Below are 144,179 nucleotides of genomic sequence, written 5' to 3' on the forward strand. Positions count from 1 at the left end.
TCGAACAGTGGAAGGAACCAGATTAGCTTACCTAACTCCAAAAGAAGAAACTGGCAAACTTCGTGAAACCTTCTTGGCATACATAATGATGTTCGCGAAACGTTATCAATTTAGTCCCTCGATGGCTCCATTCGTACAACGGAAAGTGGGTCCCGAATGGTTTACTCGAGAATTTCCAGCAACTTCTTCCGACCAACAAGCCGAATCCATGGCTATCTGGGAAGCTTTCCTCACCCCAAAGTTGCTATATCACCGACTTCGATCTCCAAAAAGTCACTGTTGTCTTCTTTGTTATCAACCAAATCTGGTATCGAGACAATTTGGGTTGGTTCAACTCAAACCAAAATGCTTGTATGACAAAAGGAATCACATGTGTCTACACACTTCGCATCTGGCAGAAGATGAATATGAGTCAAAAATCTCCAAATATGTTGGCATCACCACTTTGTCTCCCGTCTCTTTCGAACCTGCTTTTTACTCTACCATAGATTTTCATCAATGGTGGACAGATTATTATTCCATGCAAATCTTCGATGCTGAAAGCCTTACTCGGGAACTAACTGAAGCTTTTGCTGATGTGCAGGCGAACTTCCATAAAGGTACTTCGACTCATATTAAAGAAATCCAAGCATTTCAAAAATTCTTTGAAACTATCTACAGGCCTGATGATCTTAGTCGGACCGTTCGTGAGGCTGCGGTCACTTTACGTGAAAAGTTTTCTGCTAAACTGGATAAGTTGAAATTGCCCACGTCTGTTCGACCTGAACTACGTTATGAAGTGGCTTTTAAACTTAATCCCCCAAAATTTCCTCCACTACCTAGTGCTGATTTTGGTGTGGCTTTAAGCCCTCCTTTTCCAGACTGGTTTGTGTGTGGGAATCTCATAAAAATCCTTCAGGAACAATCTAAAAAACGCGTTGAACGAGTGGTCCCGACTAAGCATACCTTGGATACTTTCAAAGGACATCTTCATATAGGTCTTGAGCACGTTCGCGTCTTGACTCCAATACCTGAAGGTTGGGGTTTAGACAATCCTTCGACTAACTTTTCCTTCTTCACTGAAATACTGATTTACATTTTGTTCACAGCCGTTACTCGAAAGAGAAATATCAAGGAAGCCTCTGCACAAAAGGGTTCTGGAACTTCGAGGAGCACCAAGGCAAGTGGGAGTGATTCTGTCACCACTGGAAAGAAACCCACGGTACATACATACTTTATATTCTAACTTGTGTAATTTTATGAATATTACTCGGTTTTAATATGTATTTTCAGAGCTCGAAACCTCTAGCACCTTCGAAGCGAAAAATTCCTCAGACGGCTGCTTCAAATGACGAAGATAAATCTCCTCCTCGCACTAGACAAGCAATAAAGAAAAGACAGAAAACCGCCACCCCTTTACCCAAAGAAAAGGGATCTGGGAATTCGAAGCTTACATCGTCAAGTGATAAGCTGCTAGTACTATCCCCATTGTAGAGAGCCATAACTTAAGCCCAGACAATGTTCCAACCAAGGTATTTGGATTTCACAACATAATCATCTTTTTCAAATTTTAATTCTAATGATTAAGTTCACATCTTACCTTGCAAATGTAGGATGATGTGGGCACAACTACTTTTGATCTCAAAACCTCAAGTCTAAACATCGATCTTGACAATCTTCGAGGTAAATGTCTGCCTTTTCGAATGACAGATGAATTTCTTACAACTTTTCCATTTTGATCAATTCTAACTGTCCAACACAGGTGTTTCTCGACACAAATCCCCTGTGCTTTCTCCGGTTCTCGAAGACGCTCAGCCCTTTGCAACCATCATTCCAACTGTGCCTGCTGAAGAAAGCCATTCAAATGATGATTCTCCACCTACTCATCAAGATGAAAATATGGGGGAAAATCCTCAGTGTTCGGATAGTGATAATGCAGCCGGACAACCAACTGACAGTAAAGATACTATATCTGAGCAAGATGTTGCGGAGGAAACTTCCAATTTGCCTACACCTGGTCCTCATGAAACTTCAACCTTCGGAACTATAGTCACTCTTGTGACTACTTCTAAGCAAGCCCCCGCAATTCTTACTCCTTCAGAACTGGAGCAACTCAAGAAAACTGATCCCGTAAGCTTCCTCAAGACCATGATGAGTGTTGATAACGTTTCGCCCATTGGGCTTGAAACTTCTTCTAATGTCCTGGCGGATACTGGCGACAAGGATGATATTCCTAATCTCCTTCGTCAAATAAGGGAAAAGTTCTTTGAAACCAACCTCGTTGAAGCTCTAAGCAAGGATTCCACCAGATGTTATAGCTTAAACAATCTGTTGAAGAAAGTGGATTTACTTCTGGTCTCAGAGGAAGTCTCGGAAGTGATTGTTTTACTGGGTTCTCTGATTGATCAACTCCAATCTAATCTTCTTCGAAAATGAAATGTTGACGAACAACTCGCAACAAAGGTGACTTCTCATAGTTCTTCTTGGAAAGCTGCAAATGATGCAACAAAAAAGGCTAACGCCCTTAAGCTTGAACGTTCGAAGAACCAAAAGGAATATGAAGATTGTGAAGCGAATATCAAATCCTGGAAACAAGAAATTGAACTCCTCGAAGAGAAGATAAAGAATACCCAGTCTCGTCAGGCAACAATCCAACAAACTCATCAGGAAGAATTGACTGAAGTGGCGCAGTTAGGGATTCAACACTTCGAGACGGCACAGAAGCTAGTGCCAGAGATCGAAGAACTGAAAAGACAACAAGCATTAATCGAATGTCATATGTCTTTATGGGAATCTCAATATTCAAAGATGAAAGATAACCTTCCCAAGGATTTTAATTAACCACTTTGGACCTTGTGCTATCCTTTTGTGTTTCGTACTTAGTTCTTTTTCTTTATTGTAATCAAACTTCCTTAGGAATGTATATGCAATTTTAACTTTCAGTCTTCCATACTTCAAATTATGTAGTTGTCACGAGTAGCGTTTTAACAATTCCTAAAGATTGCCAAAATTATTTTTATTATCATAATGACTTTAATAATGCCCCCACGTGACATGATTACTCTTCGCAGCCTCTCACACCTAGACTTGACGTTTCCACTCCCCTAGCCGTAACCATCATTAAATGATGACATCACTTTTCCAAAACGTCTATTTGAGACGTGCGTGTATCAGTTTTCAAAATGATTAGACTCCAACTTCCAAGGTGGGAAACGGCGGAATCCATAACTTCTCTTGGGGATACCAAACGCAGTCCAATCAACACTTAAAAGATAAATCGTTCTTTTAAGGACAACGTTTTCTATATAAGGCTTAGCATTCTACTCATTCTTTCATTCTCTTATCAAACTCTTATCAAAGTTTTCCCTTCTTCTCCTTACCCTTTCAAATACAGAGTTTGATAAAACCTCTTGTACTTCTCATCCTCACAATGGCGCAACCTTTAACTTACGCTACCATCCGGTCCTGCATCAAAAAGGAATTCAATCTCTTTGAGGAGGAATTCGATGAAAACCGCATCAATATTGGCGTACTCTTTGCTGACCAACAACTCCAGTTTTATCAGGAAATCCTGGAGGGGTCCATTTTTCCTAACATGCTGGAAGATTTCTAGATGTTTGCGTCCCTCCGCATAGATCCAGAAGGAAGAACCACCATTATGTCTCAGGTTCGAAGGGCTCACATTACCATTACTCCCTCAACCATCTCTGAACTGCTGAGGTGTGATAATTTTGGAGAATCGTTTGATGGTAACACCATTAACATGACTACCTCTGATGTCCTGAGGTCCCTCATGGCTAATGATCCCTTTAGCACTAAGATCATTAGGGTTTGGCACCAACTGTTAGTGGGCAACTTTCATCCACGAAACCATGATCAAGACAGCATCATGGTAGAAGACTTGGAGTTCATACCCTGTGCTCTCCGAGGAAGGAAAATCAACTTTCCATTGCTGATCTTCAAGCAGCTTGTCGAAGCTGTTGCTATGGCTGCCTCTCGTCATGGTGTAGTGACGTGTCTTCCTTAGGGAAGGTTGCTGTCCTACATATTTCTCAAAAAAGGTGTAGTTAGAAGAATGCGTAAGTCAGGATCTCTAGATCTCTTTAAATCAGAAAGCTTGCCCCTGCTATCTTTGGAAGGTATAGAACAAAGGATCAACTAGAGGGTGCGTTGTTTGAAGCTTTGATGGAGATGTTATAGGTCTTAGTTTTATTTTTTGAATGCTCCTTTTAATAGCCTCTAGTATGCTTTATTTCTGTAGCCTTTGTTATTCGTGGGAACACAATCTTCCAGAATGAATGTACTCTTCTGATCTTAATGAAATGTATTTTGACATTGCTTTGTCTTCTTACTTTATTTACCACATATCTTGTTTAAACACGAAGCCATTTTGGTGCTTGTTCAACCATTTTGGCCTACGTAGCATACTTTGAATATCTACGTTTTTGCAATTTTTACTTCGTGCATGCTTGGTTTGTATATTTTCAGATACTTCCCATTCACTCTTAAGATCCTACGATCTTCTGCCAACTCTTCTATCTCATAAGCATTATTTGAGAATACTTTTAAGATTCGAAAGGGTCCTTCCCAGTGTGGGGACCATTTACCTAAAACCTGATTCTTTCGATCTATAGGCAAAATAACTTTCCAAACTAAATCATTGTTAATAAATGTTTTACCTTTCACCTTTTTATTATATGCTCTGGACACCCTTTCTTTTTGTCTTTTTATCATTTCCAACGCTCGAAGTCTGTCTTCGTCCAAATCTACTAGTTCGTTCATCATCAATTCCTAATATATGTTTGGAGGAATTTCTCTCTGTCTTTGGATCCGTACTGATTGCAAGTATATCTCAACTGGGAGCATTGCATCGTGTCCGAACGTCAATTGGAACGGTGTGGTGTTTGTAGCTTCTTTTGGCGACGTTTGACAGGTCCAGAGTGCTTGGTCCAAAGTTTTATGACAACTTTTGGGTTTTTTCCCTACGTGTTTCTTTATGAGACCAGTTATTATCTTATTTGCTGCTTCAACTTGTCCATTTTCCTGAGCGTAGTAAGGTGTAGAAGTAAACAACTTGAACCCCATTTCTTTGGCGAAATCTTGCATCTTCCGCCCAGTAAACACTGATCCTTGATCTGTGGTTATACTTTCTGGGATTCCGAATCTGTATATAATGTGTCTTTGAATAAACTCAATCACAGCCTCCTGATCCACATTTGCAAGTGGTATCGCTTCGACCCATTTTGTGAAGTAGTCTATTCCCACTAAGATATATCTTTGACCTTTAGAATATTTGGGGTGAATTTCCCCAATTAAATCTAGTGCCCAACCTCTGAAAGTCCATGGCTTTATTATTGAACTTAATTCATTTGCAGGAGCATGTTGAATACCTGCATGTTCTTGACACTCTTGACATCCTTTTGCAAATTCTATGCAATCTTTTAACATAGAGGGCCAATACATTCCATATCGAAACAGGAGCCATTTCATTTTGTGCCCTGCTTGGTGTGCACCACATGCTCCACTATGAACATTTGAGAGAGCCAAATATGCTTCAGCTTCACCCAGACACTTTAGCAAAACTCCTTCAGGAGTTTTCTTAAACAATTCGTTTCCCATTAGGAAGTATGATAAGGCTCGATACTTTACCTTTCTATCCGTGTCCGTCGAAGGATCTTTTAAATAGTTCACAATTGGACTCCTCCAATCCGTATCTACTAAAGAGTCTATATTTAAAACTTCAAACTCCTCTTTGTTAGCAAAACCTAATTGTGAGTTCTCCAGGTCACTTGGGGAGAGCTTGGTGGCCATTGCTTTGCCTTTTACTTCGATCAGTTCTTCTAGTTTTTCTTTTGATACCCTGTATCCTGAGGCTAACTGTGCCAAGTCATTCGCTTCTTGATTATTCAACCTTGAGACGTGATTCAAATCCACATACTCGAATTTTTTAAGCAGCCTATTTGCTATGACAAAATACATGATCAAATTTTCTTTGATACATTTGTATTCTTTCGTCAGTTGTTTAATCACTAGTTCGGAGTCTCCTTTAATTTCGACTCTAGTTGCCCCCAATTCTAACAAAGCTTCAAGTCCAGCGATCAGTGCTTCGTATTCAGCTTCGTTGTTGGAGCATAAGGGACCTTCAATCTTGTACTTGAGCTTTGTTGGAATTCCATCAGGAGAAATTATTAGTATTCCAAAACCGGTTCCTTCTTTATGGGTTGAACCATCGAAGTATAACTTCCAAGGCTTCAATTCTACACATTGTTGAGGGTTCTCAACCACTGCATGGTCAACAATGAAATCTGATACGATTTGACCTTTCATTGCTTTAAGGGGTTGGAATATAAAAGAGTACTCAGTAAGGGCCAAAGCCCACTTGCCGATTCGACTATGCAATATTGGTTTTGATAGCATATGTTTAATAACATTACAATGAGACGAAACAGAAACATCAACTGGCTTTATATAATACTTGATTTTGATACAAGAGAAATATAAACAAAGGCATAGTTTTTCTATTGCGCTATACCTAGTCTCTGCATCATTGAGTACTCTACTTAAGTAATAAATGGCTCTTTCGATGCCATCATCGTCTTCTTGAGCTAACATGCTACCTATTGTATTATTTGACGCTGAAATATACAGGCGCATGTGCTTCTTCCCATTTGGGGGAGATAATATTGGTGGATGCATCAAGTATTGCTTGATCTTTTTGAAAGCTTCTTGATGTTCAGCACGCCATTCAAACCTTCCTTGCTTGAGTCGAAGTAAGGGAGAAAAATCTTGCGTGCGTCCACTCAAGTTCGAGATAAATCTTCTCCAGAAGTTTATCTTTCCTAGTAAAGACTGTAGTTCTTTCTTCGTGGATGGAGGCTTTGTTTCCATAATAGCCTTTGTTTTATTTTGATTAATTTCTATTCCCTTTTTGTGGACTACGAAGCCCAGGAAATCTCCAGCCTGCACAAAGAAAGCACATTTAAGGGGATTCATCTTTAAGCCATGTTTTCTCATTCTCTCGAATGATTGGCTCAGATGGTCAAGATGACTTTTATCTGAAACAGACTTTACAACAATGTCATCTATGTATACTTGCATGAAAGTTTATATAAAATCATGAAATATAGAATTCATTGCTCTTTGATAAGTTGCCCCAGCATTTTTCAGACCAAAAGGCATTACAACCCATTCGTAGGTGCCTATTGCCCCTGGGCAACGGAAAGCTGTTTTGGACACATCTTCTTCTGCAATGAAGATCTGGTTATACCCAGAATATCCATCCAACATACTTAGATATTCGAAGCCTGCGGCTGAATCTACTAGCGTTTCTGCCACAGGCATAGGATATTCATCCTTAGGCGTTGCTGCATTCAGATCACGAAAGTCTATGCATACTCTTAATGAACCGTTCTTTTTAATAACCGGCACAATGTTAGCAATCCATTCAACATACCTTGTAGTTCTGATGAACTTGCATTGTAGAAGTCTTTCGACCTCTGCTTTGATCTTCGAATGAATCTCCGGTGCGAACCTCCTAGGAGTTTGCTTGATAGGTGTCATACCCCAAAATTTGCCCATACTATTTCTCTTATACAAATTCAAATCAATACATAAAGTTCCAAGACACATTCTCCTATACAAAGCTCAGAAACTAGGGTTTGGTTTGTTCAAAGGAAAATCAATGAATCAATGGCTCCAAGGCATCCCATATGGCTCAAAGTATCTTACATTACCTCTATGACAGGTATCAAGTCTCAGCTTAAAAGATTGATCACTCAAATGTTCAGAAAGTCAACAGTCGACTGGGTTGACCTAAAAGTCAACTGTGGGCAAAGTAAAGTCAAAACTCCTGATTTTTTGTCAAGATCCTAATATTGAAGTATCATTCACCATTTGATCAAGTATTGATCATGGTTCATCAAGGAAAGATCAAAAATCAACAAATCAAAAAGGTTCTAAATTAGGTTTTGTATAGGAGAAAGTCAACTGAACTTTGACCAGCCATAACTTTCACATGGAACATCAAAAATTTTCCATCCAAAGCTCAGTTTGAAGGAAATTGGATTCTCTACATTTTTTCCTCTCACATGCCAAGTCTAAAAATGCTTCATTTGAGATATATGGACCAAAACATTACAGGTCCTTTTCAAAAGTCAACAAAAAGTCACTTTTTCAAAAGGATATATAAGGAGCATGGAAAATTATTTTGATATAAGACCAAAGACACTGATTAGAGGACTCTCTAAGGTTTCTAAAAAGTCATGGAACACCTCCATACCTCAAAAATTCAGAGAGATAGGCCTTGGCAAAGTTGGACCTTTTTAGAGGGAAAAATGTGCAGGAAAAAAGATTCAAATTGAAGTTTTTTACAAAGAGGCCCAAGTTATTATGATCCAAACTTGATCCACAAGTCATCCAAGGCCCCAAGTTCAAATACCACGAATTTTTAATATTTATTTAATTTCATATGGATTTTTATTCATTTAAAATTAACATAAATCAAAAAATTCAAAGAAAATATCAAAGATTTGATGTTCCTTTAACTTCAATCATAGTCAATCCTCATTTAAGGCATATTATCGTGCTATACAAGATTGATTAGAAAATATCGAGATTTGGCCAATTTTAGAAGCTTTTATCAATCAAATTTCTCACAATTTCAATCAAAGATTCAAAAGAGATGCTATGCAAATTTGTTACCCTCAAATCTTCCACTATAAGTACACAAGCACTACAAGTACAAGGGGACGGTTTTTGAGAGAATTCTGCAGCCAAAAAAGTCAAGACCGAGTGCTTCTAAAATCAAGAAAAAATCCAAATCGTTCTTGGAGTTTGAGAGTGATTCAAAGTGTTTTGAAGGTCTAAACGCATCTCTGAAGGATCATAGAACGTTTTCCATTCATCCTCAAGCAGTGAAGCACCAAGAATCATCACAAATTCATCACGGTTTGCACCATTCTTTCATAACTTCGATTTACATCATTCATGCATTATTTATAGAAATTGATTGCATATATATGTTCATGTTAATGTGTTAATGCTATCTGGAGTTTTAATTGCATTGTTATGCTTAATTGATGATGGTGGCCGTCCGAGAATTTTAGGGTTTCCAATTAGGGTCTCGTAAATTAGTGAGAATCAGGCCCTAATTTTGGTATGAACAGGTTCGTATGGCTAAGACGAAGCCAACTGTGATTTTTATTTTTATTTTTGTGCGTATATATGCTATTTAGTGTTTGGCAGGTGTGGAAAGTGTTCGTTTTTACAGCTCTCTGTAAATGAGCGCTGTAAAAAGCTATTTACAGAATTGTGTCAAAGAAGATGATGGCGTGTCATCCTGGTATTGGAGCAATTTGAATCGCGCGCGTTTTTCTGGTTTGTACTACATGATTCGTATATGATGTTTTACACGCGTATCATTATCAACAAGCGAAACTGGAACGAGTGGCAAGGCGTGCACACTGTTCATAGCCCAAACGGGGGTTCGATCCCCCAGGTAACACACTTATTTTTATCAAATACAAACTTGATAAATCCAGTGCTTCCGTCCTATGAATGTGCACTATGCGCTTCCAACGAGAGGCCACAGGATCTTCCCTGCGCATAATCCAACGTCCCATAATGGGCATGTCCAACATGGTCCATCATGAAGCTGCCTCATAGGATCAATAAGCTAAGTATTTTAATTTTTTTATTATTTTATTTTATTTTATTTCATATATATATTATTCAAATTATTATTTATATATTATTTTCTATTATTCTTATTCATTTATTTATTTATAATTACCTTTTATCTAAATTGTTTACTATATATTTATTTATTTAACTTATTTAAATTATATTTAATTACTTATAATTATTCAAAAATTCATATTTATTTTTTTTTAATTCTAAAAAATTCCTAAAAAATACCTGTGTGTCTGATTTTATAATTAATTAAATCGTTTATATTTTCTTATTTAATTCGTACCCTAATTAGGGTTTACGATGATCATTCCATACACTGAGATATTTGTTTTCCGTGCCTTTTTCCAGGGTTGCTTCTCAAATATATTCCGACTACGCGCCACGTCAAATGAAAAGCTAAGTTCTAACCTCTCTTATTTAAATATTTATTTACCTTTTATTTTATTTAATCATGATTTAGTGCCCTTGTCAATGAACTCCTCCTACACTCACCTCTTCTTTTTATTCTTTTGCCAATTCTTTAATGGTCAGGGTCAATGCTTAATGCTCAAGGCAAATCTTTGCCCATCAACCTTCATTAATCGAAGCTAAGTATTTTTACCCTCTTCTCGTATTTTTACTTTTATTGATTAGGGTTAGTCATGTTTGCCTCTGAACTGATAATGCACTCACATATATCCTGTTTCATATTTTTCCCATCTTTTCAGGGTTTGCCAATTGCCAAAGCTTTGAATAGTCGGTAACCCTAAACCCTGATCTTAATTATTACTTGTGTTAGACCTATAGTATTATTATCCCGCTGGTTTCATTTTTCCTTTCCCCCCGCTGGTTTCATTTTCCCTCTCCCCATTATTATTTTAATTGTTAATATTAATTGCTGTGGTTAGTAATTCTAGGGAGTGCAAGCCTGTAATCAACTTAGAATAATTAATTATAAGATAAATAACTGAATCAAATCACGTGATTGTTGCACCCACGCACACTTTTGGGGTAACCTCTCTGTTGCCTGTTGCCTTGTTGCCTATTGCCTTGTGTTTTTTGCAGAATAGCCATGTCCCTCGAATACGAGGATACCTCAGCCATGTTGCCTCGATTATGCAAAGGTCATAAGACCCTAATGATGCTGCCTTCGATACACCAATATGATCTCGACCCTCGGAAGTTGCCTACGAAAGGTTGAGGTATCCTCTGGCTGCCTACGAAAGGCTATTCCGGTCCTTCCCTTAGATTACCTGCCTCTCTATAGCATGGGACAGTCTTATTGCGAACGACATTGTGACGACCCTTCAACCTCCAAATGAAAGGCTTCCTGCCCTCTTATGGCATGGATGGACCCTTTCACCCTGAAAGGCTAAAAGAACATTTTTCATCTAACTAGGTAATTGCCCCTAATTGCTTTGCCTTGCTCTAAAACTTTTTTCATATTCTTTCTCATAAACCTTCAATATGGCTACGCTCATTTACGAGCTAAAGTCCGTATTCTCTTCTTCTACATTTCTGAAAACAAAGAGCAAAGCAATTAAGAGCCCATGGAAAACCATGGATGCAAAGGGTGCCTTACACCTTCCCTTTGCATAATTACCCCCCGAACCCTGTTTTTATTTAAAAGGTTTTTCCTGTTCTTTTAGTCTTTCCGATATTTGGAGAAAATAAAAGTCGGTGGCAACTCTTGCTTACCGCGACATTTTTCGATTATAAAAGTCAGTTCACCGTATTACAGAACTGGCGACTCTGCTGGGGATTAGAGATATTAGATAAAAGAGGGTGTCATACCCCAAAATTTGCCCATACATTTTCTCCTATTCAAATTCAAATCAATACATAAAGCTCCTAGATACATTCTCCTATACAAGACTCATAAATTAGGGTTTGGCTTATTCAAAGGAAAACCAGTGAATCAATGGCTCCAAGGCATCTCATATGGCTCAATATATCTCACATCATCCCCATGACAAGTATCAAGTCTCACCTCTAAGGATTGATCACTCAATTGTTCAGAAAGACAACGGTCGACTAGGGTAACCTAAAAGTCAACTGTGGTCAGAGTAAAATCAAAACTCCTGATTTTTTGTCAAGATCCTCATATTGAAGTACCATTCACCATTTAATCAAGAATTGATCATGGTTCATCAAGGGAAGATCAAAATTCAACAAATCAAAAGCTTTCCAAATTAGGGTTTTTATAGGAAAAGTCAACTGAACTTTGACCAACCATAACTTTCACATGGAACATAAAAAATTTCCCATCCAAAGCTCGTTTTGAAGGAAATTGGATTCTCTACAATTTTTTCTCTCACATGCCAAGTCTAAAAATGCTTCATTTGAGAGATATGGACCAAAACATTATAGGTCCTTTTCAAAAGTCAACAAAAAGTCACTTTTTTCAAAAAGACATATAAGGAGCATGGAAAATAATTTTGATATGAGACCAAAGACACTGGTTAGAGGTAGGCCTTCTCAAAGTTGGACTATTTTGAGAGGAAAAATGTGAAAGAATTGAAATATTTTTGCAAATGGGCCCAAGTTATTTTGATTCAATCTTGATCCACAAGTTATTCAAGGCCTCAAAATTCAATTCCCACGAAATTGTTTGATTTATTTGATTTATTATGATTTTTTATCTATTTAAAAAATGATTAAAATTAAGTAAATCAATAGAAAATCAAGGATATGGTTTAAGGGACCAATTTGAATTAAATCCTATCATCATTTGTCCCCATATTCCATGTGATTTCGTTCTCTCCAAGGGTGATTGAAAAAATATTGAAATTGAGCAAATTTAGAAAGATTGGAAATCATGTTTTTCAATCAAAATTTTCAAATTGACAATCAAAGATTCACAAAGATTTAATCCACATCTGTCAACCCTAATCATACACCTATAAGTAGACAACAAAATAAGATGGCAAGGGTTGGTAATTGACTGCTCAAGAACCCCAAAATCGAACCATAATATTGAAGAAAAGTTGAAATTCGTTCTTGGAGTTTTGGATAGATTAAGATAGTTTTGAAGACTAAAGCGCGTTCCTGGAATACTCCTGAGTGATTTACGATCCCTACCAAGCTTGGAAACGTCCAGAATCGCATCCAAACAAGCCACGATTTGCTTAGTTTTTCTGTGCTTCGATTATAATTCATCATGCATCATAAATGGATTTTGGTTGCGTATTCGTGTTTAGATTAATGCTTAGACCGTTTCTGTATGTTTAATTTGATTTTCATTGCGATTTGAATGATCCACCATGTTTTAGGGTTTTTGGATTGTGAATTGGGAACTCTGACTACAGGTAAAATTAGTCCGAATTAGGGGCTCCATTGGACTCGAAAGCAAATTTCTAGTCGGTCCATGTCTCCCTCATGAATTTATGCTGTGTATTTTGTGAGTTTGTAATTTACAGGAATTGGCTACCATAAACTCGTGGCTAAATCGTGGTTATATGGTAGCAGCAAAACCAGTCCCACGAGGAAGATGAAGAAGCCTGCGCGCGCTTTGGTTTTTTCTTTTGAGTTTATAACGCATTTTTTTAATATATGTTAACGAGGCGAATCTAATTATCAGCGCGTACGTTTGGTTTAGTGGCGGTGATGTGTATAAGGTTCTGGTGCGCAAGGGGGTGGGATCGATCCCCACCTCTGGCAATTATTTTTCACTATTTTTTTCCTTAATAACCTTCACTTGCAGATCAGGTACGAGCGTCTCCACGCAGGATCACGATGCATCTTCAAAATCTCACCATCGGATGGACGGGTAATCATATCCAAAGGCCCAGAAAGCGCTGCTACACCATAGGCACTCCTGGATCTACCACACCCAAGCATAAGCTGAGTTCTCTATCTTTCAGCTTTTATTTATTTTAATTATATTTTGTATATTGTTTATTTCTTAAAATTCCTTTTAAAATAGTTTTAATAAAACTTCTCTTGAATTTCTTTTTAGATGAAACTATATATGGTTAATAATATTTTTTGTTAATTTAATTTTTAATAAATACTTTTTATTTAAATAATTAGAATGTGTAGAATTATTTGTTTAAATTAATTATCAAGTTTTTGTTTTATTGATTAACATACATATTAAGGTTGAGTAATTTAATCAAAAACATATTTTTTCCGACTTAATTAATTGGGTTGAAAATCGACAATTAATTAATTTTTATTCTATTAACTATGACTAACTTATACCCTAATCAGGGTTTACGAAGATCGTGCGTACACTCAAAATATTTCTCTTTCTGTACCTTTTTCAGGGTTGACTTTTCATGCATTCCGACTACGGGCCACGTCAACCATAAGCTAAGTCGTGATCTCTTTCTTATTTAATTTTTCTTTTACCCTTTTATTTTAATTAGGGTTTGATTCCCGCTGTCAATGAAATCCTTCTACACTTATGTCCTATTATCTTCTGCCAATTCTCAGATGATCAGGGTCAATGCTCGAGGCAAACCTTTTCCCGCCAACCATATCAGATCAAATTCAAAGCTAAGTGCTTGTTTATTTATTATTCTTTTTTATTTCTTTATCCTTTTGTTGTTTAGGTTTAGTTTTGTTTGCCCCCGAACCGATTATGCACTCACCCTACTCTGCTTTCTATTTTTTCACTTTTTCAGGGGTCGTCAATTGCCAAAGCTACGAATACCGGTAACCCTAAACCCTGACCTCAATTATTACTTGTTTCAAACCTATTTTCTTTATTTTATCCCGCTGGTTTCAATTTCCCTCTCCTCCGCTGGTTACAATTTCCCTTCCCCCATTATCACTGTTAATATTAATTGCTGTGGTTAGTAATTTTAGGGAGTGTAACTTTGAACTGAATTAGCATCACTTAAATTTACAAGATAATATAACTGAATATAATCACGTGATTGTTGCACCCACGCACACTTTTCTGGTAACCTCTCTGTTGCCTGTTGCCTTGCTGCCTTGTGTTTTTGCAGAATAGCCAGTCCCTCGAATACGAGGATACCTCAGCCATGTTGCCTCGATTAAAGATCATGGTCCCTAATGATGTTGCCTTCGATACACTAAGCATGATCTCGACCCTCGGAAGTTGCCTACAAAAAGGCTGAGGTATCCTTTGGCTGCCTACGAAAAGGCTATTCTGATCCTTCCCTTAGACTACCTGCCTCTCTATGGCATGGGTCAGTCTTATGGCGAACGATAATGCGACGACCCTTCAACCTCCAAATGAAGGGCTTCCTGCCCTCTTATGGCAAGGATAGACCCTTTCACCCTGAAAGGCTAAAAGAATTTCTTTCTCAAACTATAAGGTAATTTGCCCTTAATTGCTTTGCCTTGCTCAAAAAAACTTTTTCATATTCTTTCTCATAAATCTTCAATAAGGCTACGCTCATTTACGAGCTAAAGTCCTTATTACTCTTTTTCTACATTTTCTAAAACTTTTGGCTTCAAAACTAAAGAGCAAAGGATTTAAGAGCCCATGGAAAACCATGGATGCAAAGAGTGCCTTACACCTTCCCTTTGCATAATTACCCCCCGAACTCAAAATCTTTTTAAAAGGTATTTTCCTGTTCTTTTAGCCTTTCCGATATTTGGATAAAATAAAAGTCGGTGGCGACTCTTGCTATCCGCAACATTTCAAATAAAGTCAGTTCACCGTATTACAGAACTGGCGACTCTGCTGGGGATTTTCGATTAAAAAGAGGGGTTACCTTAAAAGTTTAGGAATCACTTAAATGTTTTCTATTGTTTGCTTTGTTTCCTTTATTTTTGCATGGGCTGTTTTGGGTGTTTTGCTGTGTGAAAGATCCTAACCCGGATCTGAGTACCTTAGGTAAATGGCATGAGATCAATGAGACTGCACAGCGTATACTGATGTGGTTGATCTGATGGCTATCGTTAGTGTGACACATTGGTTTGTCCTGGTGTTCCTTGGGATCCGACCTGAGGAAATGCTTGGCTGCCGCGTGGTGTCATTAAGCACTAATTTGCCATTAGAACCTTAGTCGAACTTGACTTTTGCTTATTAGAAAGTAGCGAGATGGCTGGCTTTGGTTCCGACCGAAGTTGGTTGATACTCGAAGCTACACTCATATGGACTGGACTTTCAGGACCTTTTCGGTTGGCGATTCGATTGCCGAACTGAGATAAGCGCCTTCGAGAAAGGTCAATGATATGAGCTCCCTAGAACCCGATCTTTATATAGGACAGGTTTGAACCAACTAAACTTCAGGGGGAGGGTACATACCTTGGGACCACGTGCAAGCCTAACCATAAGGCAAAATTGTGTGACTTGCGTGACTTGTGTGACTTGTTTGTGTTTGCTACTAACCTTCATTTTCTCGCAGGTTTTGTTGAGAGGACCTGTTTGTCCTTACTATCTCACACTAAGTCTAATAAACCGCATTCTCATAACATCATGGCATCATGACATCATAAGCATAACATAATTAACTAACCCTTTCAAGGATCTTAGGAATTCAGGGCGCGCAATTTCAGGTGCTCTTATCAAGGACTGAATACCTATCAAGGGGCAAGAGGATTTATTTTCCTCTAGCCATGTATCTTTAAAATTCAGAAGTATCCCGAATCAGAGGCGATGACCCACTCGATATGGTGAGCTTGGTTCTCAAAGAAAGACGTTCAAAGACAAAATTCAGAATTCTTCAAACGAAGATGCGCCCAAATCATTTCTAATGTTGCTAACTAAATTCCCAAAGATCCTTGAAAGCATTGCATTTGCATTCATAACATCGCATAACAGGTTTCTTACAATGAGTCTCTCATCCTTCCTCGCTGTTTATTTCAGCATCATGAATCTCGAACAATCAGTTAAGGATCTCCAAGCTCAAAATGCTGAATTCCAAGCCTTGATCTTGAATTTGTCCAAGGGGCAAGATGAGCTGAAATCCCTTCTGACTAAGAAGGAAAAGAAGACCAAGAAACCTAAAGGTGTTCTCAATCTGGGAAGAAGGTTCAAAGGCCCTCTCAAAAAGGTTGAAGAAGCTGAAACTCCCAAAGAGGGTAAGAAGACTCGAGTGAAAAAGCTTAGACCGATCTTGCAACTCAGGGATGCTGAAACCTCTGAAGACAGTGATGAGGATGAGCAAGATGATGATGCTAGTATCAAAACTGATGCAAAAAGTAACCACGATTCTGCCAAACTCTCTGAAGAAGAAGAGGACTATTACCATGAGGACGAACATCCCGATGACAAATACAAGATGTTAGAAGAGCGTCTGAGAAGCGTGGAAATTCAGAAGGTACCTGGGCTAGATTTTGAAGAGCTTGGACTCATTCCTGGGGTCGTTATTCCTCCAAAATTCAAAACTCCCGCCTTTGCTAAGTATGATGGAGTCTCCTGTCCTAAACTACACTTGAGGTCTTATGTAAGGAAGATTCAACCTCATACTGCTGATAAGAAGCTCTGGATCCACTTTTTCCAAGAGAGCTTATCTGGAACTCAACTTGAATGGTACTATCAACTGGAGAGTACCCACATTCGTACCTGGGAAGATTTGGTTGTTGATTTTTATCAGCAATACCAATACAACGCTGACCTCGCACCAACTCGCATGCAACTACAAAGCATGTCTATGGGACCCGAGGAAAGTTTCAAGGAGTATGCCCAAAAATGGAGAGATCTAGCTGGAAGAGTCAAACCCTCTTTAGCTGACAGAGAATTGGTCGATATGTTTATGAGTACACTGACTGGTCCTTTCTATAGTCATTTGCTGGGAAGATCATCATCTGGATTCACTGAACTTATACTGATTGGGGAACGTGTCGAGAGTGGCATTCGAAGTGGTAAGATTCAAGTGGCTACGTCCTCGGGTACTACAAAGAAGCATTTCAATGGGAGGTCAGATTCCAATGCGGTGTATGGGCAGAAAAGGATAAGCCATGATCAATCTATTGGGGCAGTTCTGAGCTCCACACCGGCGCCTCAACAAGGTCGTCAAAACAAACAAGATACACCCAGACGTCAATTCACAAAGATCAATATGTCGCTAGCTCAAGCCTTACAACATCTGTTAAAGGCAAAATTGATCACTCTGAGGGATCCTCCTAAGAATCCTAACACCTCTGCTCCTAATTACAAGCCCAATGCGAGGTGCGCATATCATTCTAACAGTCCTGGACATGACACAGATAATTGTTGGCCGTTGAAGAATAAGATCCAAGATATGATCGACGCTGGTGAAATTGAGTTCAACCCTCCTGCAACTCCTAATGTGATCACTGCTCCCATGCCTAATCACAACAAGATTGCTAATGCTGTGGATGGCTAGAAAGATAGACTTCTAAATCATTAGATTTATTTTCGTGCGAAATTTCTATTCTGTTTGTTTAAACATTTGACTTATGATAGACATTATTTGCTTTAATAATCATCATCAGTGCATTGCATATGTTTGTCTTGAATAAATTAATTCGCTATCACTCATTTTAAATTATGTCTTCACTTTGCATACGTTTTGTGATATTCAACTCCTCCTAAGCCGTAAGCCTTTTAAGGGAGGATGACGAAAACGATACCGCAACCTCATACAGTATGCTTTTGAGCGGACTATGCTGACGATGTACAGGCATTGTTTCAATTCCTAAACAGTGGAGATATAAGGATGTTAATCCCTTGTCAACCCCTTTGAGACTAAGAAGTAGAAGTTTCTTTCTTGTACTAATTAAAACCCTTGATCATAACCTGGGGCAGGGTAGTTCTCAGTTAATTTTGGTTGTGCATTCTATTTTAAGAGAATCAGTCAGTACACCTTTCAACAAAGGTTTCAATCACAAGCGTTCATCCGCACACATCAAAGAAGTGTTGGAGATGTCAATCAAAAGCCAATGATGGTTCATCAATCATTAAGCAAGGCAGTCAATATCTTTCAAAAAGAAAAAAAAATGAAAAAAACATATATACAAAGAAAAGCCTGCTAAGTCAAAAATCAAAAAGATGGCTTAGGCAAAAGTCAAGGCATCCCGTTGACTGTAAGCTCAAAATAAACAGTTCAGACAAAAGTTAGGGATATTAAAAAGATGAAAGAAGAGAAGTCAATAAATTCTTGAACAACACAATGTTGTGACTACCAAAAGGAAGAAGTGACTGCCATCTCAAAAATTCTCTTTGTTTGTGAATCATCATCATTATCAAAGGTGCAAATCCAAAAGTCTCTTGGAACCTGAATGCATAAGTTGAATTAACTGAGCTTAGGACTGAAGATCATCACGAAGAGGGGTGGGTACAATCAAATTTTGAGCCCTTTATCCTTTGTTTCTTAAACCGTGAACCAAGCCACGTTACAACCCTTGAAAGTCCTAATTGAAGCATGGTTAGTTCAAAAGCATACTGTCACCAAAAGGGTATCCTGACTCCTTAAGCTTTACCATAAATGCCGAGTTGATGTCACGTTTTTACAAACGGCACGTTGTTATAAATATCATGTTCTTACAAATGTCATGTTTTTACATCTCCTGCTTTAATGTTTTTCAAAAACTCAAGACAAACGTATGCATTGCATCTCATGAATACATTATTAAACATATTCTGCTACATAATTTCAAATGTTAGCAACAGAAAGAATTTGCACAGGGTACAACTAATGACTGAAAATTAATCCGACAGACAAGATCACTCCAGGAAGCATCAACAATCAATCTGGGGCAATCAGGTCAAACTTCAAAAGTCTCTCAGAAGCATCAACAATCAGGGGCATCATACTAAGTACTAGGGACATGTCGCCCATAGTGCACACCTCATAAAGTCCTCGCGAGGCGAATCCTTCTAAAGTTCCTACTAGCAGGGGCAAATTTATGCAAGTCCAGTCAGACATCTTGATCAATACTCAATGGTGTGTCCTAATCAATACAAATCCAGGAATGGTAGTTACTATAATACTGGGGGCAACTTTCAAGGCACCCATGCCTTCCTGACTTCACAAGATCATATCCCCACAGAGCAATCCTCAAGAAGATATCTTCAAACATACTCGTCCCGACAAAGACATAGCTCCTCAACAGAGTTCACATCTTTGACATCGTCTGTTCCCCGACCTGCTTCTCTGCTCCAAACATGGTTTGTTAATATCTCTAATCCCCAGTCAGGGTATATCAAGTTACTGATCATCCCCAAGCAGAAATCATAAATCCCCAGCTGAGTATCTTCAAAACAAAATCAGGCATCAGAGTCGCAACGACCTAGAGATTTATTTTCTCAATCAAGATACTTCAAAATAGCATAACTCATGTTCATACATCATATATCATAGTTAATTCATAACATACATACGTCTCATGACATATGCATAACACTCTCATTCATTTCAAAAAATTTACAATGCATGCATCACGACATTGCATAAAATTAATGTTTCTTTTGCAGTCTACTTATACATCTTCTAGATATAGTGCAGATATAATCAATTCAACGATCTAATTCTGACACTCATTCAAGACAGAGATTTAGTTCTGACACTTAATTTTGGATATCTTCCAAAGATAGTTCAGAGATAATCAAAACAAAGATTTAATTTTGACACTTAATTTTGGATATCTTCCAAAAATAGTTCAGAGATAATCAAGACAGAGATTTAATTTTGACACTTAATTTTGGATATCTTCCAAAGATAGTTCAGAGATAATCAAAACCAAGATTTAATTTTGACGCTTAATTTTGGGTATCTTTCAAAGATAGTTCAGAGATAATCAAGGCAGAGATTTAATTTTGACAATTATTTCGAAGATAGTTCAGAGATAATCAAGACGATGATTTAGTTCTGATACTTAGTTTCGGGTATCCTCCAAAAATAGTTCAGAGATAATCTAGACAATGATTTAATTCTGATACTTAGTTTCGGGTATTCTCCATGAATGGTTCAAAGATAATCAAGAGACTTAGATCTAATTCTGTCACTACGAACAATGCTGGTATGATCGACCTCCAACAAACACTTCTCAATACAAATTGGATACAGTCTAACACATGACTCATCCTTCGAGCCTAACGTACGGTTTTCCAAACATCATCTGTTGATGCAAACTAAATTCAGACTAACGCATGATTCAATCTATTCCCCAGAAATGATCTAATGTACGACGTATTCTGGTTCTCAATTCTATCAAGCTGGATGGCATCTTTAAGCCCATCCCCATCATACACCTGGATGGCATCTTCTAACCCATCTCCGACAAAGGTCCCTACTTCAGCGAGGGCAAATTTCTGGGCATTCCAGTGTTCAATCCTCTTCTACCCTCAGATTCTGATTGGCATACAAACCACTCTACATCTTCAGATATAAGAAGATTGAACAGGGGCAGCTGTCATACCCCAAAATTTGCCCATACATTTTCTCCTATTCAAATTCAAATCAATACATAAAGCTCCTAGATACATTCTCCTATACAAGGCTCATAAATTAGGGTTTGGCTTATTCAAAGGAAAACCAGTGAATCAATGGCTCCAAGGCATCTCATATGGCTCAATATATCTCACATCATCCCCATGACAAGTATCAAGTCTCACCTCTAAGGATTGATCACTCAATTGTTCAGAAAGACAACGGTCGACTAGGGTAACCTAAAAGTCAACTGTGGTCAGAGTAAAATCAAAACACCTGATTTTTTGTCAAGATCCTCATATTGAAGTACCATTCACCATTTTATCAAGAATTGATCATGGTTCATCAAGGGATGATCAAAATTCAACAAATCAAAAGCTTTCCAAATTAGGGTTTTTTAGAGGAAAAGTCAACTGAACTTTGACCAGCCATAACTTTCACATGGAACATCAAAAATTTCCCATCCAAAGCTCGTTTTGAAGGAAATTGGATTCTCTACAATTTTGTCTCTCACATGCTAAGTCTAAAAATGCTTCATTTGAGAGATATGGACCAAAACATTATAGGTCCTTTTCAAAAGTCAACAAAAAGTCACTTTTTTCAAAAAGACATATAAGGAGCATGGAAAATAATTTTGATATGAGACAAAAGACACTGGTTAGAGGACTCTCTAAGGTTTCTAAAAAGTCCTAGAACACTTCCATACCTCGAAAATTGAGAGAGGTAGGCCTTCTCAAAGTTGGACTATTTTGAGAGGAAAAATGTGAAAGAATTGAAATATTTTTGCAAATGGGCCCAAGTTATTTTGATTCAATCTTGATCCACAAGTTATTCAAGGCCTCAAAATTCAATTCCCACGAAATTGTTTGATTTATTTGATTTTTTATGATTTTTTATCTATTTATAAAATGATTAAAATTAAGTAAATCAATAGAAAATCAAGGATATGGTTTAAGGGACCAATTTGAATCAAATCCTATCATCATTTGTCCCCATATTCCATGTGATTTCGTTCTCTCCAAGGGTTATTGAAAAAATATTGAAATTGAGCAAATTTAGAAAGATTGGAAATCATGTTTTTCAATCAAATTTTTCAAATTGACAATCAAAGATTCACAAAGATTTAATCCACATCTGTCAACCCTAATCATACACCTATAAGTAGACAACAAAATAAGATGGCAAGGGTTGGAAATTGACTGCTCAAGAACCCCAAAACTGAACCATAATATTGAAGAAAAGTTGAAATTCGTTCTTGGAGTTTTGGATAGATTAAGATAGTTTTGAAGACTCAAGCGCGTTCCTGGAATACTCCTGAGTGATTCACGATCCCTACCAAGCTTGGAAACGTCCAGAATCGCATCCAAACAAGCCACGGTTTGCTTAGTTTTTATGTGCTTCGATTATAATTCATCATGCATCATAAATGGATTTTGGTTGCATATTCGTGTTCAGATTAATGTTTAGACCGTTTCTGTATGTTTAATTTGATATTCATTGCGATTTGAATGATCCACCATGTTTTAGGGTTTTTGGATTGTGAATTGGGAACTCTGACTATAGGTAAAATTAGTCCGAATTAGGGGCTCCATTGGACTCGAAAGCAAATTTCTAGTCGGTCCATGTCTCCCTCATGAATTTATGCTGTGTATTTTTTGAGTTTGTAATTTGCAAGAATTGGCTACCATAAACTCGTGGCTAAATCGTGGTTATATGGTAGCAGCAAAACCAGTCCCACGAGGAAGATGAAGAAGCCTGCGCGCGCTTTGGTTTTTTCTTTTGAGTTTAAAACGCGTTTTTTTAATATATGTTAACGAGGCGAATCTAATTATCAGCGCGTACGTTTGGTTTAGTGGCAGTGATGTGTATAAGGTTCTGGTGCGCAAGGGGGTGGGATCGATCCCCACCTCTGGCAATTAGTTTTCACTATTTTTTTCCTTAATAACCTTCACTTGCAGATCAGGTACGCGCGTCTCCACGCAGGATCACGATGCATCTTCAAAATCTCACCATCGGATGGACGGGTAATCATATCCAAAGGCCCAGAAAGCGCTGCTACACCATAGGCACTCCTGGATCTACCACACCCAAGCATAAGCTGAGTTCTCTATCTTTCAGCTTTTATTTATTTTAATTATATTTCGTATATTGTTTATTTCTTAAAATTCCTTTTAAAATAGTTTTAATAAAACTTCTCTTGAATTTCTTTTTAGATGAAACTATATATGGTTAATAATATTTTTTGTTAATTTAATTTTTAATAAATACTTTTTATTTAAATAATTAGAATGTGTAGAATTATTTGTTTAAATTAATTATTAAGTTTTGTTTTATTGATTAACATACATATTAAGGTTGAGTAATTTAATCAAAAACATATTTTTTCCGACTTAATTAATTGGGTTGAAAATCGACAATTAATTAATTTTTATTCTATTAACTATGACTAACTTATACCCTAATCAGGGTTTACGAAGATCGTGCGTACACTCAAAATATTTCTCTTTCTGTACCTTTTTCAGGGTTGACTTTTCATGCATTCCGACTACGCGCCACGTCAACCATAAGCTAAGTCGTGATCTCTTTCTTATTTAATTTTTCTTTTACCCTTTTATTTTAATTAGGGTTTGATTCCCGCTGTCAATGAAATCCTTCTACACTTATGTCCTATTATCTTCTGCCAATTCTCAGATGATCAGGGTCAATGCTCGAGGCAAACCTTTTCCCGCCAACCATATCAGATCAAATTCAAAGCTAAGTGATTGTTTATTTATTTATTTATTATTTCTTTATCCTTTTGTTGTTTAGGGTTAGTTTTGTTTGCCCCCGAACCGATTATGCACTCACCCTACTCTGCTTTCTATTTTTTCACTTTTTCAGGGGTCGTCAATTGCCAAAGCTACGAATATCGGTAACCCTAAACCCTGACCTCAATTATTACTTGTTTCAAACCTATTTGCTTTATTTTATCCCGCTGGTTTCAATTTCCCTCTCCTCCGCTGGTTACAATTTCCCTTCCCCCATTATCACTGTTAATATTAATTGTTGTGGTTAGTAATTTTAGGGAGTGTAACTCTGAACTGAATTAGCATCACTTAAATTTACAAGATAATATAACTGAATATAATCACGTGATTGTTGCACCCACGCACACTTTTTTGGTAACCTCTCTGTTGCCTGATGCCTTGCTGCGTTGTGTTTTTGCAGAATAGCCAGTCCCTCGAATACGAGGATACCTCAGCCATGTTGCCTTGATTAAAGATCATGGTCCCTAATGATGCTGCCTTCGATACACTAAGCATGATCTCGACCCTCGGAAGTTGCCTACAAAAAGGCTGAGGTATCCTCTGGTTGCCTACGAAAAGGCTATTCTGATCCTTCCCTTAGACTACCTGCCTCTCTATGGCATGGGTCAGTCTTATGGCGAACGATAATGCGACGACCCTTCAACCTCCAAATGAAGGGCTTCCTGCCCTCTTATGGCAAGGATAGACCCTTTCACCTTGAAAGGCTAAAAGAATTTCTTTCTCAAACTATAAGGTAATTTGCCCTTAATTGCTTTGCCTTGCTCAAAAAAACTTTTTCATATTCTTTCTCATAAATCTTCAATAAGGCTACGCTCATTTACGAGCTAAAGTCCTTATTACTCTTTTTCTACATTTTCTAAAACTTTTGGCTTCAAAACTAAAGAGCAAAGGATTTAAGAGCCCATGGAAAACCATGGATGCAAAGGGTGCCTTACACCTTCCCTTTGCATAATTACCCCCCGAACTCAAAATCTTTTTAAAAGGTATTTTCCTGTTCTTTTAGCCTTTCCGATATTTGGATAAAATAAAAGTCGGTGGCGACTCTTGCTATCCGCAACATTTCAAATAAAGTCAGTTCACTGTATTACAGAGGGGTTACCTTAAAAGTTTAGGAACACTTTAAATGTTTTCTATTGTTTGCTTTGTTTGCTTTATTTTTGCAGAGCTGTTTTGGTTATTTTGCTGTGTGAAAGATCCTAACCTGGATCTGAGTACCTTAGGTAAATGGCATGAGATCAAGGAGACTGCACAGCGTATACTGATGTGGTTGATCTGATGGCCATCGTTAGTGTGACACATTGGTTTGTCCTGGTATTCCTTGGGATCCGACTTGAGGAAATGCTTGGCTGCCGCGTGGTGTCATTAAGCACTAATTTGCCCTTAGAACCTTAGTCGAACTTGACTTTGGCCTATTAGAAATTAGCGAGATGGCTGGCTTTGGTTCCGACCGAAGTTGGTTGATACTCGAAGCTACACTCATATGGACTGGACTTTTAGGACCTTTTCGGTTGGCGATTCGATTGCCGAACTGAGATAAGCGCCTTTGAGAAAGGTCAATGATATGAGCTCCTTAGAACCCGATCTTTATATAGGACAGGTTTGAACCCACTAAACTTCAAGGGGAGGGTATGCGCCTCTGGACCACATGCAAGCCTAACCTTAAGGAAAAATTGTGTTATTTGTTTTGTGTTTGTTATCTACTTGACATCATGACATCATAAGCATCATAGCATCATGACTAACCATTCGAGGACCGAAGAATTCATCTTTGTTCTATTTTGTAGGTCATGGAGACTAGAAACACCATTCGAGTTAACTTTGTGAAGATACCTTCCGAGCTGAAAGAGTTGGTATTAGAGATTCCTGGAGGTTCCCGATTCACTAAAAGACATGGTCTCTTGCATGGTTTGGTTACTTCAGGTTTTGACGAAGAGATGCTGAGTGTACTATTTCAATTCTTCGATCCCGAGCATCATTGTTTTGCTTTCCCAGATTATCAGTTGGTACCTACTATGGAGGAGTTTTCTGACATACTTGGACTCTCTATCCGAGATCAGATCCCATTCACTAGTTTAGAAGAAATTCCAAAATTGGAAGTTATCGCTTCCGCTTTACATCTTAAGAAGTCTGATATTGAAGGTCATTGGGAAACCAGAAGTGGAGTCAAGGGATTCCTCGCTAAGTTCTTAGTTGGAAAAGCTCGCATGTTTTTGAAGTCCATGAGTTATCAAGCCTTCGAAGATATTTTAGCTTTACTCATTTATGGTTTAGTATTATTCCCTAATCCTGATCAGTTCATTGATGTGCATGCCACAAAGATATTTCTGGCACGCAATCCAGTTCCTACTTTGCTTGGAGACATCCTACACTCTCTTCACACTCGTACTATGAAGAAACGAGGGACTCTTATGTGTTGCATACCTTTGCTATCTAAGTGGTTTATTTTGCACTTTCCTCGCTCAGTGATGAGGAACGACCAAAGGCTCAAATGGCATAAGAGGATAATGTCACTTTCTCATTCTGATATCCGTTGGCTTTCCTTATCCAAAGAGGATGTTACCATCATCGACCGTTGTGGTCAATATCCTAATGTGCCTTTACTTGGCATACGAGGGGGTATTACTTATAATCCTTGCTTAGCTTTACGTCAATTTGGTTATGCTCGAAGAGATGGTCCTCATCAAATGCTTATACAAGGGGTTGTGTTTGATTATGAAGATGATGCTCAGAATAACCGCCGAAAATTTATACGAGCATGGGATATGGTGAACAAAATTGACCACAAGAGCTTGGGGCAAAGGAACTCCATTCCTTTAGGACCTTACCTCAGATGGGTGCGCACTCGTGCTCAACGCCTCATCATGCCTTATCCATATGTCCTACCTGTGATAGTGGAGCCCGATTGCGAGGAAAAAGTTCCTCAAGTTATTGCTCATCCGGACATGCCAACTGACATCGAAGAATTAAAGAGATCTTGGATTCAACTAAAGGAAGAAAGAGATACTTTTGAAGCTCAGTTCCGCGCTAAAGAGAAGAAAGTATTGGAGCTCACAAAACTACTTCATGCGGAGCAAGGCATCAACAACTTCATTGGTTCAAAAAGGAAGCGTCCATGGGAGACTTGAAGACTTTTATTTTATTCCTAGTTTTATGACTTTATTTTATTTCAAGTTTTATGCTTTATTGTAAAAGAGAATAATAAAACAATTTACAATTTCTTTTTTCTTAAGCATTATTAATAAAGTTTCTTTTGTTTTGTTTTAAACAAATTTGAATTCCAAGGTCCTCGAAAACATTGCATATGCATAATCATATCATTCATAAACATCGCATCACAGGTTTTATAAAAGCAAATGCCTCATCTTTCCGCTGTTTATTTCAGTGAGAAAAATGGATCTCGAACAATCTGTCAAAAATCTTCAAGCTCAGAATAACCAGTTCCAGAAAATAATTTTTCACTTGGCCAAGGGGCAAGAAGAATTGAAGGCACTTCTGATCGAGAAAGAGAAGAATCAATGTAAGCATCAAGGTGGTCAAGATAATCAGAGATCCAAGCCTAAGCGATCATTTTCTCTATTACCCATGCCGCTGTCTCAAGTTCTCCAACAACTGCTCCATCAGAACTTGATAACTCTACTACCTCCATATTCATTTCCTACAAACCCTGCTCCTGGGTACAAGTATCATGCGAGATGTGCTTATCATTCGAATAGTCCTGGTCACGATACAGAGGATTGTGGACCGTTAAAGCACAAGATCCAAGATTTAATCGACGACAAGATCATTGACTTCAACTCACCTAAGGAATCTCATATGGCTGATACTGTGTACAATCGGAAAAGTCGTAATGAACACAACCAATCTGTGGGGACAATTCTGATCTCTACACCGGTTCCACAACAAGGACGCAAGTCAGAGGCACCTAAACGCCAGTTCACAAAGATTAATATGTCACTGGCTCAGGCATTACAATACTTGCTAAAGTCATAGTTGATTACTTTAAAGGATCCCCCTAAGAATCCTAGTACTTCCGCTCGCGGCTATAATCCCAATGCGAGATGTGCATACCACTCTGGTAGCCCTGGTCACGATACAAATAGTTGCTGGACGCTGAAGAACAGGATTCAAGACTTGATCGATGCTGGTGAAGTTGAATTCAACCATCCCAAGACTCCCGTAGTGATCACGGTTCCCATGCCTAATCACGATAAGATGGATTAATGTCTAGAAGGATGAACGTTTTAATCATTAGCTTTACTTTCATTTGCAAATTCTATTATGTTTGTTTAAACATTCGACTTATGATAGACATTATCTGTTTTAATAATCATCGTCAATGCATTGCATATGCTTGTCTTGAATTAATTATTTCGCTATCTCTCATTTTAAATTATGTCTTTACTTTGCATGTGTCTTGTGATATTCAACTCCTGCTAAAGTTATATACCTTTTGAGGGAGGATGACGAAAATGATACCGCAACTTCTTACAATATGCTTTCGAACGGACTATGCTGACGATGTACAGGCATTGTTTCAATTCCTAAACAGTGGAGATATAAGGATGTTAATCCCTCATCAACCCCTTTGAGCCTAAGAAGTAGAAGTTTCTTTCTTGTACTAATTAAAACCCTTGATCATAACCTGGGGCAGGGTAGTTCTCAGTTAATTTGGTTGTGCATTCTATTTTAAGAGAATCATTCAGTACACCTTTCAACGAAGGTTTCAATCACAAGCGTTCATTCGCACACATCAAAGAAGTGTTGGAGATGTCAATCAAAAGCCAATGATGGTTCATCAATCATTAAGCAAGGCAGTCAATATCTTTCAAAAAGAAAAAAAAATGAAAAAACATATATACAAAGAAAAGCCTGCTAAGTCAAAAATGAAAAAGATGACTTAGGAAAAAATCAAGGCATCCCGCTGACTGTAAGCTCAAAATAGACAGTTCAGGCAAAAGTTAGGGATATCAAAAAGATGAAAAAAGAGAAGTCAATAAATTCCTGAACAACACAATGTTGTGACTACCAAAAGGAAGAAGTGACTGCCATCTCAAAAGTTCTCTTTGATTGTGAACCATCCTTATTATCAAAGGTGCAAATCCAAAAGTCTCTTGGAACCTGAATGCATAAGTTGAATTAACTGAGCTTAGGACTGATGATCATCACGAAGAGGGGTGGGTGCAATCAAATTTTGAGCCATTATCCTTTGTTTCTTAAACCGTGAACCAAGCCACGTTACAACCCTTGAAAGTCCTAATTGAAGCATGGTTAGTTCGAAAGTATACTGTCACCAAAAAGGTATCCTGACTCCTTAAGGTTTACCAAAAATGCTGAGTTGATATTTCATTTTTACAAGCATCACGTTGTTACAAATATCATGTTTTTACAAATATCGCGCTTTTACATCTCCTGCTTTAATGTTTTTTCAAAAACTCAAGACAAACGTATGCATTGCATCTCATGATTTCATTATTATACAAATTCTGCTACATAATTTCAAACGTTAGCAGCAGAAAGAATTTGCACAGGGTACAACTAATGACTGAAAGTTATCCCGACAGACAAGATCACGCCAGAAGCCATGTCTCCTGCGTATACAAAAGGCACGACATATTTTGTCCAAACAATCTGGGGCAATCAAGTCAAGATTCCAAGAAACTCTCAAATGCTTATATCAAGTGGGTTCGAACTATTTCCCGATCAACCTGGGGCAATCAAGTTAAGATTTCGAGAATCTCTCAAGGATTCCAAAACAACCAGGGGCATGCACCCAAATAGATCTGAAGTTACGTCTCGACCAACGTTGGACATTATCTTGAGCCTATGATTACTAGGGGCTTGTCGCCCATAATGCACATCTCATAAAGTCCTCGCGAGGCGAATCTTTTCAAAGTCTCTACTAGCGGGGGCAAATCTAAGCAAGTCTTGTTTGACATCTTGATCAATACTCAGCGGTGTGTCCTAATCAAATCTAGGAATGGTAGTTACTATAATACTGGGGGCAATGTTCAAGGCATCCATGCCTTTCCACAGCTCCGATTTCACAAGATCATATCCCCACAGAGCAATTCTCAAGAAGATATCTTCAAACATACTCGTCCCGACAAAGACATGACTCCCCAACAAAGTTTACATCTTCAACACGGCCGGTCCCCCGACACTTTGCTTTCCTCCAACATGGTTTATAAATATCTCTTATCCCCAGTCTGGGCACATCAAGTTACTGATCATCCCCAAGCAAGAAATCATAAATCCCCAGCTGAGCATCTTCAAGATAAGATCAAACATCAAAATTACAATGACATGGAGATCCACCTTCTCAATCAAGATGTGTCAAATAGTATAAATCATAGTCATACGTCATAAATCATAAACATATTCATACAATTGCATACATGTTCATACATAATACATAATGCATCGCGACAAATGCGTACATAACATGCAAGGTTCTCATTTATTTTGAGAATCCTGTCACATAAACGCATTACATGCATCATGACATGGCATAAAAAAACTAACTTTGCCTTTTTCAGGTTACTGCTGCAGTCAAATAAACAACTTCAAAACCTTTCAGATCTAAGTCGATACCTTGGACGGTTCCTTAATGATCTACCTTCAGATCTAAGTCGATACCTTGGACGGTTCCTTAATGATCTACCTTCAGATCTAAGTCGATACCTTGGACGGTTCCTTAATGATCTACCTTCAGATCTAAGTCGATACCTTGGACGGTTCCTTAATGATCTACCTTCGGATCTAAGTCGATAACTCAGACGGTTCCTTAAATGATCTACCTTCAGATCGAAGTCGATACCTTGGACGGTTCCTTAATGATCTACCTTCGGATCTAAGTCGATACCTCAGACGGTTCCTTAAATGATCTACCCTCAGATTTAAGTCGATACCTCAGACGGTTCCTTAAATGATCTACCTTCAGATTTAAAGTCGATACCTCAGACGGTTCCTTAAACAATCTACCCTCAGATTTAAGTCGATACCTTGGACGGTTCCTTAAACAATCTACCTTCAGATTTAAGTCGATACCTCAGACGGTTCCTTAAACAATCAACTTTTCAAAATCTAAAGCGGAAACCTCGGACGGTTCCGTAATAATTAACATTTAAAATATAAAGCGGACACCTCGGACGGTTCCATAACGATCAACTTTCAAAATCTAAAAGCGGTAACCTCGGACGGTTCCGTAACGGTCAACGCTCGAAGATCTAATTCATTTACCACGAACGGTGGTGACACGATCATTTCCAAAGATCTAATTCAGTTACTACGAACGGTACTGACACGGTCAGAGATCTAATTTTATCATCACGAACGGTGTGGACATGATCAATTACCTCTTCAGTTTAATTCAGGCATCACGAATGGTATAGACACGATCATCTTTCAAAGATCTAATTCGTCTACTACGAACAGTAATGACACGATCAACACTCAAACAACTACTTCTCAAACACCCCAAACATAATCTAATGCATGATTTACTGGATGGAATCTTTAAGCCCATCCCCATCATACACCTGGATGGCATCTTCAAGCCCATCTCCGACAAAAGCCCCTTCATCATCAGCTAGGGCAAATTTCTGGATATTCTAGTGTTCAATCCTCTTCCACCTTCAGATTCTGACTGACATACAAACCACTCTACATCTTTAGGTTTAAGAAAATTGAACAGGGGCAGCTGTCATACCCCAAAATTTGCCCATACTATTTCTCTTATACAAATTCAAATCAATACATAAAGTTCCAAGACACATTCTCCTATACAAAGCTAAGAAACTAGGGTTTGGTTTGTTCAAAGGAAAATCAATGAATCAATGGCTCCAAGGCATCCCATATGGCTCAAAGTATCTTACATTACCTCTATGACAAGTATCAAGTCTCAGCTTAAAAGATTGATCACTCAAATGTTCAGAAAGTCAACAGTCGATTGGGTTGACCTAAAAGTCAACTGTGGGCAAAGTAAAGTCAAAACTCCTGATTTTTTGTCAAGATCCTAATATTGAAGTATCATTCACCATTTGATCAAGTATTGATCATGGTTCATCAAGGAAAGATCAAAAATCAACAAATCAAAAAGGTTCTAAATTAGGTTTTGTATAGGAGAAAGTCAACTGAACTTTGACCAGCCATAACTTTCACATGGAACATCAAAAATTTTCCATCCAAAGCTCAGTTTGAAGGAAATTGGATTCTCTACATTTTTTTCTCTCACATGCCAAGTCTAAAAATGCTTCATTTGAGATATATGGACCAAAACATTACAGGTCCTTTTCAAAAGTCAACAAAAAGTCACTTTTTTCAAAAGGATATATAAGGAGCATGGAAAATTATTTTGATATGAGACCAAAGACACTGATTAGAGGACTCTCTAAGGTTTCTAAAAAGTCATGGAACACCTCCATACCTCAAAAATTGAGAGAGATAGGCCTTGGCAAAGTTGGACCTTTTTAGAGGGAAAAATGTGAAGGAAAAAAGATTCAAATTGAAGTTTTTACAAAGAGGCCCAAGTTATTATGATCCAAGCTTGATCCACAAGTCATCCAAGGCCCCAAGTTCAAATACCACGAATTTTTAATATTTATTTAATTTCATATGGATTTTTATTCATTTAAAATTAACATAAATCAAAAAATTCAAAGAAAATATCAAAGATTTGATTTTCCTTTAACTTCAATCATAGTCAATCCTCATTTAAGGCATATTATCGTGCTATACAAGATTGATTATATAATATCGAGATTTGGCCAATTTTAGAAGCTTTTATCAATCAAATTTCTCACAATTTCAATCAAAGATTCAAAAGAGATGCTATGCAAATTTGTTACCCTAAAATCTTCCACTATAAGTACACAAGCACTATAAGTACAAGGGGACGGTTTTTGAGAGAATTCTGCAGCCAAAAAAGTCAAGACCGAGTGCTTCTAAAATCAAGAAAAAATCCAAATCGTTCTTGGAGTTTGAGAGTGATTCAAAGTGTTTTGAAGGTCTAAACGCATCCCTGAAGGATCATAGAACGTTTTCCATTCATCCTCAAGCAGTGAAGCACCAAGAATCATCACAAATTCATCACGGTTTGCACCATTCTTTCATAACTTCGATTTGCATCATTCATGCATTATTTATAGAAATTGATTGCATATATATGTTCATGTTAATGTGTTAATGCTATCTGGAGTTTTAATTGCATTGTTATGCTTAATTGATGATGGTGGCCGTCCGAGAATTTTAGGGTTTCCAATTAGGGTCTCGTAAATTAGTGAGAATCAGGCCCTAATTTTGGTATGAACAGGTTCGTATGGCTAAGACGAAGCCAACTGTGGTTTTGATTTTTATTTTTGTGCGTATATATGCTATTTAGTGTTTGGCAGGTGTGGAAAGTGTTCGTTTTTACAGCTCTCTGTAAATGAGCGTTGTAAAAAGCTATTTGCAGAATTGTGTCAAAGATGATGGCGTGTCATCCTGGTATTGGAGCAATTTGAATCGCGCGCGTTTTTCTGGTTTGTACTACATGATTCGTATATGATGTTTTACACGCGTATCATTATCAACAAGCAAAACTGGAACGAGTGGCAAGGCGTGCACACTGTTCATAGCCCAAACGGGGGTTCGATCCCCCAGGTAACACACTTATTTTTATCAAATACAAACTTGATAAATCCAGTGCTTCCATCCTATGAATGTGCACTATGCGCTTCCAACGAGAGGCCACAGGATCTTCCCTGCGCATGATCCAACATCCCATAATGGGCATGTCCACCATGGTCCATCATGAAGCTGCCTCACAGGATCAATAAGCTAAGTATTTTAATTTTTTTATTATTTTATTTTATTTCATATATATATTATTCAAATTATTATTTATATATTATTTTCTATTATTCTTATTCATTTATTTATTTATAATTACCTTTTATCTAAATTGTTTACTATATATTTATTTATTTAATTTATTTAAATTATATTTAATTACTTATAATTATTCAAAAATTCATATTTATTTTTTTTTAATTCTAAAAAATTCCTAAAAAATACCTCTGTGTCTGATTTTATTTTCTCTTCCCGATTTAATTAATTAGGTCGCGAGACCAATAATTAATTAAATCGTTTATATTTTCTTATTTAATTCGTACCCTAATTAGGGTTTACGATGATCATTCCATACACTGAGATATTTGTTTTCCGGGCCTTTTTCCAGGGTTGCTTCTCAAATCTATTCCGACTACGCGCCACGTCAAATGCAAAGCTAAGTTCTAACCTCTCTTATTTAAATATTTATTTACCTTTTATTTTATTTAATCAGGGTTTAGTGCCCTTGTCAATGAACTCCTCCTACACTCACCTCTTCTTTTTATTCTTTTGCCAATTCTTTAATGGTCAGGGTCAATGCTTAATGCTCAAGGCAAATCTTTGCCCATCAACCTTCATTAATCGAAGCTAAGTATTTTTACCCTCTTCTCGTATTTTTACTTTTATTGATTAGGGTTAGTCATGTTTGCCTCTGAACTGATAATGCACTCACATATATCCTGTTTCATATTTTTCCCACCTTTTTAGGGTTTGCCAATTGCCAAAGCTTCGAATAGTCGGTAACCCTAAACCCTGATCTTAATTATTACTTGTGTTAGACCTATAGTATTATTATCCCGCTGGTTTCATTTTTCCTTTCCCCCCGCTGGTTTCATTTTCCCTCTCCCCATTATTATTTTAATTGTTAATATTAATTGCTGTGGTTAGTAATTCTAGGGAGTGCAAGCCTGTAATCAACTTAGAATAATTAATTATAAGATAAATAACTGAATCAAATCACGTGATTGTTGCACCCACGCACACTTTTGGGGTAACCTCTTTGTTGCCTGTTGCCTGTTGCCTTGTGTTTTTTGCAGAATAGCCATGTCCCTCGAACACGAGGATACCTCAGCCATGTTTCCTCGATTATGCAAAGGTCATAAGACCCTAATGATGCTGCCTTCAATACTCCAATATGACCTCGACCCTCGGAAGTTGCCTACGAAAGGCTGAGGTATCCTCTGGCTGCCTACGAAAGGCTATTCTGGTCCTTCCCTTAGATTACCTGCCTCTCTATGGCATGGGACAGTCTTATGGTGAACGACGTTGCGACGACCCGTCAACCTCCAAATGAAAGGCTTCCTGCCCTCTTATGGCATGGATGGACCCTTTCACCCTGAAAGGCTAAAAGAACATTTTTCATCTAACCAGGTAATTGCCCCTAATTGCTTTGCCTTGCTCTAAAACTTTTTTCATATTCTTTCTCATAAACCTTCAATATGGCTACGCTCATTTACGAGCTAAAGTCCGTATTCTCTTCTACATTTTTGAAAACAAAGAGCAAAGCAATTAAGAGCCCATGGAAAACCATGGATGCAAAGGGTGCCTTACACCTTCCCTTTGCATAATTACCCCCCGAACCCTGTTTTTATTTAAAAGGTTTTTCCTGTTCTTTTAGCCTTTCCGATATTTGGAGAAAATAAAAGTCGGTGGCGACTCTTGCTTACCGCGACATTTTTCGATTATAAAAGTCAGTTCACCGTATTACAATAGGCTTTTTTCCTTCATTTATGGAAAGCTTTAATTCGACCAAATCTCGCCCTAAACCAGGCATCTCATCGTAATCTCATGCAAAGTAATCTTTGTTTTCTTTTAATAACGCGATAACTCTTGATTTCAACGTTGGCTCTAATTTTGCACTGACGTATGTTACCCTCTTCTGATCTCCGTCTCCAAGATTTACTTATTCGAGTGGATCTTGGGCTACCATTTTTATATTTGACGCCAATGGGTCTTTCTCGAATCCCAATGGTTCTTCATCGTAGATTGCGTCCAGCTTTTAACTCAACTCTTCACCTTAGATCTTTTCGGCCTGAACTGTATCTTCAAGGAATTGAGGGATCGAATGTGTCCCAGAATTCGTCGTTTCTTCCTTTCTTGGAATTGCATCAACAATCATATGTGATAATTCGGCTTCGAGAGCCGTCTTTCTTTTGTTCTCGGCTATGTAAGCCGAAATCTTTTCGAAGAAGGATGATTCATACATCATCAACTTCGTCATCCCAGCCTGTTGGCCGTATCGTTGGCAAATGGTCTATTGGTGCAATATCTTCTGGACCGTCCATTATTTCTCTATTCCATTGGAATCCATTTGGGTGTAAACACAAATAGTATAAAGCATTCTTGTTCGGAGTGTATATATCTTCAGCAGCATGGCAAGGTCCTATGTTCGCCAAGTTCCTGTCGAAACTAGTCTTATTGACTTAATTAACTTCGGCCATGTAGTAACTTTGATCTCCTTCAATGTTTTCTACTATGCCATCTTCCCTCCAAATGGTTAATCTTTGATGCATTGTCGAAGGCATTGCAGCAACTCCATGGATCCATTCTCTTCCTAGCAAAAGATTATAATTCGCCTTTGTTGGTATCACCATGAACATCGTTGGCCTTGTGACTGAACCCACAGTTAGATTTACTTGAATGACTCCTAAAGTTTGCCCTATCTTGCCTTCGTAGTTAGACAAGACCATGTTATGTGGCCTTATATTAGTATCGAACATACCAATTCTCTTCAACATGTATTGGGGCATTAGGTTCACCGCTGCCCCCCCATCTACTAGGACTTTGTTAATGCCAACATTCTCAATCTTGGCCCTTATGTAGAGTGGTTTTAGATGGTTTCTCATACCTTCGTCAGGCCTTTCGAAGAAAGCATTCTGCTCTTCGACTGCCCCATTGTTTAGCACATAATAACACATAGGTCTGTGTCTCGCCATCTCTTCCTCATCAGCTTCCTCACGATCTTCAGCTTCTGTTTCTTGATTAAACTCATGAGGGAGTACTGACACAACATTGCAATTGAGATTTATGGATGACACTCCGTCTGAGTCGAAATCATTTGTCATCCTATCGTCTTCTTTCCAAGGGCTGGAATGCATCTTTTCTTCTTCTTTCTCATTTTCAGAATCGAACAACTTGCGTTCCACTGGAGGTTTACTCGTCCTTGCCCCCTGCGTTGGGATTTGGTTGCTACTAGACTCTCCAATCTCCCTTGGTTTGTATTCCCTTTGGGCCTTCTTCATCCTCTGGTGCCTTCTCCATTGGGATCTAGACATAGGATTTTTGCCTTTGTAATTCTCCAACTTGTACATCTCTCAATTTGAGGTCTGGAATTGCTTCCTATATGCCATTGCAGTTCTTCCCCCTTGGTCCCAACTTCGCCATTTGTTGGTTCTCGCACCAGCTTGCATCCATCTATCCCTAGGTATGTCTGTAGGGACTTTGAATGTGACCCTTCGAGCTCTAGGGTGCGGGTTGTCAGGCCTCTTCGATGGGGTCCAGTTATCGAACACATACATGTTGGGACGAAGTCCCTGAGTTTATCGACCCATGTAGAAATATACCCTTTCGAATGATCGTGCTAGTAGTTCGTCATAGACTGCCCCACATCTGGGGCACAATGCAACCTCAGTGTTTTCTTTGTGGCATCTGACCAAGAATCCTACTAAGCTTTCTTCAGTCCTTGGGTATACTTTTAGCAATAAGTTTCCTCCTCTCAAGGGTTGCTCCATTCTTTCTCGTTGGGCCCTCTCAAAATTAGCTTGAACCCTTCGATTCAGCATAATCGAACACCTTGGGCACATCAGCATTTTTCCACCATTTTTCTCATGACAATTCCAGAGATAATCTTTCATACTCTCCCCTCTTGGTGGGATTTCGATGTTTCCTTTCTCCCTTATCAGCCATTTTTCTAGTTCTTCTATTTCAGATAAAGGCCGCCTAACATTGACCATGTTAACAACTGCCGGAGGAGCTTCAGAAATCTGTATCTGCTTAAGTTTCGCCCTGAGGTCTTCAGTGGCCTCGCTAGTTTTCCCTTTCAGATCTTCAGTCATCTCTGCATCAAGGGATTCTTCAACATTAGTATTGAAGACTGTATTGTCATTTAGGCTTTCAGTAGCTTGCTTTCCAGTTGAAATTATCTCCGATTCAGCAACATCAATTTCAGATAGTTCTACCATGTTGACGTCAAGTGGTTCACACAGGTTAGTGTCAGCAACATTCAAAGGGTATGTGTCAACCTTCATATGATTCTTGGCTTTATCAGCGAATTTCAGACGTCCATCCTTGATAGCATTCTGAATTAGATCCCTGAAAAGAAAACATTGTGAAGTTTTATGGCCTAAGAAACCGTGATATTTGCAAAAACCTTGCTTCTTCCGTTGTTCTCACGGAGGAATTTTGGAATTGGGAGGCACTATCATCTGGCCATCTTTCACTAACAAATCAAATATTTCGTCACATTTAGTGACGTCAAATGTATAAGTTTTCTTAGGAAATCTATCATTTTTATCGTTTTCTACTGGATTTTTTCCATTAGAAGGGGTGAGCAATTTGCAAGAATAAGGTGGTGCTTCTTTTAACTCAGCTAGATCTATTTCGACCTCTTCCACGCTGTATGAATCTTCGAAAGATTCTCCGTCAACGTCTTCAGCTTCAATATATGCTACCCTTTCCTTCTTGTAACTTTTATTTGCTCTGGCCTTTTCTGCTTTTAGTCGTTCGACTTGTCGAACCCTGTCTGCCAATTGGGCCATATCCCTTAGGTATTGGGTATCTAGTTTCTTTCTGATTGAATAATCTAGACCGCCTGCAGCCATTTCGACTAATTCGTGTTCTGGGACAACCGTGAAACATCTTGATTTCATCAAACGGAACCTGTTTAAGTAATCATCTATAGGCTCTGTGAACTTCCTCTTGATGCTAGCCAATTCTTTCAGACTTATCTTTGTTTGACCCATATAGAATTGTTCATGGAATAATCTCTCCAAGTGTGCCCATGCGTCTATTGAATTTGGGGGTAAGGTAGTGAACCAGACAAAAGCATTTTTTGTTGGCGAACTAGGGAAGTATTTAATTCTTAAATCCTTGTTCCCTGCTAGATCTCCTGCTTCCGTCAAATATCTGGCTATGTGTTCCACCGTTGACTCACTAGTGTCCCCTGAAAACTTCGTAAATTTGGGTACCTTGGTACCTCTTGGTAATTCTGTTTGCATAATGTATTCGGGTATGGGGGATGTATAGTTTGGACGTCGAAGTCCAGTATTAAGGCCATTATTAACCATTATTCTTTCTATCATGGCAGTAAGATTATTTTCGGTTGCCAAATTATCTCGCCTAACCCTATGCACAACTTCGTCAAGATGTTCGTCTCTTCCCACTACAACTACTCTAGGCTGTTGCTAGGAAACTGCTTGTCGACCAACGTTGGTGGGTTGATTTTGAGTTTCTAAATCTACCACTTGGTTTCGTTCGACTGGTGTTGGCCTAGGTGGCGGTACTGCGGTTTGAACTTGTTCCAGAACTGGGTCCCCTTCTTGATAGGTTGATTGGTTGTTTCTTCGCCTATTTTGTGGGACTCCTAAGAAATCCGCCATTCGCCTTATTTGTGACGATATCTTTTTATATGTTTCCACATTATCTTGGTTAGTCCTGGCAATGTTTGTTACTAATGGATTAAAAATCGATCCCAATTCTCTAGCAAGGACGCCTAACATATCATGGTTACTTGCATCCATTTCCTGTCGAAATGCCGCTTGACTACTTGTGGTTAAAGGAGGTATTTGGGCAGAGAAACCAGTGTTTTGTGCGCTTCGACCTATCGAACCGACATTAGGCGAAAACGCTGTTGGGTTAGTTGTAGTGTATGTAGGCCCTGTTCCTTGTAATCCTGCCATGTATGAATATGGCATTCCATATGGGTTGTTGGGTCTCCAACCTTCAAAAGCGGTTGATGGCCCTAGGGTAAATAATTGACTCGCGGCGTTTATCGAGAAAAGTGGTATCTCGTTTGCGCCTGTGAGTGGAGGCACGGTAGTCGAACTCGAGACTGGAACAGTCCCTGTTGTCCCTGAAGTATTCTCGGGTGTAGCCTGGGAACTACTTAGGGGTCCAGACCCTGTCAAAACTGGTATATCCTGCGCCTCTTGACTAGAAGTCGAAACGTGTGTAGAATTTGCCGCTACTGTTCCTGACCCCTGTGGGGGATCTTGATCTCCCCCTCCACTGGCCACATTGACCATTTTCTTGTTGTACCTTCGTTTAGGAATCGGTTGTGCACTGTTGGTTAATTTACCGTTCCTAAGGTTCATACAAGTTCTTAATATTTTCTAGACAAAACAAAACAATCAATTAATAACAATCTGTTTGACACTGTCCCACTGGGTGTGCCAATTTGTTTACGGTGATTTCCGGTAAACAACCTCTAGTCCTCCAAACTATAAAATATACTTTGGTTACTCGCAGGATCGACTAGATTGATCCTAGGACATAGTCAAACAATTGTCTCTCGATATGATTTGATTCATGTTTGTTTGTTCCGACTTCAAGAAAACTTGTTTGTGACGTGATCGTATGAATATTACTTAAAAACAACACTTGTTATACATGTTAATGTGACTTTCGACAAAGAAAGCATAAACAAAAAGCGTGTAAATTGCAGGAATGTAAAGTGCAGAAATATAACGTGCAAGAATGTAAAATGCAGAAATGTAAAGTGCTTCGAAATGAAAGTTAAACGAAAAGGATAAAGGAATTGAAAAGATACTTGAATAAAGAAAGATACAAATGTATTTAAAATGGTGTTGGTGTCATACGTACATTTCTCAGCAAACTCGTTCTCTAAACACTTGATACTTGAGTGATTTGTGAGTGATTTGTACAAAATGAACACACGGAATCCTAACATTAAGACCCTTATTTATACTAATTTCGACCCTAACGGTCCTACACTAATCTGATGCCACGTTGCCCACAAGAATCCTTGGGATGCCATCTGTCCTTGTGCGGTTACACAGACTACTTCGAAATTCAAATCCTCCCGCCTGAATCCTCTTTCGACGCGTGGCAACGTGATCAGAACCGAGAATGCCACGAAAACACATTAAGCCTCAGTACCTTAAGTATTTCGCAAAACGTTTAAGTCTTTAAAGATAATTCACTTCGAATCAGCTCCAATTCTCACCATCTTCACTTCCAACTCAAACAACATTCTCGAAACATGGCCATCAGTAGCCATTTTTAATAAGAAATGGTAATCAGTAACCATCTTTCTTCGAATCATAATCCTTCAAAGCATATTTCTTCCAAACGAAATCTCCGGCCAACAATCTCATGGATCATGGATAAGGAGTTATCAAGTCTTGACATAGGTATAAATATTAGGAGTAATATTTATACTGGATTGACCCGCTATGAAAATACTACAAAGAATGTTATGCAAAGTGTCATATATTCTTCTCATGATAAGTGGTGTATACCATCCTTCAATCTAAAACCATTATGGACCCTAGATGTAGAATCAAGTGTTTTATTGTGTATCAAACAGTGTCCGTAACTGGATGACCATAAAGACAGATAATGGGTACTTCACAAAGCATGTTGAGGGACATGAGTGACATAGATGGAATTTGCCCATCCTGCATAATAGGATAAATGTCTAAGAGTCTAATATTGAACTGGACAAGGGTGACACGGTCTATGCCTTGTGTTTAATATAGACATAAGGGAAAAAGGGAAATTGTACACACAAGCATTATCATGGAAATGTTTTTGTCAGATCACATGACATTTTCGTGACTTGGGTAGCAGTAATGTGTTTCTAGATACTGCTCACTATTTATTATGTTAAATGTGTGATTTAATATAATTTCCAACATCGCGAAAAACTACAGGGTCACACACATAAGGACAGGTTGATACCAGACAAAGTAAATAAGGAACACCGTAAGGTACAGTGCACTTAAGTGAATTCGGAATATGGTAAGGTACCATGCGCTTAAGTGATATATGGCTTAATTGGGCTTTTAGCTTGCAGCCTTAATTAGGCTTTTATCTTGTAGCCCACACAAGTGGTTCTATAATAGAACCACTGTGCTGAAGCATTTCACTTGATGAAAATTTGGTCAGAGAAATCCTAGGCGTATTTTCTTCTCTCTCACTCAAAGCCTTCATTCTTATCAGCTAGCACTGAGACTGAAAGGATCTGTTCGTGTGGACTGAGTAGAGGCTTTGTTCTTCATCAATGCTCGTGATCACCGATCCGCTGTCGCGCACGGATCAAAAACGAGTAACTTTAAAAAGCGTAGTACGGCGACAAATTAACTCAAGTATCGTGTCACAAGGATTCTTATTCTTATTAACTAATTACAATAACGATTAAAGGAGGGTTTGGTTTAAGGTTCGATTTAACAAAAAGAGCAAATAAGTGATTTTGAAAAGTGATTATAAAATAAGTTGTTCTACTGTTCGGGTTCCCCACTTATCATTGGTAGTTATAAATCTAATCCCCAAGCGAATTCTATCCCCTATTCGATTACAGCAACAATAAACAAGCGCAATTCATGCTATACGGTTTATATTCCTATTATCCGAATTAAGCAAACGGATTCAGCACTCATGAATTAAGCAAACATGATTTGACATACGCAAGTTAACGATAAAGCAACGTTAAATCACGAAACAGATTAAGGAACATAAACTAATCGAATTAAATCAATAATATTATGTATGAATCGAATTAAGCATGCAATATATACGATTATTGAAAGGGAAAAGAATTGGGATTAAATTATAAAACCTCAAAGATTCGGTGTAACATGAACAGTAGATCAACAATAGGGATTAGTTCGCCATGGGATCGTACAAGCTTCGATTTTTTCGTGAATAGTGATGATGATGAACAGTACCCAGTGAATAGTAACGCGGATTCTACCCTAAGGGAAAATAACACAACCCGTCTTACAATCCAACTGGGTCAAACATACGACCCAGACCCAAAACCAATTGACCCGAAACTTAACTAAAACTAGTGCTACAACTTCAACGAATTTTCTGGCCCTGCTACAGTCTGATTCTGACTTCGACTCCAACATAAGAATTGTAGTTCTTTCTTTTAGCTTTCCGGAGATTATTAGAACGCCTCAATCGGACTCCTGGAACTCCAGTTATGGTCGTTTCTGTGCAGACTGCTAAAGCTGAAAATTAAATACGAAAATCAAATAACAATAAAAATAAATTAAAATATAAAAACATTATAAAATACAAAAATAAGACAATCAAACCATGGAAATGTATAAGTACAAACGTAGAGGAATGCGCATCAAAATGCACTGATCAAATTCCCCCACACTTGAACTTTTGCACTCCGAGCAAAATGAAAAACAAAACAAAGAAAGCACAAATACATCAACAGTTACTCATCCTAGGCTACAAATCTTCTTCAGGTAAGTTTGCATTGACAGGTACTAATCTTGCACACTAAGGACATCGTAAGAACACTAACCACAGATATGCAGACATAAGCCTCCTAAATACACAAACCAATTCAAAACATATTATTATACCATAGCCTAACTTACTCATCCTTTTTGCTCTTTTTCATTCAGGCGCAATCACATTAAGCCCGTTATCTCCACACACTTATAGCAGAACGACCGGTTAGTGACTCTGTCGTGCACTCGGTTTTTTACCATACCTCTCGTGAGAGATATACGAACTGACTCTTCTTTTGCTTTTGTGTTTTTGAAAATCAGAGAGTCGCCACCGACTTATATTTTATCCAATTAAGGAAAGGTTTATAAAAGAAACAGAAAAAGACCTTTAAGGGATTTTGGGTAAGGGGGTAGGTTATACAAAGGGAAGGTGTTAGCACCCTTTGTATCCATGGTTATCCATGGGCTCTTAATTGCTTAGCTCACTTGTTTTGAACCATTTGTCTTGCCTTGAAATTCTTGTATGTGGTTTCAAAATTCATTTTGTAGATTGACTTTGTAATGATCCTTGTGCGGATGTATACAAAGTGTTTTATCTTTCGAAAGATGTTTTAAAAAAAAGAACGTTAACTTCGTAATGATCCTTGTTTGGATATATACCAAGTATGTCTTTTTTGAAAGTTTTATTTTGAAAAAACAATGGTATGTGAGACATTTGTTTGTTTTGATTTGAGCAAGCAATTAGGAGGTCTACCCTAAATTTATAAGGTCCTTTCCCATTTCCTTTAGAAAATTCTCCTTTTACCGGATGTAAACAAAAGTTCGATTTTGCATTTGAAACAATAGAATTTGATTTTTGAAAAGAGTAACAGAGGGATTACCCTAAGAGGTGCAAGTGTGATTGTGTTTTGATTCAGATATTTTTTGTCTTTGAAGTTAGTGACCTAACGCTTCAGTTTTTATCTTTGACATACACGCAGTTTTATATGTACGGAAATTAAAATGCGGGAATGTAAAATGCGGAAAGTAAATCTACGCTATTACATCGATTGTGCGGGAAATGTAAACTACGCTATTTACATGAATTTGACAACCTATACACTTTATCTAGGAATTTAAATTGCAATAAGATAAAAGAAATATTTTTGGATTTTTTGTATGATTGATTTTAATTAGAATTAATGCATGATTAATTTAATTAAAAATGAGAAAAAAGTAGAAATAAAATTTAAACCTAAAATTAAGTTTAAAGTATATTCATATTGATTGTTAATTAGTTTTAAAATAAAACTAATTTTTTTTTGGATTTTTTGAAGTGGTTTTTGAAATTATTAAGTTAAATAACATATAATTATGCAAATAATTACACAAATAATTAAAACTTAAAGAGAAAAATATTCTAAATATGTACAAAATTAGTCTATAATATTTAAACTAAATTTAATAAAAAAGAACAAATTTTTTTCTGATTTTTTTGATTGGTTGAAATAATTAAAAAGCAAATATATAAATATATACTAATTAATTAAACAAAATATTTTAATTATTAAGAAAAATAAAATATTTTTATGTCAAAAAATAATAGATTATTTTATAAGCCTAAAAATATTTTTATTATATTTTTTTGATTTTTTAAACTATTTTAAATTAATTTTGTAAGTTATATTAAAAAAAAGAAATTAAAAATATTGAAGGAAAGATCCTGTGTGGTGAGGAGCTGAGGCTCCAGGGTGTACATGCGTGTTTGTGAACCTTGGATCAGATTACTAGGAGATCTGATGGCTTTGATTGGAGAGAGCATGGTAAACATGTGTGGGCTACATGCTTGTGATCCTTCAGAATTTGTGTAAGTCAAGCTGGGACCCACACGCACGCCTGGACCAATAAGAAGCGGAGAGAGGAGAGTTGAATGTTGACTGGCCAATTGGAGACGCACGCGTGGAGGTCAACTAGTCCAAGGGATTATTCATCATCGTCCCAAAACCTTTGGCCACGGTTTTTCAAGGGTTTTTGGCAACGGTTTTGGTTTCAGATTTTCTTCTTCTTTAAACCTGCAAAAACAAGGAAATAAATTGTTGCAAACAACCCAGATAGCCTAATTTAGACCCCCTGAGTTCATTAGTGGCATTAGTTTTTATTAAAAGTGCCTGGAAGACGCGACTCGAAGCCTTTCAAGTTTGAACAACCAACAATGGTGGATTGCGTTAGAGGGGTGGAACCTTGCATGAGCTACATTGGATTTACTCTAAATGATGTCAGAAACTTAAATCAAAGATTAGATTAAGTTATTTCACGTAAAAATTTGGAAAACGAAAGCTATGTAGTTATGAACATGAAGATGATGATACACGTATTTGGAGTATAATGGGACTTGTTTAGTGCATCAATCTTACTCTATATGATCCCAAAGGATGATTTGAATGATTATTTTTTATTGATGTAAGCTAGAAATTGCAAAACGAAAATTACAAAGTGTTTGATATTTTGTGAGAATTTTGTGGTTTCTTGGCTATTCTCTTGGTATATTTTGTGTCTCTCTTGCTTGCTGAAGTATTCCTCTTCATTTATAGGCCATGGAGTGCTTAAAAACCAAGCTAAGAAGCTTTGATGGCTTTGTTGAATTTTTGACTTTTTTAATAATATGTAGCTTTGAATTCAAGCAACCATGGCTCAATTTTCTTCAACCTCCTGCTGTACCATCTCTTTGGAGCAGAGCTTTGAATGATCCTTGGTGACTCATGCTTAAGATCAAAGCTACATAACATTATCTTGCACCATTTCTTTTCAATTTAATCTTTAATGTAATAAAATTAAACCAAAAAGAAATAAAATGTTATGGGCCTTAGGTTGGTCGTGGGAGGCCCTTAGCATTGTTAGAATCATGTTTGGATCATGGAAACTTGGCCCCTTTTGGAAAAAAAAACACTTTTGATCAATGTTGATTTCATGCATTTTCCCAAAAAATAGCCAACTTCAACAAGGCATAAATCCCTCAATTTTTATCATATGAAGGAGTTCTTGTACTTTTTAGAAACCTCAAGATGTCCTATACAAGCCACTTTGGAAACTTTTTTCATTTGGAGAAGTTATCTTGATGTTATGGCCTTTGACAAAAAACCACTTTTTGTTGACTTTGAAAATGACCTGTAATGTCTAAGCTCATATTTTTCAAATGGTGAATCCAATGACCATGGGACCAATTGCATTTGAAAGATAATTGAATTTCCTTCAAAACAAGCTTTGGTTGGAATTTTTTGAATGAATGAGGAGAGAGTTATGGTCAGTCAAAGTTCAGTTGACTTTTTAGGAGAAAACCCTAATTTTAAAACTTAGGGTTTTGTTGATTTTTGATTTTTCCTTGATGAATTATGATCAACCAATGATCAAATGATGAATATTTTGAAAAAATATGGATGTTGACAAAAAAATTCATTTTTGACTGTCTGTTGACTTTTCGGTCAAACTGGTCGTCTGTTGACTGTTTGAGCTGCTGACTGTGCGTCTGAGCGAATTGAAGTTTGAAAATTTGTATGGTGGTACTTTGAGATATATGGAGGTCCATGAAATCCATTTGAGGTCTCAAAAAAATTGTTTTCCTGAAAAAAACAAAAACTCTAGTTAGGGACTGTTCGCGTAGGAGACAGTTAAGCGTACCTGATTTTTGTGCAGTGCTGAGTCTCTGCTAATCATGTGATATTCAGAAGACTTCTAGAACAAAAATCTTGGAATTTTGAAATGCAAAAGATTGATTTGATTGATGGTACAAAACACGGAGAATTGCACTGTCAGCGGGTTTGACTGTCAACTGACTGTTCAGGCATTAACGTAGCAGTTAAAGTGAAAATTCAACAGTCAAAGTTAATTTTTTTTCTTTTTGTTTTTTTGTTGTGTTAATGTTGAAAATTTATTTACATGAGTTGTTAGAAAAACACAGACATAATAAACAAATAAAATATACTGTACGCGAACAAAATTACCGATAATAACCCTGAAAAACATTTAATGCACAGAAAAATAAATATTTAACTGGCAGAAAACACACAAAATATTATCTTAATAATTAAACAACAGTACGACAGATAGTACGACATTTAATACTGACAGTACAAATATTACATAATATAATGAACAGTACTACAAATAAACAGTACATTATTTGAAAACAAAAGATACGACAAACTTTAAGAATGACGATTAATAACCCATGCTATAAATAATAACATATAGATGATTGGGAGTGTAAACAACCCAGGTCCGCATTTTTCAGGACTATGCAGACAGAAGAAAGACATGATTACCACCACGACGGTGATGACCATAAGAAAACACGTATCCATCCGCTTCGCCATTCTTGCCGGGGAAGAAGAGAGAATGAATATGAAGTAGAAATTTGAGAGATGAGTTAAAATTTGATGTGAGATTTTATAGAAAAAATGAGATGTATTTATAGAGTGAAAATAAGGATAGAGACGTTGGGGAATGAAGTGATTCCGTACAAAAAAAGGAAAATTTGATTGGTAGTAGGATTTGAAAGAAAGTGTATAGTAGGGTTTGAAAAGAGAGATATATAGAATAAAGTTAAGATTTGATTTTGAAAGAAAGAGATTTGAAAAGAAAGGAAAAGATTTTGAAAATAATAGAATATAGTACAAAAATTAGTGGGAAACAAAAACTAATAATTATTTACTCGTTACCAGTACAGTCTGAATCCCCGGACTTTGCGCCTGCAAAAAAGATTTAATTCTGTACCAATTGCGTCAGTACTACTTATCTGCCAATAAATCTCAAATAAACAGCGTGTGTGAAGTGATAAACAGTATTTGGCGTTTGTGTAAGAATAAATTCAACAGCGAACCAAAATACCGTATAAGAAAAATTCTAAAAACTGAGTATTCACAAAATCAGGATATTTATGAAATAAAATCCAAGATTATATGAAACTCCCAATTTTTATACAGAAGTCTGTTGCCTTTTTTCTGAAAAAAGATGCGGGCAAATTTTGGGGTATAACAGACTCTGATCCTTTTGCACGGGGTTCCGGTACTTACGTGGCATAACCCTTTGTTTACTCAATTGTAGTTGCGGGGGATCGGACCGTAATCCTCCCTACCAAGTTCAGCACCAGAAACCGCTGAACCAACTAACAAAGAGTCTTGAAATCTTTTTTTTTGAAGGTTCCACAACCGTTGGGTTAAGTGACCGGGTGAGGGTCACTAAACTTAGAAGGTGCATTACCTTTTTCTTTTTTTTTTTCTTTTTATTCGGAACATTCACTTATATTCATCGGCTTCCCTGCATAAAGTGTGTGAGAGATGGTGCCGACTGCTGAAATAAACTACTCAAGAGCTGTCAAAGAATGAGAAATTAAGGCTAAAACATAATAACAAATTTAAATCAATTTCCATATACAGGAGACTTATGGTGTTAGAACGATACCGATCTTGTGAATTTTTCCCAAGTCTCCGCAAACTCGACTCAAATCAGTCTATAGCCTAAAACTTTCAAGAAGATGCATTTTTTATTGGTTGAAATTAAATAAAAAAAACTAACAAACAAAAACAAATAAAACACACGATTTCCTCCCCCACACTTAAACTAAGCATTGCCCTTAATGAAAGGATATTACTAATAAAGTAGAGAGAAGGAAAGAAGGACTCCCTAATCAAGTTGATCAAGTTGCAGTGTAGTTAGGTGCTTCCAAAGAAAGCTCCTCTATACTGACATTTTCAGGCACCGAACTTTCATGGAATAACTTCAGCCGCTCACCGTTAACCTTGAAGACTTTGTCAGTACCTGCACTTTTTATTTCTACTGCACCATGAGGGAAAACATTAGTAACAACAAAGGGGCCAATCCATTTGGATCGAAGTTTCCCAGCCATAAGCTTAAGGCGGGAGTTAAATAGTAAAACCTGTTGGCCCACAGAAAATTCCTTCCTAGAAATCATTTTATCATGGAAGTGCTTAGTTTTCTCCTTATAAATCCTAGAGCTCTCATAAGTCTCTAATATAAGCTCTTCCAACTGTTGTAATTGGAGTTTTCTTTCAATACCTGCTTGTTGGATCTCCAAATTACAACTTTTCACCGTCCAAAAAGCACGGTGTTCTATCTCAACAGGAAGATGACATGCCTTACCAAAAACAAGTCGATAAGGAGACATCCCAATGGGTGTCTTGAAAGCTGTCCTTTGAGCCCAAAGTGCGTCTTCTACACGACGGCTCCAGTCTTTCCTGTTTGGCTGCACCATTTTCTCTAAAAGCTGTTTGATCTCCCTGTTTGAGATCTCAGCTTGCCCATTAGTCTGTGGGTGATATGCAGTAGAGACTCTGTGCACAACTCCATACTTTCGAAGCAAATCTTCCATGGTGCGGTTACAGAAATGAGTGTCTTGGTCACTTATGATAGCTCGCGGTATTCCAAACCTGCGAAAGATATTAGACCTGACAAACTCTACAACAACTCGAGAATCATTAGTCCTAGTGGGGATAGCTTCCACCCACTTTGAAACATAATCAACAGCAAGTAAAATGTAAAGGAAACCAAATGATACAGGAAAAGGACCCATGAAATCGACTCCCCATACATCAAATACCTCACAGAAAAGCATAGGCTGCTGAGGCATTTCACTCTTGCGAGTGATGTTTGTACCTGCTATTTGGAACTCTTTACAAGTGCGGTAAGTCTCAAAAGCATCCTTAAGAATAGTTGGCCAATAGAAACCTGAATCAAGGACTTTTCTCGCAGTCCTTTGAGGACCGAAGTGTCCGCCGACTTGAGATGCATGAGAAAATTTCAAAATAGATTCAATCTCATTGTCGGGGACACATCTCCTGATTACCTGATCACTACCAAACTTCCATAGATATGGATCATCCCAAACATAATATTTGGCATCACTCTTGAGCTTGTGAATCTGTGATCTAGATGCACCTGTAGGAAAAACACCAGCAACAAGAAAATTAACAATGTCAGCAAACCAAGGTGTAATCCCATGCAAAAGAAACAACTGCTCATCAGGAAAGTCATCATGAATAGGAAAAGGGTCTTCATCTCTCTCTATCCTGCTCAAGTGGTCAGTCACTAAGTTCTCAGCTCCACTTTTGTCTTTAATCTCGACATTAAACTCTTGGAGCAACAACATCCACCGAATTAATCTCGGTTTTGCATCCGACTTCTTCAGCAAGTACTTTAAAGCTGCATGGTCAGTAAAAACAACAACCTTGGAACCTAGCAAATAAGATCTGAATTTGTCAAGAGCAAAAACAATAGCTAGCCGTTCTTTTTCAGTGGTAGTGTAATTTGACTGTGCAGAATATAAAGTCTTAGAAGCATAGTAAATAACATGGGCAGCCTTGTCAACTCTTTGTGCAAGGACAGCCCCAACAGCATAATTCGAAGCATCACACATAAGCTCAAAAGGAAGTGTCCAGTCAGGGGGCTGAATGATGGGAGCGGAGGTCAATGCTTTCTTCAAGAAGTCAAACGCTTGTTTGCATTTGTCATCAAAATCGAAAGTGACGTCATTCTTCAACAAGTTTGACATCGGAAGAGCTATCTTGTTGAAATCCTTGATGAAATGCCTGTAAAAACCTGCATGACCAAGAAAAGAACGAATCTCGGGAATGCAAGAAGGGTAAGGCAGTGTAGAAATCACATCAATCTTAGAAGGGTCAACAGAAATTCCTTTTTCAGAAATAATGTGACCAAGAACAATTCCCTGCTCAACCATAAAATGACATTTTTCATAATTTAACACAAGGTTAGTCTCGATGCATCTTTCTAAAATCAAGCTTAAACTGTTCAAGCATGCATCAAAAGAGGAACCATAGACAGTAAAGTCATCCATAAACACTTCCATGCAATTTTCAATAAAATCAGAGAAAATACTCATCATGCATCGTTGGAAAGTGCCAGGAGCATTGCAAAGGCCAAAAGGCATCCTCCTGTAAGCGAATGTACCGAATGGGCACGTGAAAGTGGTCTTTTCTTGATCTTCATGTGCAATATGAATCTGAAAGTAACCTGAAAAACCATCAAGAAAACAATAATGTGATTTACCAGCTAGTCGTTCAAGCATCTGGTCAATGAACGGCAAAGGAAAGTGATCATTTCTGGTAGCCTGGTTCAATCTCCTGTAATCAATACAAACTCTCCAGCTGTTCTGGACTCTAGTGGGAACAAGTTCATTCTTTTCATTTTTCACCACTATGAGTCCAGATTTCTTGGGTACAACCTGCACTGGACTTACCCACTTACTGTCAGAGATAGGATAAATGATACCTGCTTGCAAGAGTTTGGTTACCTCTTTCTTTACAACATCAAGAATCAAAGGATTAAGCCTCCTTTGGGGTTGCCTTACTGTTTTCGCTCCGTCCTCAAGTAAAATCCTGTGCATGCACATCGAAGGACTAATACCTGGAAGGTCGGCTAATGTCCACCGGATTGCTTTCTTGTGCCTCTTCAAAACCTGCAAAAGTTTGTCTTCTTGAATGAAATCAAGGTTAGAAGAGATAATAACAGGAAGTTTTTCATTACGCTCCAAGTAAGCATATTTCAGGTTCTCAGGGAGCTCTTTTAGCTCTAAGGATGGGGGTTGCTCGATGGATGGAAGGCTTGGGGCAGCCGGGATGTCTAGAGCATCAACTGTAAAAACATCTTCATCGGTAACAGCTTCACATGTGAGAAACACATCACCCTGCAAAGCATCATTGATCTCAGCACAAATAACACACACGTTAGTGTCAGTGCAATCAGAACACGAGTAAATATCATGAAATCCCGATAAAGACGGAAAATCCATAGAAAATAATTTAGAACATGTGTCATCAACTAATTCAGAAATCAGTTCAATATGAAAAACAGAATGTTCCTCCACAGGATGCTTCATGGCATCGAAGATGTTGAATTTTGCGACGATGTCACCAAATTCCATGGACATGGTTCCATCATCAACGTCAACTTTTGTCTTCGCCGTTTTCATGAACGGTCTGCTTAAGATGATGGGAGCCCTGCTTGAATGTAAAAATCTGCAGGAAAAATTAAATCGTTAACTTGAACGGGGACGTCCTCCACTATGCCGGTGGGACATGCATTGCTCCTGTTCGTTAGTTGAACGATTAAACTTGTATGTTGCATGGGACCAAGGCAAAGTTTATTATAAATAGAAGTAGGCATAACATTAATGCCCGCTCCTAAATCCAGCAAACAATCATCAAATTTTTTATCCCCGATGGTACAAGGAATAGTAAAAGTTCCCGGGTCCTTGCACTTTTGTGGCAAGACCTGAGAGATGGCCGAAACACTTTGTTCGGGTTGAATGAAAGCAGAGATGCTTCTTCCCAAGTTGACTCTGTCACTTCCTTTCACTTTTCTCTTGTTTGTACACAGATCCTTCAGAAACTTTGCATACCTTGGAACTTGCTTAATCACATCAAGAAGCGGAATGTTTACCGCTACTTTCCTGAACATATCCAAAATTTCTTTTTCTTTGTCTCCCTCCTCAATTATTTTATTTTTCAGAACTCTATGTGGGAAAGGAACTGGTGGCACATACTGCTTTTCTTTATTTTTTCAGTTTCGACCACAACAGAAGAAGGAAAAGAAAGTTCAGCTGGAGGAGGTTCAGAAGAAGAAAGTTCAGAGGTTACCTCAATGATTTTTTTTATTCTTTTCAGGGGCTGTTTCTGTAACTTTCCCAGATCGCAAAGAAATAGCACTCACATTAGCATTAGGACCATTCGGATTGACAACTGTCTGGGCTGGAAGTTGGTTCGAACCTTGAGCTTGCATGTTATTTATTTGAGTAGCAAGCTGTCCCATCTGTGTGTTCAAGGTCTGAATGCTAGCATCGGTCCTTTGTTGGAACTGAAGGTTGTTCACGGCCATTTGTTTAATAAGATCTTCCAAGGATGGTCCGGAAGTAGTAGCTGGAGGGGTGTGATGTGGCTGGGGTAATGGAACGGTGAGCTATTGTTGGGAGGGCTGCTGATTTCCATATCGAAGGTTGGGATGATTCCTCCAATTGGGATGATATTTGTTGGTGGACAGGTCAGGGGTGTTGTTGTACCTGTTCTGGTTGTAAAGGTTGGCTGCATAAGCTTGAGGCAACTCGGTAACAGTATCATCTTTCAGAAGAGGAAAAGTATCGGTGGGATGATCATGAGCTGTACAAATGCCACATACAGTTGTTGTTTGAGGTTTTGCTACTGCAAGTTGTTTGACTAAAGCGGTCAGCTCATCAATTCTGGTTTCTAAAGCTCTGTTCAAGGAACCCTGAATTTGATGTACACCCTTGGTCTGGACAGAATTGGTTCGAGTGGTGAACTGTTGGGAATTTAAGGACATATTTTCAATGAGGGTGTTATACCCCAAAATTTGCCCGCATCTTTTTTCAAGAAAACTCCAATCTGAAAATTAAGAGTCTCATATAATCATGGATTTTTATTTCAACAAATATCCTGACATATGAAATACTTAGTTTTTAGAATTTTTCTTATACAGTAATTTGGCTTGCAGTTGAATTTATTCTTACGCAAACGCCAAATACTGTTTATTACTTCACACATGCTATTTATTTATTTACAGATAAATAGTACTGACACAATTGGTACAGAGTTAAATCTTTTTGCAGGCGCAGAATCAGGAAACTCAGCCTGTACTGGTAACAAGTAGATTATTATTATCTTTTGTTTCCCACTAATTTTGGTACTATATTCCATTATTTTCAAAAATCTTTTCAAATCTCTTTTTCAAAAAATCAAATCCTAACTTTATTCTCTACATCTCTCTTTTTCCCAACACTATCATACACTTTCTTTCAAATCTTATTTCCACTCAAATTTTCCTTTTGTACGGAATCACATCGTTCCCCAACGTCTCTATCCTTCTTTCCATTCTATAAATACCTCTCATTTTCTTCCATAAAATCTCACATCAAATTCTAATTCATCTCTCAAATTTCCACCTCATAATCCATCCTTTCTTCTTCCCCGACAAAATGGCAAAGCGGTGGGAAACGTGTTTTCTTATGGTCATCACCATTGCTACGGTGATCATGTCTTTCTTCTGTCTACATAGCCCGGAACACTGTGGACCTGGGATGCTTATGCTCCCAATCATCTACATGTTACTATTTGTAGCATGGGTTATCAATCGTCATTCTTAAAATTTGCCGTATTTCTTATTTCTTAAATGTACCGTTTATTCGTCGTAATGTTCAATATAGTATGTAATATTTGTACTGTCAGTATTAAATGTTGTACTATTTGTCATAATATTGCTTAATTACTCAGATAATATTTTATGTGTTTTCTGCCAGTCAAATATTCATTTTTCTGTGCATTAAATGATTTTCAGGGTTATTATCGGTAATTTTGCCCGCATACAGTAAATAACTTTCATTTTTCACATAAAACAAAAACAACAAAAAAGAAGATTAACTTTGACTGTTGATTTTTCACTCTAACTGCTACGTCAATACCTGAACAGTCAGTCGACAGCCAAACTGCTGGCAGTACAATTCTCAGTGTTTTGTACCATCAATCAAATCAATCTAGCACAATTCAAAATTCCAAGATTTTTGTTCTAGAAGTCTTGTGAATATCACGCGATTAGCAGAGACTCAACACTGCACAAAAATCAGGTACGCTTAACTGTCTCCTACATAAACAGTCCCTGACTAGGGTTTTCTTGTTTTTACAGGAGAAACAAGTTTTTGAGAGCTCAAATGGATTTCATACACATCCATATATCTCAAAGTACCATCATACAAATTTTCAAACTTCAATTCACTCAGACGCACCGTCAGCAACTCAAACAGTCAACAGACGACCCGTTTGACCAAAAAAGTCAACAGACAGTCAAAAATGAATTTTTTTGTCAAAGTCCATATTTTGTCAAAGGATTCATCATTTGATCATTGGATGATCATAATTCATCAAGGAAAGATCAAAAATCAACAAAACCCTAAGATTCAAAATTAGGGTTTTTGCCTGAAAAGTCAACTCAACTTTGACTGATCATAACTCTCTCATCCTTCATCCAAAAAATTCAAACCAAAGCTCATTTTGAAGGAAATTCAATTATCTTTCAAATGCCATTGATCCCATGGTCATTGGATTCACCATTTGAAAAATATGATCAAAGACATTACAGGTCATTTTCAAAGTCAACAAAAAGACACTTTTTTCAAAAGGACACACAAAGAGCATCAAAAATCATTTTGACATGAGACCAAAGGCATTGGTTAGAGGACTCTTTGAGGTTTCCAAAAAGTGCAAGATCTCCTTCATATGACAAAAATTGAGGGATTTACACCTTGTTGAAGTTGGCTAAATTTTGGAAAATGCATAAAACCAACATTGCTCAAAAATGCATTTTTTTCCAAATGGGGCCAAGTTTTCATGGTTCAAACATCATTTCCATGATATTATGGGCCTCCCACGACCAAGACAAAGCCCACAACATTTTTATCCATTTTTTGATTTAATTTTATCATTTAAGATTAAATTAAAAAAGGAAGGATAATATGTAGCTTATTTTCCAAGCATGACTCATCAAATAATCACTCCAATTCTGCAGCATGAGATACAAGGAAGGTCTATGGCAAGAGGTGTGGAAAAATTAAGCAAGAGTTGCTTGATTCTTAAGCTAAAAAGGTCAAAATTTCAACAAAAGCAATCAATGCTTTTAGCTTCAATTTTAAGCACCTCATGGCTTATAAATAGGCAAGCATATTTCAGCAACAAAGGAGGGCAAAACACACACGAAAATAGCCAAGGCATAGTCAAGAAAACTCACCAAAATTCTCTCAAAATTCCATAACTTTGTAATTTTCAATTTTCATATTTCCAATCAATATCAATACAAACAATCACTTCCAATCATCTCCTAAAGCAATATAGAGTAAGAATAAGCTCTTTGTTTGGTCCCATGAGAGTCGTAACATGTGTATAAAGTGTTACATGAACATACACTCATAACTTTCATTTTCGTATGCATGCTTAACTAAAATGAAATTTAACTATTTGCATGGACTCATGGCATGATATAGAGTAGGTTTGAGTGATCACATGCAAGCTTTAACGTGGATTTGAAGCTCCACCATTTTTGAGCTTCAAACATGTGAAGCTTTCGTTTTCCATGATAGAGGCTTCAAATGAAAAAACTAACGACGCTATCATGTTCAGAAGGGTCCATTTAGGTGATCTGGGTGGCCCTTGTTCTTTTTTATTTTTGTTTTGTAGGTCATTCAAAAGGTAAAAGAATTGAAAGGAAAATCCGCAGGAAAATCCGCAGGTAAATCTGCAGCAAAATCCGCAGGTACCAAGGAAGAAGATAATGAATAGTAAGGTGGAAATCTTGACCAGCACGCGTGGCACATCCCACGCCTCTCATTCGTTGGTCAACAAAGATAGGGCCCACGTTGAACTTTGAAAAGTTGAATGATCACATGTTATCTCTCTATCCACGTGCACCATGAGTCTTGCAATCTGAACCACTAGATTAATCTGGCAACTCATCCAACGCATAAAAACATGCAGCCACACCATGCTCCCTCTCAATCCAACCACACTTAATCATTATCTTTATATTTTCTATTTTCTATTTTTATTTCTTTACAAAATTAATTTAAAATAGTTTTAAAAACCCAAAAAATACACAAAAAATATTTTTAGACTACTAAAATAATATATTATATTCTGAAATAAAAAATATTTTATTTTCTTTCAAAATTTCAATATTTTGCGTAATTAATTAGTATATATTTATATATTTGCTTCTTAATTATTCTAACCAATCAAAAAATCATAAAAAAAATTGTTCTTAATGTTAAATATTGTTTATATATTATAAACTAATTTTGTACATATTTTGAATAATTTTCTCTTTGAGTTTTAATTATTTGTATAATTATTTGTATAATTATGTATTAATTAGCTTAATCAATTTCAAATCAATTTCAAAAAATTCCAAAAAAATTAGTTTTGTTTTAAAATTAATTGACAAATATTTTGTACATATTTTAAACTTAATTTCTAGGTTTAAATCTATTTTCATCTTTTTTCTTCATTTTAATTTAATTAATCATGCATTAATTATAATTAAAACCAATCATAAAAAATCCAAAAACATGCCTTTTATTTTTCTTGCAATTTAAATTCCTAGATAAATGTATAGGATGTCAAGTTCATGTAAATAGGCTAGTTTACATTTCCTGTACAATCGATGTAATAGCGTAGATTTACTTTCCGCACTTTACATTTCCGCATTTTAATTTCCAGCAAATATAAACTGCGTGTATGTCAAAGATAAAATTGAACCGTTAGATCACTAACCTCAAAGATAAAATATCTGAATCCAATCACAATCACACTTGCACCTTTTAAGGTAATCCCTTCTCATTCTTTTCAAAATCAAAGTCAAAATTCTACTGTTTCGAGTACAAAATCGAACCTTTTGTTTATATTCGGTGAAAGGATAGATTTTTAAAGGAAATAGGATAAAGACCTTACAACTCAAGGTAGACCTCCTAGTTTGCTTGCTCAAATCAAAACAAACAAAATTCTCATACACTGTTGTTTTTCAAAACAAAACTTTCAAAAAAGACAATACTTTGTATACATCCAAACACGGATTATTACAAAGTTAACGTTCTTTTCAAAACATCTTTCGAAAGATAAACAAGCATTTTGTATACATCCACACACGGATCATTACAAAATTCAATTTACAAAAGTATTTGAAACCACATATGAGCATTCTAAAGCAATTGAAAAGTGATCGAAAAACAAGTGAGCTAAGCAAACTTAAGAGCCCATGGATAACCATGGATACAAAGGGTGCTAACACCTTCCCTTTGTATAACCTACCCCCTTACCCAGAATTTCTTAAAGGTCTTTTTTCTGTTTCTTTTATAAACCTTTCCTTAATTGGATAAAATAAAAGGTCGGTGGCGACTCTGTGAATTTTCAAAAATGCGAAAGCATTAAGCGATAAAAAAGAGTCAGTTCACGTATCTCTCCAGAACAGAGGTATGGCCCGGGATAAAAAACGGAGGTCCACAGAACTGGCGACTCTGCTGGGGAAGATACTTTCAAAAACAAAATGTTTTCAAAAGGGGTTACCTTAAGAGAATAGATCACTTCGATGTTTTCAATTGTTTGACTTGATTGCTCTATTTTTCAAAGGTTTGTTTGGGTATTTTGCTTGTGTGAAAGATTCTAACCCGAATCTCGAGATACCTTAAGTATATGACAATAGACCAAGGAAACTGTACGGCATGTACCGATACGGTTGATCTGGTAGTCATCGTTAGTGCGATACTTTGGTTTATACTGATGTCCCTTGAAAACGATCAAGGAGTATATTAGGCTTCCGAAATGTCATTAAACACTAATTTGCCTTAGAACCTTTTTAGTTGAACTTGACTTGTGGCCTATTAAGTGGCTAGCTTTGAAATTGATCGAAGTTAGCTATCCTCGAGGAATATTTTGATCGTCCGCTCGAGCGCCGTATTGAGATGTTACTTCCAAGGATCATAGAACCCGAATGCTATTCTAGGACAGGTTTTAACCAACTCAACTTCAGTGGGGAGGGTATCACCTATCAGCTCCATGCAAGCCTTTAAACCTAAGGCTATTGTTTGATTTGTTTTTGTGTGCCACATGTTTGCATCATAAGCATATCATTTTTGCACCAAACACTTCAAGGATCAAAGAGTTTACCTTTGTTTTTGCAGGTAATGGCTCCCGCCACCAAAGATTACATCCGAATCAACATCTCAACAGCACCATCTGAACTAAAAGACTTAGTGTCAGAATTCCCCAGGAATATTCAATTCACTGAAAGGCATGGTCACCTACTCCATTTGGTTACCTCAAAATTTGAAGAAGACATGATACGGGTCCTGTTCCAGTTCTTTGACCCTGAACATCATTGCTTTACCTTTCCTGATTACCAGTTGGTACCCACTTTGGAAGAATTCTCTGAACTAATGGGATTGCCTGTTCGAAATCAATTGCCTTTCACTGGTTTAGAAAGGATTCCAAAACCTGAAGTCATTGCTGCTGCTTTACATCTGCGGAAATCAGAAATCGAGTCCAATTGGGAAACAAAGAGTGGAGTTAAGGGTTTACTTGCCAAGTTCTTATTGGAAAAGGCTCGACTACTGCTAGAAAACAAAAGTTATCCAGCTTTTGAGGAAGTTATGGCACTTTTGATCTATGGGTTGGTTTTATTCCCAAATCCCGACCAGTTCATAAGTGTACACATCATCAACCTTTTCCTAATCCGTAACCCGGTACCAACATTGCTGGGAGACATTCTACATTCTCTACACACTCGTACCATGAAGAAACGAGGAACTCTCATGTGCTGTATACCACTACTGGCTAGGTGGTTTACATTTCATCTTCCCCGATCAGTGTTGAGAAGTGAACAAAGAATGCAATGGTCTCGCAGGATTATGTCTTTGTCTCATTCAGATATCCGGTGGAACAACTTCTTTCAAAGAGACATTACTATCATTGATCATTGTGGAGAGTACCCTAATGTGCCACTCCTTGGCATCAAAGGAGGCATCACTTACAATCCCTCTTTAGCTCTACGCCAATTCGGATATGCAAGGAGCAACGGTCCTCATGACATGATTATCCATGGCATTGTGTTTGATTACGAGAATGATTCTCATAGACACCGACGAAGGTTCATACATGCATGGGACAGTGTCTATAGAATAGAAAGAAAAACTCTGGGGCAATGGAATTCTATTCCTATGGAACCCTACCTCAGATGGGTCCGCACTCATGCTCAGAAATTCCTTATGCCATATCCCGCTATTCTACCAGTGACTATTGAACCAGAGGTCGAAGGATATGAACCTCAAGTTATTCTACACCCGGATATGCCAACTGACCTAGAAGAGTTGCAAAAATCTTGGGTTCAACTCAAAGAGGAAAGAGACACCTTCAAATCATACTGTCAAGACTATGAGAGAAGGATATTGGAGCTCACCGGACAGCTTCAAGAAGAACAGCAGATCAACACATTCCTGGGGGCAAAGAGAAAGCGTCCACGGGAGACCTGAAGGATCATTTATTTTATTTCTGTCTTGTAAGCCCAAATGAGGCAAAGAAAAAAGAAGCAAAAAAAAAAAAGAAATAAATTGATTAACTAACGTTTGTTTCTTCTTTAACAAATCTAAACTCTAAGATCCTTGAAACATTGCACACACATTTCACTTCATGCATTGCATATACATTTCATACATTGCATTCATATACATTGCATATACATTTCATACATTGCATACACATTGCATCCAGTCATACACATTGCATAACAGGTTCACATGACGGATTTCTCATCTTCTCGCTGTTTATTTCAGTCAGAAGAGATGGAATCTGAAATGAGCATCAAGAATCTCGAAGCACAAAATGCCCAAGTTCAAGTGGCAATTCTGGAACTGGCAAAGGGGCAACAAGAACTGAAAGCCCTGATAATCAAGAAGAAAAAGAAGCCCAAAGGATCTGTAGGCTTGAGTCACCTGAAAAGGAAGATCAAAATCCCAGTCAAAAAGTTCAAAAAGCCACCGATCCTTGAAACAGTCGGTGATGATGAACAAGAAGACAATCAAAGCAACCAGGGTTCTGCTAAACCCTCTCTCTCTTCAAATGAAGAAAATGATCATTCTGGGGACGAACCGGATGATGAAAAATACCAACAGCTGGAAGACCGTATGAAAGCTATGGAGATACAAAAAATACCTGGCTTAGATTTCAATGATCTAGGGCTCATCTCGGATGTTGTTATCCCTCCAAAATTCAAAGTTCCTGTCTTTGCAAAATATGATGGAGTTTCTTGCCCGAAACTACATCTGAGATCCTATGTAAGGAAGATACAACCTCATACAACGGATAACAAATTGTGGATTCACTTCTTCCAAGAAAGTCTGTCGGGTACACAACTCGAGTGGTACTATCAGCTGGAAAATACCAAGGTTCATACTTGGGAAGAATTAGCTGCTGCTTTTTACAAACAGTACCAATACAATGCTGATCTTGCGCCAACCCGTACTCAACTAAGGGGCATGTCTATGGGACCAAAAGAAAGTTTCAAAGGATATGCACAAAAGTGGAGAGATATGGCTGGAAGGGTTCAACCACCCTTATCTGATCGCGAACTAGTTGACATGTTCATGGGCACTTTAACTGGCCCTTTCTATAGCCATTTGCTGGGAAGCTCATCATCAGGTTTCACTGACCTGATACTGACCGGAGAACGTGTCGAAAGTGGCATTCAAAATGGAAAAATTCAAATAGGTTCCTCCTCTGGTACTACAAAAAGGCCCATCAGCGGGAGAAATGAGGTCAATGCAACACAAATTCAGAAAAGTCGCAAAAGTGAGCAACATCAATCTATAGGGGCAGTTCTGATCTCCGCATCTGCACCTCAAAAAGATCAGCAGCCAAAATATACGCATCGACCAGATGCACCAAGAAGAAATTTCACTAGAATCAACATGCCAATCTCTCAGGCATTGCAGCACTTGCTAAAAGCAGATCTGATCACCTTAAGAGGTCCTCCAAAGAATGTCAACACTTCCTCTCCGAATTATCGCCCTGATGCGACATGTGCCTATCACTCAAACTGTCCAGGACATGACGCAGATCACTGCTGGGCCTTGAAAAATAAAATACAAGATATGATAGATGCTGGTGAAATTGAGTTCGATCCTCCAGAAACTCCAAATGTCATCACAGCACCTATGCCAAAGCATGACAAAACTGTCAACGCTATCCTGGACACTGTTTACATCTATGATGTGAACGAATTATCAACTCCACTCTGCGAAGTCAAAGGAAAGCTAATCCGAGCTGGTTACTTCCCAGGATGTGACCCCGACTGCTTTTACTGCTCCTGTCTGCCCAATGGTTGTGAAAATCTGAGGATGGGAATTCAAAAGTGGATGGATCGCCGTATCATTATGTTTGAGAGGCTCCCTTCTATGGACGTGCTGTGCGAAGTCTTTGCAAACGGGATGAGAATAGAGGATGCCTCAGTGATCTCCAGCTTACCATTCAAAATCTCTGCCAAGGCTCCATTCAAAATTTCTGCTACACTCAAAGTGGCATCAGTAGTCATTGCTAGTCCAACTCCATTTCCATACTCCTCAGACAAAGCTGTCCCATGGGGATATGACACTAATGTTTATGTTCATGGAATTAAGCAGGGTACCTCGACTGAAGAGACCGCAAAGATAACTACTCCAACTGTGGGTAATATTGTGGGTACCAGCAAGATCACGAGAAGTGGAAGAATCTTTTCACCAGAAATTTCTCCAAATGTTGCTGCTGGTCCAATCCGAGTCCCAGTTCCTAATCAAAATGTCAACGCTCGAGGCAAAGAGCCACAAGTTGAACAAGTTCAAACCCCGGTGGAGATCACTGCTGAGGATCCATCAAAGCAAGAAATGGAGGAAATATTGAAAATCATCTGCAAAAGTGATTACAATATTGTTGAGCAACTGGGGCACACCGCTTCAAAAATCTCAATGCTATCTCTGCTAAAATATTCAGAAGCTCATGCCAAAGCTCTGATGAAGTTCCTCAAAGCTGCGCATGTGCCTCAAGAGATCTCAGTCGACCAATTTGAGAATTGTGTTGCCAATCTAACCGTGAGCAATGGTCTCGGTTTCTCCGATGTGGATCTAACCCCTGCTGGAAAAAATCACAACAAAGCCTTACATATCTCCATTGAATGTAACGGCACCACTCTATCTCATGTGCTAGTAGATAACGGTTCTTCTTTGAACGTGTTACCGAAAACAGTACTAGAAAAGCTTGACTTCGAAGGAATTGTGTTACAACCAAGTGATGTTGTGGTAAGAGCCTTTGACGGGTCAACCAGAACGGTATACGGAAAAGTGAATCTCCCAATCGGAGTGGGTTCTCAGATCTTTGATTCTATCTTTTACGTAATGGAAATTCACCCAGCATACTCCTGTTTACTTGGACGCCCTTGGATACATGGAGCAAACGCTGTAACTTCTACCCTGCATCAGAAGTTAAAATATCCAGTAAAAGGAAAGATTGTCACAGTCTATGGCGAAGAGGAATATGTGGTTAGTCACCTAAGCAATTCCAAATATGTTGAGTTGGAGGACGAATTCATCGAAACTCCATGCCAATCATTTGAGGTGGTCTCTCCAGATGTCTCTACCACCAAGCATATTCCTGCTACTCCAACTACAACTATGGCTTCTCTCAAAGATGCCAAAGCCATGATTGAACAGGGTGATTGCACAGTATGGGGACAGCTTCCCGATATACCTTACAAATCTGACAAGCTAGGCCTGGGCTATGATAGTGAAAATCAAAAGAATGATCAAGGTCCTCGTTCTGGAGGATTAATGTCACACTTCGTCAGCCAAGAAGTAAACGCTATTGAAGATGAAGGAGTGTTCTTGAACCATATCATTCAGCCATATCCAGATGAGATTCCACTCATTTCCATGGGAATGTGGGATGCTGTGGGAGAACCAAATGGCGAGTATAATTATCAGTATGCCGCACCTCAGAATTCTTATATTGCTATGGAAGACCTTACCCCGACTGGATGGGGTGATCAAATTGAAAATGACGAAAGTTTCACAAGTCCTGTCACTGAGCAATATCAAAATCCACCCAAAGAAGTATGGGACACGCTAGGAGAACCCAGCGGCAAATATGACTATGTGGTGAAATATTCCGCTCCTCCAAGCTCACAAATTGCTATGAAGGACATTGTCCCAACTGGATGGGATGAACATTACGATGACAATTTCGCTCTTGAAGAAGCCAGGGAAATACCAAATAACGAGGGTTGCTTTCTGTCAGAATACACTCCTCATCAGGATGCGCAAGTCTCTATTCAAAACATCATCCCGACTGCATGGGACGGCCTTATCGAGCATCTCGCTCAGCCAACAGAGATATCTCAGCCTGGGCTCTCGTATCCAGCAGAGTATATCCCTTATCCCGAAGGATCACCGGCTCATTTTCCCACTAATGAAATCAATGCTGTGGAAGATGAAGAAGACAACTGCAACTGGAACAACTGGATACTCCCTGCTCACAACAGTGGATTGAACAACTAGAAAGCTGAGGATGTGATCTCCTTTGTCCAAGAGTAAATGCCATTTCCTGTTTTCTTTGTGTATATTGTGCAAAGATAAAAATGGTTCCTGAACAATCGAACCATGAGCTTGAAAGCCGTGTGCCTTAGCACACCGGTCCTTCTATAAGGGCTTATCATATCATGATCATGTGCATTCAATAAAATCATGGGACGCTTGCATATTTAAATTTCATGATCCTTTTTCCTTCTTTCTTCGCTTTCAAATAGCTATGTTTTTTTTTCTTCACACACACTCACATAATTAACATGCAGATTCACATACACTCTGGATCCAGTCAACAACGATTCTGCTATTGCCCGTCATGACTTTGAAAGTCCGATCTACCAAACTGAGGACGAAAGTGAGGAAGATTGTGAAGTGCCAAGAGAACTTGCAAGACTGCTAGAACAAGAAGACAAGGCCATACAGCCTCACGAGGAGCCAATTGAGGTCATCAACTTGGGCAGCAAAGAAAAGAAAAAAGTCAAAATAGGGGCTGATTTAGAACACAGCGTCAAGCAAAGACTGATTCAAATGCTGCGAGACTATGTCGAGATATTCGCCTGGTCCTATGAAGATATGCCAGGCCTTGACACGGACATCGTAGTTCATCGCCTGCCAATCAAAGAAGGTAGCACTCCAGTCAAACAGAAACTACGAAGGAGTAGGCCTGATATGTCAAAAAAGATCAAAGACGAGGTTGAAAAACAGTTCAATGCCGGATTCCTAAAAGTTGTAAGTTATCCTCCTTGGATAGCTAACATCGTCCCTGTACCTAAAAAAGACGGGAAAGTCAGAATGTGCGTGGACTACAGAGATCTGAACCGGGCAAGCCCCAAAGATGATTTCCCTCTACCACACATCGATGTACTGGTTGACAATACCGCACAATGCAAGGTATTCTCCTTTATGGACGGATTCTCAGGGTACAATCAAATCAAGATGGCACCCGAAGACATGGAAAAAACAACCTTCACAACACCCTGGGGAACCTTTTGTTACAAAGTAATGCCCTTTGGTCTGAAAAACGCAGGAGCAACCTATCAACGTGCAATGGTAGCGCTATTTCATGATATGATTCATCAAGAAATAGAGGTGTATGTCGATGACATGATTGCAAAATCCAACACCGAGGAAGAACATTTGGGTCATTTACACAAGTTGTTTGACAGACTCAAGAAATACAAGTTGCGACTGAACCCAAATAAGTGTACCTTTGGAGTAAGATCCGGCAAACTCTTAGGTTTCATCGTCAGCAGCAAAGGTATTGAGGTTGATCCTGCCAAGGTTAAAGCCATTCAAGAAATGCCTATACCTCGTACTGAGAAACAAGTCAGAGGATTCTTGGGACGTCTAAATTACATCGCCCGATTTATTGCCCACATGACTACTACTTGTGTGCCGATCTTCAAACTGTTGAAGAAAGATCAAGTGGAAAGGTGGAATGACAAATGCCAGTTAGCCTTTGACAAAATCAAAGAATATCTCCAAAAACCTCCAATCTTGTTGCCACCTGTGGAAGGCAGACCTCTGATAATGTACCTAACTGTGTTAGAAGACTCAATGGGGGTGTGTACTAGGACAACATGACGAATCCGGCCGAAAGGAGCACGCAATCTACTATCTTAGCAAAAAGTTTGCCGATTGTGAAACAAGATACTCACTACTCGAAAAAACTTGTTGTGCCTTAGCTTGGGCAGCTCGCCGGCTAAGACAGTACATGCTAAATCACACCACTTTCCTAATCTCCAAGATGGATCCCATCAAATACGTGTTCGAAAAACCTGCTCTCTCTGGAAGAATAGCGAGATGGCAAATGATCTTAACAGAATATGACATTCAATACACTTCACAAAAAGCAATCAAAGGAAGTGTGGTAGCTGATCATCTGGCTCATCAAGCAGTGGATGATTATCAAGCATTGAACTTTGACTTCCCAGACGAAGACATTATGCTAGTCAATGACTACAAACAATCAGGACCAGAAGAAGGACCCGAGCCAGGATCCTGGTGGACTATGGTTTTTGACGGAGTTTCTAATGCACTTGGCAATGGCATTGGAGCTGTGATCATTTCCCCCGCAGGAGGTCATACACCATTCACTGCCAGGTTATGCTTCAATTACACTAACAACATAGCCGAATACGAAGCATGTATTCTGGGTCTTAAAGCTGCAATCAATCTAAGAATCAAATTCCTGGAAGTCTACGGAGACTCGGCCTTGGTAATCTACCAAGTCAAAGGGGAATGGGACACGAAGCACCCGAATCTAATTCCTTACAAAGAATATGTGCTGAGTTTGATTCCTTACTTCGAAGAAATCACTTTCGAACACATCCCACGCGAGGAAAATCAACTAGCTGATGCTTTAGCTACCATGTCATCCATGTTCAAAGTCGGGTGGGACAACGAGGCGCCTATAATCACCATTTACAGGCAAGATGAACCATCCTATTGCAATGAGATCAATACCGAAGGAACCGAGGAAAAACCATGGTTCCATGAAGTAAAAAGATATCTCGAAGCTCAGGAGTACCCTGAAGGGGCATCCATTAATGACAGAAAGTTTCTAAGGAGGTTTGCTGCCAAATTCTTTCTAAGCAATGGAACCTTATACAAACGCAACCATGACTCGACTTTACTTCGCTGTGTAAACAAGAAGGAAGCGGAACAGATCATGGAAGAAATACACAATGGTACCTTCGGTACTCATTCCAGTGGACATACAATGGCTAAAAAGATCCTGAGAGCGGGTTATTACTGGTCTACCATGGAAACAGACTGCCATCATCACTCTTGAACATGTCACAAATGCCAGATATACGCTGACAAAGTACATGTACCTCCAGTTCCATTAAGCGTCCTGACGGCTCCTTGGCCTTTTGCAATGTGGGGTATTGATATGATTGGAGAAATCAAACCTACTGCCTCCAACGGACATCGCTTTATCCTGGTCGCTATTGACTACTTCACAAAGTGGGTAGAAGCAGCTTCATTTGCTTCTGTTACCAAGAATGTGGTGGCCCGGTTCATCAAATACAATCTCATTTGTCGGTACGGCATCCCTGAACGGATTATCACGGACAATGGCACAAATCTAAACAACAGAATGATTACTGAACTTTGCACACAGTTCAAGATCAAACATCATAATTCTTCTCCATATCGACCAAAGATGAACGGCGCGGTGGAAGCTGCCAACAAGAACATCAAGAAAATCATACAAAAAATGACAGTAACCTACAAAGACTGGCATGAGATGTTGCCTTTTGCCCTTCATGGTTATCGCACATCTGCGCGTACTTCAACAGGGGCAACTCCATTCTCCTTAGTCTATGGTATGGAGGCAGTTCTTCCAATTGAAATTCAGATTCCTTCCCTAAGGATTATGAAAGAAGCCAATCTAGACGAAGACGATTGGATTCAAACACGGTTGGACTAGATAAACTTGATTGATGAGAAAAGGCTCGCAGCTATTTGTCATGGTCAGCTATACCAAAAGCGTATGATCAAAGCCTTCAACAAAAAAGTCAAAAGTCAAGCATACCAAACTGGTGGCTTGGTTGTCAAACGCATCATCTTACCACAAGGTGATCCCAGAGGCAAATGGACTCCCACCTACGAGGGACCATTCATAATCAAGAAAATATTCTCCGGCGGCGCCATGTTGCTTACCACCATGGATGGTGAGGATTTCCCACACCCGGTGAATGCTGATATAGTCAAAAAATACTTCTCTTAAAAAGAAAAAACAGCTCGCTAAGTTGAAAACCTGAAAGGGCAACTTAGGCAAAAAATGAGCGTCTCGGTGGATTGAAAACCCGAAAGGGCGGTCCAGGCAAAAATTAGAGACTAAACAAATACTATCCCGGTAGGCTGAAAACCTGAAAGGGCAGCCTAGGCAAAAGTTAGGGAATGAAGCATACAACTATGTTCCGTTCAGCTGCCTACTCACCATCAAGATTCAACACCTCAAAGACACCGATCAGTCCAATCACTTTCTTCCGACAAGTAAGGGATGAGATGCTCGAGGACAGATTGGCAATAGCAGAGTTGAAACTTGACTGGATCGTTTTCACATAGCTATTTATCTTTATAAATATTTTCCAAAACTTTCTGACAATTTCCTACTTCTAGGATTGTTGTCTCCCTGTGCTAACCAGCCTATCATGGCTCTTTTTCAAAAATCAATGCAGCTTAGGCTCAAAAATCACCATTTTCACTTTTTCTGTTTTAAATACGTAAGCGTCCCAATGATAATTTTGAATGAACATGTGCATTTGAATATGATTGATGTTTACCAGGAAAAACAGGAATAGCATTCAGGAAATGTCCCAATTATCTGGACATCATTCCATCAGAAGAAAACCACCAAGAGAAACGCGTTTCTCAGCAAATTCCTCAAAAAAGATTTTCTCTTCAAAAGAAGTCTTATCCCCCAGCAGGGTTGTTCAGATTACTATCTTCAGAAGGTGTGATCCCCGCACCCGGACTTGGTCAGATAGTGCATCGGAGGATTATGCATCTTCCTCATTCCCATTTGAAAGGGCATCAGAACTTCCAGCTACCTTTCATTCTCAAGAGATGTTCAAAGATCCTTCAACAGAATACCAGGGTTCTCAAAGAATTTCCCCAGCCAAGGGTACTCAAACAAGACAAAAGATCATCAACGATCACAATATAGTCATATCCAGATGACTGACGGAAATTTATTTTCCCAAATAGAAGCTTGACATCACATTCATACATTCATACATTCATACATTCATACATCATACATCATACATCATACATCATGCATCATGCGCATATTCATACACAACATCACATGCATATTTCTCCGGGAATATCTCACATTTACATGCATCATAAACATTGCATATCACTAACTTGATTTTTCAGGTAGACGGATATCTTCAACAAAGATGTTCTCAATCACATGCAGTGTTCACCTGAATTCCATGAACGGTTCTCTCAGATATAATCAAACCGAAGATTCATTCTGATCACTTACCAACTCAAAAACAGACATCACAGATCTAAAGTTGATACCTCAGACGGTTCCAGAACGATCTAACATCAAAGATCTAAAGCGATACCTCAGACGGTTCCAGAACGATCTAATATTGAAGATCTAAAGCGATACCTCAGACGGTTCCAGAACGATCTAGCATCACAGATCTAAAGTTGATACCTCAGATGGTTCCAGAACGATCTAATATTGCAGATCTAAAGCGATACCTCAGACGGTTCCAGAACGATCTAACGTTGCAGATCTAAAGCGATACCTCAGACGGTTCAAGAATGATCTAACATCAAAGATCTAAAGCTGATACCTCAAACGGTTCCACAATGATCAACTTTCAAAATCTAAAGCAGAAAAAACTTTGGACAAGTTCCGTAGCAATCATCCTCCAAGACTTAAAGCGGTAACCTTGGACGGTTCCGAAACAGTCAACACAAAGACTTTCAAATCCTTCATCAAGATATAATCAATGGATTCATTCTGATGAACAAACCCTCAACCCATTTACCAGGTGGCATCTGAAAGCCCATCTCAGGTAATGTTCCAATCTGCCAACAACATTTCGCAGACGACATTCAAATGCAACTTCCAACATCTCTTCTGATCAAGGTAAGTGCAAATTTTAAGGGCATCTAAATATTCAATCATCTTCTACCTTCAGATTTCAGACAATCTCTTCAGGTTTAAGAAGATTGAATAGGGGCAACTGTTATACCCCAAAATTTGCTCGCATCTTTTTTCAAGAAAACTCCAATCTGAAAATTAAGAGTCTCATATAATCATGGATTTTTATTTCAACAAATATCCTGACATATGAAATACTTAGTTTTTAGAATTTTTCTTATACAGTAATTTGGCTTGCAGTTGAATTTATTCTTACGCAAACGCCAAATACTGTTTATTACTTCACACATGCTATTTATTTATTTACAGATAAATAGTACTGACACAATTGGTACAAAGTTAAATCTTTTTGCAGGCGCAGAATCAGGAAACTCAGACTGTACTGGTAACAAGTAGATTATCATTATCTTTTGTTTCCCACTAATTTTGGTACTATATTCCATTATTTTCAAAAATCTTTTCAAATCTCTTTTTCAAAAAATCAAATCCTAACTTTATTCTCTACATCTCTCTTTTTCCCAACACTATCATACACTTTCTTTCAAATCTTATTTCCACTCAAATTTTCCTTTTGTACGGAATCACATCGTTCCCCAACGTCTCTATCCTTCTTTCCATTCTATAAATACCTCTCATTTTCTTCCATAAAATCTCACATCAAATTCTAATTCATCTCTCAAATTTCCACCTCATAATCCATCCTTTCTTCTTCCCCGACAAAATGGCAAAGCGGTGGGAAACGTGTTTTCTTATGGTCATCACCATTGCTACGGTGATCATGTCTTTCTTCTGTCTACATAGCCCGGAACACTGTGGACCTGGGATGCTTATGCTCCCAATCATCTACATGTTACTATTTGTAGCATGGGTTATCAATCGTCATTCTTAAAATTTGCCGTATTTCTTATTTCTTAAATGTACTGTTTATTCGTCGTAATGTTCAATATAGTATGTAATATTTGTACTGTCAGTATTAAATGTTGTACTATTTGTCATAATATTGCTTAATTACTCAGATAATATTTTATGTGTTTTCTGCCAGTCAAATATTCATTTTTCTGTGCATTAAATGATTTTCAGGGTTATTATCGGTAATTTTGCCCGTGTAGATGTTTGATTGGCTGCATTTTGTGGTAAAACATTCATGTGTATTTTGTTGTCTTGACTAAGGTCATGATATGTGGTGTATAGTGTTAAAGGTTATGCAAGTTCTGGTTGTGTAAGCTAATACATGCTGTGAGTTGGATGTCATGCTCGATGTCATGACATCAGTGTACTGTTTGCTGTGAAGAATTGAAGTGAAGAATACTGTTTGCTGTGATTTATGCAGAACAGGTACAACATTAAGATGTTCTATGGAATGTCACGACATGCTCTGTGACATCAGTATTTGACAGCAGTTACTGTTATATTTAGCTGTCACGCGCCTGCTGAGCTGGAATATAAAGATTCAGTAAGTACTCAAAAGATGCAGAATATTCTATGGAATATTATGCAATCCTATGTGGCGCAGGTTTAGAGATCAAGAGAATCAAGATTAGAATATTGGAGAATTATGCAGTTTCCAATTATGAAGATAAATTAGGAAACTTATGATTGAAGACCTTGTTTTTAGCAGAAAGTTTTCTGTGATTTGTAACAGCAAATAATGTTGTGATTGTAAGCCCAAGTCCAGTTGGGAATAGGTTATAAATAGGAAACTTTGTAACCTAGTTTTGTAAGCTAGCCGAGTATTGACAAGATGTAGTTTTTAGGGTTAGCCGTGTAGGTGAACCTCCCGGTTTGTGGGAAGGTCACTGATTTGTGCCTCGAAGCCTGTAGGTAAGAGGTTTGTTTTATTCACTCAGAAGTTGTAAAGCAATGAGTGGAGTTGTGTGCTTGGAGGAAGCTTTGAAGCAACTCTAAGATATGTTTATTTGTGTGCTTTGAATGTTGGTAATTAAGCCGTCGATGCAGTGGCTGAGTTGTTGACTGCTAGACATCATTGCTATGATTGGGAGTGGAATGGAGATATTCCATATCTAGGGAGAACCTAGGTAGAAGGGTCATTGGGTAGTGATTAAGTGAGGAGTTGTAAACTGGGAGTTTAGCTCTGAATTGATACTGCTAATAGTGGACTTCATCCCTGGCTTGGTAGCCCCCAGAGTAGGTTAGTTAGAACCGAATTGGGTAAACAATTCTCTGTGTTATTTATGTTTCTGCATTGTTTATTTGTAAGTTTAGTTTGGATGTCATAACATCGTGCATGACATCAGTGTGTGATTTAATGACTGTGCTAACCTAGAATCTCTGCAAAGCAGATTTGTTTATGTTAACTGAACTGATATGTGATCCCAACACTTCCAGACTTCTGGATGTTAGAAGTAATAAAAAATTGGGGGATATGTATGTACTGCCTCAGCTAAGCTGATGACAGAAAAGATGTCGTGACATTGTGTATGACATTCTGAGTCTGTCTTACCAGAATTTCAGCCCGCATACAGTAAATAACTTTCATTTTTCACATAAAACAAAAACAACAAAAAAGAAGATTAACTTTGACTGTTGATTTTTCACTCTAACTGCTACGTCAATACCTGAACAGTCAGTCGACAGCCAAACTGCTGGCAGTACAATTCTCAGTGTTTTGTACCATCAATCAAATCAATCTTGCACAATTCAAAATTCCAAGATTTTTGTTCTAGAAGTCTTCTGAATATCACGCGATTAGCAGAGACTCAACACTGCACAAAAATCAGGTACGCTTAACTGTCTCCTACATAAACAGTCCCTGACTAGGGTTTTCTTGTTTTTACAGGAGAAACAAGTTTTTGAGAGCTCAAATGGATTTCATACACATCCATATATCTCAAAGTACCATCATACAAATTTTCAAACTTCAATTCACTCAGACGCACCGTCAGCAGCTCAAACAGTCAACAGACGACCCGTTTGACCAAAAAAGTCAACAGACAGTCAAAAATGAATTTTTTTGTCAAAGTCCATATTTTGTCAAAGGATTCATCATTTGATCATTGGATGATCATAATTCATCAAGGAAAGATCAAAAATCAACAAAACCCTAAGATTCAAAATTAGGGTTTTTGCCTGAAAAGTCAACTCAACTTTGACTGATCATAACTCTCTCATCCTTCATCCAAAAAATTCAAACCAAAGCTCATTTTGAAGGAAATTCAATTATCTTTCAAATGCCATTGATCCCATGGTCATTGGATTCACCATTTGAAAAATATGATCAAAGACATTACAGGTCATTTTCAAAGTCAACAAAAAGACACTTTTTTCAAAAGGACACACAAAGAGCATCAAAAATCATTTTGACATGAGACCAAAGGCATTGGTTAGAGGACTCTTTGAGGTTTCCAAAAAGTGCAAGATCTCCTTCATATGACAAAAATTGAGGGATTTACACCTTGTTGAAGTTGGCTAAATTTTGGAAAATGCATAAAACCAACATTGCTCAAAAATGCATTTTTTTCCAAATGGGGCCAAGTTTTCATGGTTCAAACATCATTTCCATGATATTATGGGCCTCCCACGACCAAGACAAAGCCCACAACATTTTTATCCATTTTTTGATTTAATTTTATCATTTAAGATTAAATTAAAAAAGGAAAAAAAGGAAGGATAATATGTAGCTTATTTTCCAAGCATGACTCATCAAATAATCACTCCAATTCTGCAGCATGAGATACAAGGAAGGTCTATGGCAAGAGGTGTGGAAAAATTAAGCAAGAGTTGCTTGATTCTTAAGCTAAAAAGGTCAAAATTTCAACAAAAGCAATCAATGCTTTTAGCTTCAATTTTAAGCACCTCATGGCTTATAAATAGGCAAGCATATTTCAGCAACAAAGGAGGGCAAAACACACACGAAAATAGCCAAGGCATAGTCAAGAAAACTCACCAAAATTCTCTCAAAATTCCATAACTTTGTAATTTTCAATTTTCATATTTCCAATCAATATCAATACAAACAATCACTTCCAATCATCTCCTAAAGCAATATAGAGTAAGAATAAGCTCTTTGTTTGGTCCCATGAGAGTCGTAACATGTGTATAAAGTGTTACATGAACATACACTCATAACTTTCATTTTCGTATGCATGCTTAACTAAAATGAAATTTAACTATTTGCATGGACTCATGGCATGATATAGAGTAGGTTTGAGTGATCACATGCAAGCTTTAACGTGGATTTGAAGCTCCACCATTTTTGAGCTTCAAACATGTGAAGCTTTCGTTTTCCATGATAGAGGCTTCAAATGAAAAAACTAACGACGCTATCATGTTCAGAAGGGTCCATTTAGGTGATCTGGGTGGCCCTTGTTCTTTTTTATTTTTGTTTTGTAGGTCATTCAAAAGGTAAAAGAATTGAAAGGAAAATCCGCAGGAAAATCCGCAGGTAAATCTGCAGCAAAATCCGCAGGTACCAAGGAAGAAGATAATGAATAGTAAGGTGGAAATCTTGACCAGCGCGCGTGGCACATCCCACGCCTCTCATTCGTTGGTCAACAAAGATAGGGCCCACATTGAACTTTGAAAAGTTGAATGATCACATGTTATCTCTCTATCCACGTGCACCATGAGTCTTGCAATCTGAACCACTAGATTAATCTGGCAACTCATCCAACGCATAAAAACATGCAGCCACACCATGCTCCCTCTCAATCCAACCACACTTAATCATTATCTTTATATTTTCTATTTTCTATTTTTATTTCTTTACAAAATCAATTTAAAATAGTTTTAAAAACCCAAAAAATACACAAAAAATATTTTTAGACTACTAAAATAATATATTATTTTCTGAAATAAAAAATATTTTATTTTCTTTCAAAATTTCAATATTTTGCGTAATTAATTAGTATATATTTATATATTTGCTTCTTAATTATTCTAACCAATCAAAAAATCATAAAAAAAATTGTTCTTAATGTTAAATATTGTTTATATATTATAAACTAATTTTGTACATATTTTGAATAATTTTCTCTTTTAGTTTTAATTATTTGTATAATTATTTGTATAATTATGTATTAATTAGCTTAATCAATTTCAAATCAATTTCAAAAAATTCCAAAAAAATTAGTTTTGTTTTAAAATTAATTGACAAATATTTTGTACATATTTTAAACTTAATTTCTAGGTTTAAATCTATTTTCATCTTTTTTCTTCATTTTAATTTAATTAATCATGCATTAATTATAATTAAAACCAATCATAAAAAATCCAAAAACATGCCTTTTATTTTTCTTGCAATTTAAATTCCTAGATAAATATATAGGATGTCAAGTTCATGTAAATAGGCTAGTTTACATTTCCTGCACAATCGATGTAATAGCGTAGATTTACTTTCCGCACTTTACATTTCCGCATTTTAATTTCCAGCAAATATAAACTGCGTGTATGTCAAAGATAAAATTGAACCGTTAGATCACTAACCTCAAAGATAAAATATCTGAATCCAATCACAATCACACTTGCACCTTTTAAGGTAATCCCTTCTCATTCTTTTCAAAATCAAAGTCAAAATTCTACTGTTTCGAGTACAAAATCGAACCTTTTGTTTATATCCGGTGAAAGGATAGATTTTTAAAGGAAATAGGATAAAGACCTTACAACTCAAGGTAGACCTCCTAGTTTGCTTGCTCAAATCAAAACAAACAAAATTCTCATACACTGTTGTTTTTCAAAACAAAACTTTCAAAAAAGACAATACTTTGTATACATCCAAACACGGATTATTACAAAGTTAACGTTCTTTTCAAAACATCTTTCGAAAGATAAACAAGCATTTTGTATACATCCACACACGGATCATTACAAAATTCAATTTACAAAAGTATTTGAAACCACATATGAGCATTCTAAAGCAATTGAAAAGTGATCGAAAAACAACTGAGCTAAGCAAACTTAAGAGCCCATGGATAACCATGGATACAAAGGGTGCTAACACCTTCCCTTTGTATAACCTACCCCCTTACCCAGAATTTCTTAAAGGTCTTTTTCTGTTTCTTTTATAAACCTTTCCTTAATTGGATAAAATAAAAGGTCGGTGGCGACTCTGTGAATTTTCAAAAATGCGAAAGCATTAAGCGATAAAAAAGAGTCAGTTCACGTATCTCTCCAGAACAGAGGTATGGCCCGGGATAAAAAACGGAGGTCCACAGAGGGCCCTGGCAGCAGATGGAGTTTTGTCAACAAGTGCTCCACCACTAGCAGCATCAAGAATGTTTCTATCCATAGGTAACAACCCCTCATAAAAGTATTGAATAAGAAGTTGCTCGGTAATCTGATGTTGAGGGCAGCTTGAAACTAACTTCTTGAACCTATCCCAGTACTCAGCCAATGACTCGTTATCTTGTCTAATACCACAAATCTCTTTTCGGATTGAAGCAGCTCTAGAGGCAGGAAAATATCTCTCCAAGAACACTCTTTTTAGAGCATTCCAGCTTGTGATTGAATTCGGTTCGAGATCATATATCCAGTCCTTCGCTGCACCCTGCAAAGAAAAAGGAAAGGCACGAAGTTTGATATGATCTTCAGTGATCCCTTCAGGTTTCAATGGTGTAGAACACACCACCTGGAATTCCTTCAAATGTTTGTGTGGATCTTCACCTACAAGACCATTAAACTTTGGCAACAAGTGTATTAAACCCGATTTTAATTCAAAAGGAACAGCAACAGCATCATACTCAATACACAAGCCATTATAATTCACATCAGGGGCTGCAAGTTGCCTTAGAGTTCTATTGTCAGCCATTTCAAAAGCAAATTCAGAATCAGAATCAAACAAATTATGCAAATAATCAGACTCAGAATCAGACTCAACTATGGTCGGTGAAGGTGAACTATTGCTAGCCTGGCCTGCTCTACGAAGTGTGTGCAAGGTTCTCTCAACTTCAGGATCAAAAGCAACAAGTTCAGGACAGGAAGACCTAGTAGCCAGGACTAGTGCACAGCAATGCAGCAACAATCGTGAAAATGCCAACTATGTCCCTAAAACAAACACAATGAAGCAAATCGATTAAAAACAATTCAAAAAATAAACTGACAACGAAATTAATCAAACAACGTAAAAATAAAATTTTGATAATTTTTTTGGATTTTTTTGACTCTATGAAAACAGAAAATAAATCATTAAAAATAGTAAAAAGGCTTTTTTCGCAATTGTACACACAAGCATTATCATGGAAATGTTTTTGTCAGATCACATGACATTTTCGTGACTTGGGTAGCAGTAATGTGTTTCTAGATACTGCTCACTGTTTATTATGTTAAATGTGTGATTTAATATAATTTCCAACGTCGCGAAAAACTACAGGGTCACACACATAAGGACAGGTTGATACGAGACAGAGTAAATAAGGAACACCGTAAGGTACAGTGCACTTAAGTGAATTCGAAATGTGGTAAGGTACCATGCGCTTAAGTGATATATGGCTTAATTGGGCTTTTAGCTTGCAGCCTTAATTGGGCTTTTATCTTGTAGCCCACACAAGTGGTTCTATAATAGAACCACTGTGCTGAAGCATTTCACTTGATGAAAATTTGGTCAGAGAAATCCTAGGCGTATTTTCTTCTCTCTCACTCAAAGCCTTCATTCTTATCAGCTAGCACTGAGACTGAAAGGATCTGTTCGTGTGGACTAAGTAGAGGCTTTGTTCTTCATCAACGCTCGTGATCACTGATCCGCTGTCGCGCACGGATAAAAAACGAGTAACTTTAAAAAGCGTAGTACGGCGACAAATTAACTCAAGTATCGTGTCACAAGGATTCTTATTCTTATTAACTAATTACAATAACGATTAAAGGAGGGTTTGGTTTAAGGTTCGATTTAACAAAAAGAGCAAATAAGTGATTTTGAAAAGTGATTATAAAATAAGTTGTTCTACTGTTCGGGTTCCCCACTTATCATTGGTAGTTATAAATCTAATCCCCAAGCGAATTCTATCCCCTATTCGATTACAGCAACAATAAACAAGCGCAATTCATGCTATACGGTTTATATTCCTATTATCCGAATTAAGCAAACGGATTCAGCACTCATGAATTAAGCAAACATGATTTGATATACGCAAGTTAACGATAAAGCAACGTTAAATCACGAAACAGATCAAGGAACATAAACTGATTGAATTAAATCAATAATATTATGTATGAATCGAATTAAGCATGCAACACATATATACGATTATTGAAAGGGAAAAGAATTGGGATTAAATTATAAAACCTCAAAGATTCGGTGGAACATGAACAGTAGATCAACAATAGGATTAGTTCGCCATGGGATCGTACAAGCTTCGATTTTTTCGTGAATAGTGATAATGATGAACAGTACCCAGTGAATAGTAACACGGCTTCTACCCTAAGGGAAAATAACACAACCCGTTTTACAATCCAACTGGGTCAAACATACGACCCAGACCCAAAACCAATTGACCCGAAACTTAACTAAAACTAGTGCTGCAACTTCAACGAATTTTCTGGCCCTGCTACAGTCCGATTCTGACTTCGACTCCAACATAAGAATTGTAGCTCTTTCTCTTAGCTTTCCGGCGATTATTAGAACGCCTCAATCGGACTCCTGGAACTCCAGTTATGATCGTTTCCGTGCAGACTGCTTAAGCTGAAAATTAAATACGAAAATCAAATAACAATAAAAATAAATTAAAATATAAAAACATTATAAAATACAAAAATAAGACAAGCAAACCATGGAAATGTATAAGTACAAACGTAGAGGAATGCACATCAAAATGCACTGATCAATCACTCCTTCGATTCGACATCAAAGGTTTCAATTGCCACAAGAGGTAACTGTTTTTATCACTGATCATGCCCATTCATAAGGATCACTAAAGGAAAATTTTTAATTTCCGTTGCGTATTATATCGCGATTTTCCTTCACTGTTAATGTTGACATAGCAAAACTGCAGGGAATAAAAGAAGGCTTGAACATGGCATATGAAAGAAGCCATAGAAAGGTGGAGCTACATATTGATAACAAGGGAATTTTTTATACAATCAACAAGAATGCATCTAAAATGAACACAAGAAAGATCTCGCTTCAACAGATAAGAAACATTTTGGACCGTGATTGGGAGGTGAGGATCAAACATATTTATAAAGAAGCCAATAGATATGTCGTGAGCGTATGCTTTGGCTAACATGAACTTACAACATGATTCAAGCTCAAAATATTATGAAGATTGTCTCCTAGAAGTCCTTTCAATGTATATCTCGGATTCCTCAGGCTAGTCAACTCCTCGTATAAATCATTATTAGTTTTTCCTTCTTTAGAGTTCTATAGCCTTCTCTTGTATAAAAAAAAATCAATGTAGTTACCAGTAGTTTATGAAGAGTAATTTTTAACACATTCACTTTTATTGACCGTATTATTCATATGAACCTTTTTAATTTATGTAAAATCCATGAATTATATAAACTTATTTGCACGATTTCAATGTTTCTCAATGCAATAAAAATATGTTTTTACAATACTTATTCAACTAAAATGATAATTATGTTGTGGTCTCTCTTAAACAAATAAACATGTTTTTTGTTGACATAATTAAATTAAAAGTATCCTTACTTATTTTGGCCTAACAAAAGTAATTTTAAATAACAAAGAATTATTAGCTTTTTCTATATATAAATTATCATTTGTCATTCTCAACTAACTTCTATGTACTCAATTACGTTGTATTTTTGTTGTTTCTATCAATTTTTTTAAGAGAAGCTTCAATTAAGTTTTAAACAATAATAGAACCGATTTTTTGTGTGTGAAAAATGCCTCTTTTATTCTAAGAAATAGAAAATCGCATAAGTACAGGATGTAATAACCTCTCTCCGTTGACTATTCACCTTTATATATCTCACACGAATTTTCATCTTTTCATATAATTAAAAGTATTTCCACATCAAATTTAAATTCTTTTATTCTTCATATCCACAATGAAGGTGACTTCATCTCCAAGAATTCACAAAACTCTTGCGGCAATTTTCTTCATTATTTTCTTTTCCCACAATCCAGTGGAGGGTCGAGGTTTTTTATATGCATTACTTTTTTTTGCCCTAATCCTTATTTTTTGTTATATACATCTATATTCCAATAATTAAAATTAAAAATTCTTATACAATTATAGGAAAATCACCACAAGTGGTAAACAGAAACTCGTTTCCACAAGATTTTTTGTTTGGTGTTGGAACATCTGCTCTACAGGTGAAAATATATTATCGAATATCTCAATCATAATATATATATATATACATATAATTTAATTTCTCTCTGTCTCTCTTTTACATGTTATTATTATTGAATATAGATAGAAGGATCAGCTCATGAAGGAGGGAGAGGACCAAGTGTTTGGGATTCAATATTTATGAGTGAAAAAGGTAGAAAATAAATTTGTTAATTCATTTGGATATTCTAGGGTTATTTTACAAATTTCTAAGATATTATTTAAAGAATCAAGTATTTATCAGTGAATTAACACTTTAAAATGCTAATTAACTTTGTGTATACTAACTTTTTTTAGCAGCAGCAACGATTAAGGATATTGATAAGTGCGGTACAATGATAGACCATTATAAGCGATATAGCGTAAGAACAAAAATTATTGTGATTTATTCTAGAAGGTTTTATATTTAGGGATGGAGGTAATAATTTCATTCATTTATTTATATTTTTTGAATAATTTTGCAGGAGGATGTGAAACTTTTAAAGAAACTTGGTATAAACTCTTACCGATTTTCTATTGCATGGAGTAGAATATTTCCCGGTAATTTATTTTATTTTATTTGTATTGAAATAAAATAATATAGCTAAAATAATTAATTAATTAATTAATTGCTAATTTTTCTCTTTATTTTTAAAACCATCTAGATGGAACCTTAGAAGGCGGTGTAAATCAAGAAGGCATAGACTTCTATAACAAGTTGATCGATGAATTACTTGCTAATGGTATGAATTTAGAAATCACATTAAAAATAAATTCACAAACTAATTTTTTTCTTATTATGATAACATCATATTAATTCTAAAATTTTGATGTATTTGTATGTAGGCATCACACCTTTTGTTACAATTTTGCACTTTGATTATCCACTAAGCCTTTTTACTAAAGGAGGCTTCTTGAATCCATCTATTATGTAAGGAAATTTCACTATTATGCTTAACAAAAATATTATAAATTTTACATTATTCTCGTATTGATTATTTGATTTTTTTTATAAAAAAATTCAGAAAACATTTCAAGGATTATAGTGATGTTTTATTCAAGGCTTATGGAGATCGTGTAAAACATTGGACTACATTCAACGAGTTAGAAATCACGGCGATATTTAATTATATGCATGGTTTTGATATTCCTATTCCAGAAAATTGCCAAATTACTAAAGAATGCAGAGATGTTTATACTTTGATGCATATATGCATCCTTTCCCATGGTGAATCTGTTAAGTTATACAGAGAAAAATATCAGGTATAATTTCTTTTTTCTTACACTAATTTGTTAGTATTATTATTGTCTCATGAAAAAAATTAATAGCATCCAATTTAATGAAAAAATGGATAAATTAAATTCTTATTAATTATTTTATAAAATGTTGAAGGCAAAACAAGGTGGAGAAATTGGAATTGTTTTGTCAATTGAAGATTATATTCCATTCAGTAGAAAACCAGAGGATGTAGCTGCAACTGTAAGGCTTAGGGATTTTTCTACAGGATGGTTAGTAATATATTTGATTTATATACACTGATAATATAAAATAATTTTATACACATTATAATTAAATTCATAATTTATTCCATATACTCTATTAATTTTTCTTTGTTAATATTTATTATATGCACTTAATTTTTTTTTAATATAACAACAGGATTTTGGATCCATTATTTAATGGTGATTATCCTACAAGCATGAAGGAGCTAGTGAGAGATAGGCTTCCAAAATTCACTGAAGAGGAAAAGAGATTAATCAAAGGAAGTTTAGATTTTATTGGAATAAATTATTATAGATCTTTTTTTGGTAAAGATGAACCAAACAAATTTCTTATTAAGGGTTTGGACAATTATGATTCTTTGGCAATAAAACAAGGCAGGTCTTATTTTTCACAATAAATTTTAATTTACTTAAAATATTCTCAATAAAAATACCAACATGATTTTACTAATTTATTTTTTTGTCTATTTTGTATTTCAGTATTTAATGACGAGGGAACAATATTGGGAATACGGGTGAGATAACTAATTGATTTAAGAAGGTTTTACACAAATTAATATTACTATTATTATTATTGTTATATTTTTTATAATTAATGTTTTAAAATTTGTAGGATAATGCAACAATGAGCTTTGTAAATCCACAGGGATTATACAATGTCTTAGTATTCTTGAAGAAAACATATAATAACCCTAAGATCTACATTACTGAAAATGGTTAGGGCATATTATTATAAAATTATAAAGAATACATTTTTGATTAATTAAGTTTGATTAATCTAACTAATATTGTTTGAAATTCTCTTTAATATCATAGGTATTGCTTCAGGAACAATTTCACAGCCATTGAAAGACAAACATCGCATGGATTATATTGCAACACATATAAATTATGTGAAACGAGCACTTGAGTAAGTTATTATTTTTACTACATCGTGTTTTAATGCATTATGATTTGGGTTAAAAGATCGAAATTATTTTACTTATTTTTTTATAAATGTACAGTGCTGGAGTAAATGTTAAAGGATTCTTTGTGTGGTCTGCATTTGATACTTTTGAATTTCATCAAGGTTTTTCTGACAAATGGGGGCTCATATATATTGATTTTGCTAATAATCTCAGACGTGTGCCAAAACAATCTGCTAGATGGTACAGATGGTTTCTCACAGGAAATAGAAACTTTGTTTAGTTGCAAAGTTAGAATTCATAAACACCATTGTTAGATGAAGTCTCATGATCGGAAAAGAAAATATTAAAAATGTTATTGAGAATGTATTTTATTAATTATTTATAGAAAAATAGAGCCACTTCCATTCAATAAAATTTATTATCGTTATTTTGGAGTCCGTGAAGTTTATTAATAATACTTTTCATTGGAAAATTTACTATTTGAATGTAATTGTATTTTTATTAAGATAGTGTGATGAGGTCATACATAAGTACACAAAAATAAAAATAAATAAAGGAATGTGAGATATTGTTTTATAAGTTTAATGTTAGATTTTGGCAAGCTCATGTTAAAATTCCTTATGAAAGATTAAATTGATGATATCACGATCAAATTTAAATTTTGTTTTGTTTTACTAACATAATTTTTTTTAAAGATAATAAAAAAAATATAATAGTATATATGTCCTTCAAATATTTTTTTAGAATGTTGAGGATGCTAATGAAGATTTACCGGTGATACTCACTTCATATATGATATGTATGGTTGGCTTACTTGCTGCTCTATTTGTAGTAAATAAATAAGCAAACTTTCAAATGAATATATCTGTGAAAACTATTTGAGTTTATTGTGTTTCCTAATTCATTCATAATTTAGAGTTTAATATGATACATCTGACATGTGATTTGGGGCCATTTCGTATGAATGATATTTTAACAATATATAAAAATATATAATTTCATTGACTTTTGAAGTTAAATAATCCTCCATAGTAAGAATTGTTTAAAAAATTATAAATGCGTGTTATCATAAATAGTACTAGTATTTAAAATCAAAATGATTTTTTATATTGTGTAGTAAGACTTAATTTCATTACATTTCAATGTAAATAATCATATATAATAGAAAAAACTTAATATCGCTTTCAAAGAGAAATATTAAATTCTAGTTTTTGTTTATATTTTCATTACAATGTTCATATCTTCATTTATATTTATAAACAAATTAAATTTATTTTTTACTCGGGTTTGATTAAAGAAATATTATGTTTTTTAAGTGGATTTAAAGAAACATGTATTCCAAAATAATGTTAACAAGATTTATCTTTATCTTTAAGGGAAAGAAAATAGGATGATCCCAAATTTACTTAACTTTGTTGTAAAATAAATGTATAAAACATTTAAAAAGAATGTACCTAGAGTGGTGGAAAATTTATGAACTCACTTAATTAATCAAAAAAATTATGGCACTTGAAATAAGATAAACATGATGAACACATCCAATCTTAAGGTATAAGAGTTGAGAAGCATTGCTCCAATTGAATTGTAGGTGATTTAGAGTTTGAGAAAAATAAAGAGTGCTTGAATCTCTCATTGTATTTATGATAAAATATAAAGAGTCGTGATATTCAGTAAAAAAACTCACCAACATTGCTTTGAAGAAATGGAAAAGTATTTATTGAGAAAGGGAGGGAGTTGTCTACATACGCATTGGCAAAGGGAATGAGTGTTAGTTCTATTGCAATAAGGTTTCATGGAAAAGGTTTGATTGGTAATTTCTCTCATTTTCCATTCTAGTAAATAAATGTCCACATCTCGTTTTTCTTACACAAATAAATGTTTCTAGTGAACCACCTAACATTTACATTATTAGCTATGAATAGAGCTCTCAAATGGGCCGCCTGATCCAGCCCGCTTCGGCCCGAAGGGTCATAACATATAATGGGACTAAAGTGGATCGGCCCGACTACATAATGGGCTGCAAAAAATAGTTTGATCCAATTTCTAATAGTCCTTGTGGCCCGATAGGCTAGCCAGTCTCTTATTTTAATATTATAGTTTTAAATTTATAAAAAAGATATAATTGATAAAAGCTACATAACATAAGTAGAGAGTAATCATAAACTTAGTTAAGTGATATTTAAAATATTCATCAAATCAACATTCATATATATGAATATCACGAAGATATCTATGTAAAACTATAAAGGAACTGAATATTATCTCCAATACTTATCAAACTTTCTCTTCATTTCACAACCATTTCTTTAATCACATCATCTTAAAAACATAATTCATCCTCTTTAACTTTTATTTTTAACTTGAAATACACTTATGCAATCATATCTTAGCTTAATCTTTTTTCTCCAAAATTAACTAAAATTATTTGATAAATTTATTTTTAGTGGGGTAGCCCAAAGTCCGCTTGGCCAGCCCAGTCCAAGCGAACTTCTTGCAGTCCGACCAACAATAAAATATAGGGCTCGTGGGTTAGTCCGATAGGCCGAGTCCATTTTGACAGTTCTAACTATGATACAAGTATGTGCTATTTGAACATTGAAAATACAATTTCATTTAACAATTCTCGATCATATGATCAATCAGATGCACATGATCAAGCCACGTGTTCAACCTTTATATTTATATAAATAATTTATAGTGAATAACTTGGATAACTTTATTGTACTTATGACTTTGATAACTTTACTTAATATGATGAATACATGAATAATCAATGTATATTATATTGATGTGAGAAAATGATTTTTAAATGAAAGTTACCGAAATTATGCTAATACAAAGTCACTTAAGCTTGTCCTAATTTACATGTCATTATTGTACTAGTAAAGCTTCATAAAGCTATAAGGAGAGATTTTAAATGTAAGATATGAACATCCCAACAAAATGCATTCCTAATCATATAGATCCTCATTTTCCATTCATGGTTGTAAATGGAATAGTTTAGTGATGTAATTGGACCTTTTGATTTAAAATATTTATAGTTTTTATAAATTCAAAAATATAAGGTATATTTGTTTCAAGATTTGAAATTACGTTTTTTAAGAATTATGTTTTAATAAATACATTTGAAAATTGATCCTTAAATATGATAATAACAATAATAATATCTCAAAATATAACTATAAGGTATATTTGTTTCAAGACTTAAAATTACGTTTTTTAAGAATTATGTTTTAATAATTACATTTAAAAATTGCCTCTTAATGGAAGTTGTTACTGGAGTCACACTACATGAAAGGATCTCTGAACTTCATATTCTTTGAAGTGTTTTATTTTGTTTATGAATTCATTCCTCATGGCATGCATTATAGATTTTGGAAGTGCAATCTAAATCAATTACTGAGATTGCTTAAAATCAATTTACAAACTATGTAATTATAACCGTATGATTTGAAATCCACAATTGAGGTTAACTATGTGTGGAACTTCTGTTTAGCTGCATCATTCTAACTTGGTTTGTTGCATTGTACCTGATTGTATTTTTTTCAAAGAGTCTCTTGCAGGAAAATTATACCATGTCCATCGACTAATCTGGGTTGTGTATCGACAAATCCAAAGTCATCATCTTTTGATTTTTCTTTGATGACTCAAGAAAATTCAATGGCTAATGCTATTCAAGTTTCTAAACTATTACTTAGAACTCAAAAAGTACCTTTGCATTTGAGTTATGATTGTTTATAATTATTTTTTATGGTTTTTCTTTTTTAGAGATTACATGAGTCTATTATAGAGACTCACACGATGGTATATTTGGTTGTGATTTTCAGTTTGTCTGTGTTTCATTGGGTCAAGTTGAATCTTTTTTTAAGAGATTGGCAACTCTAAGCTTGTGGTCCTTTAAGTTTAGCCTTTTTTTTAATTCCAGATTGCTACTTTGTGGAGAGTACTCTAATTTCAGAGCATGTTTAGTCCAAAGAAAAAGTACTCTTTTAATTTTATTCATTATCAATTTATTATTGTGTTTAAATTTTGACAGGTAGAATCCAGACTTCCTGTAGAAGGAAGACTTTCATTAGAAGAAAGGGACAAACTACATTTAATATTTAGGAAATGTTATTGAAAATTGTAAGAATACGGTATTTAAATTTCATTAAATTGTGTTTTTATTAAGTTTCTTTTAATTTTGATTAAAATAATTTTAAGATAGATTTAAGTTTAATCAATATTTTAGATAAATTTATTTTTATACAAAAAATGAAATATAATTTTTTTAATGAAAAAATGTTAAAATAGTCTAAATTATTAAACATGAAAGTTGAATAAAATTTAATTAAAAATTTTAAAATGAAAAAAAAAAATCAAATGGTTTAAGTTTGGCTATAATTTCAAACATGTCCAATAATATACGTTAAATTGTGTTTTTATAATTTTTATTTTAGTTTTGATTAAAATCATTTTAAGATAGATTTAAGTTTAATCAATATTTAGATAATTTTATTTAAAGAATGAATTAAGGTAATAATTTTGTATAAAATATGTCACAAACTATTATTATTATTTTGGCTAAATTACAGTTTTAGTCCCCCTGTTTTGGTATTTTCACGATTTTGGTCCCCCTATTTTCTTTTTAAACAGTTTTAGTCCCCCATCCCAATTTTGTTCATAAACAGTGCATGACCCGGACATGAACAGTACATGACCGTACATGAACAGTACATGACCAGTTGGTTCAAAATTGGGATGGGGGACCAAAACTATTTAAAAAGAAAATAGGGGGACCAAAATCGTGAAAATGTCAAAACAGGGGGACCAAAATTGTAATTTAGCCTATTATTTTTTAGTCAATTTAAAATAGTATAATCCAATTTAATATGTCTCAATCAAATATTTACACAAAAATTACATATATATATATATATATATATATATATATATATATATATATATATATATATATATATATATATATATATATCCTAATGAATACAATGATTTATTGTGTTCATTAATTTATTCCATATATGCTATTGAAAGCTTATTATACAATTTTGATTGGTCATGAATAAAATGCGCATACTTTAATACAATAAAAATATAGAACAATTAAGAAACCTTTTATAAACAATATCCATAAAATCCATTTTAGTAATTATAATTAGTCTCACTACGCCGTACAGCAGCTTTTACAACGCGTTTTTGGGCTTTTAGAGCGCTTAAAAGCGCTGCCATAGCCAGCGCTGTCGTAGTAGGTAAAGACAGCGCTTTTTGGTACGTCAAAAGCGCTCTCGTAGCATCCCCTATAGCAGCGCTTTTTCCAGAAAAGCGCTCTCGTAGCATCCCCTATAGCAGCGCTTTTTCCAAAAAAGCGCTCTCGTAGCATCCCCTATAGCAGCACTTTTTCTAGAAAAGCGCTCTCGTAGCACCCCCTATAGCAGCGCTTTGTCCAGAAAAGCGCTCTCGTAGCAACCCCTATAGCAGCGCTTTTTCCAGAAAGCGCTCTCGTAGGTAGCGCTTTTTTTATCTTTTATGCTTTTTTATTATCTTAGGTAGCACTTTTTTATCTTTTATGCTTTTTTTATTATCTTAGGCAGCGCTTTTAATTAGAAAGCGCTTTTGTAGGTAGGCATATAAGAGCGTTTTTAAAAGCGCTGTCGTTGCTAAACGCAGTATTTTAAAGCGCAACATGTAATTTAAGCCTCCCAGTTCGACCTGTAATTTATATTTATTTTCAACATGTAATATTTTTGAAAATAATCACTAAACATGTAATTCAAGCCTTATATATATACCATTATTTCAACAAAAACCCATAGGTAGGACATTATATACCATTATATACCAATATAATACCATTATAATCCAAAATAAAATATATACACCATTATAGTTCAATTCACATGTTTACAACAGATACATATAACTAAACCATCTCTAACAATAACTAAATCAGAATATAAGCCCGAAATTCTCAAAATCCGACGAGCGCACGGTCTTGGTCTTGCAAAGTATGAACAGAACAACACGGTCATTATCAAAATCCTACTAACATTGTTCAAACACAATTAAAGGCTCCAACACAAAGTCATTATCAAAATCCATCACACAATAATGAGCAAGCAACACAGAACGACCCAATCCCCTCATATAAAATTCTGCACTAATAGTCATTCAGAAAACAAATTTTCCAATTTTCCAAGAAAACAAATTGTCATTCAGAAACATCAACAATATTATTAGCAACAATTTCATGTGATTTGCAACTCAATCCACCAATGTAATGTGTCATCAATCCAGTCTCAAATCAAACTATCAGCACCACTTATTTAAGAATCAAACTCAACAACAACAAAAATAAAGTCCAGCACTCTTATTCAGCAAACAACAAACTTGATTCATATAACAACGTCATCATCGTCAATTAATATTAAGCAAAATGAACCAACATCCACCAAAGAAACTCAAACACAAAGTCATTATCAAAATCCGTCACACAGTAATGTATTCATAACACTTTTCACACAATAATGTATTCATACCTATATGAATAGTCGCTGAATATAAAATTGACACAATTCCTCTTTGATTTCTTCCAACTTAAGTCTCGTATAAGAAGCAGAATAGAATTCATCAAAGTACTACATAACAAAAACATAATATGCATGATTTAGTTAAATGTAAATAAATTATAAGAAATTATCCTAAGTTATAAATCCATACCGTGACTGGAATCTCTACTTGATTCGTTTGAAGGATTTCTTTCAAAAACCTCAAAACAAAGTATCTGCAATCTGTACTGTTTCGCTGTTGCGGACACTAAACAGAAAAACAAATAAGATTTTATAGTTGTCTTGTTTTATCAAGTGGCATAACTATTATAAGCAAAATTGTGAAAATTAATGTACCTGCACTTTGATCCAAGTAATGTTGTTTGATTTAGTCCGTGATACCTGTGCGTCTCTTTGACTTCGGAATACTTGTATTGATCTAACAAAAATATAAAAGCATATATTTAGATCAATCTCACAAATAATTAAATATATAAATATACACGAATATTTAGAACGACCTCACTTACCTATCAATCGTTGACTTCATAGCCGGATAATTGGTCCACTCACCATCTACCGAATTCAGAAAATATACCACTTTTTTATAGGATTGATAGCAAACAACAACCAGTGTGCTCTAAAAATTAAAACAAGTTATTTATATGAAAATTTTGCTACGCAAAAGAAACAAAGATTAGATGAACCAAGAATGAAAAACTAACCCTACTGGTCGGGTATTATACGCCCAAAGATACAAGCTTTTTGTATTACCGGTGGTCATGAATCTATCGACTAAGCGCTGTCTAACTGAATCCGGTTCCGTAGCAATTATCAGTCCGCTGCAATGAGAGGAAGACACGAAATGGAATCTGTTTAACAATTCAGTCTCGCGCAACACTTTGTCATACAACACCCTTAAATAAAAACATAATAAACATTAGACTATTTTCATTGAAATGTGTAAATAAATTGTTCAACTAATTAAATAATATATTCATCGGATTACCGGATGTATGAGTGAATATTACTGACGCCTAATTGATCATGCGTAAAAATCTCTTTCATGTCATCTAGTGTAACTCTTTCGGGGAATTCAAAACCAAAGACAGGTTCATCCATATTAATTTCACGAATAGCACCTGTCGTCAAGTCTGACATATCCACAAGAGTTCCAAGCGTCTGCCGGTATCAAGGCACAAAAGCACCTCTTTTTGCCACGGCCTTCGGAGGACCCTTTTCCTTGGGTGGTACGCTTTGAATTTACTGCATCACTTGTTTTGACCCTCGAGCAGATACCTAAAAATCATATAACTTAGGTAAATTATAAAATTATGCAGTTTTAGATTCAGATCATATATTAACACTTTAAATGTACCTCTTTTAGTGATGCAACAGACTCGTCCTGCTACAAAATCCCTTTACTCTTAATAGCGGGTTTTGTAGGAGCAGTCTAAAATTATCATGTAAACAATAATTAACGTAACGGTTCAGAATTGACATTCGAAAACTAAATGATTCATAATGGTTTTCAACATACCTCATCATCAATGAAAATGAGTTCCGAGGGCCATGCAACAAATGACCCGATTGCATCTCGCAGCAATGTTGTCTCTGAGACCATGTCAGGCACCGGTAGCAACGCATCATGATCTAATACAACATCAACTGATACTTTCAGGTGTCCATTCGGAAGTAGTCTATGGTGAAGTAAATCTCCCAAAGTGTTGTGCACTTTTCCCTTGCCAACTAGGTGATAATCCGGTGACGATAAGTATAGTTGACAAGATGAAATGCCCTAAACCAATAATAAATATAGAGTCATTATCGTTACAGAAATAGAAAAATTGTAAGAAAAAAGAATTTATAATTACCTCGGGAAATTTTTTTTGACAGTTGATACTAGCTTTATCACTAGTTTCTTTCACCGATGAAGTATTGCACTTTTCCCTCATATATATCTCTTTATCTCTTTGCAATTCAGAGACTTGTGCTTGTAATTCCTGCAATTTTTGCAACACTTCTTCATTGGTAGGATTTCTTCTCCTAGAATGCTTATAGAAAGAGGTTGGAGTCACACCATGACCTTTACCCCTCACTCGACCGGGATACTCAGGAACATCTAGTGCTCTACTAAGTACGCTCATATTATCCTGGTCCTCACCGGTAGATACCGATTGCGACATGGTCTCCTGTAATTCATTTACATTTCGAAAATTATTAGTGGAGATAAAAAATCAATTATATATTAATGAACATTTGATTTAATTAAAGACATGGTGTTATACTTACACATTCATCATAAACTTTTTGAACATCGGGATCAACAGCTCGATTCTTACCCACACGAGCTTCCTTCTACAACACATGTACTGGAAGTGAGGTTTCCTTACTTTTCGTCTCCTCTAATTATGCATTGACACAAATGATAAAATCGTCAATTACAACACATTTAGACAATTAATAAGAACGTAGCATTTCTATTTACTTACAATTTTTTCCTCTAAGCGTGCATATCCCAAACGCCCTTTTTTGTATGGATACGCGGGTTTTGATGCTCTCGCCCTATTTGTGGCACTCCTTTTCCGGAAAGCTTCATCTCTTTGATTTACAAACTCAACCCAATCTTCATCTTTAATGAAGATCTCATACTTTTTTGGACGTCCCGGGGCCTCTTCAAGAAAATTTCCTTCTTTATCCTTCATATAGGTGTTTCTTAAAAAAGCTTTCCACCCTCGATGTCTTTTTCCGACCAAACCAAGTATGTAGAGTTTACGCTCATCTGGTATGTTAAAAGACCTCTGCGAAAAAACATACGCATAGAGTGTGTTAGTATAAGTAATTTAAACACATTATCGTCAAGATAATAACAACAACCATATATGATACCTTAAGCTCATCCCAAAGAATATCCTTTTTCTAGTCCAACGGTTTACTTTTCATATTCCATTTAGATACGGAGATTGGAATATGCATACGAACAAGTGTACCAATGTATTTTATCAACTTTGCAGCATTAGTACCAATTGCTTGGTTATCAGAATTCCATTCTAAATTATATATTAATCCTTTGTATCTATCTCGAATGATTCCCTTCATAATGGTGATGCCTCGTACAACTTCTTCTGCTGATGTATCATATGGAGGATTTGTATCTGGAGCATCTCTATCTTGTGAGTTTTCTTGAGTATCTGGAGCATCTCTATCTTGTGAGTTTTCTTGATTACTAGCCATTTGACCTGTATCAAACAAACAAAAGCACATTAGTACACTATTACTATTTAAACATGTATACAAGTCAAATGGAAGTCAAAGTAACTATGTACAAGTAAATCGGAATCGAAATCGGTGAAATCGGAATAAGTGTCAAAAAAAGAAAGTTGTCGGAATTGAACGAAATTTACATGGCTATGTTAAAACGTCCTCACGGACTTAAAAATGAAGTCGGTTTTCCGAAATTCAGACCCTAAGCCCGACTTTTGATTATGGACAGAAGCAAAACCGATAAAAAACAGTCTCAAAAAGCAAAGATAAGTGCATGAGCAGCTCTGAAATCGTCAAAAATAGTATAGTTACATGTAAAGAAGTCGACAAACGGATACATGGTTCAAAAGTTATGTATAAAACGAAAATATGCACCAAAATCGGATATTTGTGTCATTTTCCGGTTAGCTCGAGTTTTGAAGTTTGGAAATGGTTTAGCAACTATCTTGAACTCATTGGTTCATGACACAAACCTCAAATGACAAGTATTGTAACAATCGGCGCAAAATTGAAAAAAACTATACAAATTGAATATATATATATATATATATATATATATATATATATATATATATATATATATATATACACTAATTGAATAGGAATATATAACTATACTACTTGTATCAAACAAACTAAAGCACATTAGTACTTGTGTCAAAAAAAGAAAGTTGTTGGAATTGAATATACTATTACCTTTTTCACTAACGTCTCTTTCTTTTCTTGGTAGGAATATGTTCTGCGTGTCTCTTAACAATGCGGACGGTTGGATTGATCCAAATACCCTCATTATGATCATTTCTAGTACAAGATTCATTCTCATTTTGATTGTTTCTTGTACAAGATTCAATGCCAACACCAATATCACCTTGATCTCCAATGTTTTCATCAATTATTTTGTTAGATAAAAGCACTATAGACCATTTCGTACTTGTCGGATCATTGACATAGAACACTTGTTTAGCTTGAGAGGCTAGAATGAAAGGCTCATCTTTGTACCCCACCCTATTGAGATCCACTTGCAAAAATCCTGACTTATCCATTCGTATGCCATTATTATTTTCAACCCACTTGCAACCAAATACAGGAATCTGAAACTTCGCGTAATCAAACACCAAAATGCGCTCGATAACCCAAAATATGACAAATTTGCAAATTTCGTATTTAAGTCATTCGCACTTGATATGTGCATTACTTCAGCTACCAAGGTAACACCACTATTTTGCATAGTACTTTTATCATCCTATTCTTTGGTATAAAATGTGTATCCATTAATTGCGTATGCGATATAAGAAAACACAACTATACTTGGACCATATGCTAAACATCTCAACCTTTCTGTTACTGAAGCTGGATCTGAACGATACTTTGAATAAATATGTTCCTTAAACCACGGTATGAAACTTCGATTGTGCTCTCGTACTATCCAATTCTAATTTCTATTCGGATTTAAACCTCGAAGAACACCCTTGTGCATTTCAACATACGGCTCAACCTCAATCTCATTGTGCAGAACATACAAATGCACTTGATCCCGTTCGACCATTGATATTGTCATAACTTTATTTCCAATTAGCCTTTTTCCTTCTTTTTTTTCGACAATATGAGATTTGGGGAGTCCAATTGATTGAACATTTGACAGATATTCAGTACAAAACTCAACCACTTCTTCAACAACGTATCGTTCGATAATACAACCCTCCGGTCGACTTCTGTTTTTCACGTACCCTTTTAATATTTTCATATAACGTTCAGCAGGGTACATCCATCTCATATAAGCTGGTTCGCACAATTGTGTCTCTTTCACAAGATGAACGACTAGATGAACCATTATGTCAAAAAATGAGGGAGGAAAATACATTTCAAGATCACATAAAGTAACAACTATCTCTTTTTGCAATGTTGGTAAGATCGCGGGATCGATCACCTTACTGCAAATTGACCTGAAGAAAAAAAACAGTTTAGTTATTGCGCTTCTTACTTTTTCTGGCAGAATAGAACGTATACCTATTGGTAGAAAATGTTCCATTCTAACATGGCAATCATGCATCTTTAAACTCTTTAACTTGAGGTCTTTCATGGACACAAGTCTTCTAATATCTGATGAGTAGCCATCTGGAACTTTAACTTCACTGAGGAACTTACACAGTATTTTCTTCTCCTTTCTAGATAGAGTGTAAACAGCATGTGGCAGATATGTTCATCTTCCTTTCGTCACGGGTCCCAATTCAGTTCTCATTCCCATGTTTACCATGTCCTTCCTTATGTTAAGGCCATCCTTAGACTTTCCTTGTATATTGAGTAACGTACCAATAACACTTTCCTTGTATATTACTGTACCCTGATGGATTTCCGTATGCTGGAAAATCATTAATTGTTCCAAACAACATCGCCCTCAAGTTGAAACTTTCTTTCTTATACCCATCATAAACCTCCACACCGTTCTCCCACAAAAACTTTAAATCTTCGATTAAGGGTGCCAAGTATACGTCTATGTCATTCCGTGGTTGTTTAGGCCCAGAAATTAACATAGATAACATCATGTACTTACGCTTCATACATAGCCACGAAGGTAGGTTATAAATTATAAGAATCACAGGCCAGGTGCTATGCGAGATACTTTGAATACCATGCGGGTTCATTCCATCAGTAGACAATGACAAGCAAAGGTTTCTTGCTTCTTTTCCAAATTCAGGATAATCATTATCAACTTTCATCCACTGTGGTGAGTCTGCCGGATGTCGCAACTTTCCATCAATAATTCTTTCATCTGCATGCCAAGTCAAGTGTCTTGAATCGGTTTCACTATGATACATGCGTCTAAATCTCGGAATTATAGGAAAATATCATAAGACTTTTGCTGGAGACAACGTTTTCTTATATCGAGGGGCACCGCATTTAGGACACTCATTCAACGCTGCATACTCGTTTCGAAACAAAACGCAATCTTTTGGACAGGCATGTATCTTATCATAGCGCATGCCAATAGAGGACAACATCTTTTTGGCCTCATACGTTTGATTGGGAAGAACATTATCCTCTGGTAGCATATCTTTCATAAGGGCTAATAACTCTGTGAAACTTTTATCCGACCATCCATTGCCCGCCTTTAAGTTGTACAACTTTAACACCGTAGACAATCTTGTGAATTTTATACAACCATCATACAACAGTTTCTCTGCATCGCTTACCAACCTCTCGAACATTTTGGGACAATCCTCAAGATCTTCTTCAAGCGCTTCTGCAATCTCTTCGACTCGATCATAATCGTATGTGTCTGTGCAATCGTCGTTTGAAGCATACGTCGTATTATACCTCGATTCAACATTCCCATTACTTTTCTCACCATGCAAATTCCAACATGTATAACTTCTATAAATTCCAAACCGTAGTAAATGCGATGCCAACTGATCCCTGTCAACCTGACCCCCATAACAGTAACCCAAGCAAGGACACGTCATTCGACTCGAGTCTTCGGCGTGCGCAACCGCAAACTTAACGAATTCCAATACCCATTTCTCGTACTCTTTTGACAATCGATTTGAATGCATCCATGTCTAAATTAAGCTAAACAAAAATAACTAATTAAGGCACAAAACAGTATAATGCATTTCTGTCAAAACGCAAATTAAGAATGTATAAGAAAAATATTATCGAGTAGCATCACTATTATAAGAAAAAAAAATTACAAAGTAAAATGTTAATTAACCTATTTGGTTTTACTATCTTTAAACACTAATGAAGTATCTCAATCTAGGACAATTGAATTACAAAGCAAATAGAAGATATCAATAATAACTCACCTTTCAAAAGAGGAGCTATATAAGAGCCAATGAACTTGTAGCTACAAAAGAACCTGTAGAAGACAAAAGAAGATTTATCTTAGTGTTATACAGCACTCATAAGCATTCATTAGCACACAAGAAAGTCATATTATCAACTAAGTTTAGGCCAAAATCTCTTTCGAAGACTAAGTCTTTATTTTATGAATTGAAAGTAGTGAAAATAACAACAAATGCTAAGTCTAAAATACTACACTTAAGATGCTGCTAAAACAGTCCCACAAAGTCTTTTAAAGCACACATGAACACAAGAGAATGGATCAAGGCATTTAGCAAGAAAGAACACATATGCATGGTTGAAGTTTAAGCACAAAACATAATTTTCAAGTGGTAAAATAACCAAGTATAATCAACACCAACTCACTTTTTATGAAAGGATTTTCAAATACCACTTACAAAATTAGCAAAAACAAGCTCTCGCCATAATTCGCACATTTAAACATCAACACACACGTTTGACAAGTGAATTACTCTCAACAAAACTAGCATCAATATTCATGAACCAAACAATAAAAATTCTCAACACTATACAACAACACAAAAAAAAATGTTTGCTATCACTCTTAAGAATTCTCGCCATGAGATTGATAACATCCTAACACCAAGCCTTATCATTAACGTTCAAACTTGACAATTAATTTTCAACCATGATTAACAACAACTTGCATCTACCGTGAACATCAATTCTCGTCTTACACAAACTCAAGTAAATTTCCAGCATCATTATTTACTCATATTAGCAACCAAAAACAACAATATCATCATCATTTTCGCCAACATTCATGAGTTGTATAAAAGCAAGTGATATAACATCAAAACCAAACAAATTCTCCGCATTATCGTAATTAACATTCAGCACCTACATCAACTCCCAACCATATTAAAACAACCAAATCAACTTCGAAAACTTCCGCAAGCAATTACACAAACACCTAGTATGCTAACTACCAATCCTACTCTTTTCTATCAATTAATTCTCAGCACTATCAAGACTCAATTACTCATTAGCATCATCCATAATCATTAAAGAACTATCACATTTCCACAATTATATTCACCAATTCAAATAATCAACTAAACTAGACTAAACTAAGTTTCATCATCGATGGCAATTCAAATTAGCAGCAAGAACAACAATACTGTCACCACATCCAGTTCATGTCATCAATTTATAATCACAGCATCATCACTATCAAACTTTAAACCACACCATAATACCTAAATCGTATCGATAACAGGTAAACTCACTGAAATGCAGCGGAACTCGTCAGGAACAAACTTGGAGAGAGGAGGATAATGTGAGCACGCTTCGTGGTGGCCGGAAATCTTCACGTCTTCGTGGTGGCCGAAAAGCTTCGTGGTGGCCGGAACAAACTTGCAGATGCGGAGGAAAGATGGAAGGGAGTACCGGTCGGAGTTTAGTCGCAGAGGGAGTAATGTTTTTTTTCTGATTGAAGACGTGGTGGTGGTGGAGTCGTCGCAGAGGTGATAGCTGGTGGTGGTGTGGTTCTGTTCGCGAATTAGGGTTCTGAGAGAGAGAGGCAAAGAACGCGTGTGTTTGTTAGTTTTGTTTAAAATTTTTAATTTTAAATGGGCTACGCCAGCGCTTTTAGTAAAGCGCTTTCATACCCCCCCTTTACCAACGCTTTTATTAAAGCGCTTTCATACCCCCCCCCCCCCCCCCCCTTTACCAGCGCTTTTACTAAAGCGCTTTCATACCTCCCCCCTATAACAGCACTTTCTAAAAGCGCTTTCATAACCCCCCCCCCCCCCCCTTTACTAGCGCTTTTTTCACTTGTTTTTTATTTTGTTTTTAGCGAGCCCTATAGCAGCGCTTTTCCTAAAAGCGCTTTCGTAGATGCGCTGCTAAAAGACAAATTTGGCGTAGTGTCTGCTTTATAATTATAGGATACAATTATAGGATATAATTATAAAATAAATTTATGTTATAAAGTGATTTTTTTTAAATCTAAACATACCTTTTTAATTATTATTTGTCACTTTTTGAATTCATTTTCAAATTTATAAATGCATTGAAAAGATACTAATTTTTAAATATTATGATATCATGCATATTGAAAATTGAAAACGGTCACTTGATAGTATTTATTTTTTGTGGGATATAATCAAATAGTTATACAGTATTTCTTCATACTATTAATAATTATGGAATAATTTATCTATATTAAAATCTCACTAATCTTGATACATGAAATGCCAACCCACTACACATTATGATTGCATGGAATTAGTACTCGTGTTATTGTAATTTTGAATTTATGGATTTTATCTCGTAATTTGCGTATTTAATGTCTTGGAAATTGAAATATTAAAATTTCTATAAAATATTTTCTTTTTTATGAATGTTTAACCATTGCTCTGAGGACACTGGTTAGCAAAACCCTTATTTAAATTCCACTAATAAACTTGAAACATTATAACTCAAGCACACTACACTTATGGTAAACATATGCATGTATCAACATTAATAGGGAAGCAAATAAATTTCAATCTAGTAGAAGTTATAAAAATATTATTAAAATTTCTAATTTATTCTTATCAATTTGAAAGGTATTTTAATATTTATTATATAAATTAACAATAACATTAAACTATTCAATTGATTTTAATCAATTATATTAAATGTTTATTTTTAATTGAAGTTTATAAATGATATTTTTTTACACACAAGGAAAGATAAAAAAAAATCATAATTAACTACATCGTGATTTTCTAAATAATGATTTTCTTTTGTCAAATAGTAATTAGGAGTTAAAAGAGAATAATTCAAAAGATGTGTGATGTTTAGAAACCCACATAATCTATTTAAATAAATAATAATCATACTGAACATTGAAAGAAAACATTGGTATTAAAGTCATTGAACAGTTAAAAGGCATATAATGATTCAGTCTTTTGAAAAAGTAAAATTAAAAGGTATAAAGTGATTTCATTTTTGAAAAATTAAAAGGCATTATGTGTGTATTTTAAACTTGAAGCAGATTGAAAAGTTATAAAATGCTTTAATTTCCATTTAGAAATAATAAATTTAATTCAATAAAAACATTAATAATGTGATGAAACCTTTTAGTTCCAAATTAAAACAACATTGAAGTTGGTTTGTCGGTACTCCATTTTTGATAAATTTTGTGTAAATTTAATCGTTGAACTATCCAAACCATAATGAGATAATGACATTCTTTTCACATATCACTATATCAGTTGATATATTCAAACCATAATGAATTTTTTATTTTGTTCATATTAGACTTTTAATAATTAAGAGTTGGCGTGCATTCTATTTGTTTCTATAATCACTAAATTCCTCATTTCTAACGTAATAACTTTAATCATTACAAATTTTATATATGGAGGTAAGTAATAAATAATCTCATTATAAAACTTTTAATGTTAAATATATATACATTTTTTTCTTAACTTATACCAGGTTCTGAATATATATAGTCTTAGATATATATATATATATATATATATATATATATATATATATATATATATATATATATATATATATATATATATATATATATATATATATATATATATATATATATATATATATATATATATATATATATATATATATATATATATATATATATATAGGAGACGACTCAAGTGAGAACACTTGGTTATTATGAGAAATTAGAACAATGAATCACTACCATTAAATTTTAATTTGTTGATTTTAATGGACTAGATTGGTTTCTCTTTCTATGATCCTTAATATTTATTTTAAATCAACATAGAAAGAGAAACTAATCCAGTTCATTAAAATCAACAAATCAAAATTTAATGGTTGTGATCCGTTGTTCTCATTTCTCATAATAACCAAGTGTTCTCACTTGAGTCGTCCCCATATATAGGGTATATCATATGAGAATGTCATATTTATATGAGAATGTGAGAATGAATCTGAACCATTGAATTTTAAAATAAATGGTAGAGATTATGTGTGAATCTTTTTTTCTCTCTCCTCCATTATTAAAATAAATAATGTAGGAGAGAGAAAAAAAGATTCACCCATAATCTCCATCATTTATTTTAAAATCCAATGGTTCAGATTCATTCTCACATTCTCATATAAATATGGCATTCTCATATGATATGTGTTGCACCCCAAAATTTGCCCTCTTCTCTGTGCTATAAGTTATAAGGGACGTTTATGTCGTCAGTCAAAAATTGAAGAAAAATAATAAAAAGCGCCAAGTGAAGATTGATTTTGTCAGGTTAACGTATCTTATGAGTTAAATGGCAAGAGACATAAAAATAATGTTATGGTCGAGGTTAATGATGGTTTTTTTTGTGCCTCCGGTGCAAATGGGACGTGGATTGAAGAATTGAATTGGTACTGGTTCATGTTATTGATTCAAACGGTTCAAATTATTCAATGGACTAGTTTTGTTTAAAGCACGCAAGTTTGAAAGATTTGTTCTTTTGGAAGTAACTAACAAGACTTGTTCATTCGAATCATTGGAAGGCATAATTCGAGTTCAGATATTATTCGAAGACCTAAATACAAATATCATTCACATTCATCCAAATATCCATTCAAATTCAAGAAAAATACATACATCCAAATATCCATTCAAATTCAAGAAAAATGCATACAATTCATTACAAAAATTGAATTACAAAAGATAAGTAAGTGGTCATCCTAAAATCCATTTCCTATGCTAATCTTCAAATTCTTCGACCTTCAAATTTGCTCCATGTGTGAGAATACCATGACATGTCTTAAGCGGTGAACCAAAAAACCGTAGCCCTGCACTAACAACAAAAGGAGACGACGCCATCAAAAGGAAAGGGGCGAGCATAACAGATTTTTCAGATCAGAAAACTCAGAAATTCTAACCGAAAATCGTAACAAACCTGTAACAAACTTCTCCTCCTTCTAGAGCTTCTTCTCCAATCTTCATCATCTCAAAACCCCTTCAATCATGGATCTTGATCCTCTTCGATTCCATCCTCATCGCACAGAAAAAAGACTCAGAAACTGTAACAAACTCAAAAAATATGAACAACCGAATCCTCCATAACCTTCTTCATCCTTAACAATCTGGAATTGTCCTTGGCTCCATCTTCATTCACCATTAACGCGATTCTTCAATTTTCCTTCAACCTTCTTCAATCGACAATCTTCAATCTCGCTCGAACATCAATCACCTTCAATGTAATCATTCACTAGAAATCCAACGGATAAATCGGTAGTAAGAGGGATTCGATAGCAACAAAAAATAACAAACCAGAAAGATCTCCATAACTGCAAGCTTCTATCTGCAGAATCACGACGGAAATTTCTCTTGAATATCTAATCTCTTCAATCTTCATACTCTAATCGTACACAAACTTGCGTATCCGTCACGTTCGTCATCAATCAGCATCACGAATCCGCATTTACAATCAACAACTTCGCTAATAGCAACATCAAAATAAGAGAAGATCGTTGAGAGACGATGAGAGCGACAGATGAAATCGAGAGAGTTTGAGAACTGAGTTCAGATTTTGAGGGAGAGTCGAGAGAGCTTTGAAATAGAGTACGGAGAGAGCGAGAGATTGAGTTGACAGTCTGACACGAGGGGAGAGCTTGACCAGAGGGGCGATATTCGATCGGAGAAAGCTGAGGCTGCCACCGCTGCCGCCGTCGCGGATTCATGAAGAAGAAGAACAAGTCTGATGTTCACGTAAACACAAAACCTAATCCCTTTCCTATTTTCATGTTAACACTAATATGGATTAATTGATAATAATATGATGTTAATTGATTCATGAATCTGCATTAAATGATATTAATCTGATGTGATTAACATAATGCTTAATTTGAAAAAAGGAATAAATCTGAGTGAATAATTGTTGGTGGATCTACTGATCATTGGGCCTTACACGAAATTCCTGTTCTCACCCCATCATGGCCCAAACATCATCCTTTTTTTTGTTAGAATCTCCATAGCATAGAAAAAAATCTGTTTGGGCTTAGGACCCCCATTGTTGAATAAGACATGCTATTTTCTTCCTGAACCCCCTGATCCATTCATGTTTAGAATTAGTTTTTTTCTTCTTAGTTTCTTTGATATCTTGACAGCATGATAAAAGATAATACTAAAACATGTAATCTCTCATTTTTGTGTTAGTCTTTTACGATAGAAAATGCCATGAAAAATATTATGTTTGATTAGTTTGTGTTGCATGATAAAAAATGAATAAAATGTGTTTTCTTTTCTAGTTAGAATTAGATTTTGTTTTCTATTGTTGTTTTAGATGATCAAAAACGTGTATATTTTCCTTGTTAGGATTTAAATGTTTTGTTACATAGTTTAGTTCTAATTCTTAGATGAAATGCCATGAAAAACATTATTCTTGTTAGATTTTATTTTAGAATTCAATTAGATTTTTGTTTCTATAATTTTGCGTGCTAGTCTTGTTTATTTACGAATTTTGTTTCTCATTTTGTTTCATAATACAATTGTGCGACTTTGTTCGCGTTTTCTTGTTATTTCTAATAAGTGTGTTAGCTTGTGCGAGGAACTTTGAGTACGATTTTTTATGGATGCGCTTGGCTTTGTGTCCCGCTTTATTTGAGGGACACGGAATTATTCTCCTGATTGCTTTTCGCTCGTCTCCCTGTGCGAGTCACGATTCATATATGCTTGTTGTTGCTTGCCTGTTGCGACTTTTTCTTGCAGGTGTATTATTCGGATGTGCCGATACACATTCCGAATTGACGCGCGATTTATTTTTGTGTTGTCTCTGCATGATGCTTATGTCATTTGTCAGATTTCTGATGCTTTCGTTGCTTGATGTTAGCTCGTGCACGCGTTCTCTGGGTTTCTTAGTTCTGCTTGCATTGCTAGCTCATTACGGATTTGCTATCCGTTCGGTATTGTCTCCTTGTCCCTTTTACTCTTTCGCGCACCATATGATGCCATGAAAAGTAGGGTAGGCATGCAGCATCATTCTTAACACGAGAAGTCGGGTAGACATTCATCTGGCCAAGCCCTAGAAAGAGGCTCTGTTTTTGTTGGTGTGTTTATGTTTGTGCTTGCAGGAAGTCCTAACAAAGGCCATTGTAAGTCCTCGAGAAGGCAAGCGGAAAGGGTTAGCAATCAACCCTCATAACTTTCAGTCCGTGTCGTTCCTATGCTCACTTTCTGCAAGTTCCGAGCTCTGAACATGTGCCAAAGATCTTCGAGTCAAAAGACCTATACAAGGCAAGCGAAAAGGGTTTAGTAGCCAAACCCCGCGCTTTCTATAGCTCACGTCGCTCGACGTTGATGCTCGGTGTACGCATGCACCGTTTTCCTTTCAGATCTGTGACGGCTTGGTTGCTGAGAGGGACTCGCTCCTCTTGTCTATGGCCCGATCATTTTCGCGAGGTCTGATGCTTGGTTGACTCGGGTGATCCGCTCCCCTTGGCTATGGCGGGACCGCTTTTCTACCACTCGGCCTGCGCTGGTGGTCTTGTTTGCTTTACGAGCGGAGCTTGTTTGTGTGCCATTGTTATGCATTTGTTTTGATCACTACTTCGGTAGTTTGTTTGATTATCGAGCGGAGCTCGATCGTATGCCATATGGTTGTGATGCTTGTTCATTATATTTGTATCTGCTATGTCTGTTAGTATGATATCTTTGTGATGCTTGTTCACTATCTTCTTATCTGCGATGCCTGTTCGTATGATATCTTTGTGATGTCTGTTCACACACTTGCACATGTATGCCTGTTACATGTTTGCGATGTCTGTTCGCATTTTTATTTGTGATACTTGTTCACACTTGACGTGTATTCCTGTTACATGTTTGCCATGCATGTATGCCTGTTACATGTTTGCCATGCATGTATGCCTGTTACGTGTATGTCGTTTATCTGCTATGCCTGTTAGTATGATATCACTTGTGATGCTTGTTCACGCACTCACATTCATGTATGCCTGTTACATGTTTATCTTTCTATCTACGATGCCCGTTCGTATGATATATTTGCGATGCATGTTCGCCTGTTCTTATTTGTGATGCCTGTTCACATGCCATGTTTGCTAGGATCTTTGTGATGCTCCTTGTTTGCATGCTCCTTTAGGGTGCTCGGTTCCGTTTCTCTAGGAGACGCGAATCGAGATAGAAACAGAAACTTTTGGGCCGAACTACGGCCTCTGATTTCTCCATTGCACGTTGGAGGTACGTAGGCACAGGGTACGAACACCCTAGCAAGCGAACTTTTCTTTTTTTTTGTTTTGTTCGACTTTTTCCTTTATCTTGTTTGCCTACTATTTGTATGTTCATGTTATCTGTTTATCCTTCCATTGCATATTTCCCTTAGCACATTGCATGATACACACACACACACCCTTAGATTATAAATTAGCAAAAGTGGATACTGTGGGGTACCACAGGCGTGAGGGGTGCTAGTACCTTCCCCTTGCGCAACCGACTCCCTTACCTGTTTTCTGAGACCTGTGCTTGTTTGTTTAGTTTTCTACGATATTTTCCATTCCTTAGCATAAGATAAATATATGTTCGATGGCGACTTCATTGTTTTGTTTCGATGAGTTTTCCAGTTGCTTCAATATGCCCTCTCTCTCTCTCTCTCTCTCTCTCTCTCTCTCTCTCTCTCTCTCTCTCTCTCTCTCTCTCTCTCTCTCTCTCTATATATATATATATATATATATATATATATATATATATATATATATATATATATCGTACCAAATGAGAACTGAAAACTTTTAATAATAATCATATGGTATGAGAATGTCATATATATAAATCTTTTTTTACACAATATATATGACATTCTCATACCATATGATTATTATTAAAAGTTTTCAGTTCTCATTTGGTACGATATATATATATATATATATATATATATATATATATATATATATATATATATATATATATATATTTTATTCTTAAAAAACTATTATAATTGAACTATACTATTAAAAAATTTCATATGTAATAGTTGAAGTTGGAAATTGAATCTAATTTTTATAGAGTAATTTATGTATATATTTTTGTAATTTATGTATTTTTTTAATAAAATTTTACAATAAATTTATATATGATTAATTTTTTTATTATTTTGAATATTAGATTATAGGTTTGATTTTAATCTCCATGTTGAATTTGCATGAGCATATTTTACAAAGTTTATTATATTTTGATGGGGTGTTGTCATACATTTTATGTTTGTAAAAAAATGCAAATACGATCTAATAGGAAGGTTTTAGATTTGTAATTTAACGAGGAGTTGTCATACATCGTAGGTTGTAAAAAAATGTAAATATGATATAATAAGAAAATTTTAAAACTAAAATTTGACAGGGAGATGTCATACATATTAAATTTGGAAAATGGGCTAATATCTAAAATATGTTTAATAAATTTATAGAATTAACTCGGATTCAACTAGGGTTTGTTAACTCATTTGAATTCACAGGTATATGTGAACGTATCTATGAGATATCGGCGGTAGACTGTGAATTTTGATGTCCATCTTTTAAATCTATGTTTCGCTACTGTTTAATATAATTGAAGTTAGAGAATCGGTTGTTAGAGAATCGGTTGTTAGAGAATCGGTTGTACAATTTATTATAAGTATGAATCAATGCTTAAAAAGCAAATGCATATCATTAGCCTATATTTATAACTATGTGAATGTAAACCACTTGAAGAATGAATTGATACTTTATAAATGATGGTCTGATAGACTTGTTATATGAACTCAGACGGGACCCGTGCGATAGCACGGATTTTTTTTACTAGTTTATAGTGAATAACTTGGATAACTTTATTGTACTTATGACTTTGATAACTTTACTTAATATGATAAGTAAATAAATAATTAATGTATATTGTATTGATATGAGAAAATGATTTTTAAACGAAAGTCACCAAAATTATGCTAATACAAAGTCACTCAAACTTGTCCTAATTTACATGTCATCAATGTCCTAATTTACATGTCATTAAAGCCTCATAAAGCTATAAGGAGATATTTTAAATGTATGATATGAACATCCCAACAAAATGCACTCTTGTTAATTTTATTTTAAAATAAAATTAATTGTTATTTATTGATTGTGAGAATTTCAAAAGTTGGAAGACTCTGGTCGAAAATCAAACTGGCAGAAAGGTCAAGAGGTTGAGAACCGATAATGGCCTTGAATTTTGCAATGAGGCGTTCGGCAACTTTTGTGTTACCTCTAGTATTGCAAGGCACATAACTACTGCATGTACTCCACAAAAAAATGGTTTGGCTGAAAGGTTCAATCAAACTATTTTGGAGAGAGTTAAATGCATGTTGACTAGTGTTGGGTTAAAGAAGGTGTTTTGGGCTGAGGTTGTTTTGACAGCAACATATCTGATAAACAGATGTCATTCGACTGCGTTAGATATGAAGACACCTAAAGAAGTTTGGTCAGGACACCCACCAGATCTCGACAAATTGAGAGTATTTGGCTGCATAGCCAATGCTCAATTAGGCAAGACAAGGTCGAACCTAGAGCTCTGAAATGCATGTTCATGGGATACCCTGAAGGAGTCAAAGCTTATAGGCTATGGTGCCTAGATCCAGGTCACAAGAAGAGTATCACCAATCGAGATGTAGTTTTCAATGAAGCTGAAATGACTTTTAAGAAAACCGATGATGTTTGTCGAAGTGCAGAAATATCTGAAGAAGAGATGGAACAGGTAGAGATTCCTATTGAGGTGGAGCATGTTGATGTTGAATTGCATATCCCAGATGAATTCGAAGAAGAAGCAGAAAATGTTGAGGAAGTTGAGGAAACTATCGATGACTACCTATTATCAAGAGATAGGTATAGAAAAGTCATCAAGCCACCTTAGAGACTTGGGTATGCAGATCTTGTATCCAATGCCTTAATCTCTGCAAGTGAGGTTCTAGAAGAAGAACCTAGAGACTATAAGGAAGTTAGGAGGAATCGAAATGAGATTGAATGGTTGAAGGCCATGAATGATGAGATGAAATCTCTTCATGGTAATCACACTTGGGAATTGATCAAGAAACCTGCTTGTGAAAGGTTAGTCAGCTGTAAATGGATTTTCAAAGTTAATGAAGGAATTGAATGTTGGTCGCAAGGGGTTTCACTTAGAAAGAAGGTGTCGACTTTAATGATGTGTTTTCTCCTGTTGTGAAGCATATGTCCATTCGGATGTTGCTTACCATGGTGGAACAGTTCAATCTTGAACTGAAACAGATGGATGTGAATATTGTATTCTTGTATGGTGATCAAGATGAAATGATCCTGATGAGGAAACCTGAAGGGTATGTCAAAAGGGAGAAGGAAGATTATGTGCGCAAGCTAAACAGATCTTTATATGGGCGGAAACAATCTCCTCGACAGTGGAATAGGAGATTCGACAAGTTCATGGCACACATAAGTTTCGTTAGAAGCCAATTCGACAAGTTCATTTATCATTTTATTGCTTTATGTGGATGATATTCTCATAGCAAGCAACAATGTCAAAGATATAATGAGGGTAAAGGCTGAACTCAATAAGGAGCTCGATATGAAGGGTCTGGGAGCTGCATCTGGGATTCTTGGGATTGACATTTGAAGAGATATAAAACAATTGAAATTATGCTTATCTCAAGAGGCATACCTACAAAAGATTCTCGAAAAGTTTGGTATGTTGAATTCAAAGTCTGTTGTGACTCTGACAAACCCTCAATTCAAGCTAAGTATAGATCAGTGTCCCAGTACTAATGTGGAAAGAGCTTATATGAATAGCATCTCATTTGCTAATATAGTATGTTCTTTGATGTATGATATGGTCTGTACTAGACCCGGCATATCATAAGCAATAAATCTTGTAAGCAGGTACATGGAGAATCTTGGAAATGCTCACTGGCAAACATTAAAGTGGATTCTAAGGTACATAAATGAGTCTTTAAACAGAGTCCTAATTTATGGTGGATCCTTAGGTGAAGATATTAAAGTAGTAATTTAAGGATATATGGACTCTGATTATGTTTTCATTATGTTTGGCACAACTATTAGTTGGAAAGAAACACTTCAAAAGGTTGTTGCTTTATCAACCACTGAAGCCAAATATATTTCCCTCATTGAAGCTGTGAAAGAAGCATTGTGGCTTGAACGCTTTGCGAAGGAGCAGAAACTTCAATGTCGAGGTATCACTGTTAAATGTGATAGTCGGAGTGTTATACACCTGTTGAAGAACTCAGCATATCATGAGCAAGCCAAGCACATCGATCTGAGATTGCATTTCATCAAAGGAGTAATCGAGCGTGGAGAAGTCTAAGTGCTGAAGGTTTCGACAGATCACAATGTTGCTTATATGATCCCCAAGACATTGCCGAGCTGCAAGTTTTTCCACAGTATGCAGTTGATAAAGTTGCATGAAGAAAGCTAGTTTGGTCTTTGATACTATAGAGTTTGTTCCAAGATGGAGATTTGTGAGAATTGGATCGAACTTTATTATGTCGAAGGGGAGCTTCTAGTTCGACAGAGAATATGCATGAGGTTGAAGCTTGCTCGCTTGCTGCTATCGATGACCTATATATTGTAGTTGAAGTGTGTTCTAGTATGTGGGTGTCGTAATGCTAGGGTTATTAGTATTTCGAAATGGGCTTGTTTGTTATGTCCAATTTTTTAAGTTAGCTTATAATGGGTATTTGTGAAAAAGCCCATTAGTTTAGTATGTTAGGTTTATTATAAATAGCATAGTAGTCTCTCATCATTGCATACGGAAAATCCTAATTTAGGGTGAGAGGTTTATTTGTTATTTTTGTAACACTTGTAATCTTGATTCAAAGATAAAGTAAAGAATAATAGTTATAACTAATTCCTTGTTGTTCTTCTTGCTTCCCATTGTGTTCCCTATTATACTATGTTCTTGACATCATTTTCAAAACATTAATCTTAAAGTATAAATAGTGTTTTTCTTCATACCTTAAAGTAGGGGTGAGAATAGGCCATGCCGACTAATAGGGGCCTACGACCTAACTTACATAGGTCTAGACCAGGACATGCTTTTTTTAAAGTAGAAAAGGCTTAGGCTTTTTTAAAAGCCTATTTAGTTAAAAAGGCTAGGTCACATGCCATATAAAAGCCTTTTAAGCCTATTAGGCTGACCTATTTAAATAAATTAATTATTATTATATTTTATTTGTACTTTGAAATAGAATACAAAAATAAAGTTTAGTTATCTTGAAGAACTTTTGAAGATAAGTTGAAAAAAACTTATGAGTAATGTCTCAAGTTGTTTTCATGAGTTATTTTAAACAAATATTATCACAAAATTTATGTTAATAGGTAAATTTGAATAAGTAAATGCAAATAAGCACTTAGTCATATTGATATTTTAATTTGTTAGCCTATTTAAATATTAGTTGAATTACTTACTTATAAATATTTAAATTAAATAGGCTTTATGTAGGCTAATAGGTCAAACAGACCTTCGAAAAGACCATATTCAAACCTAACAAATACATATGATAACCCACAGGCCAGATTTAAACTTTGTCATTTTTAACAGGCCAAGCTCAAACTTGACAAAGTCTAACTCAGCCTAAACTCACCCCTACTTAAAAGACATGTCTTTCTTCACTGCATAAGATCACAAGCACCTTGCTCAGTTAAATTGTCTTATATGACATTATCAAACTACATTTATTTTCTAAACCCTATTGATCCGCTGTCGCGCGCGGATCAAAAACGAGTATTTTGTAAAACGGTAGTTTAGCGGTAACGACAACTCGAATATCGTTCTCACAAGGATTCTTATTCTTATTAACTAATTACAGTAACGATTAATGGGGGGGGTTGGTTCAGATTTCGATTAAACAAAATAGTGAAAATAAGTGATTATCAAAATAAGCTGAAATGATTAATCTACTGTTTTGGCTTCCTAACTTATCATCGATCCAAATAATTTCCAACTCACAAGCGGATTCTATTCCCTTTTCGATTATAAAAAGAATTATACAAGCGCAATTGAAATTATGTGATGTATGTTCCTAATTCCCGAATTAAGCAAACAGATTATATATAGCAATCGTGAATTAAGCAAACACGACAAACATACGCGGATTAAGCAAACGCGATTAAAGTATAGGAACATACAACCATCGAAATAAATCAATCTAACCTTGGATAATATCGAATTAAGCAAACAACATATCAAAGATTAGAATTGAAAGGAAATAGATTAATTGGAAAATATAAGAACCTCAAAGTATCGGCGGAAACCGTTTACAGCAGATTAACCTCTAGGAATTAGTTCTTCATGATCAAACGTACAAGCTCTTCCAAAAATGTGAAATGGTGATCCATGGTGAACAGTACCGCGGCTGCTACCCTAAGGGGAAAGAGTGCAACCCGTTTTACAATCTAACTGGGTCAAACATACGACCCAGGCCCAAAACTAAATGACCCGAAACTTAACTAAAACTAGTGCTGCAACTTCAACAAATTTTCTGGCCCTTCTACAGTCCGATTCTGACTTCGGCTCCAACATAAGAATTGTAGCTCTTTCTCTTAGCTTTCCGGCAATTTTTAGAACGCCTCAATCGGACTCCTGGAACTCTAGATATGATCGTTTCCGTGCAGACTGTTAAAGCTGAAAATTAAATACGAAAATCAAATAACAATAAAAATAAATTAAAATATAAAAACATTATAAAATACAAAAATAAGACAAGCAAACCATGGAAATGTATAAGTACAACCGTAGAGGAATGTGCATCAAAATGCACTGATCAAATTCCCCCACACTTGAACTTTTGCACTCCGAGCAAAATGAAAAACAAAACAAAGAAAGCAGGAATACATCAACAGTTACTCATCCTAGGCTACCAATCTTCTTCGGGTAAGTTTGCATCGCCAGGTACTAATCTTGCACACTAAGGACATCGTAAGAATACTAACCACAGATATGCAGACATAAGCCTCCTAAATACACAAACCAATTCAAATCATATTATTATACCATAGCCTAACTTACTCATCCTTTTTGCTCTTTTTCATTCAGGCGCAATCACATTAAGCCCGTTATCTCCACACACTTATAGCAGGACGACCGGTTAGTGACTCTGATCCTTTTTCACGGGATTCCGGTACTTGCATGGCATAACCCTTTGCTTACTCAGATGTAGTTGCGGGGGATCGGACCGTAATCCTCCCTACCAAGTTCAGCACCAGAAACCGCTGAACCAACTAACAAAGAGTTTTGAAAACTTTTTTTTTTGAAGATTACACAACCGTTGGGTTAAGTGACCGGGTGAGGATCACCAAACTTAGAAGGTGTATTACCTTTTTCTTTTCTCTTTTTTTCTTTTCTTTTCGGAACATTCACTTATATTCATCGGCTTCTTGCGTAAAGTGTGTGAGAGATGGTGCCGACTGCTGAAATAAACTACTCAAGAGCTGTCAGAGAATGAGAATTTAAGGCTAAAACATAATAAAAAATTCAAATCGATTTCCATATGCAGGAGACTTACGGTGTTAGAACGATACCGATCTTGTGAATTTTTCCCACGTCTCCGCAAACTCGACTCAAATCAGTCTATAGCCTAAAACTTTCAAGAAGATGCATTTTTTATTGGTTGAAATTAAAACAAAAACAAAAAAAAAATTGAAAGAAAACAAAACAAATAAATGATTCTCTCCCCCACACTTAAGACATACATTGTCCTCAATGAAAGAACATTAATATAAAATAAGAGTGAGAGAAAGGAAAGAACACACCCGAGTAGTCAAGGAGGATAAGTAATCACATAAGCTGCCTTTTAAGCCTATTAGGCTGACCTATTTAAATAAATTAATTATTATTATATTTTATTTGTACTTTGAAATAGAATACAAAAATAAAGTTTAGTTATCTTGAAGAACTTTTGAAGATAAGTTGAAAAAAACTTATGAGTAATGTCTAGTTGTTTTCATGAGTTATTTTAAACAAATATTATCACAAAATTTATGTTAATAGGTAAATTTGAATAAGTAAATGCAAATAAGCACTTAGTCATATTGATATTTTAATTTGTTAGCCTATTTAAATATTAGTTGAATTACTTACTTATAAATATTTAAATTAAATAGGCTTTATGTAGGCTAATAGGTCAAACAGACCTTCGAAAAGACCATATTCAAACCTAACAAATACATATGATAACCCACGGGCCAGATTTAAACTTTGTCATTTTTAACAGGCCAAGCTCAAACTTGACAAAGTCTAACTCAGCCTAAACTCACCCCTACTTAAAAGACATGTCTTTCTTCACTGCATAAGATCACAAGCACCTTGCTCAGTTAAATTGTCTTATATGACATTATCAAACTACATTTATTTTCTAAACCCTATCTCTATTATTGTTTAGGAAATACTTCATAACATGTACAAGAAAAAAATTAAGGGTTTATTTAAATAAGTTTTAGTTCTTAATTTTAAAAAATTATTTTGTAAACCAATTCAAAATAAGAGTTTTGAAAAAAGAATATATGTTTAGTAAAATTACTTTTAAATTTTTTCAAAAATTTTACAATTTTATAAATTTGTCATTTTCTTTATTTTTTATTTTTCCTAATTTTCAAAATTAAAAATTCAAAGCTGAAACTTCTAAAATCAATTTTAGTTTTTTAGTTTTTAAAACTCTCAAATAAAAAATAATTTTATAAAATAATTATGTAAATTTAAACTAACAAATAAATTTTATTGTTTTCAAATTTTAAAAAAAAATACAAAACCAAATCAAGCAGACCCTAAGGCTTTGTTTGCGAGTTTGGAGGGGAAGACTTTCGAAAATGAAAATTTAAAAAAAAATGTAGAAAAATATTTGACATTTTTTGAAAAAATAATTTTGTTTAGAATGATAAAAGAGTCATTATCATTACTAAATTTTTAATTTTCATAATACTATAACAACCTAAAAGATATTTGGAAAATTTATGTAAGCCCTCCAAAACCTTTCAAAAACCTCAGTCAATACAATTTTTGAGTTCCTCCATTTTAGAGGGTTTTTGATGTTATAAATAAAATCAAACCCTTTAAAACCCTCCTTTTCAAAATCTTTCTATTCTTTTCACCAAATCCTTCTTATTTTCCAAAGCCCTCCCCTCCAAACTCGCAAACAAAGTCTAAAAGTTTTTTAAAAAATAATGTTGAAATGACTTATGATGTACTCCCTCCGTCCCATAATGAGTTACCCATTTGGAATAAAATGGTCTCCCAAAATGAATGACTCATTTCAATTTCCAATACACTTTTTCTAATTTTACCCTCTAATTAATAAAAGTTTCACCTTTTTCAATACATGATAAGGGAACTAAAGTAAAAACGATATTCTCTCTCTTACTTTTATATCATTTTCTTAATCTGTGTGAAATGGTATGTTGGGTCACTTATTATGGGGCGGAGGGAGTAGTAGAGTTGGATTAACTCTTTTCTTATTGTATATTATCTTTTACCTTATCTTTGAAATGGAATGAATTAAAACTGAGAAAGTTTGAGATTACGGATGGTAAAGCGAGTCTAACTCGTCGAACATATATCATTTGCTTGTTTTTTTCTAGATAGCTTAAAGTTTTTGACTCACACCTTTGAAATTGAATTGATTGACTTTTATACGAAAAAAGTATGGTGCTTTAGAGACAATTATGTCTGTCTGATCAATCGCGTGTGCAGAAAATGCTGATGAAATATTAATTTTTGCACAATGTTCAACTATTCTTGTTCACCTTTTCACTTAGAATGGAATTTTGAGTAGGACCAAACATGGTGTTTATCTCAGTCCTTAAAACTTGAACTTGAGATTCGACTTGTAAAATTATGGGAGTAGAGGTTCGAAAGTCATGGCCATTGAGTTTAATGATATTATTTACTAGTATTTTTTTATTGGTGTTTTTCTTTTCACCACAATGTTCTCTTATTAAGCTCTTGGTTTTGTTGATGAAGCGCGTGTATTTTAGCTTTTACTATTTTAACTTTCACAAAAATCATTAAATGATTAGTTAATTTTAAACTTTTTTTTGGAATAAACGCAATTGGTAGATATTATATTGACATTAGAAAAATAGTTTAAAGATCTCATAAAAACAAAAATTAAATATCAAAAATAATTATTATATAATATAACTCTAATTTTTCTCACAGTAAATTCTTATTCGTTTCATCTAATACAATAATACTCCCTCCGTTTTTTATTATAAGTCGCTTTGAAAAAAACGTCGCTTTACAATTCCAATGAATAGTTAATGATATTTTTCCTATTAAATATTTATTATTCTTTCTCCTTTCAATTATATAAATTTATCTTCTCTATGTCATTAGTGAAAAACAATTTTGTAAAAACCTTCATAATTTCTCATTCTCATACAATAATTATTATTTTTCTTAATACATGTGAAAAGTCTAAAACGACTTATAATAAAAAACAGAGGTAGTATATAATATTATAAAATAAAAAAAATACTAATTACGAGCTTTGTAAATATATAGTTAAAAAAAACTATAAGCTTTGTAAATTTCAAAAATTATGATTTACTTTGTTTAATATTTGGTTATAATTGATATTTCTAAATTTGTAGGATAATGCAACTATGAGCTTTGTAAATTCACAGAATTTATATAATTATGTGTTAGTATAGTTAAAGCAGATATATACTAAAAGCATAAGATTTATATTACTGAAAAATGATTAGTGCATATTAATATTTTTTTCACCTTCAAGTAAACTTTTTTTTAATTAATTAAGTTTGATTAACCAAACTAATATTCTTTGAACTTCTATTTGTTATAGGTATTGCTTCAGTAAGTATTCCAAAGCCATTGAAAGACAAACATCGCATTATATATAAATTATGTTAACAAGCATTTGAGTAAGATATTATTTTTACTATATTAGTCTACAAAGTTGACTATCACATGTTGACTATCAGATATGATTTATAATTAGTCACATTTAAAACATAGTTAAACGAAATCTCATAAAGTTCATGTTTTATTATCAAAGGTGGGTTCCATTAGTTAGACACAGTGGTTGGGATTAAATGTATGCTTGTGTGAATGGGGGTATTGCATGTGTTGTTGATGTTTTACTTGATTCCATTGCATGCTTAATCTCTCATCTTGATTGTGATTCTGTCATATGCATGTGATATTATTTACCTTTCATGACTTCAAAACATATGTCATTTACCCTCGTGAAATTGATATACTCCCTCTCGCCTGGATTATAAACAACTTTTGTCATTTTCACACTTATTAAGATATTCTTGTTTTGTGAGAAATTAAATTGGATGGCCTGAATTACCCTCAGTCATAATTAAACGAGTGTTCACGTTTTCTCTTCTCGGTAAAGCACTATCATGATTGCATTAACAGTAGTAGCAGCATTTAATAGCATAAAGTATTAATAAATAATTTTTTATATGGTCAGCACATTAGAAGAAAACGTTATCTTCATTCATTTGGGATTTAGAAAACTTTCTAATAACTTTATGTATTCTTAAAAAATTTGGATGATAGTTTAAATTTTATAAATGAAATTTTTGGTGGTAATATTTTCCGGCTTAAAATTTCACAGTTCCCTCCTTAATTTTTTACTTAATTTTCTATGTATTTAAGATTAAAACTAACACTAAAATAAATATAGTTTTTCTTTGTGTGTGTAAAAATGCCTCTTGATATTGATTTAAATTTGTGTTTATCATATGAAGAAGAAGAAACAACTAATGTTGGGTTGAATGTAGATCCATCCTATATTGACTTAAATGTTATTCCAGACCGGCCCAATTATTTCAATTAGGCCAATCCACTCTTTGGCCCAAGGCATTCTGGTCCGCACACGCGACAGCCTTCCCCGGCTTGCTCCAGGCAAACACGAGACATAACCGAGCACGCTGAAGCCTCGTGCTCGGTAACGGCTAGCTATCCGCGCTTTCCTGGCCTAACGCCACGCATGGGTCCCCAAAAGATGGAGTCCTTTTTCATGGAACTACCCTATAAATAGCCCTCTAAACCTAGAGGGAAAGGTAATCACTTTCTTACCCAAAATCTCTCACTTTTCTGTTGTACCTTGTTGTCCAAACACTTACTTTGGCATCGGAGTGCCTTGCAGGCACAACCACCTTTTTTTCTCTCAACCGTCCCGGAGTTCAAGCTTCACCGTTGCAGGCCACCTGTTCTGCTCGGAAAGATCAATGACGCCGTCTATGGGAAAACATCAGCTCCCCCGTTTCTTTTCTTGCATTTCTTGATCCTTTCTTGCCCCTGCAAGAATTCAGAACCCAAAGCTCTCATTCAACTATCATCCATGGCTGGCAATAACGAAGACTTCTCTTTTCTAGACGCAACTATGATCAACAAGAACGACATCTCTCTTGTCGTTCCTCCACCCAGAAACGCCGCTCCACATCCTCGTGACGGTCTCACGGCGTACCATCCCCAGAAGATTTCCCCAACAACACTGTCCATCACCTCGGAAAAACCAGCGGTAAAGACAACCACGAAGCAGTTCTTGATAACCCTTTCTCCACCAAGGGTCCGACTCCCCCGGACCAGACCATGGTCGCCGTCTTGGCCGCCCTTGCGCAGACAAACGCCCTAGTCTAGCAACAGAACGATCGAATCGGAGCGCTAGAATAAAAACGTCGTTCTAAAAATACCCCCGGCCACAAACCTCGCTCTCAGCACGAGACCATCACCAAGAAACACCCTCGTTCCCCTCTCTCCGAGGGGGGATGTGGGTCCCACTTCCAAGAAAGGACACAGCGACCACCGCTCCCGACACCGTTCGCAGTCTCCCCGACCGAAGAGAAGATCTAAGTCACCTCCCACAAGGCACGACAACGATCACAGGCGACACAAGCGTAGCCACAGCCGGTCCATCACACCCATCCCTAGTCACGAGGAAGAAGAGCGTCGGGCCCTCTATCCCACGCCATCTTGAAAGCACCCCTGCCGATCGGTCTCGAGAAGCCCCCACCGCTGGGCACGTATGACCGGACAACCGACCCAGACGAGCATATCGAGAACATCGACGCTCTCCTAGACTATAGAGGAGTACCGGGCGCAATTAAATGTCGGTTGTTCCCGACCACGCTACGCAAAGGAGCCATGACTTAGTACGAGAGCCTTCTCGGTGAATCCATCACGTCGTGGAAAGGGCTCAGAAAGCTTTTCTCCCGACACTTCACGGCCTCCCGCAGGCATCCAAAATCAGAAGCTTCCTTGGAAGCCATCATCTAGGGGAAATACAAATCACTCCTAGCCTACATAGAGAGGTTCAACAAAGAGGCCGTGCAGGTGTCCACTACAGCCCACATGAAAAAGTTCTTACTCGAACGAGGCCTCCGACCATGCTCAGATTTTGCCAAAGCCGTCGGGATCGAGACGCCGGCCACTTTGGATGCATTTTTCCTCAAGGCCCAGGCGTATATACAGTATGAGGAAAAAGAAGCCGCTCACGCGGTCCGCAACTCCATACAGGAAGAAAACACCAAAGGCGCCCGTCAAGACGATTCTCGCCGGGGATCCGATAAGTGTTAGAACAAGATTTGTTCTGATCAATTATCTTAGTTTTGATGATAACAATAATATGAATTTTGCTTAAAATTATATGGTACTCTAATCCAATGCAATTTCCTTTTCAGGAAATATATAAAGAGTATGCATAATTCAGCGCTCAGAAGCTTTGTCTCAAAGGGTTCAGCATGCAACATCAGAACATGGTCTGGCAAGACATCAGAAGATGGTCGAAGCAGAATCAGAACATGGGTCTATGGAAGCATCAGAAGAACAAGAGAACAGAAGCACTGAAGTTCTGATGGTATCACGCTCAGAAGCACTTCAAGGTCAGAAGATCAGAAGATGCTTTGCACCAAGCTGTTTGACTCTGATGATATTCAAACGTTGTATTCACAAACATCAGATCAGAAGGAAGTACAAGTGGCAAGCTACGCTGACTGACAAAAGGAACGTTAAAAGCTACTAAAGGCTACGTCAGTAGACACAGCGTGAACAAGGCTCGAGGTAGTTGACAAAAGCGTATAACATTAAATGCGATGCTGTACGGAACACGCAAAGCATTAAATGCACTCAACGGTCATCTTCTCCAACGCCTATAAATATGAAGTTCTGATGAGAAGCAAGGTTAACGATTCTGCACAAAACAACTCTTATTAACTTGCTGAAACACTGTTCTACTCAAAGCTCAGAATCTTCATCTTCATCAAAGCTCACTACATTGCTGTTGTAATATATTAGTGAGATCAAGCTTAAACGTTAAGAGAAATATCACAGTTTGTGATTATAGCTTTTAAGAAGCAATTGTAATACTCTTACAATTGATTACATTAAGTTGTAAGGAACTAGAGTGATCGTGTGGATCAGTATACTCTAGGAAGTCTTAGAGGTTATCTAAGCAGGTTGTAACTAGAGTGATCGTGTGGATCAGTATACTCTAGAAAAGTCTTAGAGGGTATCTAAGCAGTTGTTCCTGGAGTGATCAGTGTGTGATCAGAAGACTCTGGAAGACTTAGTTGCTGACTAAGTGGAGAACCATTGTAATCCGTGCGATTAGTGGATTAAATCCTCAGTTGAGGTAAATCATCTCTGCGGGGGTGGACTGGAGTAGTTTAGTTAACAACGAACCAGGATAAAAATAACTGTGCAATTTATTTTTATCTGTCAAGTTTTTAAAGCTACACTTATTCAAACCCCCCCCCTTTCTAAGTGTTTTTCTATCCTTCAATTGGTATCAGAGCGCCGGTTCTAAGGTGCAAGCACTTAACCGTGTTTAGAAAAGATTCAGGAAGAGAAAAACGCTTCTGTAAAAGATGGTTGATGAAAGTGAAAAGTCTACACCTGCATCTACATCTGGCTCTGCTGAGCAATACAACGGTAACAATGGTTATACTAGACCGCCGGTATTTGATGGTGAAAACTTTGAATACTGGAAAGATAAACTGGAAAGTTACTTTCTTGGTCTAGATGGTGATCTATGGGATCTTCTGATGGATGGTTACAAACATCCAGTAAATGCCAGTGGCGTAAAGCTGACAAGGCAAGAAATGAATGATGATCAGAAGAAGCTTTTCAGGAATCATCATAAATGCAGAACTGTTTTGCTGAATGCTATCTCTCATGCTGAGTATGAGAAGATATCTAACAGGGAAACGGCCTATGACATATATGAGTCCTTGAAAATGACTCATGAAGGAAATGCTCAAGTCAAGGAGACTAAAGCTCTAGCTTTAATCCAGAAGTATGAAGCCTTCAAGATGGAGGATGATGAAGACATTGAAAAGATGTTTTCAAGATTTCAAACTCTTACTGCTGGATTGAGAGTTCTTGACAAGGGATACACCAAGGCTGATCACGTAAAGAAGATCATCAGAAGCTTACCCAGAAGACGGGGTCCTATGGTGACTGCATTCAAGATTGCAAAGAATCTGAATGAAGTTTCTCTGGAAGAGCTTATCAGTGCCTTGAGAAGTCATGAAATAGAGCTGGATGCAAATGAGCCTCAAAAGAAAGGTAAGTCTATTGCATTAAAATCCAATATCAAGAAATGCACTAACGCTTTTCAGGCTAGAGAAGAAGATCCTGAAGAATCAGAATCTGAAGAAGAAGATGAACTGTCCTTGATCTCCAGAAGACTGAATCAACTCTGGAAGAACAAGCAAAGGAAGTTCAGAAGCTTCAGAAGTTCAAAGAAATTTGAACGTGGAGAATCTTCTGATGACAGAAGATTTGACAAGAAGAAGGTCATGTGCTATGAATGCAATGAGCCTGGACACTTCAAGAATGAATGTCCAAATCTTCAGAAGGAAAATCCCAAGAAGAAGTTTCATAAGAAGAAAGGTCTTATGGCAACCTGGGATGAGTCAGAAGATGATTCAGACTCTGAAGATGAGCAGGCTAACTGTGCGCTGATGGCGACAGAAGATGATGGATCAGAATCTACATCAGAATCAGATTCTGAAGAGGTATTTTCTGAACTTACTAGAGATGAGTTAGTTTCCGGTCTAACTGAACTTCTGGAACTCAAGTCTCAGATCAGTCTCAAATACAAAAAGCTGAAAAAGCTATTTGAATTTGAAACAAAGAAGCTTGAGTTGGAGAATTCTGAATTAAAAGAAAAACTTTTAAAATTATCCAATAATGTTGGATCTCCTTCTGATTCAGAAAAATCCACTCCTAGTCTAAACCATATTCTGAAAGAATATGATTTAAGTTTCAGGAAGTTCTTATCTAGAAGTATTGGCAGAAGTCAGCTAGCTTCTATGATATATGTTGTGTCTGGAAACAAAAGAGTTGGCATTGGTTTTGAGGGTGAAACCCCATACAAACTTGAACCTGTTGATGAAATGAAATTCACATACAAGCCATTGTATGATCAGTTCAAGTATGGCCACTCCCATGATATTAGGCACACTTCACATGCTCAAAGTTTTCACATAACACACACCAAAAAGTATGTGACACAACCTAGGAAATATCATGAAACTCACATTAAAAATTATCATGCTGTTCCTCCTATTGCTTACAATGTTAAACCCAAGTTCAATCAGAACTTGAGAAAATCTAACAAGAAAGGACCCAAGAAGATGTGGGTACCAAAGAAAAAGACTATTTATTTTGCAGATTCTCTTGGTGACAAAGAAGATAAAAGTCAACATGACATGTCTCCTGGACTCAAGTTGGTCTCAACACTTGAAGGGAAGAAAGACTGTCTTCCAAGTTCTGGTACTTAAATCTGTTGAAGAAACTATGTTCGTAGGAGATCAGAAAAGAAAGCTTATTAGTCTTGGAACCATCTGTTTTGTTTGTTTCTAGAGCAATGATGTTTCGTTCTTGATTATTCTGAATGCTCTAAATGCTACAGAATATACAATATTGAAACATTGATTGTTGAAAAATCAATAAATATCTGGTTTGATGATAAACTTGTTTCTGATGAAACAAAGCAGCTTAAGAATTTCTGCAGATACAGTTTTGTCTTATCAGAAGCTGCAGAACAAAGAAGTGAATCTCCAGAAGCTGTGTATATCAGAAGTAATGGATCAGAAGATCATTCAGATTTATATCAGCACACTTCAGAAGGAGTGTTTCCAGAAGAGAAACTTGATCAGAATCTGAAGGCGTAAAGTCTATTCTGAAATCTACAGCTGTCATCTATTATCTGATGGTGAACACGTGTCTATACGGTTAGTACAAAGCGTGCAGTTGAAAAGACGACGACCTAGGTAACTGTATTAAATCATTTCATTTACTGTGTTCTCTCTCCTAATGTCATTTCTCATTAAATGCATAATGATTTTTTTAAATCTTTTAAATAACCCGTTTCATCTTCATTCCCTCTTTTTCCTCTCTTTCTCTCTCTTTTGTGCATTCACTTCGTTGCATTTCTCTTCAAACCCTAGTTTTTTTTATTTGATCTCAAAGCATTATCATCATGAACTCATCTTCTTGTTCATCAAATTCAAAAGAAAGGCTCACTTCTACACAGATCCTTTTAAGCAAATATGAGCATGCTCCATTGAAAACATGCTTAATACCCACGAAAGAACTGGAAGTTCTATGTGAATCTGCTGTGGACATCAACAACCTTAAAGCTAATGGCTTTCAGTGTGATGCAAGAATCCTTGAACAAGGATGGTCTAAATATCTTGATAGATTGGTTGGTCCAATTTATCCTGAACTTGTGAAGGATTTTTGGGTACATGCAACGGTTACTCCAACTGCCATCATTTCATTCGTGCTAGGGCATGAAGTGGTTATCACTGAGAAGCTCATCAGGAAGCTGTACAATCTTGATGATGAAGAAGGTTGGTCTGGTCTTCAACCCAATACAGTTGACTGGACTCCAGTTGAAAAACAAATCTCTACGGTTTTTGGAATTGATTCTCATAACACGGGCACCTTAAGGCCTTTTTATAAAGTATGGGCTGAGATTATTCTGGGTTCTCTTCACCATAGAAAAAGGATGCTCTCTTCCTCTTACATCAGTCCGACTCACAAGTATACTCTTTTCTGCATTGGCAAAAAGATAGAGATCAACATCTCTCATATTCTGTTTGAGAATCTGAAAACGTCTATCTTTGAGTCAAGAGAAGATGAAAGGGCGAAGTACCCTCATATTCCAAGAACAACCATTCCATTCGGAAGGATGATTTCAGACATTCTGATTGAAAGCAAAGTGGTGGACTCCATCAGAAAACTCAATGCATCCCATTTTCTTGGAGTAATTCAAGGTCCCATCTTCAATGGTGTTGATTTGTTCAGACTGGAACTCATTAAGAATGTACCTTTTGTGTGCACAAGCTTTCCTGACATTCTGTCAAGAAGAATTGCTGTTGAAGGATTCATCTCCTTGTTTCATAAAGAACTTGATCATGTTGTCAAGCTTTACTTGGAAGATTGTGTTAGGAAGCAATCAGACGTTGAACCTGCTTGGATCCGTGGCAGAGTACTCCCGTCCAAAGATGATATTCTGAAGAAGGATAAGAAGGAACGACAGGCAAGGCTAAAAAGAAAGGCACAAGAAGATGAGGCTGAGAGAGCCAAGAAGTTGAGGGTCACATATGATCCTGACAAGGTAGGTTCTTCTGAACGAAGGAATAAAAGGATCAGAGACTCCTTTCACAAAACCAGATCTTCACATGCTTCTTCTGAACACTCCTCCAGGCAGGTTTTTACTCCACCTCCTTCTGTCCCTAAACCTTCTCCCCAATCACCTTCTTCTGAACCAAAAGTAAACTTCACCTTACCAAATCCTTCTCCGTCATCCTTCTCCTCTCCCATTCTAAACCCCACACCTTTAAGTATTCTTCCCCCAACTCCTTCTGATAAATCTTTCTCACCAATTCCCTTTACAAATACTCCATCCTCGTCTCAATCTATCATTTCAGATATTCCATCCTCATCAATCATTCTCTCAGATATCCCTTCTTCCTCATCCACCGCACCTCCACCTTCTATATCCCATCCCTTACCTACCAGAAAATCCAAACCTTACTGTCTTCTCTACCCTGACTACAAATTCACCTTCAATCCGCCTGAACCTGAACCCTATACCTACCTGGAACTTTTCAGACATGAGGTGATTAGCAGTCTAGACCTTCTGAAGGATGCATTTCTAAATGGTCTGGATGATGTTTCTACAAGAAATCTCTGGAGAAGATTTCGCAAGGATTTTCAAGTAGAAGCAATGGGAGTACAGAAAAGACTAGTGGCTGCTGCCCCTGGTTACCCTGGTTACCTTCTGGAGGAAGATAATGGTATATACTACCATCCTCTCAGAAATTGTGTTGCTGCTGAGGAGAAGCCCTTTGTGGATGAATTGGAAGTAGCAAGACTGGCTGCTGAAATGGAAGCAAATCCATGCAGGGATATTGTTATCTTTATTCCTGATTATCCTGTTCTTCTTGGAGATTTCAAGACTCTCTTTGACTTTCTGAGGGAAAACCCATCTAAGGAAGACCCAAGCTTGGTCATTCCAGAAGTTGTTGACCCACTAGAAGTTGAAGGTCCTTCTGCTCCCAGGAATCTAGCTGCCATTCTTCAGGCACTTGAGAATGGAGACTCGGAAATTCCTGCTGCAGAATATGGAGATGCTTCTATGCAAGAAGCAGATGCTGAAGATCATGTTGCTGAATCAGATCCTGTTGAGGAAATCCCTGCAAATGATCTATCTATGGAAGCTGCAGATCAACATGTCATCCCTGTGGATAGAAGCTGTGAAGCTTCTTCTGATGAATCTTCTCGTCTTGCAAGGACTCTGGAAGAAATTCAGAAGAGACAGGATGAGCAAAGCTCACTCAATGATAAGTATAACGCTTTCATGGTGAGGCAAGAAGGACACAACAATGAGGTTAAAGAGATGCTGGCCAAGATCTTGTCAAGGCTAGGGCCATCTTAGATTGAGTCTGTGTTGTTTCTTTCTTTTCGTTGCATCTGTCTTTGTGCATCTGATCTTTCTTATCTTCATGTACTTCTGTACTTGCTGTTTGAACTTCAATGAAATCATCTTCTTCCTCCGTGTGTTTCGTTTTGTTTGTCTCTGAATCTTTTTTGCTTTTTGATGATATGACAAAAAGGGGGAGAAATATGTGATAAATGATTTGATTTAATCAGTTGCTTTTACTAACAAGAACTGCAAGTTCTATATGGTTTAAGTGTTTTGCAGGTATAAAGAAGTGAAGAGAATCTTCAAAGCAAACACAAGAAGCAAAACCATAAGAAGTGTTATTCTGTAAAAAGAATAAGCTCATGGAAACTAAAGCAAGCTGAGTGTTGTCAAGCTTCAGAAATCAGAAGCAAGAAAGAAGAATGAATCAGAAGCACTGATAATAGAATTTGATCCATATTTGTCTATTTGCTCTGACAAAATTCTATTTGCTCTGATACATTATTTCAGCCTATATGGCTCTGATACATATCATGTGTTCTAATATACATTTTATGTTCTGACTCGTTCATGCTGACTTTTGTCGTTTAGTTTTTGTTCTGTAACATTTCAGGATGTAGAGATGCTCTGATGATGCTCTGGTACATTCAACAATGTTCTGATACAAATCTAGCATGAAGTGATGTTGGTAGAAATTCAAAGCTCTGAAGCTATCCGAAGGAAGCAGAAATCAGAAGCTGTGAATGTTCTAAAGATCCAGAAAACTCAAGTTCTGAAGCTGTCCTAAATGGAAGCAGAAATCAGAAGCTGTGAATGTTCAGAAGATCAAAGAAATTCAAGTTCTGAAGCTGTCCTAGATGGAAGCAGAAGTCAGAAGCTGTGAATGTTCAGAAGATCAAAGAAATTCAAGTTCTGAAGCTGTCCTAGATGGAAGCAGGAATCAGAAGCTGTGAGTGTTCTAGGGATCTAAAGAAATTCTAGTTCTGAAGCTGTCCAATGGAAGCAGAAGTCAGAAGCTATGAATTCTCTAAAGACAGAAGCTCATATGATCGTCTCAACCGAAATAATCAGGGAAGTCTTTTATTAAAGTTCTTCGAATATTTATTTCAGGGGGAGATTATTTATCTCAGGGGGAGATTGTTAATCTCAGGGGGAGACATATTCATATGCTTATGCTATAGCTGTGTAATTTGTCTTTTGCCGCCTGTTCTTTCTGATCGCAAATTCATATCATTTATATATGTTTTTGTCATCATCAAAAAGGGGGAGATTGTTAGAACAAGATTTGTTCTGATCAATTATCTTAGTTTTGATGATAACAATAATATGAATTTTGCTTAAAATTATATGGTACTCTAATCCAATGCAATTTCCTTTTCAGGAAATATATAAAGAGTATGCATAATTCAGCGCTCAGAAGCTTTGTCTCAAAGGGTTCAGCATGCAACATCAGAACATGGTCTGGCAAGACATCAGAAGATGGTCGAAGCAGAATCAGAACATGGGTCTATGGAAGCATCAGAAGAACAAGAGAACAGAAGCACTGAAGTTCTGATGGTATCACGCTCAGAAGCACTTCAAGGTCAGAAGATCAGAAGATGCTTTGCACCAAGCTGTTTGACTCTGATGATATTCAAACGTTGTATTCACAAACATCAGATCAGAAGGAAGTACAAGTGGCAAGCTACGCTGACTGACAAAAGGAACGTTAAAAGCTACTAAAGGCTACGTCAGTAGACACAGCGTGAACAAGGCTCGAGGTAGTTGACAAAAGCGTATAACATTAAATGCGATGCTGTACGGAACACGCAAAGCATTAAATGCACTCAACGGTCATCTTCTCCAACGCCTATAAATATGAAGTTCTGATGAGAAGCAAGGTTAACGATTCTGAACAAAACAACTCTTATTAACTTGCTGAAACACTGTTCTACTCAAAGCTCAGAATCTTCATCTTCATCAAAGCTCACTACATTGCTGTTGTAATATATTAGTGAGATTAAGCTTAAACGTTAAGAGAAATATCACAGTTTGTGATTATAGCTTTTAAGAAGCAATTGTAATACTCTTAGAATTGATTACATTAAGTTGTAAGGAACTAGAGTGATCGTGTGGATCAGTATACTCTAGGAAGTCTTAGAGGTTATCTAAGCAGGTTGTAACTAGAGTGATCGTGTGGATCAGTATACTCTAGAAAAGTCTTAGAGGGTATCTAAGCAGTTGTTCCTGGAGTGATCAGTGTGTGATCAGAAGACTCTGGAAGACTTAGTTGCTGACTAAGTGGAGAACCATTGTAATCCGTGCGATTAGTGGATTAAATCCTCAGTTGAGGTAAATCATCTCTGCGGGGGTGGACTGGAGTAGTTTAGTTAACAACGAACCAGGATAAAAATAACTGTGCAATTTATTTTTATCTGTCAAGTTTTTAAAGCTACACTTATTCAAACCCCCCCCCCTTTCTAAGTGTTTTTCTATCCTTCAATAAGAAGAAAGAAGACAAAGGTCGAGATCCTAAGGACTACAAAGGCCCGGCAGGAAAGTTCCGGGAATACACCCCGTTGAACACATCTAGGGAGTGCATCCTAAACGAATGCGCAAATTCCGAATTCCAAACGGGCAAGGTCTATTTCCCGAAATCCATGCCTGCGCATCCAAACCTGGACAAATCAAAGTTCTGCCGCTTCCACAAAGATCACGGGAACAACACCGAAGACTGCATCCACCTGAAGGACGCGATAGAGATATTGATTAGGGAGGGACACCTGAAGAAATACGCTAAGAAACGAGAGGTTGCCAAGGAAGCCAAACCGGTCATCGAGGAAAAGCCAACAGAGGATACGCCCGCCATGCAAGTGGCCATGAGTATCACCAGGCCAGAGGACTTCTACCTCCCCAACTAGGCTAGAATGTCCTCCCCCATCTCTTCTCACAACCCATGGGAACTCTTCCTCTCCGCCATGGTCAAATCCGAAGGAGGATTCATCAAACTAACAATCGGATCTGTAAAACGGAAGTTTGACGAGCTAATTTCAGCAAACTCGAGCAAAGCCGCTACTCTCGACCTCGCCAAGGGCGGCTCCCCCCCATTGCATTCTACCGAGAAGAACTGCCGGGTGGTGCTCCCAACGCCACCATCCCTCTCCTCATTCAGGCTCGGATGGCCAACTTCGACGTGTGCCGTATTTTGGTCGACCAAGGAAGTTCGATAGACATTATGTACTCCCAGTTATTCAAAATGTTACAGCTAGACGACCGCCACCTCACACCCTATGTAGGCTCCGACCTACAAGGCTTCAATGGCATCGTGAAGAAACCGTGGGGATTCGTCGAACTTATTATCTCCGTTGGGTCGACACAAGGGCCATCAAAGTCCAGTTCCTGGTCATCGACTGCCCTTCGATCTACCAATGCATCTTAGGATGACCCACTCTGGCTGAACTAATTGCTGTCCCCTCGACCATTCACCTCAAAATCAAGTATTATACAGCTAAAGGGCAAGTTGCCACGCTCCACGGAGACATTGATAAGTTGTGAATATTGTAGTAATTGTTTGTATTAAGTGGTGATTTTATATACTTGAATTCTAATATATTGTTTATCATACACTCGTTTATATAGTTCGATATCTCGCCCCTTCTGTTTGAATGTTACCCCTATGTTGGTAGTGTGCAGGTAATCAAGAAGGATAACTATTACTTCATTAGTTCGAGTCGGCGTTGTCGCCCTGATACGTAGCACTCGGAGGGACGAACGCATGTTTTTCCTTATTGTTGATTTGTTTCCGTTGCTGAATTTTTTAGTTGTTTTCCTTTAAGACTTGTTATTTTTGAAGTTGTTTTATGTCGAAATAAGATGCTATGTTTATTTGAAGTTTAAAGTTATGAATCCGTTGTGTGGTTAATTAAAGTTGATTTAATTTAAAGAGACTAAACAGGTTGAATACACGTTTATCCGTTTAAAAGTGTTACGTGTCTGTATTGAATGCGTTTATGTCGTTGTTATTAAGTTGCAAATGTGATATCCCATGTGTTGGTTGAAGTTTTTATATTCTGATTTTTATTGTAATTACCGGGTATAAATGAGGTGTTACATGTTTAAATGATGATATTAGGGAGTAAGAATGGTGAATTTTATGAGTTTCAGGCCCATGAATCGATTTAGGTACCCTTCGAATCGATTCAGGAAGTGTTAAAACACATAAAACTGGATTTTTGCATGCCTGTGACTCGAGTCAGGATTCATGTGACTCGATTCATGAAGTGTATTGGAAAGTTTGTTTTGGTTCTGTTTGCTCAACTCGATGGAGTATTTCTTCTGAATCACTTGAGAGACCATATTTTGGCCTGAAACTCGATTTTCTTCATTCTAACTCCTTCTTTCTTATATTTAATAAGCCTAACCATCCATGGGGAGATTTTAAGCATGGTTTCCACTTGAATTGGAATGAACTCGTATCTGTTAGAACAAGATTTGTTCTGATCAATTATCTTAGTTTTGATGATAACAATAATATGAATTTTGCTTAAGATAATATGATACTCTAATATAATGCAATTTCCTTTTCAAGAAATATATAAAGAGTACGCATAATTCAGCGCTCAGAAGCTTTGTCTCAAAGGGTTCAGCATGCAACATCAGAACATGGTCTGGCAAGACATCAGAAGATGGTCGAAGCAGAATCAGAACATGGGTCTATGGAAGCATCAGAAGAACATGAGATCAGAAGCACTGAAGGTCTGATGGTATCACGCTCAGAAGCACTTCAAGGTCAGAAGATCAGAAGATGCTTTGCACCAAGCTGTTTGACTCTGATGATATTCAAACGTTGTATTCACAAACATCAGATCAGAAGGAAGTACAAGTGGCAAGCTACGCTGACTGACAAAAGGAACGTTAAAAGCTATTATAGGCAACGTCAGTAGACACAGCGTGAACAAGGCTCGAGGTAGTTGACAAAAGCGTATAACATTAAATGCGATGCTGTACGGAACACGCAAAGCATTAAATGCACTCAACGGTCATCTTCTCCAACGCCTATAAATATGAAGTTCTGATGAGAAGCAAGGTTAACGATTCTGAACAAAACAACTCATATTAACTTGCTGAAACTCTGTTCTACTCAAAGCTCAGAATCTTCATCTTCATCAAAGCTCACTACATTGCTGTTGTAATATATTAGTGAGATTAAGCTTAAACGTTAAGAGAAATATCACAGTTTGTGATTATAGCTTTTAAGAAGCAATTGTAATACTCTTAGAATTGATTACATTAAGTTGTAAGGAACTAGAGTGATCGTGTGGATCAAAATACTCTAGGAAGTCTTAGAGGTTATCTAAGCAGGTTGTAACTAGAGTGATCGTGTGGATCAGTATACTCTAGAAAAGTCTTAGAGGGTATCTAAGCAGTTGTTCCTGGAGTGATCAGTGTGTGATCAGAAGACTCTGGAAGACTTAGTTGCTGACTAAGTGGAGAACCATTGTAATCCGTGCGATTAGTGGATTAAATCCTCAGTTGAGGTAAATCATCTCTGCGGGGGTGGACTGGAGTAGTTTAGTTAACAACGAACCAGGATAAAAATAACTGTGCAATTTATTTTTATCTGTCAAGTTCTTAAAGCTACACTTATTCAAACCCCCCCCTTTCTAAGTGTTTTTCTATCCTTCAATTGGCATCAGAGCGCCGGTTCTAAGGTGCAAGCACTTAACCGTGTTTAGAAAAGATTCAGGAAGAGAAAAACGCTTCAGTAAAAGATGGCTGATGAAACTGGAAAGTCTACACCTGCATCTACATCTGGCTCTGCTGAGCAACACAACGGTAACAATGGTTATACTAGACCGCTGGTATTTGATGGTGAAAACTTTGAATACTGGAAAGATAAACTGGAAAGTTACTTTCTTGGTCTAGATGGTGATCTATGGGATCTTCTGATGGATGGTTACAAACATCCGGTAAATGCCAGTGGCGTAAAGCTGACAAGGCAAGAAATGAATGATGATCAGAAGAAGCTTTTCAGGAATCATCATAAATGCAGAACTGTTTTGTTGAATGCTATCTCTCATGCTGAGTATGAGAAGATATCTAACAGGGAAACGGCCTATGACATATATGAGTCCTTGAAAATGACTCATGAAGGAAATGCTCAAGTCAAGGAGACTAAAGCTCTCGCTTTAATCCAGAAGTATGAAGCCTTCAAGATGGAGGATGATGAAGACATTGAAAAGATGTTTTCAAGATTTCAAACTCTTACTGCTGGATTGAGAGTTCTTGACAAGGGATACACCAAGGCTGATCACGTAAAGAAGATCATCAGAAGCTTACCCAGAAGATGGGGTCCTATGGTGACCGCATTCAAGATTGCAAAGAATCTGAATGAAGTTTCTCTGGAAGAGCTCATCAGTGCCTTGAGAAGCCATGAAATAGAGCTGGACGCAAATGAGCCTCAAAAGAAAGGTAAGTCTATTGCATTAAAATCCAATATCAAGAAATGCACTAACGCTTTTCAGGCTAGAGAAGAAGATCCTGAAGAATCAGAATCTGAAGAAGAAGATGAACTGTCCGTGATCTCCAGAAGGCTAAATCAACTCTGGAAGAACAAGCAAAGGAAGTTCAAAGGCGTCAGAAGTTCAAGGAAATTTGAACGTGGAGAATCTTCTGATGACAGAAGATTTGACAAGAAGAAGGTCATGTGCTATGAATGCAATGAGCCTGGACACTTCAAGAATGAATGTCCAAAACTTCAGAAGGAAAATCCCAAGAAGAAGTTTCATAAGAAGAAAGGTCTTATGGCAACCCGGGATGAGTCAGAGGATGATTCAGACTCTGAAGATGAGCAGGCTAACTGTGCGCTGATGGCGACAGAAGATGACGGATCAGAATCTACATCAGAATCAGATTCTGAAGAGGTATTTTCTGAACTTACTAGAGATGAGTTAGTTTCCGGTCTAACTGAACTTCTGGAATTCAAGTCTCAGATTAGTCTCAAATACAAAGAGCTGAAAAAGCTATTTGAATTTGAAACAAAGAAGCTTGAGTTGGAGAATTCTGAATTAAAAGAAAAACTTTTAAAATTATCCAATAATGTTGGATCTCCTTCTGATTCAGAAAAATCCACTCCTAGTCTAAACCATATTCTGAAAGAATATGATTTAAGTTTCAGGAAGTTCTTATCTAGAAGTATTGGCAGAAGTCAGCTAGCTTCTATGATATATGCTGTGTCTGGAAACAAAAGAGTCGGCATTGGTTTTGAGGGTGAAACCCCATACAAACTTGAACCTGTTGATGAAATGAAATTCACATACAAGCCATTGTATGATCAGTTCAAGTATGGCCACTCCCATGATATTAAGCACACTTCACATGCTCAAAGTTTTCACATAACACACACCAAAAAGCATGTGACACAACCTAGGAAATATCATGAAACTCACATTAAAAATTATCATGCTGTTCCTCCTATTGCTTACAATGTTAAACCCAAGTTCAATCAGAACTTGAGAAAATCTAACAAGAAAGGACCCAAGAAGATATGGGTACCTAAGGATAAGATTATTCCTATTGCAGATATCCTTGGCTGCAAAAAGGACAAAGCACAACATGTCGTGGTACCTGGACTCTGGATGCTCACGACACATGACAGGAAGAAGGTCTATGTTCCAAGACCTGGTGCTTAAGTCTGGAGGAGAAGTCAAGTTTGGATGAGATCAGAAGGGCAAGATAATTGGCTCTGGAACTATAAAGTCTGGTAACTCTCCTTCCATTTCTAATGTACTTCTTGTAGAAGGATTAACACATAACCTCTTATCTATCAGTCAATTGAGTGACAATGGTTATGATATAATCTTTAATCAAAAGTCTTGCAAGGCTGTAAATCAGAAGGATGGCTCAATCCTATTTATAGGCAAGAGGAAGAACAACATTTATAAGACAGATCTGCAAGATCTTATGAGTCAGAAGGTGACTTGTCTTATGTCTGTTTCTGAAGAGCAGTGGGTCTGGCACAGAAGATTAGGTCATGCTAGTTTGAGAAAGATTTCTCAAATTAACAAACTGGATCTTGTCAGAGGACTCCCTAATCTGAAATTCAAATCAGATGCTCTTTGTGAAGCATGTCAGAAGGGCAAGTTCTCCAAACCTGCATTCAAGTCCAAGAATGTTGTTTCTACCTCAAGGCCATTAGAACTCTTGCACATTGATCTGTTTGGCCCAGTCAAAACAGCATCTGTCAGAGGGAAGAAATATGGATTAGTCATCGTAGATGATTATAGCCGCTGGACGTGGGTAAAATTCTTGAAACACAAGGATGAGTCTCATTCAGTGTTCTTTGATCTCTGCATTCAGATTCAATCTGAAAAAGAGTGTAAAATCATAAAGGTCAGAAGTGATCATGGTGGTGAATTTGAGAACAGATACTTTGAAGAATTCTTCAAAGAAAATGGTATTGCCCATGATTTCTCTTGTCCTAGAACTCCACAGCAAAATGGAGTTGTAGAACGAAAGAATAGGACTCTGCAAGAAATGGCCAGAACCATGATCAATGAAACCAATATGGCTAAGCATTTCTGGGCAGAAGCAATAAACACTGCATGCTATATTCAGAATAGAATCTCTATCAGACCTATTCTAAATAAGACTCCTTATGAATTGTGGAAGAATAAAAAGCCCAACATTTCATATTTCCATCCTTTTGGATGTGTATGCTTTATTCTGAACACTAAAGATCATCTTGGTAAGTTTGATTCCAAAGCACAAAAATGTTTCCTTCTTGGATATTCTGAACGCTCAAAAGGCTACAGAGTATACAATACTGAAACATTGATTGTAGAAGAATCAATCAATATCAGGTTTGATGATAAGCTTGGTTCTGAAAAACCAAAGCAGTTTGATAATTTTGCAGATTGTGATATTGATATATCAGAAGTTGTTGAGCCAAGAGGCAACGCATCAGAAGCAGAGCTTCTCAGAAGCAAAGAATCTAAAGATCAAGTATCAGCTTCTCTGGAGAATCTAAGCTTTTCTGAAGAACCATCTGTCAGAAGATCATCCAGACTCATCTCTGATCATTCAGAAGATGTCATTCTTGGAAAGAAGGATGATCCAATCACAACAAGAGCATTCCTTAAGAACAATGCAGACTGTCAATTAGGTCTTGTGTCTTTGATCGAGCCAACTTCTGTTGATCATGCTCTAGAAGATCCAGACTGGATAATTGCTATGCAAGAAGAACTGAATCAGTTTACAAGGAATGATGTTTGGGATCTTGTTCCTAGACCAGATGGAGTCAATATAATAGGTACAAAATGGGTCTTCAGAAACAAGCCCAGAATGAGAAGATGAGAAGTTCTTATGTATGAGTATCTTCTGAAATGAAATTTTTTTTAAGAAGTTCTGATTGAAATCAATTAGAAATTGTGATTCAGTTGTTACTAACGTTTCATTGTCTAAGTTGATTCAGAATCTCTTTAAAAGCAAAACAGCTGTAACTGGCTATCCAGATGGTAAACACGTGTTCACTATTCCTGGACAAGCGTGCGTGCAGTTGAGGGAACGTCTACTTAGGTAACTGTGCAAATCACGTCTTTTGTCATTATTATCTCTCCTCACGTCACGTAACATTAAATGCTTTTCATCATTTACTCTCTTTCAGTTTTCTTTTTATATTCTTCAAACGTTTCTTTTCCCTCTTATATTTCTCTCACTTTGCATTCAGTTTCTTTTTCGTTTTCTCTCTTTACATTCATATCATAAACCCTAGCAGTTTCCAATATCTGCAACTTCATCATGAATCCATCGTCAAGCTCTGGGAATCAAGATAATGATCAGAAACAAAAGAGAAAGGCAACTGCTGAACCAGAAACCAAACCAAAAAGAGTAAGGATCACCTATGACCCTCTCAAAGTGAACCCGTTTGAAGCTATGATGTCTGGAAATTACTCTAGACGTACGTATCAACCCCTTGACGGTACCCCTCAATCACCTCCCTCTTCAAAGACCTCCACCACCTCTTCCTCCTCATTCATCCTCTCGGAACCACCTTCTTCACCATCTGATATCCCCTCTCCTTCAACCCATCCATCAGATATTTCTTCATCTCTCTCACACCATTTTCCCACCAGAACACCTAATCCCTATAGTGTTGTTCTTCCCGACTCCAGGTTCACTGTCAACCCTCCAACCCCTACCACTCAATCATATCTGGAGCTTTTACATTCTGATGTAAATGGCTGGTTGGAGATTCTGGGTGCTGCTCACCTTAACCATCTGGATGAGTATGCTACAAGCAACCTTTGGGATACCTTTCGTCAGGATTTTCTGGTTAGGGCTACAGACACTCAGAGAAGGATCATGTCTGAAGCTCCTGGTATTCGTGGTCTTCGGTTGGAAGTTGGTGAAAGCAGCTATCACCATCTCATCAGGAACAGAAGTGTTCTTGAGAAGAAGATACCTGCAGATGAGTTGGAAGAAGAAAATCTCTGCAGAGACATCGTGGTGTGGAAACCATGGTTTCCTGTGCTGACTGGAGATTTTCAGTGGCTGTTTAACTGGTTCAGAATGAACCCGTCTGAAAAAGCACCTCACATGGTCTTTCCAGTAGTGGTTTATCCTGCTGAAGTTGCTGGTCCTACTCCTCCAACAAACCTTGCAGCTATTCTTCAAGCGTTGGAAGATGGAACTTCTGAGCTGCCTGAACCAGAATATGCTAAGGCTACTTCTGAGTCAGACTCAGATGAGGAAATGGAAGATGCACAATGTAACACTCTATTTATTTTCATAATTTAATTTAATTAATTTAAATAAATTATGGGGAATTATTTGGAATTATGGAAGACTATGAGGAATTAAGCAATTGGGCTTGTGTTGTAGTTAGTAAAGAGAGGGTGCATTGGTAGGCCCTATTACTAATTAAAATAAGTTTATTTCAATTTTAATAAAATAGGAGGAGTTGTGGAATAGAGAGGGTTACAGCATTTTGGGAAAAAAGAGTCTGAACGTGAAAAGAGAAGAGGAGTGGAGAAGGCGACGCGAGGAAGAACGAAGAATCAACCTTCAGGTAAGGGGGGACTCTTCCGTTTATCTTCTATTATGGGATTATAGGTAGTATGATAGAATTTGATCGTGTTATTCGGATCAATTGGGTTGTGCTTAGGTTGTAGAAATGTTAGGTTTTGGGAGGATTGATGCATAATGATTATATTGGTCATGTATTGGTGATAATTGGATGGTTGAATGTATTATAATGTGTTATAATATGTGTTATTTCACTGTATGCGAAATCTGGTTGGAATGAGATTTGTATGGTAGTGATTCGGTGAAAAGGGGGACAAAATCGCAGGCTGTTTTCTGCTATTCGGAGCGCAGGAAATCGCCAGTTCGCGCCGCGTCCAGGAGTTGGCGCCGCGAACTGCTTGGCAAAAGGCCAGGAAGTTTTGTTATGCTCAGTACGCGCCGCGAGAGTATGGTCGCGCCGCGAAGGCGTAGTTTCTTCTCGTTCCGCGCCGCGAAACCTTGTTTGCGCCGCGAAGGCGTAGTTTCGATTCGTTCCGCGCCGCGAACGTGTGTGGCGCCGCGTGCTGTTAGTTGTTGCGACAGGTCATTTTGGAAAAGTTTAAAAATGTGTAACTTTTAAACCGTAAGCCGGATCTTGGTGCCGTTTCGAGCACAGTGAAGCTAATCAAATAATTTATACAATCAAATGGTGTTTTGAGCTGTGGTTTGAATCATTTTAAAAACAATCGATCTTATTTGTTGTGGTGGGATATGCTTATAGGTACACTAACGAATGTCTTACCTGTATGATGTTGTGGTTATAACTGGTGTTTATTATACATGTATTGTTGGTATGAAATATGTGTTTTATTGATGATTATGACATTGATCGATGTATGTGGGTGATGAGCATGTTATGGTTGATGCATGCATTCATAATCATTTGTGGCTGGTCCTTGACGATGGTGGATCAGTAGTAGCTAATTCCCATTGTGTGGAATTAGTGAGTGGGTGTTGCCGTATCCTTGACGATGGTGGGTCGGTGAGTTGGGTTATCCCAGATTTTGGTACCACATGCATGTAGTTGCATTGCATTAGGCTGTTTTGATGTTATAACATGAATGGAAGATTGTCCAATGTTATAATATGTGTTAATTTGGTTGTTTGCTTACTGATTGTATGTTTTGAATCTGATCATAACTGTAATTGGGTGAATTGCATGTGAAATGATATTTTATTATCTATATCTTATAACATTAGTTAAATGTGAATGAGACTCACCCTTACTGTTGTTATTTTTCAGATTAAGGAGTAGCTCTCGTACTTGGTGAGGATTAGCTCGTCAAGTAGTTCGTTAGAGTCAGTTGGGTCCGTGTCATGCTCTGGTCGTGTAACACTGGGGGCGTCGTTTAGAGTTACTTGTTAAACTTTTGTTTTGGATGGATTTTATGTTAACGCCTTAAGTCTGTGACTTGGCTGTTTGTTATTCAGATGTTAAAGATAATTCCGCTGTGTTAAACATGATGATCTGAATAAATTTGATTGACGTTCTCTTTTATGGCATGACATGAGTATTATTGTTTAATTATTTGGAAGTTGTAATGCCCTTTTTCATGTTTACTCTGATTATTATTTATTATTTATGCGGGGTATTAGAAGGGTGTTACAATAGTGGTATCAGAGCATTGTCGGTCGTTTGAGTCAGAGTCTTAGTGTCGGTTAATCCCTCGTATACGATTAGTGTAAGGTTGACACTGTCGATACTTCTTGTTCTAATAGATATTGTTTGATATTTAGCAGAACAATGGCCGGAAGAGGAGGAAGAAACGATGATGCTATCGCTGAGGCTCTGGGCATGATTGCTGGTGTGCTGGGAGGGAATGCCAATGGAGCTGGAATTGGTGCTGACAGGCAGCTGAATAGTTTTCAGAGGAACAACCCTCCGTTGTTCAAAGGCACTCACGATCCCGAAGGCGCCCAGAAGTGGTTGAAAGAGATTGAAAGGATCTTCCGGGTGATTGATTGTGACGAAAATCTGAAGGTGAGATATGGGACTCACATGCTGTCTGAAGAAGCCGATGATTGGTGGATGGCTAGTAGGGACGAACTGCAAGCTGCAGGTGTTGCAATCACTTGGGCTGTGTTCAAGAGAGAATTCTTGCGGAGGTACTTTCCTGAGGATGTTAGAGGCAGGAAAGAGATTGAATTTTTGGAGCTGACACAAGGTAACATGACTGTGCCGGAGTATGCGTCTAAGTTTGTGGAGCTAGCAAAGTATTATGTCCACTACAATAATGATGAGGCTAGTGAATTCTCGAAGTGTGTTAAGTTTGAGAATGGTCTCCGCGATGAGATTAAACAGGGTATCAGATACCAGAGGATTCGCAGGTTTGTCGATTTGGTTGACTGCAGCCGAATCTTTGAAGAGGACAATATTAAGCTGAAGTCGTCGCACTCTCGCGAGTTAGTCGACAGGAAAGGGAAAAAGCATATGGATCGTGGTAAGCCGTATGGTAAGGGTAACCAGAAGGCTGGAGGTTGGGAGAAGCCTAGTGGGGGAGACTCTAGTGCCCCTATCAAGTGCTTCAAGTGTGGAGAACCTGGACATCGCATTCACGAATGCAAGAGTGAGGAAAAGAAGTGCTATAGATGTGGGAAGGCAGGTCACATTGCTATTGAGTGCAAAGGGAACACTGTAACTTGTTTCAACTGCGGGGAAGAAGGTCATATCAGTCCTAAGTGTCCCAAGCCGAGGAAGAATCAAGCTGGTGGTAAGGTATTCGCCTTATCTGGTTCAGAGACTACTCCAGATGATCGGTTGATTAAAGGTACGTGTTTTATCCATGGCACTCCTTTAATTGCAATAATAGATACTGGGGCAACTCACTCGTTTATTTCATTGGATTGTGCTAAACGACTGAATTTGGAAATATCTGAGATTAATGGAAGTATGGTCATTGACACTCCTGCGTCGGGTTCAGTGACTACTTCGTTCGCTTGTTTGAACTGTCCAATTGATATTTTTGGTAGAGAATTCGGAATGGACTTAGTGTGCCTTCCGTTGGAACAACTTGATGTTATCTTGGGTATGAATTGGTTGCAATTTAATCGGGTTCATATCAACTGTTTCACGAAAACGGTTATTTTCCCCGAAGATGTCATTGTCGAGGATTTAGCAATGACTGCTAGACAAGTGGATGAAGCCATGAAGGGCGGGGCCACCGTGTTTATGTTGATTGCATCCATGGGAGTGAAGAAGAAAGCGGTGAGTAGTGATTTACCAGTAGTATGTGAATTTCCAGAAGTCTTTCCAGAAGATGTAAGAGAGTTACCGCCAGAGAGGGAGGTAGAGTTTGCTATTGATTTAGTCCCTGGGACTAGTCCTGTGTCGATGGCGCCGTATCGTATGTCGGCATCTGAATTAGCAGAATTGAAGAGTCAACTGGAAGAGTTACTGGAAAAAGAATTCATTCGTCCTAGTGTGTCACCGTGGGGTGCACCGGTGTTACTAGTGAAGAAGAAAGAAGGTTCAATGAGGTTGTGTGTGGATTACAGACAACTCAACAAGGTTACTATCAAGAATCGGTATCCCTTGCCGAGGATTGATGACTTGATGGATCAACTAGTTGGGGCATGTGTGTTCAGCAAAATTGACTTGAGGTCGGGATATCATCAGATTCGGGTGAAGACGGACGATATTCAGAAAACAGCATTTAGAACGAGGTATGGTCATTACGAATATACAGTGATGCCATTTGGAGTAACCAATGCGCCGGGGGTTTTCATGGAGTATATGAATAGAATCTTCCATCCTTTTCTGGATCAGTTCGTAGTAGTATTTATTGATGATATTTTAATATATTCTAAGAATGAAAAAGAGCATGCGGATCATCTTAGAGTGGTATTGGAACTATTGAAGGAAAAGAAACTTTATGCGAAACTGTCAAAGTGTGAGTTCTGGTTAAACGAAGTGAGCTTTCTTGGGCATGTAATTTCTAAGGATGGTATTGCCGTTGACCCAACGAAAGTAGAAGCAGTGTCTCAGTGGGAAGCTCCGAGGTCAGTTTCCGAAATCCGTAGTTTCCTTGGTCTGGCGGGTTACTATAGAAAGTTCATTGAAGGTTTTTCAAAGTTAGCATTACCGTTAACTAAGTTGACTAGGAAGGGTCAAGCGTTTGTTTGGGATTCGAAATGTGAAAAAGGATTCCAAGAGTTGAAGAAGAGGTTGACTAGTGCGCCGATCTTGATTTTGCCGAATCCGGCGGAGTCTTTTGTTATTTATTGTGATGCTTCGTTGTCAGGATTAGGAGGTGTACTGATGCAGAAACAACAGGTAGTCGCTTATGCGTCGAGACAACTCAAGGTGCATGAGAGAAACTATCCGACTCATGACTTAGAGTTAGCAGCAGTGGTATTTGTGTTGAAGTTGTGGAGGCATTACCTATATGGTTCGAGGTTTGAAGTATTTAGTGATCACAAGAGTTTGAAGTACCTCTTTGACCAAAAAGAGTTGAATATGAGACAAAGAAGATGGTTAGAATTTCTCAAGGATTATGATTTTGAACTGAATTACCATCCGGGTAAAGCAAATGTTGTTGCCGATGCATTGAGTAGGAAGTCCTTGCATATATCTATGCTTATGGTGAGAGAATTGGATTTAATTGAGCAATTCCGAGATTTGAGTTTGGTATGTGAAGACACTCCTACCAGTGTTAAATTGGGTATGCTGAAGCTGACTAGTAGTATTCTGGAGGAAATCCGAGAAGGTCAGAAGACTGATGTAGAGTTGGTTGATAAGTTGGCTCTGATTAATCAAGATAAAGGAGGTGAATTCAGAATCGACGAGAATGGTATAATAAGGTTTGGTAATCGTGTTTGTGTTCCTGATGTTGCCGAATTGAGGAAGAGTATTCTTGAAGAAGGACATCGTAGCGGATTGAGTATTCATCCTGGTGCTACCAAGATGTATCACGACTTAAAGAAGCTGTTTTGGTGGCCTGGAATGAAAAAGGAAATAGCTGAATTTGTCTATGCTTGTCTGACTTGCCAGAAGTCGAAGATTGAGCATCAGAAACCGTATGGAGCTATGCAACCGTTATTTATTCCAGAATGGAAGTGGGATAGTATATCTATGGATTTTGTGTCAGGTTTGCCGAGGACGGTGAAGAATTGTGAAGCTATTTGGGTTATCGTAGACAGGTTGACAAAGTCTGCTCACTTTATACCAATGAGAATGGATTACCCAATGGAGAAGCTGGCTCAATTGTATATTGACAGGATAGTGAGTTTACATGGTATTCCTTCGAGTATTGTGTCGGATAGAGATCCAAGGTTTACATCCAGATTCTGGGAAAGTTTGCAGAAGGCTTTGGGTACTAAGCTGAGATTGAGTTCTGCTTATCATCCACAGACAGATGGACAGACAGAAAGAACTATTCAATCACTAGAAGATTTGTTGCGTGCTTGTGTGTTGGAAAAGGGCGGTGCTTGGGATAGTTATCTACCCTTGATCGAATTTACTTACAATAATAGTTTTCACTCGAGTATTGGTATGGCTCCGTTTGAAGCTTTGTATGGTCGGAAGTGTAGAACGCCTTTATGTTGGTACGAATCTGGCGAAAGTGCTGTGATTGGACCGGAAATTGTTCAGGAGACAACAGAAAGGATCAAGATGATTCAGGAGAAGATGAAGACGTCTCAGAGTCGTCAGAAGAGTTATCATGATAAAAGAAGGAGGACACTTGAATTTCAAGAAGGAGATCATGTGTTCTTGAGGGTGACTCCTACAACTGGTGTTGGTAGAGCACTGAAATCAAGGAAGTTGACTCCGCGATTCATTGGTCCGTTTCAAATTTCGGAGAGGGTGGGAGAAGTGGCGTATCGTATTGCGTTGCCACCGACGCTTGCGAATTTGCATGATGTATTCCACGTATCACAGTTGAGGAAGTACATTGCTGATCCATCTCATGTGATCCAAGTCGATGATGTACAGGTAAAAGATAATCTGACAGTTGAGACTTTGCCCATGAGGATTGAAGATCGAAAGGTGAAACAATTGCGTGGCAAGGAGATAGCGTTGGTCAGAGTAGCTTGGGGAGGACCAGCAGGTGGGAATGTGACTTGGGAACTGGAAAGTCAGATGAAGGATTCCTATCCAGATTTATTTGCCTAAGGTATGTTTTCGAGGACGAAAACTATTTAGTGGGGGAGAGTTGTAACACTCTATTTATTTTCATAATTTAATTTAATTAATTTAAATAAATTATGGGGAATTATTTGGAATTATGGAAGACTATGAGGAATTAAGCAATTGGGCTTGTGTTGTAGTTAGTAAAGAGAGGGTGCATTGGTAGGCCCTATTACTAATTAAAATAAGTTTATTTCAATTTTAATAAAATAGGAGGAGTTGTGGAATAGAGAGGGTTACAGCATTTTGGGAAAAAAGAGTCTGAACGTGAAAAGAGAAGAGGAGTGGAGAAGGCGACGCGAGGAAGAACGAAGAATCAACCTTCAGGTAAGGGGGGACTCTTCCGTTTATCTTCTATTATGGGATTATAGGTAGTATGATAGAATTTGATCGTGTTATTCGGATCAATTGGGTTGTGCTTAGGTTGTAGAAATGTTAGGTTTTGGGAGGATTGATGCATAATGATTATATTGGTCATGTATTGGTGATAATTGGATGGTTGAATGTATTATAATGTGTTATAATATGTGTTATTTCACTGTATGCGAAATCTGGTTGGAATGAGATTTGTATGGTAGTGATTCGGTGAAAAGGGGGACGAAATCGCAGGCTGTTTTCTGCTATTCGGAGCGCAGGAAATCGCCAGTTCGCGCCGCGTCCAGGAGTTGGCGCCGCGAACTGCTTGGCAAAAGGCCAGGAAGTTTTGTTATGCTCAGTACGCGCCGCGAGAGTATGGTCGCGCCGCGAAGGCGTAGTTTCTTCTCGTTCCGCGCCGCGAAACCTTGTTTGCGCCGCGAAGGCGTAGTTTCGATTCGTTCCGCGCCGCGAACGTGTGTGGCGCCGCGTGCTGTTAGTTGTTGCGACAGGTCATTTTGGAAAAGTTTAAAAATGTGTAACTTTTAAACCGTAAGCCGGATCTTGGTGCCGTTTCGAGCACAGTGAAGCTAATCAAATAATTTATACAATCAAATGGTGTTTTGAGCTGTGGTTTGAATCATTTTAAAAACAATCGATCTTATTTGTTGTGGTGGGATATGCTTATAGGTACACTAACGAATGTCTTACCTGTATGATGTTGTGGTTATAACTGGTGTTTATTATACATGTATTGTTGGTATGAAATATGTGTTTTATTGATGATTATGACATTGATCGATGTATGTGGGTGATGAGCATGTTATGGTTGATGCATGCATTCATAATCATTTGTGGCTGGTCCTTGACGATGGTGGATCAGTAGTAGCTAATTCCCATTGTGTGGAATTAGTGAGTGGGTGTTGCCGTATCCTTGACGATGGTGGGTCGGTGAGTTGGGTTATCCCAGATTTTGGTACCACATGCATGTAGTTGCATTGCATTAGGCTGTTTTGATGTTATAACATGAATGGAAGATTGTCCAATGTTATAATATGTGTTAATTTGGTTGTTTGCTTACTGATTGTATGTTTTGAATCTGATCATAACTGTAATTGGGTGAATTGCATGTGAAATGATATTTTATTATCTATATCTTATAACATTAGTTAAATGTGAATGAGACTCACCCTTACTGTTGTTATTTTTCAGATTAAGGAGTAGCTCTCGTACTTGGTGAGGATTAGCTCGTCAAGTAGTTCGTTAGAGTCAGTTGGGTCCGTGTCATGCTCTGGTCGTGTAACACTGGGGGCGTCGTTTAGAGTTACTTGTTAAACTTTTGTTTTGGATGGATTTTATGTTAACGCCTTAAGTCTGTGACTTGGCTGTTTGTTATTCAGATGTTAAAGATAATTCCGCTGTGTTAAACATGATGATCTGAATAAATTTGATTGACGTTCTCTTTTATGGCATGACATGAGTATTATTGTTTAATTATTTGGAAGTTGTAATGCCCTTTTTCATGTTTACTCTGATTATTATTTATTATTTATGCGGGGTATTAGAAGGGTGTTACACACAAGCTGGAGATCTCCCAGAAGATCACCCTGCTGAGATTGCTGTCTCTTTTGGCAGAAATTCAGGTGCCTCTTCTTCTGGTGAAACCTCAGCTCTGATGGAGACCTTGGAAGCCCTTCATCAGAATCAAGCTATGCTGGCTTCTCGTTTGGACGCGCAAGAAGTAGCCAATGCTGAGTTTCGCTCCTTCATGGAAAGGCAAGCTACAAGCACCGACGGGATTCATGATGTTCTGGCGCGGATTTTGCGTAGGCTAGGATCTTAGTCCTTTGGTTTCTGTAGTTTTCTTTCCTTGTTGCATCTGTTTTCCTGCATTCCTCTCTTGTAATCTTTTTTGATTATAAATGAAAAGTTTCCTTGTTTTACATTTCATGGATTTTTATTTGTCGTTTTATTCATCTGAATCTTTTGAAATATTCTTTTTGATGTTATGACAAAAAGGGGGAGAAGATAAATGATAAATGGTTTGATTAATCTATCAGTTGCTGGGTAAAGCTCCCACACATTTACTAACAAGAACTGCAAGTTCTATATGGTTTAAGTGTTTTGCAGGTATAAAGAAGTGAAGAGAATCTTCAAAGCAAACACAAGAAGCAAAACCATAAGAAGTGTTATTCTGTAAAAAGAATAAGCTCATGGAAACTGAAGCAAGCTGAGTGCTGTCAAGCTTCAGAAATCAGAAGCAAGAAAGAAGAATGAATCAGAAGCACTGATAATAGAATTTGATCCATATTTGTCTATTTGCTTTGGCAAAATTCTATTTGCTCTGATACATTATTTTAGCCTATATGGCTCTGATACATATCATGTGTTCTAATATACATTTTATGTTCTGACTCGTTCATGCTGACTTTTGTCGTTTAGTTTTTTGTTCTGTAACATTTCAGGATGTAGAGATGCTCTGATGATGCTCTGGTACATTCAACAATGTTCTGATACAAATCTAGCATGAAGTGATGTTGGTAGAAATTCAAAGCTCTGAAGCTATCCGAGGGAAGCAGAAATCAG

At 36.8% G+C, this 144,179-nt stretch overlaps 1 long non-coding RNA gene and 1 pseudogene across 2 annotated transcripts; one reads left to right on the plus strand and one right to left on the minus strand.

Moving 5' to 3' along the window:
• The first annotated feature begins 1,878 nt into the window (after positions 1–1,878).
• Positions 1,879–82,789, plus strand: LOC131623824 (beta-glucosidase 13-like; annotated as a pseudogene).
• Positions 82,790–100,706: 17,917 nt separating this feature from the next.
• On the minus strand, positions 100,707–101,954 carry LOC131623807 (uncharacterized). Of its 2 annotated transcripts, none has more exons than XR_009290310.1 (2): positions 101,054–101,954; positions 100,707–100,946 (listed from the first exon to the last, which is right to left on the minus strand). It is a non-coding gene; the product is annotated as an uncharacterized LOC131623807 (long non-coding RNA). The 2 variants fall into 2 exon arrangements; XR_009290311.1 differs by having other exon boundaries at positions 100,707–100,951.
• Positions 101,955–144,179: the final 42,225 nt, after the last annotated feature.

This window comes from Vicia villosa, unplaced genomic scaffold (genome assembly GCF_029867415.1).
Source record: "Vicia villosa cultivar HV-30 ecotype Madison, WI unplaced genomic scaffold, Vvil1.0 ctg.000081F_1_1, whole genome shotgun sequence".
Classification (NCBI taxonomy): Eukaryota; Viridiplantae; Streptophyta; class Magnoliopsida; order Fabales; family Fabaceae; genus Vicia; species Vicia villosa.